We start from the raw sequence: 118,373 nt of genomic DNA, 5'->3' as shown, positions 1-118,373 counted from the left end.
ACAATGCTTAAGAATGAACACATAGCATAGCATATGTTTAGCTTGTGTTCTGCTCCTCTCTCTTGCCAACCGTCTCTGGAGGAGGGGATCCCTCTCTGAATTGCTCCTCCCAAGGTTTTTTCTCCCGTTGGGAGTTTGTCCTTGTCTTCCTTGAGGGTTTAGGTTGGTTGAGGGGCAGTTCTATGGGCGTATGTGAAGCCCTCTGTGACATGCTTGCGTGTAAAAAGGGCTATACAAATAAATTTGATTTGATTTGATTTGATTGTCTGTGAGTGTGATTCAGTCTGTCGGACACAGTTTTTCATGAAGCAATTAAACTCACTGACAAGACTGGTGAGAATCGAATTTCCATTCATAAGTGGTGGGTACGTTACAATGTTTTGGCATTTGCATAATTACAGAGCATTCCAGTAAGATTTGGCTCAGAGTCATATGGACTTTTACTGCTGGAAAGTGGAAAACGAAGTGGTTATATAATCAGTTGAATTGTTAAAGCTGTTTAAAACTCAAGTAGGGCAATGTATGGGAACACTGTGCGCAGAATTAAGCTTAACAGTCCTGAAAAGCATGCATACATTCTTTACCACAATATAGACATTGAGCAATTGTATTTATGAATGGGTAGTTTAAACATTTGACAGCAATCTATTTCGAACAGTCTAATGCTGTCTATAACTATTGCTGATATTGGAGTATTTGAAAACGTTCAAAAGCTACCTCCTTTATTCGAATCTTACATATTCATCCTTTCGTTCAGGTTCGTTAAGGAACTTCAAACTTGGCAGATGTGATTTCAGCCTCCAGAGTATCGTGCTTCTTACGTGAGGGATTATCTAGAGCAGAAGAAGGCATGCAGATGTGTCTGAGAACAACCCCGATGAGAAACTGTTTCGTGCATGCGATTATTGTAATCTTTTGATCAAACGATGAACAAAGCATATTTTGAGTAATGTAACGTTTAATGTTGTAGGCCTTACGCAACGCGATAAACATTTATAAACAGCAGTCTTTGGGTTGCTTTATGAATCGTTGGTAAGTAGAACAATAATGTGTTTTAACATTTGTAGCCGTTTTGTTTTGTATCTTTGCTGTGTTTCAGGCCAACATTGTGATGGAATAAAAGTTTCAATCAATCGGAAAGCCAGGTGCGTTTGAGAAGGAGATCCCACCCACTTTTACCTTACATGGCCATCGTATTAAAATATGATTGGCAGACTACACTACAGCTGCTGCGCTACGGATCCATGGCGGAGTTCGCAGTTCTGGAGACGGGATCTTAAACAGTTTTAACTTTTAAGCATGAGGGAAGAAAAACTTGAGATTGGAAAACCTTATTTTCTAAGGGAATGCAGTGAGGATCCCTTTCGACATATGCCGAAACATTTTCGAAAAAGACGAAGTGCTGAACCTTGAGCACTCTGGGAAAATGCATTGCTCTTTCTTAGTGCAGTCAACAGCCTCGGGCAACAAATATGGCTACTTGTGTCTCTTGCAATTTGGGTTGAAAAGCGACTCAACTTGGCTATGCACTACGTTTTCGGGGACACTGAACTCTTTTAAGTGACCATCCATTAGTAGTTGTAGTTTTGGGGTCTTGACGTGGTCATACAACGGGTCTTGTGCGAAGCGAATTGAGATGGAGTCGAAGCACAAAGAGTTGTTAGATAAATGCTACCAGAACTTACTAGAGTCAATAACAGAGGCAGACAAAGTTGTAGATGCGTTGGCCAAATCTGGCACCCTTAGTCAATCGGAGCACTACGAACTGGGTCATAACTGTACGTCCAACTCTGAAAAAGTGGACCGTCTTTTGAAGATGCTGATAAGTAAAGAGAGGGATCATTTCCAAGATCTTTGTACGGCCCTGGAAAAGACTCACCCTCACCTGAATTCTCCTCTACTATTGAACATTGTACCAGTGGACCCACTATCTGGTAAGAAAGCAATTTAAATGAATTATATAATTAATGATCTTAAATGGAAATAATTAATTGATTACGGCGAGCATAATAAGCATGCTCCAGAAAATACCTTTCATTAGGCTACTAGCAGATGTAAAGCGAATGAATCAAGTTGTCATGACATCAGTACCCATGTATGGCTTCGTATTCAGATATAAATTGTGGTCAGTATGAAGTAAGTGTTCCGCACATAAACAGTAGGGTGAAAGAATCTGACAGCATGGCAACACGAGGGACAGAACTTTCCTTTGGGCAAGATAATACCGAGGGAGCAGTGACATCATGTGACTTAATACTACCCCTTATGCACTCTCACTGCTATGTTTGTTTCCTCTCCTCTCGCTAAAGGCACAGTGGGCTAGCTGTTGGGGCGGGTATTTAATGGAATTAAATGGCCGAAACGATCAATGTTGTTATAGTAGGGGGAGCCATGCTTTTACTGGAAAGGGGAAGGATCAATAACTCACAATGTGTTAAATACTTGTCAATGTCAAATGAAGAGGCTACAACTTCAGGCTATGCAGTAGGGTGCTGTAGCACAGTAAAACATATGGGAGGCTAGTTGGTTTAGGTAAAATACACGAAAGTTGGACCAGTTCTGAGAATTTGTTGTAAACATAGGCAACATGGCCTCATAGCAGGCAACTCTTGGTGAGAGGATAATGTCTGGGAACAAGGTTACTGTAATGAATGGATTTGAGCACGCAGTTTTCCATAGAAAAGGTAAATCAAAGATATCCTCTATCCAACCCTGATTAATATAGAGGTCTATGAAAGGCATGCTTTCTTCTTCACTGAACAATTTTTCAGAGAGTGAAATACATCTTGATGCTTCAACTATAATATGTCTCTGACCCTTTTTATATAAGCTACAAAATGTCACAGAGCATGGCTGTTCACAGATTGTTTCCGAAGAGAATATTACGACTTGAATGAGTTGGACTGCACCAAGTGAGCAGGTCATAGTAAAATGTACAGAACAGGAAATAACAAGTTGGTGATATGGGGAAGATAATGTCATGACAAAGGTACAATTAAAACTACTGTAATTGCAGTGGCTATTGAGCTGTGCTATTTTGCCTAAAAACTCTTTTGTAGCTGGAATTTTTAAAACCAAGATGGCAAAATGGTGCGAAAGGTACAACCTCCAGTATTTATTTTGGCATTTATTTACTCTTCCCTGACTTGCTTGCTTTCAGATTCTGATTTGGGTGTGTATTATTGGGCATTTATTATAGGGTGTGCTGGATAATTTAACGTGGATGTAATTCTTTGTGTTCATCTTAGCGCATCTGCCCATTTTTTAGAGACTCATGAAATTAGCCTACATTTTCCTCACTGCGAAATGTGAAAGCAGGGGAACATATTCCTGTAGTCGTTATTACGATGCTAATGTATTCATTGCCAGATTCACTGGTTGGTCTCGATTCAAGTGTTTATTAGGCTGCCACCTTTACTGGATTATAGGTTGCTGCAGTGTTTCTAACATGGGCTGCTGTGAATATTCCTAAAACTGCTACAGAATAATTACACTATATGCACAGGTTGTGGAATATTTGTGGTGTATTTGCATTTGAAAGGGATGAGTTAGCATTGTGTTTTTGTTTATGTCGAGTATTTATCAATTTTTTTTTTTTATATATAAGTGAAAGAGATATCTGTAAGTTCATTAGAAATGGTATGCTTTCCGCCACCAGCCAGTTAGTGGCCAGTCACAATGACTAGCGCCCCTGCCCAGACTGGTTCCTCCAGTGCACTAAAGCAGGGCCAGTTCCGGGACAACAGTGGCTTGTTGCTGTCCACCAACATGCCAAATCAGCAGCTTCTGCTGGATTTTCAGAGGACTCCAAGGTGAACCTTGACCCCGGAGGGTGTATCTCTCCAGATCTTCCTGGTAAGAAGGGCCAGATGTGGAGGGAGTGAACCCATCTGAGCTGTGACTATCACTTGTCTATGAGAGGGTGTGTAAGCACTGCCCTATTAAGAGTTTGGTCTTTATTCAGACTTTGGTGCGAGAGAAATGCATCCCAGTTGAAATGTGCATCATAAGACGTACCAAACATTCTGCTAAATGTAGATGGAGTTATATATGATCTATTTTTTACGTTGGGGTGTTTAGTACCCTGTGGGTCTTGTATGGTGAATAAACAGAGAGGCTCTCCCATAACTCTGGCTCCAGGGCCTGCCAGCTGTAAGCTTCTGACTGCAGAATGTCCCTAGTGATTCCTGAGGAGAACTAAATGACTTGGAAGCATATAGTGATGGCTCTCTCATAGCATGCTTACCCTGGTTTTCTGCCTCACTTGAAATATCTTTGAGTCATGCAGAGTGGAACTTCGTTGAGGTTTTTGGATAGGCTTGTTGCGTGTTTAATAGTGTTTTCCTAATACCAACTGTTGGGGCTATTTTTGCCACAATGTCTTAACTCTGGTATAAATGTTTGAATAACAAACCATATGTACCCAACAACAACCATTTGTTTTGCCCTGCAGTTTGCATTGATGCAGCATTGACCAATAGCTTGCGATCACTCTTGGCCATTAACACCCATTGGCATGCCGGGTCAGTTCACCTGAACATCGGTTTTTGAACGATTTACTGTCGACGCAATGTAGTCGCCCCTCATAAGATACGAACAATCCCCGTGCTGAGCTTCCGTGAAGTCAGGGTCACATGACTTCCAAGAATCAGAAAGTGAGTGAGCAATTCCACAATGAACCTTGACCATTGTGACACTCTTTCCCCAAACAGAGTCATGGGAAACTTAAGCTAGGAGGAACAAAGACTGCTTGAGCCAGGGGATGACTCTGCTGCTGAGGCACATCACTCTTTCTTTCAGTCCTCAGCTGGGAGAAAGAGGGGCGAGACATGTAAGCCGGCCCTCTCTCCAGTTTTAATCAAACCAGTCTCCCTCAGCTAGTGGGAGCGTTGCCACAGAGGGATTGATTTAGTGGGCTGGGATGTGGGTAAATAGAATCGTTTGTCACGCTTCTTCTTTTACTTGAGTTGTAGACCTTACATCAGAGGTAAAAGTTGCTGACATAACTGTTCTATCAGCTGTTCCTCCCGAAGCCAAGTTGGGAGGTTAATGAATGTGCGGAGGCTTCGAACGGGAGGAGTGGTTATGGATGTTTGTGGTTTTTAGATGACAGAGACATTTGCTTAATGTAGCCAGTAGTGGTTGGATTCTCACTGCACAATTCTAGAACCCAACGTGAGAAGGAGGCCATCAAGTTCACTTAATGTAATTGGATCAAATGGGGGAAGCGCTTCTGGACCACAAACCCAAACCACCTCCAAAATAGGCTGTATTTTTATAACGTTCAAAGAAATCTGGTTTCATATAGATACAGTAAGCTCATAACCCAAAGTTTTTTTTTTTTTTCTACCCCTGAGGTAAATTCTGAATCACCAAAGGGAAAGTCCCTGCATTGACTGAAGAGAGGGGATTGTTCTCCTGTGTGTCAGAGGAGATGAAAGGAGCAGCTCTGAGCCTCTGTGAGGCCTTCTGTTCACCAGCCCTTGTTTAGCCTGCCTCATAGGGCTTTCTGTCCCTGTGATAATTAGCCATACTCTTCTGACCCACAGGCTGTCATCTGAAGTTTAGTTCTCAAACTAATCTGTGCAACAACCCACTAAACCCAACCATGAAGACACCGAGACACACACCATGTTTTGTCGAATTATATTTAGAGTGCCACTTACTGTATGTTAGTTATGGAACGCCTCAAGCAAATGTTCAGTGTTTAGCAGTCTAATGTTCTCTTGCTAGAAACTGACATAAATGTTTGTTTGTTTTTCCTTCTCAGGTTCCACTTACAGCGTCTTGTCCACAATGCCGTCTGACTCTGAAAGTAGCAGCTCTCTCAGCAGTTTAGGTGAGGCTGGGGCTCGTGGTGAGAGCATGGGCTCATCCCCTCCAGGATGAAGCTGAATACATTTACTGCTGTCTGCTCCCGGTCCTCTGTGTGGGCCGTACATCTTCCTGTCTCCATATTTCTGCTGTTACTTCATTTTTTTCTCTGTCAGTGTTTAGACTCAGAGCACATGCAAGTGATTACGCAGATGTGAAAGGATTTAGCCCCCCCCGAGCAGGAATCTATTGTTACCCTTGGAGGTGGGTGGGTGGGGGGGGGGCGGCACGGTGGCCCAGAAAAAAAAACATTGCAGCTACAGTCTTGAACTGATGATTCATGGAGCCTCTTTGCTACACTGTTTCGATGTGTAGAATGAAAAAAGTATTGATTCAGCATCCCAGGACTTACAATGCACTGTCAACATTATTTTTATTTATTTCTTTTCTTTTCTCTTTCATTCTCATTTAGAGTCCATTCTGTCAGGCATTGTTCTGGTTTAAAGCAATTAAGTACTACAGTGGACAGGTGCAATTGATCAACTTTCCCTCGAGTGTTTCTGTACCGACCTCAAAGTCCGTAGCGAAACCGTTAGCCATCAGTGACATGCTAACACCCGCAGGTACGCCCGGCCAAGCCTCGTCCCCGCCACCCGCCAGCGCGGAGAAGCATCAGCCGAGCGAGCGGATGGAGACGGTGTTGTTCCAGCTGAGGCAGGTGACCCGGGAGAGGGATGAGCTGCGTAAGACGCTGGCTCTCTCCTCTCCAGGAACCACGTTCGACGACTGCAGGTAACTCTGTCCTCTCACCCACGCAGGGACACCTTAATGCTGACAAAATGAAACATTTATTCCCAGACAATGTTCCAGGCAAGTCAATGTTTCTCAGGGATGGAGGGAGCGGCTCTCGGCAACTGAGGTTGCCACACCTTGTTAAAATAAACTCCAGAGCCTGAGAGCTCACTGTGCTGTAGTCTAGTCAGATAAGTAACACTCTGTACAACAAGAGCTTTTGCGAACATGCAGTTTTAATGAAGCTATTCTCTTCATACGCTTCAAACCCATAAGCAGATAAGTGCACAGTATTCGGCCGGTTCAGTTCGATCTTTCCGTGTGGCATCGATGTTGACACAGGCACTCTGCCACACAGGCCCCACTCCAAAACGAGTCATGACTACGAGCGTCTGAAGCTGCAGTGCATGAAGGCCATGGCAGACCTGCAGGCCCTGCAGAACCAGCACAGCAGCACGCTGAAGAGATGCGAGGAGACCGTGAAGAAAGCCGACTTCTACCAGTAAGTGGTACCTTGCCAACCTTGAGGCTCTCGGGGCCCATCAATATTTCAGCGCTGAGCCCATTTGCGGGTGCGTTCTTCCCTCGCATTTACCCCACAGGGGATTTAACCTGGCTTTGCCCCTCACAAAGGCGGCAGATTGCAGACAACAGATTTTTATAAGTTTTTAAGAGGGGTCAACCCTTGGTTCAATTCCACCCCCCCCCCCCCCCAAATAGGTTTAAAGGCTCAGCTATGCCTTTTAAACTTTGAATTTTAACAGCTATCTTTCCAAATCAAAGCAAACCTTGGTCTTTTGGCATTAAGGCTGTATATTGTCTTTTGTTTGGGATTTAATCACTTCAGTGTCGGCCTCGTCCGAAAGTTTTGTGCCTGTGCTTCTTGCACCACGATCGTGCGGGCAATAGCGCACAGCATCTGTGGCATCAGGATAATACTTCAAATCGGGAATTTGTTACTCTGAGGAATAATCTGTTCAGACTGGTCCTGTTCCATTTGTCTGATTTAATGGTGGCATACTGTCTTCCATAGTGTGGGGAACCAACAGCTGGCTGCAATGCATTCACACAGATGAGGGATTATCCCAGTATTTAAGCTTGTGTCTCCAGACCCATGTTTGTTCAACAGTAAAAGTCTTTGTCTATCTACGACAGGTCTTGGCTATTTGGAGCGCGACCTCCTGTCTAGGCAATAGACCTTTCTCTCTTAAAATCCTGGAAATGCGTAATCCCCAGTACTCTGTTTTCCATTTACTGAATAATATACAGGGGATCTTGTTATAGACCTGTCCCTCAGAAGTCAACTGAACACACTTATGGCTGAACACTGCTGTTGGTGCTTAAGCTCACCAAACCAAGTGCATGGGTTGAGACGCCCCCTCTGACGTTGTGGTTTGCAGCACCCTCCACAGCCGCCTGATGAGCGAGCAGGCCCAGGTGAAGGAGGAGCTGGAGGCGGCTCGACAGGACAACAGCCAGCTGGCGAGGGAGCACAACCACCTGAAGCAGGGCTGTGAGGAGCTCCGCAGGCTGCACGAGGAGGGCCAGAGAGAGGTGGCAGACATGAGGCTGCTGCACCAGCAGGTACGGAGGAGGAGGAGGAGGAGGAGGAGGAGGAGGAGGAGGGGGAGGGGGAGGGAGAGGGAGAGGGAGGGAGGGAGGGAGGAGAAGAGGAAGGAGGAGGAGAAGGAGGGGGAGGAGGGAGGAGGAGGACGGAGGGGGAGGGAGGAGGGAGGGAAGTGGCCGACATGAGGCTGTTGCACCAACAGGTACGGAGGAGGAGGGAAGGAGGGAGAAGGGAGCAGGGAGGTGGGAGCAGGGAGGTGGAGAGGAAGGAGGGTGAGATGGGGGAGCAGGATGGGGGAGGAGGGCAGGGCCTCACCCACACCCTGCACACACCACACCCTCCCAGGGGAGAGGCTTAGGCCCCTGAACCACCAGTCATCCCCCATCTCCACCACATCACATACGCACTTCATTCAAATCTGGGGATCAATTAAGATTACGGATTAAGGCTTCATTAAGTAATTAAAGTATAGGTCTAATCAGTGTGGCAGTAGTCCTAGCTGGCCCGTAACAGGCTGGAGTGATATCTGGCCCCCTGTCAGGTCCCTGCGGGGGAGGAGGACGATTAATGGGCTGATTTGTGGTGATTAAAAGGTGTGAAGGAATGGGTGATTCTGAAATTCCCTTGTTTCGGCAATAAAAAAAAATTGTCAGTTCGTCCTCATTTCTGATGGTTTGTGACCCACACAGTCCCAGTTGTATTGTAACATTTATCCCAGATTTCACATTAATTTGCCCACACACACACCCATGAGTTCACAGAGTAATAAAGTAATAAGAATAAACCGAGCACAGAAGTCAGACAAGCTTGTTTCGCCATGTCACGTATCTGAAATTCCTTTCAATTAAGACGGACGACATTGCCAGTAAAACCGTTTCAGACTTATTTCTGTCCTTGTCGCAGGCCAGCCAATTGGCCAGATCATTAAATGTGTGTCATACCTAACATGGGCATGGGGAATGTCTACTGATCAGACCAGGCCAGGGAAAGGGCCTCATTGTTTACTTACAGGCAATCTGTTAGCTCATGGCATCATTAGGTCAACTAGCATGGAGCTACATCTACATCCAGATTCAAATGACCCTGATGTCATTTCAAATTAGGCCATCTCTGTGAATAATGTCAAAGTTGCTCGGAGCAGATGGCTTGACGTAGGGCAGCTATGACTGACATGCAAGGAGCTTGTGAATGGCAGAATACACGCCATGGAGCCTGTTTTGCATCCTGATCACTGCTGAATACTTGAGTCCTACAGAGGGATTATAAATGGACTGCGTGAGATTTGATTTGGAGCAGTTGAGTTACTTCATTTAGCCTTCAGCCTCGACCTCGCTTAGCTACATAGCTTGAGAGCAATTTGACTGATAGAGGAACTGACTACTCACACGTAGGAACCCCACCAGAAAGACTTAACAATCCGACAGAGATTGACAAGCGTAGCAGACGTTCACGCTGGGGAGGGCAGTGACAAGTGCACGACAACTTGATGATTGGAAACGGGTGTGTTTGGAGCTAGCTGTACCGCACGCACAGTGAGGCAGGAGGCAGGGAACACCCCAGAGAGGCAGGGAACACCCCAGAGAGGCAGGGAACACCCCAGAGAGGCAGGGAACACCCCAGAGAGGCAGGGAACACCCCAGAGAGGCAGGGAACACCCCAGAGAGGCAGGGAACACCCCAGAGAGGCAGGGGGGTAGGGAACAACCCAGAGAGGCAGGGGGGTAGGGAACAACCCAGAGAGGCAGGGAACACCCCAGAGAGGCAGGGAGGCAGGGAGGCAGGGAAGCAGGGGACACCCCAGAGAGGCAGGGAGGCAGGGAGGCAGGGAACACCCCAGAGAGGCAGGGAGGCAGGGAGGCAGGGAACACCCCAGAGAGGCAAGGAGGCAGGGAACACCCCAGAGAGGCAGGGAGGCAGGGAAAACCCCAGGGAGGCAGGGAGGCAGGGAGGCAGGGAGGCAGGGAACACCCCAGGGGGGCAGGGAACACCCCAGAGAGGCAGGGAGGCAGGGAGGCAGGGAACACCCCAGAGAGGCAGGGAGGCAGGGGACACCCCAGGGAGGCAGGGAGGCAGGGGACACCCCAGGGAGGCAGGGGACACCCCAGGGAGGCAGGGAGGCAGGGGACACCCCAGGGAGGCAGGGAGGCAGGGAACACCCCAGGGGGGCAGGGAACACCTTAGAGAAACACCAGAGTCCCGATCAGGGCTGTGTCAGATTTGTTTCCTGCTTTGATCTAGTGTGCTGAGAGACTCGCCTTTTTAAAACGTGGCACAGTCGGCGCAGCTAGTTTTGGCGCTTCACCTACCGCAGTTTTTGGATATGATAAAGTCATCAGTAGTCTTTATCTGTGTAGCATCTTTACTGTAATATGGGGAGGATCTATATGGGGAGGATCTATACAAGTGTGCAGACTATACACAACCCAGACAGTTAGCCTTCCCTCAAAAGCCAAATTCCCGGAAGTACTGGAGAGAAACCTGCCCCCGCCCCTCTCTGTCTCCACCCCCAGGTGATGAGGGAGGGGGCGTCGGAGATCCTCAACAAGCTGTACGACACGGCCATGGACAAGCTGGAGGGCCTGAAGAGGGACTACGAGGCGCTGAGGAAGAGGTACAACGAGAAGACGGCCCAGCACAACGCGGACCTGAGCCGGCTGGAGCAGGCTGCTGAGGAGAAGCACCTGCTGCAGAAGCAGGCTGACGCCCTGATGAAGCAGAGAGACGCCGCCGTGCACTACCAGCAGCAGTACTCGTCCTCCATGAGGAGGTACACACACACACACACGGCATCCTCTCTGATGTCCTAGCTTCCCAGGATGGGGGGGGGGGGTGTATTGAAGCAAATAAGAGGTGAATTCAAAACCAACAAATTTGGTTTCAATGTCTTGAGTATTCAATGCCTTTTGAAAATGACGTCACTGATTTGCTTCCGTGGGGCGAGCTGTATTTAAAGGTGATACAGTAAAAGAAACTGCCCCAGCTGCCCCGAAGGGATGCAAACACGACTCAGAATCTCCGCAGAAATAGCACCCTCTCTAGGTTCATTTGAGATTGTGACTGTCTTGATTTGGCTGACCTTGACTCCCCCCCCGGTCCTCCCCCCCGGTCCTCCCCCGGTCCCCCCTCCAGGTTCGACGGCGCCCAACAGGAGGTGTCCAAGGTGTCGGCGCAGAACAAGGAGCTGCAGCGGGAGATGGAGCGGCTGCAGGCGGACGCCACGCGCCTCAAGACCCAGCAGCTGAAGGCGGCCAAGGACTGCGACAAGTACAAGGAGGAGCGGGACTCTGTTTTCAACGAGTACCGGCTCATCATGAGCGAGAGGGACCAGGTGATCAAGGAGGTGGACAAGCTGACCACGGGGCTGGAGGTGGCCGAGGCCAAGCTGAAGAACACGTCGTCGGAGAGGCGCGTGGCCAGCGAGGAGCTGGAGGCCCTGCGACAGGTAGGGGCCCCTGGGGAGCGCAGGGTGGAACCACCGTGGTCATAGCATTGAAAAATGTTCGGTATGGTTTTAGGCTTGCAGGTTTTTTTTGTACATTTATTTTTGCTCTTGATTCATTGTAACATGTTTTGAGGTTGCTGAGTTTGAGGTGTGTGTGTGTGCGCCCTGAAGGAGCTGGGATCGGCGCTTGTGGACAGGGACCGAGCCATCTGTGAGAAGAACGAGCTGTTGGAGAAGTTCTGCCACGAGGTGAAGGACAAGGCAGAGGCCCAGAAGGAGCTGAGCCAGGCCTGCAAGGACATGGAGACGGTCCGCGAGGAGAGAGACGTCGCCCGCAAGGAGAGGACCGAGGCCATCATCCAGAGAGACCAGCTCCTTCGAGAGTACTACCAGGCCAGACAGGTGAGGCTTCAGTGCGTGTGTCTGTGAGCAGACTTCTGCTGGATTTGATTTGTTTACTTCTCATAATGCATAGTTATTACAATGCATCCTTTTTGTAGACCTTCCGGAAGACCCACAATTCTCATTGCTCTCAGAATGTTCATTACACAAGGGAATTTTTTTAATGCTGAATTTATATACATGCAAGTCAGGAGATTCCTACATTAGGAAATTACCAGCAATTAAAAGAAGTGAAAAGCTTTTTCTGACTTTGACACACAGACCCTCGGTCTGCTGCAGTACAAAGCACTTCACTGTCCCCAGCCACGTAAAAAAGAAAATTGGAAAGGAACTGATTTACAGTGGTCTGGCCGTAAAGTAACTCAAAGCCCTCACAGTCTCTCTGCCTCGCAGTCCTCTCTGCCTCACAGTCCCCTCTGCCTCGCAGTCTTCTCTGCCTCGCAGTCCTCTCTGCCTCGCAGTCCTCTCTGCCTCGCAGTCCCCTCTGCCTCGCAGTCCCCTCTGCCTCGCAGTCCCCTCTGCCTCGCAGTCCCCTCTGCCTCGCAGTCCCCTCTGCCTCGCAGTCCCCTCTGCCTCGCAGTCCCCTCTGCCTCGCAGTCCCCTCTGCCTCGCAGTCCCCTCTGCCTCGCAGTCCCCTCTGCCTCGCAGTCCCCTCTGCCTCGCAGTCCCCTCTGCCTCGCAGTCCCCTCTGCCTCGCAGTCCCCTCTGCCTCACAGTCCCCTCTGCCTCAGTCCTCTTAAACTCTCCAAGCCCCAAACACTGCCACACTGCTCAAAACCAGCGTTGTCTATTTTTAAAACGGTGCCTTTTCTTCCCGTCTCGGCAGTTAAGCCCCCAGAGTCCTCAGTGAGTGGCACCTGCTTGGCAGGACCGGAGTGGCACTGCAGCTGGAGTCTAATCCACAGCGCTCCAATCTGTGTCCCTTTTCACAGCCCAACCCCTGTAATCCATGACATTTCCCTTCCCGAAATACCTGACCTCACCCTCATTACCCCTCGACTTTTGATTGGGTGCGAAGCGATGTTGACGTTGATGAAGCAGATGTTGTGTTTTGTTTTTGTCTTGTATTTATGTTTCCCTGCTGTTTTGTGTTTCTTTTTCTGCTCACCCTGATGGGGAGCAGGCTGTACGGGTAAGCACTTGGTGTTTCACTGTTTACAATGTGTGTTTTGGAAAGTGAAACACTAAATGTGTTTCACTGTTTACAATGTGTGTTTACAATGTGTTTTGGAAAGTGAAACACTAAATGTGTTTCACTGTTTACAATGTGTGTTTACCATGTGTTTTGGAAAGTGAAACAATCAATCTGTTTGATGGATAATTGATCCAAAGCATTACTTTGTAGCTCTTTAACATATCCGTAGGGTAACACATTACAGATATACCACAGAAACCAATCCTGATTTTGATTTTCACAGCATCTTTGAACTCTCCACGATTCATTCCTTCGTTGAATCTACACAGTCCTGATCGTGAACAGAGCAACACAGGTGTTAGGATTGCACTGCTAGATTTTCTTTTTTGCGCCGTGAAACAAGCTCATAAGTTATAGCTTTTATTGACTAAACTGACCCGTAGACGTGATGAATGTGATTGGAATCCCTGTTCTGTCCTCCTCCAGAAACAGGACTCAGCCACCGTGGACATGGAGCGGGCCAGCAAGGAGATCGACATGCTGAGGAAGCAGTACGAGACCATCGCCCAGGAGCTGAAGGAGGCCTCACAGGAGGCCGAGGTGGCCAAGTGCAGGCGGGACTGGGCCTTCCAGGAGAGGGACAAGATCGTGGCTGAGAGGGAGAGCATACGGTACTCACACACACACGCACACACACACACTATTATGTGGGAGTTAATTAAGCAGCTATCCAGCCCTTAATGACCAAATGTAAATTTAGATAGGGATACACAGGACAGATTTCTGTTTGCAGTTCTTGACAGTTCTTACTACAGGGTTGACAAGCGTGTGAAGACATGGAAACAAGAACATGTGTGTGTGTGTGTGTGTGTGTGTGTGTGTGTGTGTGTGTCAGGACGCTGTGTGACAACCTGAGGCGGGAGAGGGACCGAGCTGTGAGTGATCTGGCAGACGCTCTGAGAAACTTGGACGACACGAGGAAACAGAAGAATGAATCCTTGCGGGAGCTGAAGGAGCTGAAGTGAGTCATCTCTTCAAACCCTCCATCCTCCCCTACTGAAGCAGGCCTTCTCCAACTATTTTTAGCATGGCAAATTGAATCCCATTACTTCCTGTTTACAGTTGTGAGAGTCTAGGAAGCGGTCTCCTGGCTGTGTGGTCTGGTGCTGGGCTTTAAGCACCAACTAGTGGAGAACCAGACACTACTGAAGCACATCCTTATTCATGATCCCAGAGCTTTTAATGGTGTTGAAATAGAACAGTGCACGTTCTTTGGAAGGTTGTAAACCAAAGCATCGACGTGTGTGATGTCACAGAGCTCAAATGTGAATGCCCACTTTTCAATTCTTCTCCACAGAGAGAAGATGGAGGACCAGTTGGAGAGGGAAGCTAGGTTTCGTCAGTTGATGGCCCACAATTCCCACGACTCGGCCATCGACACCGACTCTCTGGAGTGGGAGACCGAAGTGGTTGAGTTTGAAAAGGACAGGGTACGTCAACCCTACCTCCGACTCTGTCCTGCAGCTCAGTGGACAGCTCACCCTCTGTTGTAGCCAGTCACAGGTCATGCTCTTGTTACAGGAGGACATGGATTTAAAGGCCCTGGGGTTTGACGTCGCAGAGGGACTTAATGACCCGTATTTACCTGGAGACTGTGGGATATACGTGAGCAAGGTGGACAAAGGCAGCATCGCTGAAGGAAGATTAAGGTAACTAGGAGTTGCCCTCCCCAATGCTTTTGAGATATCGATGCTGTTCCTGAACGCACGCCACAGCTGTGGATTTACGTCCGCCGTCTCCACAGAGTAAACGATTGGCTGCTGAAGATTAACGACGTGGACCTGACCAATAAGGACAGGAGGCAGGTGATCAGGGCTGTGCTGATTGGAGAGGGGGTGATCAATATGGTGGTCCGCAGGAGGAAGTCACTGGGCGGAAGATTAATCACCAACGTACAGCTGAATCTTACAGGTCACAAAGGTCAGTCTGTCAACACAGAAAGAAATGGAGGCTTCCACTGCCTTAATGAGAACTGAAAAGGAGACAGTGACCAACCGTGCTTGATTATCTCTGGATCTTTCTCCATGTATTTCACTCTCTTGCTCCTTCTCCCCTTTCCCCCTCACCCTCCCCCTCCCCCTCACCCCCCCAGACAATGGTATTGGTCTGGAGAGTGGAGTATTTGTGGCTGGAGTTGCCTCAGGCAGTCCGGCTGCCAAGGATGATTCCCTCACAGTTGGTGATCGAGTCATTGCTGTAAGTATAAAAGGCATAAAAAAAAAGAAAGTGTTTTCCATCCGTAATCCAGACAAACATTCCTGTGTGAACACATATGCAGTACTGTATGACATCAGTGTTAAATTGTCACGTGTCGCTACTGCCCTCTGGTGTTGATGGGGAAGCATTGAGATTTTCTTGTGCCAAATAACTTTGTGTGAAAACCTTCCACTGTTATTCTACTTCATCGTATATACCAATTACATTTTATAACTCATTTAGGAATCCTAACATTTTTTCTTTGCGTAGGTGTCATATTTACTAATAGTATTTAACAACAATCCTCTGACAATCAACTAACCTGAAAGCCCAACTCCCCAAATGCACGTTCTCTATATGAAGTGCTGACTTTGTTTTGGCTCCACAGATAAATGGAATTGCGCTGGATAACAAGTCTCTGACAGACTGTGAAGCCTTGCTGAGGAGCTGCAGGGACTCTCTGAGTGTCTCTCTCCTGAAGGTGAAGATCTCATCTCCTTGGTTCAAACACCGCCTCCAGCTGATGGTTCCCGGAGCAGGGGAACCGAAATGTGATTTACAAGCAATTTTGAAGAGGATACTAGTAATAGAACTGGTTTGGTGACAACGATTACCAGGAATCCGTGTCTGTAGATAAACCTCCCCTAAAAAGGCTTGTTTTTTTATTCTTCAGGGGAGCTTTCTAGACACGTACAAAAGCCAAGGTTCAGTGGAAATGTTCCAACAGTGGTAATTGGACAGGGTAGAATTCATATGAATCTGGGTACTGTAAACTTGCCCCAGAATATTTAGTTTACTAATTTCATGTTGACTCCAGGTGTGTAAGGGTAACAGTCATGTCCCTGTTCGTTTATTTATATATATATATATATATATATATATATATATATGTTTTTAATTTCCTTCCCCCAGATTCTTCCACAGAGCTGCTCCGGCCAGAGTCTGTTTGAGAACCTGAGGGACTCTGAGAGGAACTCCAACTGCCGACTCCACGCCGGAGAGCTCCACCTCAGGAACTGCCGAAACTCCAAGCACAACAGCTCCACCCAGACGGACATCTACAGTCCGTACGCAGGAGGGGAGGGCGCGGGGGCACACAAAGAGAGGGCCGACGTGTTAGACGGGGCCTCCCTCTGCCAGAACAAGCCCTTCTCCGGCAGCTCCCTCCACTCTCGCTCTCTGTCCCACCGCGGGGGTCCCCAGCTCAGCCCCGGGCCCCTCACTCCCTCCAGTGCCCACCAGGAGTTCTGCTACAGGAGACCCGAGCACCACAGACGGCCCCTCACCTTCAGCCCTGTGGCCTCTGACTGCCTCACCCTCCATCCCCCCCAGGCCAGCGTAGCCCTCCCAGAGAGGTCGAGTGGTGGCACCTGGCCCAAAGTCATGGAGGGCTCCTCCCTGCCCGAATGCACCCAGCTCTCTATCTACAAGAAGCCCAAACAGAGGAAATCTATCTTTGACGCCGACACCTTCAAAAGGCCCGAGGCGCCCCCCAAGCTGGACTTCCTATCGTTGACCCAGCTGCCCAGACACTCCCCTCAGAGCTCCCGTTGTGACGCGCTGCAGGCCCCGCCCACCCCACCTGCCAGGAGCGACTCGTTCCGGTTCAAACACCGTCAGCAGAACAGCTCCGCCTCCGACTCCACCGTCACCACGGGCACCCCTCCGGCCACGCCCGGCCAGGCCCCCGGACCCCCGCAGGAGGCCGCCCTGGAGGGGAGAGGAGAGGCAGGGAAGCACGCCTACTACATGGACACCCCTGGAGAGAGCATGCCCACTTCCAGGAAGTCATGTGACGAGGAAGTGAGCAAGCAGAGGTCGGAGGTGCACAGCAGGAAGAGATACCGGCCAAAGTCGGCCCCGGCGCTGCGCCGAAACATGACCCCCCTGCACCTCCCCATCCCCATCCAGGTAACAGGAGAGGTTCAACTGTTCACCCAAATGAAGTGATCATATCACGCGTGGATAAGCAAATGTCTGTTTTTCTGCCAACAGATCCAGAACTTCTCCAACGACGAGCAGTCGCCCGAGCCTGTGGACCTGGTCCGCTTCTCTCCGCTGCGCTCGCACCGCTACAGCATGCCCTTCGTCCCGCCCAGCTACAGCAGCACTTTGGCCGCCCGTACGCCCTTCGCCGCTACCGCATCACACACCAATACACACCAATAAAAATTTACCGTAATCCAGTAGCGTTTCAGACATCTTGTGACTGTGTGGCGTGTTCCAGACCCCCCTCAGCGAGGCCTGGCTCCCTGCCCCGCGGTGACCGCTGTGATGAGGAACCCGGTGTACACCGCCTGGAGCCACGAGATCAACCCCAACACCTGCCCCCCCGCGCCCAGCCCCAGCTGCCTCCCTGCCCCCCTCCCCAGGTGCTGCCCCCGGGGCTAACAGGAAGTTACCCCCCCCTGCTGAGACAGGAGCCGTGCACACGAGACGCGTCATCCTAGATTCCAAGTCATGTTCAAACTCACACGGTCATAGCTAAATCCTCGCCATACCTCAGTCACTTTAGTGTTATGCCAAGCCTTTTGTGCTGAAAGTCATCATTGATCTCGTCGAGGGAAAAGTGTTTTGCTTAGTCAAGTAGATCCACTGGACAGTGTGCATGTTAGTCAGTGCTGTGTCTGTTGTGTTGTCAGTTCATGTAGTGTTTGGCCTGTTTGTCTCCAGTACGTTCATTCTGATTGGACTTGGTTTGTCCCGCCCAGCCCGCAGCACCAGTGCCGTCTAAGTCTGGACCTCAGTCACAAGCGCTCGGGTGATGTAATGGAGTCGTCTCAGACCCAGGCCCCACACAGCACCAACTCCCTGCCCTCCAGCGCCCGACTGGGTCAGTGCCATGCGCCTGCGCTCTCGGACAGACCTTTTTTCTTTCTGCCGAATGTCTTCTAAAGCTCGTTAACAGCTGCCCACTGGGTAATATCACACATCTCTACTTCATCTGGGGTCGTTACAGGTTCCTCAAGTCATTTACAATTCCGGACAGAGCGCATCAAAATCCCCCCAAACAGATACCCACGCTCCACAGCCAGCTCTGATCGAGGTACTCCATATTTATGGATCTAAAATGTTTCTTCACTAAGTTTTGACAGCATCGCAGAGTCATTGGTGTTCAGTTCACTCACTGGACCTCCCTCTCCTCCTCTTCCTCCTCCTCCTCCTCCTCCTCCACAGGCTCCCTGTCCCACTCAGAGTGCAGCAGCCCCACTCCCCCCACGTCGCCCGTCAACCTGGACCCAGGCTCCTCCTCCTTCGCCAGCAGCCCGTCGCAGAGCTCCGCCTCCACGCAGCCCAGGATATCAGTCAGCCCCGCCCCTGCGGGGGACAGGAGGAAAGACAGGTAGCCCGTCCCCCTCAGGGTCATCGCCATGGCTACCTCCCTGTCGTCTGGTTTGTCCAGCCGGCGGGCTGTCTCGATGCTCCCTGCTCTGGAGCTGATGGCTGGAGGGTTGTTAACATCCTCCCCCACAGCTTCGTCCTTCCTGGGGCAACCCCAGACATCAGTCAGTCCAGCCTCCTCCCTCTCTCACCCTGGCAGCTCTTGAATATTACCTGCCACCTCTCCTCTCTGTGTGTTTATCATCCTTTCCTTTTCTTTTTTCTCCTTCCTTCTCTTCTTTCTTCAGGAAACTCTGTCTTAACAGATCTTATATCAGACTCCCTCTGGCAGTTAAACCCTGGTTCTGCTCCTTAAGGAGCCTGAGGTTGGTGTTGCTGTAAAGGTGCTGCTGCTCTATACATACTGCTCTATAGGTGATGCTGCTCTATACATACTGCTCTATACATACTGCTCTAAAGGTGCTGCTGCTCTATACATACTGCTCTATAGATGCTGCTGCTCTATACATACTGCTCTATAGATGCTGCACGTTACATACTGCTCTATAGGTGATCCTGCTCTATACATACTGCTCTATAGATGCTGCTGCTCTATACATGCTGCTCTATAGATGATGCTGCTCTATACATACTGCTCTATAGATGATGCTGCTCTATACATGCTGCTCTATACATACTGCTCTATAAATGCTGCTGCTCTATACATACTGCTCTATAGTTGATGCTGTTCTATACATACTGCTCTATAGGTGCTGCTCTATACATACTGCTCTATAGATGCTGCTGCTCTATACATACTGCTCTATAGTTCATGCTGCTCTATACATACTGCTCTATAGGAGCTGCTCTATAGGAGCTGCTCTATAGATGATGCTGCTCTATACATACTGCTCTATAGGAGCTGCTCTATACATACTGCTCTATAGGAGCTGCTCTATACATACTGCTCTACATCCTTCATCCAGGATGTGCCTCTGTGGATCATTTACCCTGATGAAGGAGCTTGCCTTTGTACAGAAATTCATCATCCATCCACACGGAATTGACCGACTTGAAGATGAATGCCTTTGAATTTTGGATGAATGCATGAGTTTGAACACAAAGTGGAATCTTTGATGTGTTTTGCATGCTCTGCTAATTTCCCCGTGCTGAGATCTTCAGACTGAATACAGGGAAACGATAAATGCTGAAAACGTCCTGGTTTAAAGAGTCTCCGTCCAATGCTAACCCCACAGCGTTTAAGTCGGCTGTAACCATGTGAGGCTTTCTGCTTCATCCGGCCTTGACTCTGGACAGCCAATAGAAATGTTAACCTTCTAGATTGTTTAGTACTTTTGATTATGACTTCATCACATTTCAAACAGATATTTGTGGATGAAGGTTCTCCCTAGCCAGTACCTGGTTGGGCAATGTCTTCCTGGGAATGCCGTCTTTCTTCCTGCGAGGCGCTCCGCTAGCGACCGCGACTCAGCGTGCTTGTGCTTCTGCCTGGCAGGCCGTACCTAGAGGAACCGCGCAACGTGACGGTCCAGAAGGGGGCGGAGCCTCTGGGCATCTCCATCGTGAGCGGGGAGAGCGGGGGCGTGTTCGTGTCCAAGGTGACGTCTGGCAGCATCGCGCACCAGGCCAGGCTGGAGTACGGAGACCAGCTCCTGGAGGTAGCGACTGCTCTCAGGGCTGCACACACACACACACACACGCACGCACACCCCTTAGGATCAGCATTCAGTTTTTCAATATCTCAGTCAAGTAGAACAGAGTTTTACTTGACTTGTTTTCTTTCTGTCTGTCTCTCTGTCTCCTTCTTCAGTTTAACGGCATCAACCTGCGTAACGCTAACGAGCAGCAGGCGCGCCTGGTCATTGGGCAGCAATGCGACACCATCACCATCCTGGCACAGTATAACCCTCACATGTTCCAGCTGGGTGTCCCCTCCCGCTGCAGGTACGCCTGGCCAGCCGGAACACCGCGGGACGTAGAGCGCCTCTCTCCCCTGGGCGGATCTGACCGTGTTGTCTCTGTCTGGCTTGTCTCTCCCCCTCAGCTCGCGCATGGAGTCCATCAGCAGCCAGGCCACGCCCCAGGCCACGCCCCAGGCCACGCCCCAGGCCACGCCCCAGGCCACGCCCCAGGCCACGCCCCAGGCCACGCCCCAGGCCAGCGGCGCCTCCACCCCGGACAACCACTCCACCATCGACACCCTGAGCGAGCAGGACGAGGGCACCATGACCCCGCCCTCCAGACAGACCACCCCCGCCACCAGCCCCCGCAGCTCCCTCAGGTGAGACGGGGTCATCCGGGGTCACAAACACTCCCCTCGTATCCAACACGATCCTCACGCAAGCTTTCCCCTGAGGGTCTGAGACAGCATAGTGGATTGATAGATGTAGTGGTGAACAGTACCCTGGAGGCTGACCTAGCTGCTCCTCCCTCCCTCCCTCCCTCCCAGGCTGTCTGCTGGTGCGCGGAGGGCCCAGGAGGTGCGGCTGGTGAGGCTGAAGAGGGCCGGGGTGGAGCTGGGGGTCCAGATCTGCGGAGGGAACCTGTATGGAGTGTATGTGGAGAGCCTGGATGACGACAGCCCGGCCAAGTGTCCCGGCGGCCTGCTTCCCGGGGATCTGATCCTGGAGGTACCACGTCCACACGCGCTCTGTTCACTCCATGTGACTGCTATGGACTACCCCTCATGTTTTGCTTTGTCTGTGCCGTTTGCATGCTTCAGTACAACGGTGTCAACATGAAGAACAAGACTGCTGAGGAGGCCTATCTGGAGATGCTGAAACCCGCTGACACCAGCACGTTCAGGGTCCAGCACTGCCTGGATGAGCTCGCCATGCTGAAAGACTCACCCGGAGATGGGTTCTTCATGAGGTAGCCGACGCTAAAGATATGAAGTTTTGTCACTTATTTTGATTTCTCATCGAGTTCACTTGTTGGATGGGTCGAGCTTGGTTTACATTTAGGCATTTAGCAGACGCTATTATCCAGAGCGACTTACAGTAAGTACAGGGATATTCCCCCGGAGGCAACTAGGGTGAAGCTCCTTGCCCAGGGACACAACGTCATTTGGCACGGCCGGGAATCGAACTGCCGGGAATTGAACCTTCAGATGATTTGCCCGATTCCCTAACCGCTCAGCCACCTGACTCCCTCCCTCGTTTGGTGTGCCTGCAGAGCGCTGTATGACCGTGTGTCAGAGGGAGAGGGGGAGCTGAGCTTCAAGAAGGATGACATCCTGTACATCGAGGACACGTTACCCAGGGGGAACTTTGGCTACTGGATGGCCTGGCAGCTAGACGAGAGCTCACGCAAGCTGGAGCGAGGGCAGATTCCCAGCAAATACATGTGAGTGAAATGACACCCCACTGTGTCCATCGTACGACAGAATAACTCAACTGAAGCCAGTTTGAAAGTCCACCAAAGGGCTTTCAAAGTCTTAACGATGCCACCAACTATCATATCGATCAGATGAGCCATATTTTTTATTTTTATTTTTTTATAATTATTATTGGTTGATGGGTGAAGTTGCATTCCTTTTTCCGTTCACCTTTACCTGCCTCCCCAGGGTTGACCAGGAGTTCTACCGGCGGCACAGCATGCCCGACATGAAGGACGACAACAACAGCAAGAGCATGTCGGCGGCGGCGCGGCGCTCCTTCTTCAGGAGGAAACAGAAACACAAACGAAGCAGCTCCAAAGATGGGAAGGACCTGCTGACTCTGGACGCCATCAGCACCGACTCCCTGCCCATCATGGACGGTGAACCACTGCCTCTCTCTCTGACTGTGTGAACCACTGCCTCTCTCTCTGGCTGTGTGAACCACTGCCTCTCTCTCTGACTGTGTGAACCACTGCCTCTCTCTCTCTGACTGTGTGAACCACTGCCTCTCTCTCTGACTGTGTGAACCACTGCCTCTCTCTCTGACTGTGTGAACCACTGCCTCTCTCTCTGACTGTGTGAACCACTGCCTCTCTCTCTGACTGTGTGAACCACTGCCTCTCTCTCTGACTGTGTGAACCACTGCCTCTCTCTCTGACTGTGTGAACCACTGCCTCTCTCTCTGGCTGTGTGAACCACTGCCTCTCTTTCTCTGGCTGTGTGAACCACTGCCTCTCTTTCTCTGACTGTGTGAACCACTGCCTCTCTTTCTCTGACTGTGTGAACCACTGCCTCTCTCTCTGGCTGTGTGAACCACTGCCTCTCTTTCTCTGGCTGTGTGAACCACTGCCTCTCTTTCTCTGACTGTGTGAACCACTGCCTCTCTCTCTGACTGTGTGAACCACTGCCTCTCTTTCTCTGGCTGTGTGAACCACTGCCTCTCTCTCTCTGACTGTGTGAACCACTGCCTCTCTCTCTCTGACTGTGTGAACCACTGCCTCTCTCTTTGGCTGTGTGAACCACTGCCTCTCTCTCTGGCTGTGTGAACCACTGCCTCTCTCTCTGGCTGTGTGAACCACTGCCTCTCTTTCTCTGGCTGTGTGAACCACTGCCTCTCTCTCTGGCTGTGTGAACCACTGCCTCTCTCTCTGACTGTGTGAACCACTGCCTCTCTCTCTGGCTGTGTGAACCACTGCCTCTCTCTCTGACTGTGTGAACCACTGCCTCTCTCTCTCTGACTGTGTGAACCACTGCCTCTCTCTCTGACTGTGTGAACCACTGCCTCTCTCTCTGACTGTGTGAACCACTGCCTCTCTCTCTGACTGTGTGAACCACTGCCTCTCTGTCTGACTGTGTGAACCACTGCCTCTCTCTTTGGCTGTGTGGCCCAGATGTCACCCGACCCGTCTCGTTTACAATTCCAATACTTTTAACAGTATTGCAAAGCTGAATTACATCTCATCCAGCTACATATTCGGAACGTCTATTTTCCAAAGTGCCGTGACGGCTGTTGAGTGAATGGGCTCCATTGTAACAGTGACTCTTCTGTCGACCCGGGTTGAACTGTGTGTGTTTTCAGACGGCGTGAGTCTGGCCTACCAGAAGGTGCAGAAGGTGGAGTGCTCCTCCCCCAGACCCGTGCTGGTCCTGGGGCCGCTGGTCGAGGCCAGCAAGGACATGCTGGTGACGGAGGCTCCTGACAGGTTCTGTCGCTGTCTGCCCGGTGAGCTGCCGTACCGTTTAACCAAGTAACCATGGTAACCAAGTAACCATGGTTGCTTCCAACCCCTCACAACGACCCTGAGTCGTCAGGGTGCATCTTGACTGCCCCCAAAACTCCCTACGTAGCTGATTCACTCACAGTGGGGGAGGGGGGGGGGGGGTGGGCGGAGAGATACAGTCACGAGAATAGGGCTTCCTCCGGTAGGATTTGTGGGTCATTTCCTGTTGTAACGTGGCATGCTTGCCTGTGTCGTGTCAGAGGTGATGAAGGCGTCTCAGCAGGCCATCGAGCGAGGCGTAAAGGACTGCGTGTTCATCGACTATAAACGAAGGAGCGGCCATTTTGACGTGACAACGGTCGCGTCGATTAAGGAGATCACAGAGAGGGTGTGTCATTATATCCTTTATTTATTTACATCTTTTTTTTTTTTGTTTGGTTGTATTTGAGTAAGCCCAGTAGTCACGTACGTCCTGTGCTTGGTGTGTATAGCTCTCGTGCACGCAGAGGGAAGAGTGTTTGTTAACAGCTATGTGCCACCTCCCATTTCTCATACCAACGACCCAACGACTCTTTCCTTTCTCATTTCTCTCATAGGACTGTCACTGTTTACTTGACATCGCTCCTCACGCCATCGAACGGCTTCACAGCGTTCATATCTACCCAATCGTCATTTTCATTCGCTACAAAAATGCCAAGCAGATAAAGTGAGTAGCCGTGCATTTTTATCAAGATGTTTGGTTGGTTGTACTTCACTTTTGCAAGGAAATAGATTGAAGATTGAGTGCTCAAGCTATTTTTTCCACATTCCATCTGCCTTTGCAACCAGCGTCAGACGATAGGAGACATCCTGTTTAACATTAATTTATTTCTGTCATTAAGTTCCCTCATTAATTCAACATTATAGAAGTGACCTGCAGTTGATTATTGCTGGTTCCTATCAAACGTACATCGAAAATGAATTAATCTGATTACAATTACATCAGTCAAGCAGTCTAGTCGACACCCCTCCATCAACCGGCCTCCGTTGCGATGGGATGATTGTGATTTGCTGAAGATCCCGGGGCATTTTCATTTGTGATCTCAGGAAAGATTAAGCCTGCTAAACCCACAGTGGTCTAGTATACTCGTGGACGCGCACCCAGAGACAGGCAAACTGAGTGCAGTCTGATTGATGCTAAGCCCTCTCAGTCATCAGCGGAGTGCCAGCTGTTCCATGCAAGCGTGGTGAGGCAGCCCACCGCCCTCAGCTCTGTGGTGTGAGCGTCTGAACACACACACCACACACACACACGCTGTGGCACTGAAAGAGAACCAAGCCCCTGTATCTGAATGACATCATCAACTAAGCACAATGCATGGACTTTGTATTTGAGTGAGATTGAGGGCGAGTAGTTTGGAGTAGGTGAACACTAGAGCCAGTCACTACTCCATTAATGCACTCAAGTGCCTTTTTTTCCAGATATTCCTGTTGTTTCAGTGGTCAAAGGGGATCTCTGTCAAGCCTCAATGAATCGCAGTATTGGTTATTATGGGATGTCCATAAACTGTTCCCTGTCTCCGTCTCCCCTCAGAGAGCAGAAGGATCCTCAGTTCTTGCGGGATAAAGTCACACAGAAACATTCCAAGGAGCAGTTTGAGATTGCTCAGAAGATGGAGCAGGAGTTTAGCAAGTTCTTCACAGGTGTGTTTCAATATCCAGTGCTTTTCACAAGCTCCAGAGACCTACTACGCAGCTGTATCTTACCTCACCCACAACCAGGATGTGGAGGGTGTGACCAATGTCGCCATGACTAAAATGAGGAGCTAGATAGCTTTTGACACAGAGGTTACCAGCTCTCTCTGATCTGCTTAATCTTAATCTTAAACCCAGGTATCGTCCAAGGAGGGAGCTTGGCCTACATTTGCACTCAGATCATGACGATCGTCGATCAGGAACAGAGTAAAGTCCTGTGGATTCCAGATGGAAGTTTGTAGAGACCCTCCGCACCTCTATCACCAATCACCCTTAGGAATGGTCTCAATATGTAATAATGTTCTCATATCGTTACGTGTTCAAGGTGGGCCAGATGGTCGACAATAGACAGTTTCAACACTACACTTCTTGTACAAGGTCACGATGGTAGCACTGATGGTTTTCACGATGCGTCACGGAGGTCATCCGCTCCTCAACAGTGAGGCTGTACTTCAGATCTTTTGTTTACACTAGTATTTAATGTAATGCTTACTTGAATGTGTTTGCACCATTACTCACAGCACTCCTTAGCTTCCTTATGACCTGTGGACCACTGTTCGTCTCTCTATGGTATTCCCCCCCCCCCCCCCCCCCCCCCCCGTCGTTTATTTATCTAACCAAATCAAAGATGTTGGTTATGAACTCTTTTTTTATATATAATAAATGTAGCAGTTTGGTTAATAGAAATGATTTGTTTTATTTACTTCTGTTTGTCGTATGATAAATAAATATATATACCTATTTATAGAAACAATTTTGGGCAGATTTGCATGATTCTTTTTTTTTTTAAAGTTGATAAAAACTTTTTGGCAGTTTATAAATAATGCCCAGATAATGTTAAGGATTACACTATCAGTCTTCAGTACAATGTGTGTGTGCCATGTCAGTCTGGATGTTGTTGATTAACACAAAGAAACCGTTTCAAAGTATGCTAGTGATATTCCCAACATTTCATTTATTTTGCCTTATGGGCCTCCTCCCTTGAGAAGGATTATTGAAAGGGATCTTTTGTTGCTTGCGTCTTTATTGTAGAAAATGTACTGTCGATATGAGATAATTATGAAGTACTTTTAAGTATTTGAGCATTGATGTCTGCACAAATATTCGGGTTTATTGATAACGTTTCATCTTCTAATGCTGGTTAAAGGTGGGCTAGGAGTTTTTGCTTCCAACTATTTGTATCAAAGGAAATGGAGAAATAAATACAGTGAATCGTGAAAGGGATACTTTTTTTTCTTGTGTTATTCTGTGAGGTAGACTTGGGGCCTACTTGATTTGTTTTTTCATTTTGATGGCGCTTCTGATTTCAGGGAACTAAACAGCACGGGAGAGCAGACCGGTCACGCGCATGGCGCTTGGAAGTAGGCAAGCTGGACAAGCATTAGGCAAGTTTGGTAAAACGGACACTTTATTAATTTCAAGTCAAATGTAGTTTGTTGCTGGGTGATTAGTCAGTAGACATTTGTCTGTAGGAAGAAAGGATACGGGGAAATGGGTGGGCGTCTACACTTGACCCCGGATTTTCAATTTGTTATTACATTTTGTGTCCACTAAGAGGAGTCGCTCACCGCAGCACTGTAGTTGAGAGTTGATTTTAGTTCTTTGGCTATATTTCCCTTTCAAGCTACCACGCTGTAGGAAACGCGTTACCCACCTTTCCGAGAAGGCAGCGGATTGTCTGCTTGAGCTGTTAGGTTACTTTTATTAATAGGCATTGTGTATTTGACGCACAGTTTCAAGATCATTTCAAAAAGTATGTTCCAAACTCTTGATAATGTGTAAAATAAACGACCGTGGAGCTAGGTGGAAACAGGGCCAATGTGGTCGCCTACACCTGGTGATCCAAGCAAACCCTTTGTTAGTTGTTTGTGTCTGTAACAGGTGTCCTGGTTCAGTTGGCAGTGTTCCAGTTTACAACAAATGTAGCCACAAATAGAATGACGGTTCAAAAATGATTAGGACCACAAAACTATGCCATTATAATGGACAGCACCTAAATAAAACTATTTGATTTAACTCAATGTGTCGACTCTGAACGTCTTTTAGGCCTATATTTAAACCTGACTTGTGTACATTTGTTCTTTGTGAATAGGCACGTTATCGATATCATCAGAAGAACTTAACGACCCCTCCAGAAACGGGTGACATCTGCGCTGTCCATAGTCCATTGTGCGTACGTAGCCTAAAACGTTTGACATTACCTTGACTGCCTCTTAAAAAAATATTCGTCACTACAATTATTAAAGTTTTAATAAACTACTAAAATCCTATAAATCAAGTGTATAGTGTTATCGATATGAATCGGATGCATCTACAATCGTTGATGTAAAAAGGAATATCTGTGGGCGTAGATCAGTGAAGTCCTATTTTGTGACGGGCGGGGTTTATGGGTGGAAAAAAATTAGTGTGCATTTGACCAATGAGCAGCAATCAGAATGTAATCCCACCCAGACGTGTAAATCGAGATATCAACCTTTATTCTGGTTTTCTACCGATAAAAAAAGGAGAACAAAAGATGAATCCTCGTCTACCGCCTCCTACACAGTATCAAGAAAAACAACCAAGCAGGAGTGGAGAAGACAATCAAACCTTGATGCGGTAGCCTACCTGCCTAATACATTTGAATTAAAAAATAACCAACGGAGAAACGGGGACTGAACGCACTTTAAAAGTAAACGCAATTTAAAATAGTTCGGGATTCCTAACAGGAAATTCTTTTGAAGAGTTCACGGTAAAATGCGGTTAATACAAAATGAACATGTGAAGACACAATTTACCACTTGTGGATGAGTGGGGAAAGAGGCACAAAGGAAAGTCTGTTCTTTGAAGTGAAGTTTGTGCGAGAACAGCCGGTTCTATTGATAATTACGGATGAAAACACGGAGGAGAGGGAGCGACAGTTAAAGCAATATGGCTGAGCGGTTGGGCACGGGGCGCTGGCAGAAACTCCCCAAAGCTTCTGGATGCTAGCTATTGAAGATGGCAACAAATCCCTGGACATCGGTAGCAGAATAATGCCGAAAAACAGAAATAATTTCAATCCGGACTCATCCTCTATCCACATATCCAAGATGCATGTGAACATCCCTTTTTCTCCTGATGTTCCTTGTGATAGCAATGGCCAGCGCATGTGGTGGGCATTTCTCGCCTCCTCTATGGTCACTTTCTTTGGAGGTCTCTTTATCATTCTACTGTGGAGAACTCTCAAATACCTGTGGACTGTCTGCTGCCACTGTAACGCCCCAAAAAAGGTACGGCATAGGTTTCCCATTACATCATATACACCTAGTTGCAGAAATCATGCATATTAAATATTTTGCAGATCAGTAATTGCAACTTTTGTAATTTATCCTTGTACACATTTGCCTGTGTAGAAAGTTAAATCATATATGGTGTCCATTGATCTAATAAATCCCATTAATGATCAGAAAACATCATGTTTTAAATATAATAGTTAGACATGGGTTAAGACTATACAAATGTAAAATGTCTTGGTCTACACTGAAGTTTTCGCTAGAATCTAATGATGTAATTATAATGTAATTATAACTATCTTTGAATGTATGTGTACATGTTTTATTCCAGCAGATGTATCACGTGTAGCACTCCAGACCAGTTCTACACCTCTTGACACCTGTTGTTGAGTAAAAACAAATGTGGATTTTTCCTACAGTGTCTAAATGTAAAATAGTGTTCTGTAAATGCAGACTATAGAGAAAACTACAGGGCAGGAATAAAAAAAAAAAAAACTTTAATCAATATTCTAAACATGATTATTAAATAAAACAAACAACTATTAATAGTTTGCTTTCATTAAAAGTGAAATCTTTGGCCAATTTGTGGCTCATGCTCATCACCAACATTCTATTTTGAACAACAGTTCTAAAAATATAGTGTTGCTCTCATGTAATGCCTCTGTTTGGTACACCCAACTACACTGCATACTCATACACTTATATGACTGGTTTCCAACATTTAGGAATAGTTTTCCCCAGCCTAGATGCACACTCACAGCTACTGCTCCAATACATGTCAAACATTATTGGATGCCCATTAGATAAGCTTAAAAGTACAATTATGAACCCTAATTATTGTGTCAACCAATATGTACGTGTATTCAGTAAGTATTGAAACACAGTATCCATAAAGGTTCCCCCCCCCCCCCCCCAAAAAAAAACCTTGTGTTCTTGAGTATGCTATAATAATGAACATGTCTAACTCAGGCCTATGCATTAACAGCGTTATCGGAGTCAGGTGGCTGAACGGTGAGGGAGTCGGGCTAGTAATCAGAAGGTCGCCAGTTCGATTCCCGGCTGTGCCACATGACGTTGTGTCCTTGGGCAAGGCACTTCACCCTACTTGCCTCAGGGGGACTGTCCCTGTACTTACTGTAAGTCGCTCTGGATAAGAGTGCTAAATGACTAAATGTAAATGTAAAATGTAACACCCAATTCCAATGGGTTGTAACCAGGTTAAATTGAACTGAAATTCAATTAACATGAGATTGGCTTAACACTTGTGCTGCCTTCGGGTCACATGACCAAAAGGTTCATAATGAACCATCGTTGTGTTTACTCAATTTTACCCAATACAAAAGCAAATAAAAATAATTTTTTTTCAACCTTGTTTAATGTGGGGGGGGTCTGAGACAGCCCAACGGTTAAAAGAAAATGTTTCACTTTGTTTTTGTATGCGGTAAAGTTGTTGCAAACGACGGTGGGTCCCAATGACTTTGGGTCAGAATGACCCGAAGATAACACAAGGGTTAAGAAGCAAGAGACCAGCTGTAATTTGGGCAGAGATGTATCCAGAACAGAGTACATTATCAGTCTGCTCAATATGCATCAAGAGATGCAGCCATCAGGAAGCTTTACATTTACATTTAGTCATTTAGCTTATCCAGAGTGAGGCAAGTAGGGTGAAGTGCCTTGCCCAAGGACACAATATCATTTGACACGGTCGGGAATCGAACCGGCGAGCTTCTGATTACTTGCCCGATTCCCTAACCGCTCAGCCACCTGACTCGCAGAAGCAGAAGGGACATGCCAGAGGCTGTTTGAAGGGCACGGCTCTGACCTTCAGTGATCTCAGCGTAGGCTCCATCCTGTTTCGTTCTCTTATCTGCCCTGCCTGCAAGCCATTAAATCAAATGACTCCAAACTACCTCAGGTTGATTGGATTGAACAGCTTAACCATTAGTGCAGAGATATAAGATAGATGTTCAGTGGATTTTTTTTTTAAATCAGCGTCACATTGAATCAAAACTTGGCAATCTAGACCAGAAGGAGATGAATGTGCTCCCACATGAAAGCACAGTTAGGCTCATGTTTGTCCATACTGCTGGTTAGTAACTGTGTCATCTAACCCTGACTCATTATCCTCTCAGAGAGCTGCTGTCCGTCTGCCCTGAAAATGTGTGTCTTGGTCACACCAGTAATATGTGTTATGTTCTGTGAGACACGGAGAGAAGAGGAGAAAGTGATTCCTACAGTCAAATCAACCTGTTGTTAAATTGACTCGTCCGCTATTAGAATGACTCACAGAAGTGAATAGACTTGTCTTCCCAACTGTCGCTCTTTCTGTCCTTCTCTCTCTCCCTCCCTCCATCACTCCCTTTCCCCTTCTGCTCTTCTCGTTTGCATTTCTCGACCTGTCCCAACTGTCTTCTTGTTTCCCAGAATCCCACTCCCACAGAAATGCAGTATCAGGCAGGCACATACGGTATATACCATATGAATCAGGGTTTTTTTTTTTTGTTGCTAAGCAACTAGCAAAGTATTTCATTATAAGAGAAAATCTCCCTTATGCAATTGTCTAGGCTCTGGCGGTGAGTGGAGGAACACCTCCAGCCCCCACCCAGTCTGCGCATGTGATAAGCATTGCAAACATGGGCTTTTAGTGTTCGGAGATGGAGGCTGATAATCTGTTTCCTCCCTGTTGTTTTGAGTATGTTCTTGTTCTGTTTGGCTAGCTTTTTTCAAGCCTAGAACAAGGAAGCCAGTCTCTAACAGTAAGCCCTCCATCTTCATCTCCTCTGATTGCTCGCCTATGGGCCTGGTTTTCCTGGCTGTCTAATGACAATCGATGAAACTCCTCTGCTATGAGATACTGAGGAATGACAGCCATTATCTGTCAGGGGAAAGAAGTTCACAGAAAAAAAACAGTGCAGTAAATAGGTGATGCTCGCAAAAATCATGCCAACTTGTATATTGTCATAATGAAGTCTCTTTCTAGGATATAAAACTTAGCTGGATACCCTGTGCTCAAAATATGTCTTTCAAATAATTTTTTACCAGAGCCCCTGCCAAGAATAACTGTTGTGGTTCTGGACATATGAAAGTCCACAGTGTGTCAACGTGTGCTAGCTCCAAGGTGTCATGAGCCAGGACTAAGGAGCCATGGTTACTGGTGCTCGCCAGCTCTTACCTTGGGCCACGCACCTCCGGGGCTTCGCAGCCCTGCACTAATCAATGCACACATCCTGTGAGATGACTCAGTCCGTCTCCACATGTGGAGAGGAGGAGGGAGGGGGGGGGGGGGAGGAGGGAGGGAGGATCTGTCTGGCTTGTGTTGCTGTCTGGCTCAGGGATCTAGTCCAGAACCGTAGCCGTGTAATCACATTTGATGTTATTGTGTTGACACATAACCATTGCAGGATCCCACCAGGTTAGCTGACCATGTAAGCAAATCCTTTCCACGTAAAAATATACAGCATACAGTATTACAGACCACCAGGAGCATGCACAATCTGGTTTGTGAGGTTGTCAGGAAAGGTCATATGAACTAAAACAACAAAGATAATTATAGTTGGTACGTATAAGTTAAGTTTTGAGTCTCAGTATGGAGGCTGGTTCTGGTAAAAAGCAGATGCTCTATCCACGAACGAACCACCACCATCAAAACAATACCACACAATAAAGAAACACTCAGGTATCAACAGGTGAGCCCATTAACAAGAACCCCTGACAGCCTTTGTCTTGAGGAGCCCATGTCTAATGCTGTGCATGTCTTCACCATTGATCCACACAAACCCATTAAGAGCAGGAGCCAGGGTACCCTTTCATACACGGTTAGATTGTTTGGATTTTAATGAAGCAGGTCCAACAGTATACTGCATAAAATTAGACTCTTTATTCAGCAGATGGTGCAGGCTATCGATTGAAATAAGAATAATGAGTCCATTTTGTACCGTGCCGGTTTTGGCAAAGCTTTTTGTAGATACTTGATATGCATGTTCAGAGATAATAATAGGTGTACCAGGCTAGGATTCTTCTGATTCCCCCATTTCCTGTCTTTCAGCGCTGTTGAATTGTTAATTCATAATTTATGCTTTGGGATGTGTATTAATACATTTTTGAATAATGCAAAGACTTTTGCAGGAATTGTCAAGAGCCACATGTTCCATTCTTATTTAATGTACTTTTCCTGAGAAGATTTATTGTGTAAATGTATGTTATGTTGATCAATGGTCCCTAGATGTGGTCGATTTAGGGTGGATAAAAGATAATCTATATTTAGTAGACTATATGATCCATCAGTTTGTCAAAAGATTATTTTTTTATGTTAATGTTTTTTTTTAGATGAAGCCATATAGTATTTCACATTTACAACATGTTTCAACACTTCTGAAAACTATTTGGAGAGGGATGACGGATGGAATGTGACATAAACATAAGGGTAAAACCGAATTCAAAACGTATTAACATTTGATCATGAAGCTTGAATGATGGCAAACTGAGGTCCAATTGATAAAAGGGCAGCTCCTTACATTAAAGTTAAGTTTGGTCCCCTCAAGATGAAGCCATATTTGATTCATGAGGGAAGCTTTTCAGGACTAATTGGGTGGAGGGATGTCTTCCATCATTGCTGGCCATTCATCTTTGAACTTTGCCTTTTTTGACATTAAACATTTATAAAGAACAGGGTTTTTCAGACTACATTTTTAGACATCATCATTAGTTGGTAGAGATCAGTGGGACTCCAATTATACCTATTCAACATCTTCATTACTTCCCATCACGATTTTCTGGTGACTCATTCATAATTTCTCTGAAGTTTTACCACACCCATTTTAACCAGGTGACGTTTGGAAGTCACCTCAACCACGTGCTTCCTTTTGAAAGTATATAATCAGATATTTGGAGTTTGAATAACTATTTTAACATGATTGCTGTATATCTGTCAATGGTGTGTCGGGTTCTAGGTTAACTAAGTGCTGGACATGAAGCCAGTTCAGTCAGGCCCCTGTTCCAGACGACTCAATTAAGGATTAATCTTTTTGTTAAAACATGATCATGTTTGGGTGCCATGGCCAGGACATATGAAGTGCATCACAACTTAGTTAATCTGGATGCCTGGCCTTGCTACAAGTCATTTGGGGCCTCATTAAAAATAAATGTTATCCAGGGAAGTTTTAACACTTCTGGGGTGTTGTTTTTTGGCAAGGCAAAACCTATATTCTCTTACCATATATATATATATATATATATATATATATATATATATATATATATAAGGGGTGGGAATATTTTGGTACTTCACGGTTTGATTCGATTCTTGGGGTCATGATTTGAATTAAAAATCGAGTAACGATCTTTTGCAATTTGTAATACATTTTTTGTTAAATAAAAAAATAAAACTATTTTTCACATTTACGTTTATTCATTTAGCAGACGCTTTTATCGAAAGCGACTTCCAAGAGAGAGTGCTTTACAAAGTGCATAGGTCACTGATTCACATTTGTGAATTAATGTGAATCGCTAAAAGACTGAATCGCGATTCAAATGCGAATGGGTTTTTCCCCCCACCCCTAATAATACATATTTCTTTATTATGTTCCCCCACGGAGTGATTTCGATAAAAAGCGAGCGAGTTGTGGTTTCCCTCTGGCTAACTAGCTAGTCAAAGTGCGAACAAGCGAACTACTTGAACACTTTGAAACGCAGGTGTTTTGTAAGGCACCTAATTGGGGCACATACCACTCAGATCGGGTGTCCTGTCTGTGTTGGTCAGAGAATGTCTCGCAGAAAGAGGTGATTCGCTGCCACAATAAAATAAACGTCCTAAACCGAAGCCTTTACCCATAGAAAACTCTTAGAATAAGTACCTCAGCTTATTCCTTGTGCTGGTGTCTGACAGTTCAAACATAGACATGAAACCATGTTTCCACTTACTAACCAGACAAACATCTCCTTGATAACAGCAGGGTACTTTAACACACATACTGTCAATGTAGATTTTTTTCCCCTCACAGAATAACAATCTCTCTGTGGCGCACCTCCGTAATGTTCTCTTTGTCATGGTGAGTGTGATGCAGTTGGCATTCATTCACTCAGTCCTTGAGTTGCGTGAGCGCTGAACCCCCCCCCCCCCCCCAGCTCTGAAGATTTACGGTGCGGTGGGGGTGGGGGGGGGCACGGCACATGCCGCATAGTTCCATGCCAGGAGTGCTTTGAAGCCAACTGTCCAATCAGAGAGACACATGACAGCCCCCCGTGCATGCTGGGAGCGCGGCGTGCTGAAGTCCTGGGCGTACACTGCGCAGTGGCGAGGTTGCCTTGCTGCGGTAAATGGCACAATGTTAAAGCAGCTGTCGGTGAATGACGCACACACTGTACATAGTAGCAGTAGGGCCCACACCAACAATGGTAGTGGTCTCTTAGAGACATGATGACGAGACAAGCTCAGTTTGAGCCCAGGCCATCATCACAGCATCTCGAATCTCTTTCATGCTTTCACCATCATCACTCTGAGTTCTTTTAGCTTCTTGCGTATCCGCTGAAATGACGTAAACTCTCCACTCCAATCGTTTCCACTGCAAACAAAGTAGATCCGACAATCTGATGACACCAGCAAGGTGGAGTGTTTGAGTCTGTGTGTACGAGTGAGCGAGCGAGCGAGCTCGAAGAGAGAGGAGAGGCTGAGCTACCACGGCAACCCACCTGACTGTGGGGCTTGTGGCAGGGGAGCAGAGCTAACCTGTGCATCCTGTCTAGATTTCCTGCTCTGTGAATCATGCCAGTCCCAGTAGACAGACGGCCCACTCACTGGAGCAGAAACACCAGGAGCTCTCTGGCTACCATGGAGACGCTCCCGGGTAGTCTCCCAGGCCCTGGCCTGGACTCTGCATGTTTGTCTTGCTCTTCGCCTCCTCCTGGACACAAAGCTGCTTCCACAGCCTCATCCATGTGGATGAGGGGACCTCGTGTCAGGTGGAGCGTGATCACACCGGGCCTTTCCATATTTGATGTTCAGGTCCGACAGAATGATTTCAGTGTCTAACCTTGTCTCCTTTTTGTTTCCCAATGCACTACCCTATCCTCCCCCTGCTCCCATCTCTCTCTCTCTCTCTCTCTCTCTCTCTCTCTCTCTCTCTCTCTCTCTCTCTCTCTCTCTCTCTCTCTCTCTCTCTCTCTCTCTCTCTCTCTCTCTCTCTCTCTCTCTCTCTCTCTCTCTCTCTCTCTCTCTCTCTCTCTCTCTCTCTCTCTCTCTCTCCCCCCCCCTCTATCACCTGTGTAAGCATGTTCAGCGAGTCCACAATCCCTTGGGTGACGGCATCAAGCGAGTTGGGGACAAAGTGACGGAGGTAGCTGCCAGTGAGGTGGGATGGATGACCTCTGTGAAAGACTGGGCCGGGGTCATGATATCAGCACAGACGCTGACGGGCAGAGTCCTGGTGAGTTCTCTACTTCCCTCCTTCAGTTTGACTTCCACCAGGTGCATCAGAACAGCCTGCCAGGAGGACAAGTGAGATCAGCATAGATAAGGCAGTCAATATTCACAGACTGCTCAATGATGGACGAAATGTTACAACCGGCTGTCATTGTGCAGTATGCTTCCTTTGATTGAATTTAATATAAATACAGGGCTTTGTTAAGGGGATGGAAGCGTTCGGAATTGGGAGTTTGGAGAACATGACGTATATTCACAGACTCGCAGTGATGTCAGCCAGCTCAGTTGTCAGCAAGTGAGAGCTGAGTGACATTTGACACCAAACCACTGAACTGCCATGATACAAGATTCAAGATATTTATTGTCGTGTATACGGTTTAACAAAGTTATCCGTACAATGAAATTCTTATAGCGCAATGTCCTCCTTCCACATAATTACAATAAAAAAACACTAAAAAGAGAGAAAAATATATAAATATACAGTCAGAATAAAATAAAACTCGCCAGTGTTCTGATGGAATATCCACCTCATGTTGAGTATCTCTCTCTGACGTTTTCAGACAGCAGAATACATTTACATTTAGTCATTTAGCAGACGCTCTTATCCAGAGCGACTTACAGTAAGTACAGGGACATTTTCCCAGAGGCAAATAGGGTGCCTTGCCCAAGGACACCACATCATTTGGCACGGGCTGGAATCGAACCAGCAAACTTCTGATTTACAGCCCGATTCCCTAACCGCTCGGCCATCTGACCCTCACAGTACAGTGTGTCTGGACAGTCCCAGACTCTGAAAGCCCAGCCGTCAAAACAAAGAGATGACAAAGTGACAAAGCGGTGGAGATTTGAAAGCGTATTAAGGCCACACACCCCATAATGCCCTTTAGCCCGGGACAGCTCACAGTTAACCCTGTTCACATGGGCCCCGGCCGGAAGTGATCGCCATGGCGCCCCGCTGTTGACGATGTCACATGGAGAACACATGCTGCTTTTTGCCTCCGTTATCCTCATTATATTGTGCGGTGGGATTAAGAGAAGATTTAACGGCATTAGATTATAGTACCGTCATCGTGCTTAACCCTCGTTTCCCCTCTCCTGCGCAGCCGAGCGCCTCGATCGTGCTGCCAAGGACAGTCCCCTGCAGAGGAGGGCACCTCATCGCGGCACGAGGCGCTTGGCAATGACACGGGTCTCGAAAGGCCGGATGATTCCGCCAGAAGTGCTTAGTGAAGCTAGTTTAGCGGCGAGGCCTAATGAAATAGCGTGTGTGTGGGAGTGTCGTGCCAAGGCCCGCTGCAGTACTCATAGCATTATCCCCGCCCCCCTCCTTCCCCAGCTGGCTCTCTGCATGGTGGCTGGGATTCATGAATGTGCCCTGGATGCTTCCATTGTCAAAATGGGAAAGTTTCAATCTAGACGATCTGATTGGCCGACCGCTTTCATCCACACGTGTGTCCACGTAGACACGTTTATTCAGAATCTCCAGTCAGAAAATAAAGCACCTCGTTATAGGAAACACCTCCGATTTATTTCACCGGGACAAAAATCTTTTTGGTTTGCATTGCAGGTCCTGGTGGTAGGTTAGGTTGGTGAACTCGAGGTGACAGCTCGGAAACAAGAGAAGGATTTATTTAAAGAGGATTTGGTCTGCCCCCTTGTTTGTTCTCTGACCAAGACACCAGAGTATGAGGACATGATAGCAGCAGATAGAAAGCTGTGATCTAGATATCACGCTGTGAGGGATGCTCTAGGTCCCGTCAGCTCTGGGGACAGGGAGGGGATCCAGGCGTGGGGGCGCGTGTGTGTGTGTGTGTGTGTGCGTGCGTGTGCGCGCGCGAGTGTGGGAACGTGTGCATGCATGTAAATGCTTGTGTGTGTATGTGCGTTTGCCCCGGCGCAACTGTTTAGTCAGCCCTCGGTCTGTAACCACGGCAACGGCAGCTTACCTAAGCGGAGCAGCTGTGTATTCCATGTCGCCTTGTTTAGGAAGGCCAAATTAAAGCCTGTTTCTGGGCCATCTGAGGGGGTATTTTAGTCTTGGAGGGGGGGGGGTGTTACGAGAATGACACAAATGAAAGGTTTTCTTCAGCCAAACGGCACAATGACTGTTGATGGTGGAGGGATGTAGATACTGGGACCAACAAGGGCTCACCAGATCCACACTGTGGGACCTGGGAGGACTGCCTGGGTGAACCTGCAGATTGGGAAACATCCACTGTTGTCTTTCAGGGTATTTGCCTTTAGGGTCATTGGCTACATCCACCATCTGTAAAATCATATCTGTTTGAGCTCAGGTCTTCCCCATCTGTGCACTCAGATAAAACAGAACGGCATGTTTACTTTCTAATGACACGTCAACCGCCGGTTGGGATGTGGGGGGTGGGGCTATATATATGGAGACACCCCCCCCCCACCCAGTTAAATAGAACGCTCCATCTGTTAGTCACCTTATTAGCTTTCCTCCAGGTTATCTACTCCAGTCACTAGCAGCGCTAGCAGATGTGTAGCATCGCACACCTCCCTCTCTTCAGTGCAGATGTCATCACCTGTGTGTCGAACTGGGTGTCAAATCAAACAAATAAGCTGTGGACCTGAACAGGGATGCTGATTTATACCCACCTGGAGAACCCTCCGCTGATCTCCTGGCTATTACACACCTACGCCTCGCCTCAGAATCAATGTTTATTCACGGCTTTTGAATCCTCACCATGCCGGGTGTCTTCACCCGGCCTTGTTGCAGTGACTTGGGGTGGGGATCGGGTTTGGATGTTGGGTTTGGGTCTGTGTTTCAGTAAAGCCTGTTTTCTCTGCTATGACAAACTCCTGGCTGGGTGACATTTAGCCCACCTAGGCTTGGCTGCTCCTGGCTAGGGGGGGTGGAGGGGGGAGGGTTGCCACGTCACTTGGGTGTTCTGCTACCCAGGGAAGGCTGTTCTATTAATGGCACCATGGATCTGCCTCTGGTGCCGTGTGACGTACAGTAGCGTCTATAGGACCCTCTGACCCTTTGACCTCCATCCCAGCCCTGATGTGCGGATGGTACCCAAGAGAAAGCCCTGAATCTGTGTCCGAGCCGATCTCCACCCCTATCGTGTTATCTTTTAGCCTATCATTAACTATTCAACGTTGTTGTGTATTGGTTGACACTGCTAAAGGACAAAGGATCATTGGACCAATGCCATAATGGGGAATGAGACGTCCACTGGCAAAACAAATGGTGATCATATTCATAGACCGGCCGCGAGGGATGGAGGTTAGCCCGTGAAAGTCAAACGAGGTGCAGGTGACGATTTATGGGAATCTGGAGCGCGTTTGGGTTGAACGTCATGGAGCAGCACAGGCTAGAGGGAATCACGACCCTCACTGCTGGAGAAGCAGAAGGACATTTTCAGCCAACGGGACAATTTCCCCTCTTCCGTTGAGAGCTTGGGTGAGTGGCAGAGGAGCTACAAGAAAAAGCTTTTTGTGTGATGAGAGGAACGAGGGCGACGGGGGAAGGTGCGAAAGAGGAAGAGGCTCTTTGTTCTTCGAGGTGAATGCGGCACAAACTGCAGCATCTGACCGATTGTATCGAGGGAAGGGTGAAGCTCACCCGTAGTTGAAGAGACTCGACGCAGAATGGAACTAAAAGCTGTCTCATTTATATGTACATTTAGCAGACGCTCTTATCCAGAGCAACTTACAGTAAGTACAGGGACATTCACCCCGAGGCAAGAAGGGTGAAGTGCCTTGCCCAAGGACACAACGTCATTTGGCACAGCAGGGAATCGAACTGGCGACCTTCAGATTACTAGCCCGTTTCCCTCACCGCTCAGCCACCTGACTCCCCATTGAGACAGACAGTCAGCTCGCTGCCCCGCCCGACGGGCTTTCCTCTCATGTCCATGTGCTGTTTTTCCGGGCCTTTAGCGTCTGGGTGTAACACACCCAGCTGATTCTTGGCTGTGTGGCGTTCACAGTCCTGGCTTGTAAGTCCGTGGCGATGGTCATGTCGCCAGCTTGCCCAGGGGTCATCTGGCAATGGCCGACGAGACCAGGTGCCACGTGTGGCGTGTGGTACGAGGGGAACTGTGTGTCTGCGCGTCTTTCAACTCCCTCTCTGCTCCCAACGCTCACAGTGTTATAACCTGGTAGGCAGTGCCACCAGTCACTCATGCCCGCCTATCAGCCCGTCTATTTTGGGTAGCAGCAGCTGTCTGGCCTGTTTTCACAGGGCTTGCACAGGGAAACAATGCCACGAGGAGCTGGTCTGTAAAGTAAAGCTACATTAAAGATACCCGTGTACTGTAATATCTGTGTCCACAGTTGCAGTCTATTTATACCTGTTTACGGCGTCTGAAAGGAAAGTGATGGGATTGTTTGATACTTTCCAAACTTTCTGTGACGTTTGTGCTCCTCATCCATATTTGATTATACACACCAGCCATGACCACTGAAAAATCATGTGCCTTCTTCATTTGAGACCAAGTCCCTTGAAAAGGAGCAAAGGTTTACATATTTATCACAAGCGGGGGAATTTCCACAGTTAACTGAGGGGAGCAGGTTTTTTCTCTCTCTGTGAGAACCTCCCCGTGATGAAGGGCTACCCGAGGGTTGACTCAACCAGCGTACTGTTCTGGATGTCGTCGTGCCGTGTCAGGGGAGCTGATTCATTGATCTCTCAAAAACACTATTTGTTCAATAAAACAACAGCCTTTTCCCCCCTCACCCATGCATGTGTGTGAGGCGTGTAGAGTCTTGTGAGACTCCTCATCTCCTAGACAGATATTGAATGTATTTGGACATTACACTTCAGCTTAGCGCGCAGAGGGTGGCTGGGGGAACACAATGTTGTTGTATTGCTCCCCCTTCTAAGCTCTTTATGCTAGACCGTGAGAGGTTTAAACTTGAACTCAGCCAATATAGGATTTAGAGCTGAATACTGTAGGTCTCTTCTTGTGGTACATCAAGTCCCTTTCCTACTGTGTGATTATGTATTAGTCGAACCTGACTTACAGTTTTTTAAATAAAATCAGCACCTCACATGAAGTACCGTATCCATTGCTACTGAATGCCAAAACAAAGCTGGCTTTATGGCAGTCTTAGAATGAAAAGCTGTTGTTAACTCGTTGTTGAGCGCATCCAAAGCTGCAGTGACGACAAGCTCAAATGTTGTCGCTTCTCACAGTGAGATCCTATTCGGTACTCTGTCACCAACTAAAGCAGAGTCGGGTTTCAACTTGGAGTAGTTAAAGTATACGCACACTGGACATAAAACCTGAGCAGTTGGAGATATCTGCCAAAGCTTTGACGGAGTGTCTGATTTCTAAGTGCTTTAACCACACGCACTCTGTTATTAGGAGACAGATATTGAACTACCATTGAAATGCCACACATCTCCAACACATAGTGACACATTAACAATGCATTTAATAGCATTGACGTTTTCATAAGGTTGTGGACAAGGACACTGTAAGCTTACAGGACCTCAATACAAAATAACTAAACCAATCATTTCCTGGATGGTTAGATAAAAGAGAATTTGTGGTGCATGATCTCAAAGTAATCTATTTTTCCCCCGTTGATACGAAACTACATAAGCTGTCAGATCTCTTGACGGAAAACCATTACTCTTACTGTGATTTATCAGAACATGGAGGATGGAACATTTTCTTCTCTTCCCCCCCCCCCCCATCTAATATACGGAGGAACTTGTTACAAGCTGCCTATTGAGTGGGTCACTGAGAGGGCATGGTGAAATGGTGAAGGGCAGGGCTGCAGACTTTAGTGTTGGAGTCAGAGAGAGACTGTAGCAGTGGCACAGAGAGCCAGGCCAAGGCTACCTGGAACCATCTGAGAATAGCAGACCCTCTGAATTACACCTACACTGGCTTCCTTGTTGCTTCTGGTGCGAAGAGGCGTTGATACATTAAACAGTGAATGGTGTGTTATAGCTGCAAGTTCAACATTTCAATGGAGTCTACGGCCTCAGCTGAAAAGTCAATCGCACCACAAGCCTTTCAAAAAAAATTGTTTTTAAACACGACTCTAAGCTAGTTAATTTTTTTCAATATAAGGTTGATCTGGTGGCCAGGTGCTCAAAGCTGTTTTGTGTGGTGGACTCTGCATCTGCCACACAAACACTCAAACACAAGGCCTTAAGGCCGGCTGGATGGTTATTTGAGGCTAAGGAGTCACTATTTACACCAAGTCCTCTCCCTGCATTTAGAGTAATCACTGCTCCAGCAAGCTGCTCTGTTATTCTGGCACCAGCTGTTGGGGAAAGTTTCGCAATTTGTCAGTTACCCATGTTATTACTAGTGCATTTCGAAAAACTATGTTAGTGCAGAATGACTAGGTCTAAAAATAGTCTCAGGTAGACTATGTCATTTTACATTTAGATCTTAGTGGGTTTACACAGTACTTTCTGTTATTGAGACAGGATAGTGACGTAACATGGTTACAGTACATAAAGTTATTATTCAGTGTTTTTCTTTTTCTCCATTGATTATTTTATCGTCCATTCATCTCAAATGTGGAAGCCCCAATGGAAATTCAATTTAAAAGTATTTAAAACCAGATACTGTTTAGATATTTACGAGTTGACATCCAATAAGAAGTTTCAGCATTTCATACAGTTGTTGTTTACACCAGTGTTGGTTAATCTCTCGGATTACGATAATGTTTTGGTTTACATTCCTATAAAAAAAAATAAAAGAAGAAATCAGCAGCTGTTGTGCTTGTTCTACAGTTGATCAGTCAAATCAGACACCCTTACAAGCCCACAAAGAGAGAGGCCACATCTCAATTTTCCACTCTGGATCCCTCCAAGTCCCTCCACTGCTGCAAGAGCCTCTCCAGGTGACGTCACCTGACGTGCCTCTTGGCTCTCTGTTTAGCATCCCTCTGCAAACTGCAGCTGAAAGATGGGATGTGGAGCAGGACTGCAGCAATTAAAGCCCGGCAGGATGTTTCCAAGGAGAGATGAATTCACTAACGAGGCATAGAGATCTTCTTCTCGTAGCTCCCTTATTCATACCAGGATGCCTGAAGTGTTATGCTGGGGTGAGCTGTGTCTGTCTACAAAGAGCTGTCACAGCAGTGACTTAAATATGACCCTTCACTTTGTTGTGAATGAGAAAAATGATCTCTTGAGATCATTGTGAAGGATCAACCAATCCTTAAAAATGACAATTTCATTACCAGGAAGTCCTTTTCTGATTATGGAATCTCCCTTTGGGTCAGATCGCTGAGACCTGTAAACACTGTAACACAGTTAGAAATTTGATGGTGAGGGATAGGGTTCCTACTTCCTTGGGAACACAATAGATATAAAATAATCTGCTTTTATTGACGAGATGAGGGATAACTCCTTCATGGGTTCAAACATCACCAACAATAAGAGAAAAAGGGAACAGATATAAACCCTGCTTAGGTTATGATGCCGTTGCTGTCATCCCGGTAATACGGAGCGAGTCATGCTCTAAAGCATCCAAAGCCTTAGACAACGTCCCTCTCAATCGTGTTTCATCCGGGCCATATTTAGGTGAATAATTTGTTCTAGTTTGAGAAGCGTAATCATTCAATTGGGCCCTTCTATTCTATCGTGATTGTTTTGGTTGTCAGCCCTGATTACGCAGAGGAGCTGTGGCCTGCTCCCCCTGTCCCTGCGATGACGGTGACACTGTGAACAGGAGGAGCAGGAAGGAGCCTCGTTGACAGGGTCGCCCAGGTCACAAGTTTTATGACCCGCTCCTGTCACAGTGCGTTGACACTGTCACCCTGCTTTGATACAATGGTGACACAATCCAGCCTCTGCTATATAACATTCTAATTTATATTGGAGCTCCTGTCACAGCTTTTCAAAATGGAGGCTGGGCAGAGCTGAAGCTTAATCATCACCACCTTCCACAGCTTTCCGTCGGCTTTTACCTAATGAATCCTACAGCAAGCTTTTTAAAAGAGTGTTTCTGCAATGCAGATTTTGTTTTCTTTCCCATCTTGGTCTTTCTTTCTTCAGTCACAGTGATTGTCAGCATGATGATCCAGTACAGTATCTGTCCTGACAAATCAAATCCCTACGGTCCCCTCTATCATCAGTTAGGCCTCATTGTCCTATGAATGTGGAGAATGAATCATAGAGGTATACGGCATGCTTCAAATGCGACAGTTTTCTCATTAAAGGATGCCAAAGCCATTAACTACGATAAATAGAACTTAGCTGAACATCAGAAGGCTGAAGATGAGCAAAATTGAGTCTCAATGTGTCCAACTTCTACTTATATTTAGTGCTAACAGGTTGGATGAAACAGCTCTTTGATTACTCTCAAGAACATTGAAAAAGTACTATGTGTCTACACAGAAGTGTTTTCATAAAGTTTTGCTACTGCCAGATTTCCACTTTCTTAAACACAAAAGTGTTTATGAAACACATGCCATGTAGGTGATATTCAGGCCTTGCTTGAGGAAGCCAAGGCAGAAAGGTGCCGTCCCTCATTAGTATGCATGTTGTGTGGAAGACTGTCTCTTCCACACAACATGCACTGGGCATGAGGGAAGCAGGCAGTGAATACCAGTGTGGAGTCTGTGCAAGCATGCAGCTGTCTCCCCTGATATCTTCCTCTGCCTCCACACCGGGAACATCTTGACGAGGGAGGATAGGGACACTGTGACAAGATCACAGAAGGATTCTGTGTTTTTAATTGGATGCGTTGTTGTCGATGCCGAATGTGGTTGTGTTTGATAAACAACGGCAAAAGCCTTTTCGGGAGGGATAGTTGAACCTGATTATGCTGTTTGTCGGACTCTCACGTCCAACCAAATAATGAACAAGACGGATTCTGTGGGTGGCAGAGCGGATGTGGTTGTTTTGTTCTTCATTATGCACTCAGGGCTGGCTGTGATGAGACAAGGGACAGCTGAGGCCTCTGCTACGCTAGCCTGGGTGACCTACCCAGTATTTAAGGCTAAGCTGGTTAGCCGCGTTTGTGTTAAATGGTCTCTGATCATTTCTGAAGATTTTCTGTTACAACCCCAAAAAAAACCAACGTGACTTCTTAAATACAGAAAACCAAACTCCCTTCAGACACCCATCCCATCAGTTCTAATGTCGAGCTTATGAAGTTTGGGTTCATTAACAAGATGTGCTCAGGCCTACAGTTAGCATACCTTCAACTTTGTCTTTCATAAATAGTATCACAAGCAGGATATGAATGTGTGTGAACTACTCTCGATATCAAAGTGCTCGGTACAGGAAATTCAGTAATATAATAATAACAAGATACGGTCGCTAGGATCAAAAGGTTAAATCCCCTGCTGGCTTGGTTGTAAAGAACATCCAGTCTCCGGCTCTGGAGGTGACTGTGGAACCCTGGAGCACTGGCAACCATCGCCAGTGTCAGCCAGACTTTCATATAATGAGCATGTGGAAGGCTCATAGCAAGGAGCAAAGAGGCAGGAAGTGTGGATGAGAAACACAGCTTCAATGATCGGTCCAACGGGCTTCATCTTTTCATGTGACGTGCAAGAAGCCTCGCTAGACCAACATGGTGTCAGGACTCCTTATCTTCTTGGGTGGTCCAGAAACCATGTCCCTATGGTGTAGTAGTGTTCACCATCTAACCATCATTAACTGTCTTCTCTACTTCAACAGCTCCGCTATTTATAGGCGTTTAACAAGAAGATACGTCTGGTAGTCCAATAACATTTACGGTGTCGGTTTGAAACAAGCTTCGAGTTACATGTCGATGATATTGTAAATGTCTTGAATGCTATTTGGATGTCTGTCAGTGTACTGTTGGTGATGTTTATGGGTTAAGTCATAAAAATCCTAATGTCCTGTTATCACTTCAAGCTGGGAGTGAACCTCCGAGAACGATTGTAAACAAGGAAGCAGCTGTCTTAACAGTTCTTTTTCAGGCTAGTGGGCAAGGAATGATGCTCCAGGTCTCTTGAACAGTTGAAAACCTGCCAAAAATATGAATCGCCCTAAACAGTCAATGGATAATTATTTTATATGTTCAATTCATTCAGTTAGTTAGTGGGAGTCAGGTGGCTGAACGGTTAGGGAATCGGGCTAGCAAACGGAAGGTTGTTGGATCGATGCCTTGCCAGAAAAATTATGTTGTGTCCTTGGGCAAGGCACTTCACCCTACCTGCCTCGGGGGGAATGTCCGTGTACGCTCTGGATAAGGGCGTCTACTAAATGTAAATGTAAATGTAGCTAGTGTATGGTATTTCAGTTTAACAATGTCCTGGCACCGTCTTGGTACAGCTGGGCTTGGTGGCTGTGGAGATTGATGTCATCAGCCAGGTATTTCTCAGGGGAGCTGGATGCTTGGGTTATTTTGGGCGAGATGACAGTGTTCTTGCTCTCATGCTGGCCTCCAAGCAACAACTAGTCGTTGATAAATGTGTTTTAATAAACGCTGAACCACGTAGTGTAATGAGTAGTCTGTGAGGTTCATTCATGAAACCAGGGTCCCTAGTAGGATAATTCAGCAGTACCAAAATGGACTTGGGACTGAGGGCTTTGCACTGTGGTACAAAGATGGATAGAGTTGAGCCCTCACGAATCTCAGGCATCCCACCGATGGGAGGTTTGAACGGACTTTGACTTTTGGCATTGTGGAAGGGGAACGCTGACCTCCTAAATGCGGCTTGTTTTGTTTAGAGCCATCGATGTGTTCTTTTTCAGAGCTAACAGAGGTCGAGGTTACCTTTTGAATCATTAAACATTGTTTGTCAGGTCACCTATTTTTCCCGGAGGGTTCATTTGATAGGCCCTGCAGGTCTTCAGGGTTTCTGAATCCAAGCTCCAGCCGAAGGGACTGAAAAGAGATCTCCACAAATAATTTTAGCAATTTGATCAACCTTTCCATTTCAGTTTGAGTGTGTGTGGGGGGGAGTGGGGGTACAGTAATAACATTACTGTACATTATTAATATAACATTATTAATAACATTACTGGTCAAATATTGGGTCTGAATGTGGATGTGTGAGTGGTACTGTTACTGTGAGTGTCCTTATTTGCTCGCAGAAACTACCTTTCCACTTCCGAGTTGAAAAATATCTCTTAACAACTGGTTGGAAAATGGTGTTATCAGGAAGTAAACATGACGTGTTTGAGTGTTGTTCTGATGTAAGCAGAACTGGAGACATATTTCCTGACGCCAGTGTTCTGTAAAACGGTTATAATACTAAAAGAGCAGTTAGGACAGTTTCATCGCTTCATATGGAGAAACTTCCCACAGTCACAGTTACCATGCCAAAATGGCACCCTAGCAACCGAAAACGGAACTAAACTGAACTGAATTAAGGATTCAAGTGATCCAAGAGTTCTCCATCACAGTTCCTGGAAAGCTACTATCGTATAGACTTTTTGCCCCCAACACAAATCTAGCACTCTTGACACTAACAGTAAGTTGGTTCATGAAACAATTTAGGTTAGTTACAGCTCATTCCTGAGTAGCACAGACATGTCCATTGGACATAAAAGCCCCAATGTTAAACCACCACCAGCCAGCCCAGTGCTGTGGCTCCCTCACCAACAACCACAGCGTATTTATTTATCGGTTAAGTGTAGTTCCTGCTCTGCTGTTTGTTCTTCATCCTGAGCGTTGGTGAGTCAGACGAGAACAGGGGCCGGAGGGGGCTGAGTGGGCTCTCTGTGCCAGTCGATTTCTGAATGGCAGGACCTGATAAGAGTACATCTGAGGGCCGCATTGAGTCCAGGCATTAAAACCGTCTTGATCATTTCAGATGTGCCACACAGACACACCCCGGGGGAGAAGCGTGGCGGTGAAGGGGTGGTGGTGAAGGTGAAGGGGTGGTGGTGAAGGTGAAGGGGTGGTGAAGGTGAAGGGGTGGTGAAGGTGAAGGGGTGGTGAAGGTGAAGGGGTGGAGGGGTGGAGGTGGAGGGGTGGAGGTGAAGGGGTGGTGGTGAAGGGGTGGTGGTGAAGGGGTGGTGGTGGAGGGGTGGAGGTGGAGGGGTGGAGGTGAAGGGGTGGTGGTGAAGGGGTGGTGGTGAAGGGGTGGTGGTGAAGGGGTGGTGGTGAAGGGGTGGTGGTGAAGGGGTGGTGGTGAAGGGGTGGTGGTGAAGGTGAAGGGGTGGTGAAGGTGAAGGGATGGTGGTGAAGGTGAAGGGGTGGTGGTGAAGGTGAAGGGGTGGTGGTGAAGGTGAAGGGGTGGTGGTGAAGGGGTGGAGGTGAAGGGGTGGTGGTGAAGGGGTGGTGGTGAAGGGGTGGTGGTGAAGGGGTGGTGGTGAAGGTGAAGGGGTGGTGAAGGTGAAGGGATGGTGGTGAAGGTGAAGGGGTGGTGGTGAAGGGGTGGAGGTGAAGGGGTGGTGGTGAAGGGGTGGAGGTGAAGGGGTGGTGGTGAAGGGGTGGTGGTGAAGGGGTGGTGGTGAAGGGGTGGTGGTGAAGGTGAAGGGGTGGTGAAGGTGAAGGGATGGTGGTGAAGGTGAAGGGGTGGTGGTGAAGGTGAAGGGGTGGTGGTGAAGGTGAAGGGGTGGTGGTGAAGGGGTGGAGGTGAAGGGGTGGTGGTGAAGGGGTGGTGGTGAAGGGGTGGTGGTGAAGGGGTGGTGGTGAAGGTGAAGGGGTGGTGAAGGTGAAGGGATGGTGGTGAAGGTGAAGGGGTGGTGGTGAAGGGGTGGAGGTGAAGGGGTGGTGGTGAAGGGGTGGTGGTGAAGGGGTGGTGGTGAAGGGGTGGTGGTGAAGGTGAAGGGGTGGTGAAGGTGAAGGGATGGTGGTGAAGGTGAAGGGGTGGTGGTGAAGGTGAAGGGGTGGTGGTGAAGGTGAAGGGGTGGTGGTGAAGGGGTGGAGGTGAAGGGGTGGTGGTGAAGGGGTGGTGGTGAAGGGGTGGTGGTGAAGGGGTGGTGGTGAAGGTGAAGGGGTGGTGAAGGTGAAGGGATGGTGGTGAAGGTGAAGGGGTGGTGGTGAAGGTGAAGGGGTGGTGGTGAAGGTGAAGGGGTGGTGGTGAAGGTGAAGGGGTGGTGAAGGTGAAGGGATGGTGGTGAAGGTGAAGGGGTGGTGGTGAAGGTGAAGGGGTGGTGGTGAAGGTGAAGGGGTGGTGGTGAAGGTGAAGGGGTGGTGGTGAAGGTGAAGGGGTGGTGGTGAAGGGGTGGTGAAGGTGAAGGGGTGGTGAAGGTGAAGGGGTGGTGGTGAAGGTGAAGGGGTGGTGAAGGTGAAGGGGTGGTGGTGAAGGTGAAGGGGTGGTGAAGGTGAAGGGGTGGTGGAGGTGAAGGGGTGGTGAAGGTGAAGGGGTGGTGGAGGTGAAGGGGTGGTGAAGGTGAAGGGGTGGTGGTGAAGGGGTGGTGAAGGTGAAGGGGTGGTGGTGAAGGGGTGGTGAAGGTGAAGGGGTGGTGGTGAAGGGGTGGTGAAGGTGAAGGGGTGGTGGTGAAGGGGTGGTGGTGAAGGGGTGGTGGTGAAGGGGTGAAGGGGTGGTGAAGGTGAAGGGGTGGTGGTGAAGGGGTGGTGAAGGTGAAGGGGTGGTGGTGAAGGTGAAGGGGTGGTGGTGAAGGTGAAGGGGTGGTGGTGAAGGGGTGGTGGTGAAGGGGTGGTGGTGAAGGGGTGGTGGTGAAGGGGTGGTGAAGGTGAAGGGGTGGTGGTGAAGGGGTGGTGGTGAAGGGGTGGTGGTGAAGGGGTGGTGGTGAAGGGGTGAAGGGGTGGTGGTGAAGGGGTGGTGGTGAAGGGGTGGTGAAGGTGAAGGGGTGGTGGTGAAGGTGAAGGGGTGGTGGTGAAGGTGAAGGGGTGGTGGTGAAGGTGAAGGGGTGGTGGTGAAGGGGTGGTGGTGAAGGGGTGGTGGTGAAGGTGAAGGGGTGGTGGTGAAGGGGTGGTGGTGAAGGGGTGGTGGTGAAGGGGTGGTGGTGAAGGGGTGGTGGTGAAGGGGTGGTGAAGGTGAAGGGGTGGTGGTGAAGGGGTGGTGAAGGTGAAGGGGTGGTGGTGAAGGGGTGGTGGTGAAGGTGAAGGGGTGGTGGTGAAGGGGTGAAGGGGTGGTGGAGGTGAAGGGGTGGTGGAGGTGAAGGGGTGGTGGAGGTGAAGGGGTGGTGAAGGTGAAGGTGAAGGTGAAGGGGTGGTGAAGGTGAAGGGGTGGTGGAGGTGAAGGGGTGGTGGAGGTGAAGGGGTGGTGAAGGTGAAGGGGTGGTGGTGAAGGGGTGGTGGTGCCACTTGTTGTCAGGTTACTTCTGCTACTGCTGACGAAGGTGTGGAACGCGCCAAGCGATTCTTGTCACTGCTGGGTGTGATGGCTGTGTTGGAGGGGAGGCTCTGTGGGGCTTCAGGGTCAAGCAGTCAGTCGAGGGTTTACTGGAGATCGAGTTCAGGTTCTGTGTCTTTACACCTTTCATCCATTCACACCCTACTACATGATTTCTTGCTGAGTGTGTTAGGCCTTTTGAAAAATCCGACAGCAGTCTGCACTGACGGTTGCACAGAACCGTTTGTTTGGTAGTCTACAGTTGCATAGTTGCTGACTACATTATTAAAAAAGCAATGCAAAGTACAAAAACAATAACATTTTGACATGCATACAGACAGAACAACATACATTTTCAGTGCCAAAAGCACCATGAGAACATAGTCAGTGATCCCAGAGAATCTTTCGTCATTAGCTAACCATGCCCCCTTGTGGGGAGATAAACGTCCATCTGTCAACAAACGGTTGCCCACTTCTATCTGGTTGTTTTTGACAGCACATAATTATGTAATGACCAAGACGAATGACACAGGCTGTCACATCATTGGCTCTCATTGACAGACCATGTTGTTATTCCCCCTTTGGTCCCTCGCTACCATACTAGTATGCCTTTTAGTTATCCCTGACATTTGTTTTCGTTTGTGTTTATTTTTAGGTCTGTGTTTTTTTTGGGGGGGGGGGGGATGTAAAGAGTCCTCTGCATGACTCGTACCACTAGTGGCAACAGGCGCTCAAAGGAATCCCCAGCGTTGAGACAGGAGTGGCGATAAAAAATGCATGGAGGTGTTTTCTCGGTACTGAGACATCAATAGCATAGGCACAATGCAATTTCACATCATGGAAATGAATCTGGCCGAGTTCATCTATAATGGACGGCTTGGGCTGCTTGTGTGGCCATCGTGTCATTTGTAAATAGACAAAGCCGGCCGGGGTCATGGGAAAACTTCTTATGCGCGTTATGTAAAATGTGGACGCTGTTCTCCTGAAGGAACCTCTGTCTCTCTTATCTCCGCCTGCCTGGATTAAGCCCCAAACACATTTGCACTTGCTTTTTAATATCAAAATTCAGGTTGGTCATTTTGTAACAATAATAATGAGAGCACAGAGTCCCTCAGAAGCTTTGATCAGAGAGAGCTTCTCTCTTTCAGAGAGAGCCTTCTGAAGCCAGGGAGGAGAATACGCCCTCATGTATTTTCATTTGCACTATGAGAATTAAAAGGAGGAAAAGTAAATCCATTCATTTTCTTTCCCGGTGTGCAACATAACCCATATTTCTTTTGATACTTGTTAATGACCTTCTGTGCCCTGACGGTGCAATAAAAAAAATGACGGCTGCAGCGCTGTCGAAGTACGATATAAATCTTTCCCCAGTCTCCTGCCTGTGCAGCCTACTTAGGGAACCAGACGCCCCAGTTCACTGACAGAGGTTTTGCCCTCTGTTGAATCTGCCTGTAACACCTTTCAAATAATATGCTTCAGTACATGGTCTCAGCATGCTCCATGAATAATTACCTATCAACAAATGTCTACTAATCCTAACCAGCTTCAACCGAGATACAGTTAAGTTTGTAGTGTCTAAATGGAAAGAATATCTCTATTGTTGGCAATTACCAATGCAAAGCACTCAATAGGTATAATGGAAACTTAAAGAGGAAACCTAAGCAGGCCGACCCTTCCCTTTGTGTGATTGACAGACTAATGTCAACAGTAAATAAGTCAAGGGATGCTGGGAGTGGCCGCTTGTTCCCAGGATCCACTGTTGGCTCCCGGAGTTTAGCTCAGTTTCCAGCTCCTTCCCCTTCACTCTGATTGAGTTTCAGCTGCAGAGCCTCGCGTTGTCAACATGACGACATCTGCTTTGTTCAGTAACACCTCCACAGCAGGTGTATATGAAACAAGCTTCTCTCCCAATCTGTTCAGACGAGGTGTAGACTGGTGATGTGTACTGTTCCATGCTCTAGTTATCTCTCATCGACTGAGACTGAGAGAGACAGAGAGAGACAGAGAGAGGCAGGGAGAGGCTGAGAGAGACAGAGAGAGGCAGGGAGGGGCTGAGAGAGGAGGAGGAGAGAGGCTGAGAGAGGCAGGGAGAGGCAGGCAGAGGCTGAGAGAGGCAGAGAGAGGCAGCGAGAGGCAGAGAGAGGCAGGGAGAGGCAAGGAGAGGCAGAGAGAGGCTGGGAGAGGCTGAGAGAGGCCGGGAGAGGCTGAGAGAGGCTGAGAGAGGCTGAGAGAGGCTGAGAGAGGCTGAGAGAGGCTGAGAGAAGCCGGGAGAGGCTGGGAGAGGCAGAGAGAGGCAGGGAGAGGCAGTGCCCTGGTTTTGTTATTGTGCTGTCTCCATGTCTAAGCTCCGGGCTTCTCTGTTGTGCTTCTGTGTCTGTGTGAAACTGAAGCCGCATTCTGTCAACCCGCTACGCATAAGTGGCAATTTACATGATGAGCTGAGCTTTTGCTAGCAGTTGGGTGTGTTTACGGTGCCATGTGCTGTATGTTCCCTTTCAGCGACGAGTCTATTTATTTACACTGTCGGAATTAGCTGATGTGTCTACTCTGACAGGCCTGATATGCATTATTTAAACTTGGCCTTAATAAACATGTCTTTCCCACCCAGTGTATCACATATCCCTGGGGTGAATATAGTTTACCTCTTTTATTTTACTTGATCTGTTTCTTAATTTCAAACTTTGGTGGTTATACCATCATTTGTATGCTGTTACACATATTTTGTGTAGTACAATATTACCCTTTTAGCATTTCAGGGAATTCTGATCATTCTGTCATTGAAATGCTTTTTTGAAAAGGCTTCCATGCTGAAAGCCTGCTTGTAACTCTCCATGTCTTTCTCCTTTCAGGTGGTGCTTGTGTTTGCTCTGAGCATCGGGGCCCTTGTAATATACTTCATCGATTCCTCCGAGTAAGTGTTCATCTCCACTTCATGTTCTAGTCGTTTTTCTTGGTTTTCTCATAGAAGTGTCTCTATGAAAGGGTCAAAACCAGTAAAAACACACAAATTAATGGAGAACTGCTGTCTACTGTCTGTCACATGACAGACTGAGCTTATGTTGAAATACATCTCGTCATGACTCATGACACATTCTCTGTTCTTTATTGTTGGTGTCACTTGTTGAGATTTTATACTTGTCTCTGATTCTGTATCTACCCCCTTCAGTCCTGTTTGAACTCTGATGGGTCTGTGAGTAGGCCTGAATACGCGTCCTGTCCCTTCTACAACTGATAGCTCCAGTAAATCCCTTCCAGGTAGTTGTCCTTGCCTGGGCTTACTGTCAATTTCACCCGCCAACAATCCTTACTCACAGATGAAATTGCTTAATCTCTGTAATGCAAGGATCAGACCCTCTCAAGGCCGGCGGGAAAGACCAGGAAGTGTCTGCCCCCAAAACAATGGCCTTCTCTCACTAAGTGTGAGGAACAGGAACACCCGTTTAGATTTAGCCTGTTTTTTTTTGCTAAAGAAAAAAAGAAAAAAGGGCTACGCTGCTAGCTGTGGATGCTGTTGGAAAGGAAGTGCCATTAGACAGCAGAGCAAAACAAAAGGACGCAAGCAAGTGCACAGCCCAGAGAACAGAGAGTACGAGTCCAGGAAATGAGTGTGTGTCCCAGGTACTGACCACACTCTCACGGACTGCCCTGGACTTTCCAAATCAATACAACTTGTTAGGCAGGCTTCTGAAGACCACAGTGTGTGTCAGGCTGGGACGTGGTTCACCAGTCTGCTCTCGTTACATCATCCAAACAGGCCCAGGTAGAATTACGTTCCCTGCTATAGACCATCTGTGGTCCCCACCCTCCCCACCCTCTCTCCTTCGTTGGAGTGTCAAAGAAGACTCCCTTATCACATGATGAAGACGGGACCTTTGAACTCTCTGCTGACTTCCTATCAGACCTTTAAGCCTATTATCTTCACATCCCTTCATGTACTGTTTCCATCTTTAATCACATACCAATTTCAATCAGGCACTGCAAAGTTTGCGGATCCATTCTCTGGTTTGTTGGAAGCTTCAGGAACGCTGGGGGAGGGGTGGGACAGTTTCGAATCCCCTTTTTCATTATTACAAACTGTATTCTCTCTCCGATGGTGCTTCCAAGCATTGTGGGCAGCCTCACACCCTCTCCCTGGGCCTGGAGAGCAGCTCTGCTCTCTCTTGCATGCAGGCTAAAGACACAGCAGGTTGTAATAGATACGGCCCTTCCTGTAATTAGCCTTGTGTGCCCACTGAAGCCTCACGGCCGGAGAGGCAGACCTTGCTGCAGAGTGGCACCAGGGAAACGACAAGAGACAAGTCAACAGGCGGGGCGCTCTTTGCTCTCTCTAAAGAACACTGGGATCCACACAGAGCAAAAGTGAAAATGTCTAAACAAACTGTTCTTTTTGTTGACCTAGAAGTGTTCAGGGACGTTAACTGGGACGTAATCTGTTGTAATGGTGCTGTACTAGGGATGATGTGTGAATTGTTCATTCCCCAAATGTGTGTTAAGTCTATTTATTAGTCAATTCATATCCTTTGTAAAATCGTGTTTTGTTTGGCAATGCTTTTGTTTTTGATGCGAACGTTTCAAATGTGTTTTAAATTGAGATCCAGCCTCTTTGCATCAGCGTAAAGCAACAGTATGAAAGGACGGAGAGGGAGAGGGAGAGGGAGAGGGAGAGGGAGAGGGAGAGGGAGAGGGAGAGGGAGAGGGAGAGGGAGAGGGAGAGGGAGAGGGAGAGGGGACAGGAAGGTGTGGAGAGGGAGAGGGAGAGGAAGGTGTGGAGAGGGAGAGGGAGAGGGAGAGGGAGAGGGAGAGGGAGAGGGAGAGGGAGAGGGAGAGGGAGAGGGAGAGGGAGAGGGAGAGGGAGAGGGACAGGGAGAGGGGACAGGAAGGTGTGGAGAGGGAGAGGGAGAGGGAGAGGAAGGGCCGCAGAGAGTTATGCTCTCAATAGTGGCTGCAGCACTCCCTGCCTGACCAGACCTCATTCTGTTCAACCTCACATCAGACCAGGCTCATTCTGTTCAACCTCACATCAGACCAGGCTCATTCTGATCACATTTACATTTACATTTAGTCATTTAGCAGAGGCTCTTATCCAGAGGGACTTACAGTAAGTACAGGGACATTCCCCCCGAGGCAAGTAGGGTGAAGTGCCTTGCCCAAGGACACAACGTCATTTGGCAGGGCCAGGAATCAAACTGGAAACCTTCCGATTACTAGCCCGATTCCCTAACAATTCCCTAACCGCTCAGCCACCTACCTCTCTGTTCAACCTCACAGCAGACCAGTCTCATTCCGTTCAACCTCAAAGCAGCCCAGACCTCTGTGCGACCAGACCTCCACTCTGTCATATCCCCATGAGGGACTGCCGGTTGATAGACTCAGGATGGAATCAGTTCTCAGCAGGAGGATGAGACTGTGTAGCGCGCTAATACTAACCGACACCAGCTCACTGAAAGTGACCTAATGAGGCCTAATGTTTCTATGACATTGACTTTTATACACTGCAAAGAATAGTTTATATTCAGGGATGTTCAGACATAACCTGCTGTATTAAACAGGAAATATACTGATTGTCACGATATTAGACTATTAGACCTGCTGAAAGTTCCCCCCAAGGTGTACTTAAGTGTCTCTACAAAGTTCTATTTGAGGACAGTTTTAGTCATACGATGGGGAAGTGATTTTTGTTTACTTTTTTCTTATAATGATAGTATCCAGATCTAAAGAGAAGTAGGATATTAACCCAGCTCTCTGGGTCTAAGGGATCCCTATGGAGGTTCAGTGAAGGTTCAGGTTTGCTCTGCACGGCCGAAGAACCACGTCACAAACAGCATGATGACAAACGTAGGAGCCCTGTTCCATCACTGATTATTCGGGCTGTACTTAACGAGATGAAACATCCTTCACACTGACAAGAAGCATGCTACTAATACTAACAGCTTGTCCATCATCTCACTGAAAGGATTTTTTTCCCAGTGAAACAGGAAGGAATGCAACAGGAGCTAATTGTGCCAAGCTTTGTCCTGTCTATCATGATTCAGTTTCATCTGGAACTAAGGAGACTTCTGGGACAGCTGTGTTTATGCTATATTTAGAGCCACTGCAACAGTGTACTCTTTGATATCTATGCTATGTGGATGGTCATGTATGGTCTAGTCCAGCGATTCCCAACCCGTGGGCTGCGGCCTAAACCAATGAAAACGATGAAAAATGAATACATATCTAAATATTTACATATACTATTGGTAAATTATTACAAAAATTCTTACAAATTTTAAAATGACATTTTGCCTTTTAATTCATCATGACCGAGACGCCAATGGATATACTTGTCACGTTGCCGAAAGACTATAGAAGCAAATCAGTGACATCATGTTTTGAATTTTAAGGCATTGAATGCTTAATATTGAAAACAGTCTAATTAAAATCATAAATAAACGCAAATTAAGTGAACCGATGTATAGGACGGCTGCAAAAAAAATTTGAGCCATGCAAGCGGGCCGCAAAGTGGATAAGGTGGGGAATGTTTGGACTAGTCTATATGGGTGTGCGTAGCTTCACTGTGTGTTGTGGTGAGACCGGGATTCTCTGTACGGCACTGTCAGTCACCCCTGTACATGTTCACCACAGCCTTTTCTGTTACAAGATCGTTCGTTTCACAGGGTGTGTTGTTCTGTCGTCAGGTGATAAATGTGCTTACAGTTTTAACCACATTCTCTCTTTATTGGGATTCTTAGTGCCAGATTCAAGCTTTTTTGAGGGTGAGACTTCATTACATTGCTAGCACTTGCTATGGCTGCCTGACCACTTAAGATAAACCATACCCTGCATGCAGTTAACCCTTAAACTACTGCTACAGCTCCCCATATCCCTTAGTCCCTAACCCCCCATCCATCCTAAACAGCACTCATTACAGTCCGAAAGGAGGAATACCTCCTTTGACATGAAAATAAAAAAACTGTAATGACACACCGAACGAATGTGAACTGCTGGGATGTCGAATCTCCTAAGAGTCAATGAGTCAATGAGTCGGAGGAGAGGATGCAGTTATTTAAGGGTTAATGAAGGAAATCGACCTATATGATTATTTGCTTGTGTGACAAAGTGCATGTTGTCTTCTGAACAGACAACCCATTTGGAGACACCTACTTTTGCACTTGAATTATTTGGGGGGTCAAAATGCATTTCCAGGGAAGGAGAGTGCATCGTTTTTTGTGTTTGTCATATTAAATGCATTGAAACATCAACATTTAACAATTGTCTTCTTAATGGAACCTAATGACAACTAATAAGGCATCTAACAACCTGTTGTTCTTTATTGCTTCCAGCCCAATTGAGTCCTGTCAGAATTTCTACAAAGACTTCACGTTACAGATCGACATGGCGTTCAACATTTTCTTCTTGTTGTACTTTGGTCTACGTGTAAGTAAAACATACAAACGTGAAGACGCATTCTGTGGAGGGAGGATCACAATATTGATAAATCGACTCACAAAAATGTGTTTCCTTCAACAGTTCATCGCGGCCAATGACAAGCTGTGGTTCTGGCTTGAGGTGAACTCTGTGGTGGACTTCTTCACCGTTCCTCCTGTGTTTGTTTCTGTCTACTTGAACAGGAGCTGGCTTGGTAAGGATACCACATCTTCACTTACGCAGAAAACTGCGGCCTAGCTTTGTACCAAGCGTGGCGGACTACATTTCAAGGTTTTTAGAGTCTGCAGTGCCACCCAGGGGTTATCATGTGCAGAACAGTTGAGTTTGCGATGATAAGCCTCAGTTTAGGAAGCAATAGTACACTGGTATACAGTGACTTCAAATGGGTGTTTGGAGACGTAAAGCGCTACCTGTAGATGGTTAATAGTCCCCTAGCTTCTAAGTGTACTTTTTAAATAAGATTGCCCATAAAAATTCCCATGTTTTCAAACTAGAACTGCTTGTGAAAGGATCTGTGAGGGCTGCAAGATCAGTGGTGGTGATAAAGAGTTGTAATGATGGTAGATCTGCATCTCCTGGGCAAAGCTCATTTGCCTTTCAAACTTTGCAGTGCCTGATTGAAATTGGTATGTGATTAAAGATGGAAGCAGTACATGAAGGGATGTGAAGATAATAGGCTTTTGTTGCTAACCACTGCATCGAAATAGAAGTCAATCTGCTAAATGTGTGAAGCTCATCACCAGAGAGGCCTAGTAGGGAATTAGAAGATTAGAGGTGATTTCCTGTTCCATCACAGATGTGGATCTGTGTCCGCCATCACCTGTCAATCAAAGGCGGCACAGGTCCCACCCGCCCCTACTTGGCACCTCACTTAGCCACTCTGGATCCTTTTGGCCACTCAGTCTTAGCAGAAGGATGTTGAAAGGTGTGCTGGTTGAATGATGACTTTAAAGAGTGTAGGTTTCTGTGTAAAACAGCGCCGTCTGGTGGTCGTCTGAGAGTTAGCATCCACTGTCATTCCAAAACTCGCTTCAGCTAGACAGTTTACTGTACATAATTCTGGTTAAGCTTTTTAATGCATAAACTCTTGGAATAATTTGTTATAGTATATATCAAATGCTACAGTTTGTTGGAAGATTTGTCATTCAGCATGCATGTAATTCCAATTGCAAGATTATATTTAGACCTCAACTTATAAAATATTTTTTGACACCCTATCTTAGTATATGTGTTTTATGGGCACTGGCCTGTGGTTTCTTGCGAGGAGGCGAATTGTGTCGCTCCATGTGACTGTTTTTGCAGCGTCAGTCTATGTACTGGACCTTTCTGAATGAATTCACTTCATGTCATGATCCATCTCGTCTGAATTGTGTCAGGACATTTTAGCACATACAGTACCACATGCAAAAACACATAGTTAAAGCACGGAGATCTCTGACACGGAAATGGACAGGAACACTAAGGATCCCAGCTGTCACTGGCTGCCTGCTCCACAACCTCAAACAGAAGTTACTCTGTTACAGGAGTTGATGTCCTAAATCTCTCACAGTAGCTCTTACGCTTTAGCTGGGAGGTTGAAAAAGTAAAAAATAAGGTACATTACAGCATCTAACATCTTTTTTACTATTTAATAGCTTTATGGAAGCACTTTGAGTGGGTGAAAACCATTATCCATTTGGAAATGATAGCCATGGCAGCTAATTTCAAATCCAAATGTTCCAGCTTTTTGCTCTTGAGCTGAATAGTAAACACTGAAAGAGGCTTTTAGCATTAAGCTGTTGAAACTAGCCTGAAATGATCCCATCTGTTCATTCGGTAAATAAAACGAAAATGCTTTTGGTCTTTCACCACAGCACTTGTTGAAGCATGTTCATGATGGAGTGTACATTTGAGTTTTTAAATGCAGAACCATTACATGTTCTACTCAAAGTTGGCATGATACGACTGATTGTAGACAATTTGCATTGCAACTGTTGCTTTTAACTGTTGCCTTACATGGGTTGACTGGTTGTGTGTGTGTGTGTGTGTGTTTGTGTGGGTGTGTGTGTGTGTGTGTGTCCTTACATAGTCAGCTTGAAGTCAACAAGCCACCAGCCTTGGGTGACATCCGTTATGATCAATACTGGATTATTGCTTGTTTGCTAAATCCTGTGAAGAATTCAATGATTGTCCAAGCCTTTCATCTTGCAATACTGTGGTGTAAAACTTGATCTCTGATGCATTCCGTTATTTTCCAACCACTAAGATTACTGCATCAAATGACAACTGGCAGGGGCAGAATAGGAACACATTGTACCATAGTAAGGCTTTGAGAAGCTGTGCATTGTCCCAACTGCTGAACAGACTTGCAGTCTGGCCTCTGCCTTTCCCTGTGCGAATCCTAAAGGAGCTTATGCTGTAATATCCTGATGGAAACGGGTTTGTTTTAAGCTCACGGCGCACCACTGATCATAACGAGTATTCCATGAGTGTCTGTGGTAAATCTGATCATGACGCATCTCCAGGAACATGGATCTGTTGTCGTGCCCCCCCTGGGACCTCCTGCCTGGTGGGCTTTCTAACCTATTTGTCTTTTCCGTGGATGTGGAGAGAGCTTGTGACTTGCCCCACCACGAGGAAAGAGCAAAGGAGCCAATAGAGGAAGCTGATATAAGGCAAGGGTCATCCAATACCAGCACTTCTGAAACCCCTCCTCAGAGGGGATGTTTGGAAACGCGTGTTGACGAGCAACGGGGGTAACTTGATTCGGAGAGCTTTGCGGTCCTGCCAGAAGCATTTGTCAGTCTTAAAGCATGATCCCGACTAAGATGCTGGTGTACAGAGGGCCCGAGGGGGGCACGCGCTCTGAGACGTTTGTAACGACGCGGAGGCGCAAGAAGTCGTGCGGGGATCTCTTTCAGAACGGCTACAGGGTCAAGATGGGTCACGGACAGGGCCGCGTCAAGGAGGACCAGGATAACCTGTGCCACAGTTTGATCTCCTGCTTCCGTGTGATATCATACTGGGGTAAGACCTGTATGGTGTCTCCTTTACACCACATGCTTTGTCGCAGCTTCACCCAAAACCTCCACTACCCCATTCAGCGGGACCGTGTCCACGGGCAGTAATCAGGATTTGTATTGTTTGCCATCTATCCGAATCGCAAACGCAAAACTGACTTACCTAGAGGGTTTATTCTGTGTATTATTGGTAGTGTAATTTGCAGTAGTTGCAGGATTATTCGCATTTTTGAAAGGCAGGAGCTTTCCAGTGCAAATGAAGATGGATTTCACTTGATTTGTTTACCCAAATGATTATTTTTGATTATTTATTCATTTCTTGAGATGAAGACTATTTGCATTCAGTCACATGCAACTTCCACTGACAGGTGCTTCTCCTTTGTTATTTGGATTTAGATTTTTTAGTGAAAAATATTCAGTTTGTTATGAGTTTTGTTACTCTCTGTATTTGATCATGGTCACCATACAGCATTTAGTCCGTAAGCGGATGTTTAGGGAATTATCTCCTGTTGATCAAATGTTGGAGGTTTTGGGTCAAAATATATTTTTGAAAGAGGATATGACACTCTTTCATCATCATATTTTCACTGGTTGCATGTGTCTTCATTCACTAGAATGTGTTACTGACCTGTGCCCCATTATAGCAACTACCCAGTGTGTGCGTTAGACAGTGCTGGAGTTGATGATGTAGTAGCTACCAGGCAGTGTGATGTGTCGTTGCTTGTGTGTAGTGAGTGTATATAGTTAGCTGGGGTAACTCTCTACACAACACATGGTCACATGACTGATGGTCAACATGACTGGGACATCTTTGCCCTTCACCTCCTGGCAGAGTTGTCAGATTTTAGATTTTTTCTTTCTTTTAATACCCGCAAATTTGGGATTTGACGTCATGGCTGGTCCCCACTCTGACGGGAGTGTCCACCTGCCTCGACTCTAATCCACGTTTTGATCTCTCTCTCTATCTGTCTTTTACTCTTCAGTAATGAAAAACGTGTCTGTTAGACTCTCCGGTGCTTTGTGACTTTGAGTCTCTTCTCAAGATTAAAGCACATGAGCTGTGTATTTAGTCAGACAGTTCCCCGAAGCTGAGGTTGTTTGCTTGTTGCTACTTCGCACCTCCAGCTTTGCTGCTTTCTGTCACGGTGGTTTGAGAGGCCTGCAATTGGCTGTGTGTCGTTTTTCTCAGTGCTATGAATCCGATGAAGATGTTAAAAATGGACGATCGCTTCAAAGGTACGATATTTGATATGTTTTGATGGAATGCAGGCAGGTGATACAGTATTGTATGTGATTAGTTGTAAATATTACAATCTGAATCGTAAAATGTTTCTTTTTTTCTCACACAGGCTTGAGGTTTTTAAGGGCCTTAAGATTGATACAGTTCTCAGAAATATTACAGTTTTTGAATATATTAAAAACAAGGTAAGTGCACTATTATAATACAACTGCATTACGAGGACTATTATTAACACCTGTGTAATGCAATGTGTTACACTTATGCATGTTAGTCCTGTTATTTCATATTGTAGTTAAATTATCATTTAATGAAAACAATTTAGCTCCTTATATTCTTTGTGATTAGCCTTTACTTGGTTTTGTGTTTGTTAACCATGTGTGAAAACGACTTACCCCCAGACATGTTACTGGATCTAAGAACATGTTCATAGAAAATACATTAACGGCATGTCTATTGCTATATAGAATTCCTATACATAATATTTTATAAAAATATGTAGTTTTATGACTGCAAATGGACTCTGATGATGATGAAGAGACATCTACATTGTCCAGTGCTGCTTTTCTCTTTTGAAACCCTTCAGAGTGCAAGTTTACAGCAATGCTTTTCTACATCAGACATCATGAAGCAAACTGTTTGCAGTGTCCACACTGCTTAGAATTAAAGCTTTTTGCACAGATGTCAGGAAGAGCTTATAGATCAACAAAATGTTTTAGAATAATCCCTTCACTCGTTCAGTCAGAGGAAGGTAAGGCCAGCACTCTGAGTAGGAATGGACCCAAGCCAGACTCGGACCGACCAGAACAATGTCGTTTTCCCTTTACATGAGAATTGAATAGGAACAAATCTGTATCTCCTATTCCTTTTGATATTTTAAAGATTCTGGATGTTGACAGTAAACAATGGTGTCATATTTATTTTATTTAGAACCCCCACTAGAATACATTAACTTCATACAGCTTTTGATTCTATATTCTGGGATGTGAATCTGAGGTGCATGGCTGGCTATTGGCTGTTACCCCATGGAACATTCCGTTAGGCCCTGTTACAAAAACACCTATTGTGCAAGGAACCACTGTACAGTATTTATAGCATATTTACAGTACTACTTCAGTGTTATGGTGAATTACTGTGTGTGATTAACATATGGGAGTCGTGGATTGATATACAATAACCTTTCTAGTGGCCAGGTTGCATTCTTGTCTGGTGAATTCACTTGTCAATATTGACCGATGATATCCGGCTCTTGTTTTTAATAGCAACTCCATAAAACTGGTGAACTTGTGTTCCATCTTCATAAGCACATGGCTAACAGCAGCTGGATTCATACATTTGGTAAGTTCCTCTGAGCAAAACGGGGCAACATGGGACTAGCTAAGTATGATTGTTCTGCAGTGCAAGATCGCGTGCACGCCTCTTCTCTGGAGCCTCTGGTGTTGAACGTAAAGTGTTTTGACTTGTATTCCAGGTGGAGAACTCAGGAGACCCTTGGGAAAACTTCCAGAATTCCCAAGACCTTTCCTATTGGGAATGTGTGTACTTACTCATGGTCACCATGTCCACTGTAGGCTATGGAGACGTTTATGCAAAAACCACCCTGGGTCGTCTTTTCATGGTCTTCTTCATCCTCGGTGGTTTGGTAAAAATCCCTCTCTTATCTTACACCTGCTTGAGTCCTTTACACAGCCTAGCTCATGAAATCATGACCAGGATGTTCCCAGATGCCGGAAGGCCTTTAGAGTCCGACTAACGTTAAGATAGAAACGGCCAGTTGTCTTATACTCTCTGGGTGTGTTGCTCAGTCACACAAGGACATCTACTGTTTGTGTAATGCACTGTAAATGAAAACACACTGTACATAATACTAACGGGTGCTATGTGATGATTGTTTTCTAAAGTAATTGTGTACTTAAGGAATAGGCAATATTCTCCATACCGTTGCATAGTTACAGCATTGTTTACGGTTGTGACTTTAATAATTGGTCGGAGGATGTGTTTGTATAATGGTTGTTTTCAGGTGGTCCCAACATTTTGCTTTCCTACCCACATTCCAACAAACACAGTTCGGGCTCTGACCTGGAGAACAGCCTTATGTGAAACGTGGCTCTGCAGTCTCTTAACCATTTATTTTATTAGAATGGATGTTTTATGACATATATATCAACTTTTCACTGAGACTGTTCAAAACATTCAGTGAAAGTAACCCAGGGTTACAGTGAGGTCAGAATCTTCCTCCAGAACTGGATACTTTCCCACAATATTATTAAGCTGTGGTTTAAGCAATGTGTTGCATCACTGTAACATACAAGTTTATGTGACACAAGGTGACTATGTTTTTTGCCATCGTGAGTGTGTTTTGCCCATTTGTAACATCAACATCAGTAATGTGCTTCAGGTGCTCCAGTAACAAGCCACGTTCCATCAGGCTGTTCCTCTCTCGACCGAACACAGTGTTTGTTGGACTAAACATGGCACTTAGGATTTGTCTTTCTTTTTCTCCCTCTTTTTTCAATCACAAATTGACAATTATGTCATTGTGGTGTCCAATGTCCAGTTTTATTATTTTCTTTTTTATATATCATTATAAAATCCATCCGTAAAAAATGCTTATATATTTTCTAAGTTCTTTTTTTTCCGTTGTAGTGTATATATATATATATATATATTCTATATATATATCTCAACTTGTCAAGAGTCATTTACAGTTTTTCACCTTTGTGTTCAATTCCCTTTTTCATTTTTAACTGGCTTTTCGTCAACACTGTAGCATTCTTTTTTCCAGATTTTACGGATATCTTTAAAGCACAAGTAGAAGCCCTCTTCTTCTGCTTGTTTTTCTTCTTCTGTCTCCTATCTTCTCCTTAGGCCATGTTTGCGAGCTACGTCCCTGAAATCATAGAGTTAATAGGCAACCGCAAGAAATATGGTGGTTCCTATAGTGCGGTTAATGGGAGAAAGTAAGTATTCCAGGAGGCTCTGCTGCCTCCGAAACAGTAGAGCCTTCGCTGCATGCCTTGTCTTTTTCTGTTCCATGCATGTAGGCCATGTTTGCTCGCTACGTGCCAGAAATTGCAGCTCTCATCCTTAATCGGAAGAAATATGGAGGGAGTTATAACTCAACCAGAGGCAGAAAGTAAGTCAAACAAATAAACAACCCAAAACTGCTAAAAAAAAAAGGTGTGGTTTTGTGTGACTGACGTTGCCTCTCGTAGAGGAGTAGAGACCCTGATCTCTCAGGTGTGTTTTTTGATCTCCAGATTTAAAGCAGTGATCCACAGTCACACAGTGGCTGGAGAGCTAGGCCAGGAACAGCTTATGCCATTGCTTTGTATTTGTGTGCAAGCTTTCATTGCTTTAGAACAGGGGTTCCCAATCCTGGTCCTCGGGACCATCTGCCCTGCATGTTTTAGATGTTTCCCTGTTCCAACACACCTGATTCAAATGAAGGGTCGTTAGCAGGTTTCTGCATAACTAGATAACGACCCATTCATTGGAATCAGGTGTGTTGGAGCAGGGAAACATCTTAAACATGCAGGGCAGGGAGGCCCGAGGACCAGGATTGGGAACCCCTGCTTTAGAATATGATTAATGTTTTGTTGAAGTCGATTTTAAATGTAAATTTCACTATACGCTTGCTTGTTACCTGTGCATAGGCATCTGGCTTAAATGTTTGTGTCGGTGTTGTTTGTGTTTGTTGTGCATCATGCCCCCCCTCCTCCCCCTCCATCCCTCCGCCCCTAAAAAACGTAATATAATGATGGTTGACATTAGCTAAAGTTCCTATCAAACTCTTCAGTGCATTACACACAAACTGTTTTTTTGGACCCGTAAGGAAATAAACAAATACAAATACGCTGAAGCACGGATGTTTTACAGTCAAACAATACTGTAGATAACCAGTGATATGGAAAAATAGAAGACCCATAAATATGGCAAACTCATAATTCAACTTCTTACTTGATCTGTGCTACTTAACTATCGACATCCCACATCTGCTTTGTCCACTTGAGCTTTCGCATGTCATTGCTTGCCAGTTCATTTTACATGGATCTACTTGTTTTTCTAACTGGAAAAACAGCATCTATGTCTGATAATGAGGCATCGTTTTGCAAGCCCCGCTACATTCTTGGCCTTAATCTTCAGTCAGACTGGCACCAGACGGGCCCGAAACAATCTTAGGATTGGCATGCATAAGTTATTCTCGTGTTTCTCAAAACACAATAGGATTCTACTCTATAACACCCAATAACTCTGCTCTTAGACCAAGCAGTTTTTCTTGGCTCATTTTAGTGTTTGTGTTGTTTACTTTGTTTTGAAGGATTCATGCCTGGTTTTGGAACGTTTCTCTTGATCTGAATCCTGTTCTGTCCATCAAAGTTTGGATGCAAACATTTTCGGCAACCATACACACTGCTGTATTTCACAGATATTCCTTCATCAATTAATTATTAATAAATTATATTGAACATTTCCTTTGTTTTCAAGTGTTTGCTAAAACAACTCATATTAATAATATTCTAAGATTAATATAACGTTGTGCCTTAGCTCAAATGCAGCAGTGTTTGTAAAAGTGTATTAAAAAAAAAAATTAATGCGGAACTGAGTCTGAATTATCCAGAGTTGTACTTGTTTAAAGCAGTATAATCAGGGAAGTAAAGATGGATGAGGTAAGGTTTCATCTTCAGTTGTGCTCTCTTGCTTCCTTCTTCATGCTCAATTTCTTTTCTGTTTTATGTGGCTAATATTTTTCAAAAGAAATATACATATTTTTCACTCTGCCAGAAAAATCATATAGTCATATCCATATTTAGACTATTCACAAAGATAAAAACATGTATTTTTTTTAATGAACATAAAGTAAGCACTGTGTGATGGCTAAACTCAATGGTAAAGATCTCAGATTACGCCCTAATCTACGTAGGTAAATAGGTTGACAGAGTTCCACTGAATTTAAAGAGAAATTCACCATTGCAACATAACAATCCTGAACCCTGAATTCAATTGATCTCATAAGTACAGGGGAATAGTCTTAAACCCTTTGCATACTTTCCCGTTATGCAACAAGGTCACAGTCTAATTGAGCTGTATCCTTGGATTCAAGATGTCTAAAATAAGAACAATAGCATAATCTCAAACGAGTTATAATCCAATTTAATCTGTTACCAAAATGCATGTTTTTAGACCTCTGCCTTTGATTCAATCCCCACATAAGAATTTAGTACTATATATAAACCCTGATTATAAGGAATGTAGTTTGTCTAAAATATTCCTCCCCTCACATACTCAGGATTTTAACGATCCCTTGCATCATTTCATTTTAATTTCAGGATCAAGGCGAAAGATGATATCATTATTTTACTTTTTGGGGCTTCAAAATAATGTTTTGTCATCGTTTCTTAATCTAATTCTTTAGGCACATCGTGGTCTGTGGTCACATAACACTTGAGAGTGTTTCGAACTTCCTGAAAGACTTCCTACACAAGGACAGGGATGATGTCAATGTAGAAATTGTTTTTCTCCATAAGTAAGTACACCACAGTGTCCCCCCTAACTTTGAGCCTTGACACAAACACACTTGGAATAAATGTCCAAGGAGAAGAGCCCTGACTGCTGACACAGTGAGTGAACCTGGCAGTAACATCCACTCTCCTCTTATGTCTTAGTATTTCCCCTAATCTTGAGCTGGAAGCCTTGTTCAAGCGCCACTTCACCCAAGTGGAGTTTTACCAAGGATCTGTTCTCAACCCACACGATTTGGCTAGAGTCAAGGTAACTGCTTCTTCTGCCACACAAAGCAAACTATGTTCAACAAGTTTTTTTGTGTGTGGTGCACTTCCAATTATACATGTGTCCTAATGTGGTTAATCTGAAAAGTCCGATCTGCTTCTGTGATATCTCAGATTGAGTCAGCTGACGCCTGTCTGATTTTAGCCAACAAATACTGCGCCGACCCCGATGCCGAGGATGCGTCCAATATTATGAGGTGAGGCATGTTTTCAAATCAAGAACAAGCATTCAGTGTCTGAGTCCTCAGGAGAGTTCTGTTACCAAGGATACAATAAAAGACACCCCCCCCCCCCCCCTCTCCCCAGTTTATGATCACTGCTGCTGGACATTAATTTCATGTATTTTAGAACAGGGCAAATGTTCATTTTATGGACAATTAAGTTATTATCTTATCTTACTTTGTGTTCTTCGTGACATTTCAGGGTGATATCCATCAAGAACTACCACCCGAAGATTAGAATAATCACTCAGATGTTGCAGTACCATAACAAGGTGAGCCTTTGAGGAAACCTAAAATGCTCTTAACAACTACCGAACAACATAGCTGACATGCATTGATACCATTTATGTTTTGGCTGTCCGTAGGCCCACCTTTTAAACATTCCAAGTTGGAACTGGAAGGAGGGAGACGATGCGATCTGCCTTGCAGAGCTGAAGCTGGGGTTCATCGCTCAGAGCTGCCTGGCTCAAGGCCTGTCCACCATGCTGGCCAACCTGTTCTCCATGAGGTCCTTTATCAAGGTAGGGGGTCAGATGGCTGAGCGGTTAGGGAATGGGGCTACCTATCACAAGGTTGCAGGTTCGATTCCCGGCCGTGAAAAATGACGTTGTGTCCTTGGGCAAGGCACTCCACCCTACTTGCCTCGGGGGAATGTCCCTGTACTTACTGTAAGTCCCTCTGGATGAGAGCGTCTGCTAAATGACTAAATGTAAAATGTAAGGTACCGCCGCCCCGCTCTCTACAACCCACAAGCTTGTCGGCAAGGGCGAAATATTTCAGAAGTACCTAATGTTCACGTTAAAATGCACACTTGCATGTGTTGTCTTTATTTAAGTTGCAATATTCTCTCTCTTTCACTGTCCATCCTAGATTGAAGAGGACACATGGCAGAAGTATTACCTGGAAGGTGTAGCCAATGAGATGTACACTGAGTACCTGTCCAGTGCCTTTGTAGGCTTATCCTTTCCCGTGGTTTGCGAGTAAGTTGAGCTTTTCTCACAAACATCCATTCTCTTTCCAACCCACTGACATGCTCGATATGCATGTGCACAGCAGGGGCAAATCTAGGTTGCACTTTTGGGGGGGGGGCTAAGCCCCTAGATAAACCCTATTATTTTTCCTGTGACACAGTAAAACTAGGGGGGTCTGGGGGCATGTTCTCCCAGAAGAAATTTTTGAAAATATCCTTTTAAATAGTGTCCTCTAGTGGGTTTTAGGAAGAGAAATTAACACATTTAGATTTAAAATATGAAATAATAATTTAAATGTTTTTTAGCGCTAGATACGCCCATGGTACACAGCATCCCAGTTGATGTACATGTCTGATTCCTGTGCTGCTCTCTCCTAGACTCTGCTATGTCAAGCTAAAGCTGCTGCTGATAGCCATAGAGTACAAGTCTGATCAAAGAGAAAGCAGGTGAGATCAATGTGTGGATCTTCTCCTGTGTTACTCACTGTTGTCTCGTGGTCCAGTTCCCATGTGCTCCAAGGTGGGTTTTAAATGTGTTTTAATTATGGCCCGCAAATGTACCTCGACCCGACAAATATTTTCCTGTCTCTAAAAAACATCAGCATTTGTTTTTGTCTCCTTGATTCATTATAACCACCCCTTATTCTTTGGTAGTTGAGACATACACTTTATATAGATTAAACTTAGGACCAGAAGCTAACTTTGCCAAGTTGTATTTGTCCACAGTGGAAAGCAATCTTCACATGAAATGGTACACAGATAGCAATGTGAACTTAACAACGTAATTACTTTCATCTAACAATTGCCCTTCTTTTTTCGTAGCACCCTCATCAATCCTGGCAACCATGTTAAAATGCAGGAGGGAACTTTGGGCTTCTTTATTGCCAGTGATGCCAAAGAAGTGAAAAGGTAATACTTGCTGCATGTAAGATGTATAGTATACAGCCAATACGGTATTACAATTGAAAAAGTATCTATTTTAGAATCTTTTGTTCTAAATGTTGTTCTTTTTTTTGAAGGGCACTATTTTACTGCAAAGCTTGCCATGATGACATCACAGACCCCAAAAGGATTAAGAAATGTGGATGCAAAAGATGTAAGTGTTTGTCTTTAATTCTGTCTTTAGTTTATTTACTGTATAGTTCTACTGTGCTAATGGACCAAAGAGGCTTAGAATGGTGTAAGTTCAATGTTGTTTGAGTTGACATTTAGCTAACATTTGCATAACATTATGTTGATTAGATGATCTACAAAACCCCTTGTCAAAATCTGCCATGTCCAGTATTAATAATGAATCATAAATCCCTGTGATCGATGTATGTAAAAAGGTTAAATAAGATACTTTAAAACAGCTGGTATAACATATGTGCATTTACAACATGCATATTCATATTTAACATAAAATATTTCAGTCTGATTCAGTACATTAAACTGTCCCATCTTAGATTTTGTTTTTTTATTTTTCTTCAATATGCAAAAAATTACTAACTATTAATTAATTACTATTATTAACAGTTTTGACCACTACTATTAACCCAATGTTTAATGCAATCTCCCCCTGCTGCCTTGGAACGTGAAAACAATGTTTTAACCCTTCCTTCGCTTTATAGTGATATATTGTGAGTAAAATGGGTTCCCTGTGCCCACCGCTTGTTCTCCCTGATAAAAGAGAGATATGTTTGGATATGACTGTGCTGCTCTAGATGTTGCATGTACAGTGAATGGGTACTGGACCCTTCCATCATATCATCTGTTCGAAGTGCAAGGCAAACATTTCAAGAAGAACGAAGATCGAGCAGGCAATATATGTAGTCCCTGACTTAATAGATTAGTGTCTTTAAAGAGAATGATGCTCTGTGAACCTAGTGGGGGCGTCATACCGGAGTTAACCACTAGATGTCCCCACAGCACACGGACGACATTCATTTGGTCAGAACACAGCCCTAGTTGATGTTTTACAGAAAGCAAGCAAGACATAAACACATTTTAAACAGCAAATACCAAGATGTTTCCAGTTGGTGAGGGTATGAGTAAAAATAGACAGTAAATATAAAACCTTTTATATGTCTAGCAACAACAACAAAAATCCTACAATTATTTGTTAAACCCACACCATAGTGAGACGTAAACAATCCAGTCCGCTCTTCTAAATCAGTCAGTGTTGTGTGCCTTCGCCCATATGTTTACGTTGCTAACAACATTTTGTTTGGTTATAACATATGCACTTTGAGAATGTCATATGAGAACAATATTCTCATGGCTTCCAGCATAATGTTTCACAGTCGTGTGCCACGTATGGTCTGCTAACCGTCTACGTTGTGAAACATTTTCACCCCCAAACCTAATAACTTGTTTATTACCCCTCTTCTGCAAAGCTGTTGTATGTCATTTTGTTTAAAACAATGACAATACATGCATTTTTTGACCTCTTCGGTAGAAGTCATAACCTCCATCATATTTACCTTTCAGTGCCTATGACAAGATCGCATGGGGTTTTAAAATGTTTAGTGGGTAAAGACATTTTTGGTAACCAAACCGTCCACCCTACCTACTTGTTTGAGCAGGTAAATACGGTTCTAAGGAGGGTTCCGGTGAACATGCCGAGGACATCTTCAACCCATAAACTCGAATCCTCCTTCCCTCTGACTTCCCCATTCACATCCCCATCTAATCCTCTGCCATTCTGATATTCATGGGGTTTCACCAGTCTGAGAGAACAGCTTGACTGGATATCTCCTTATGTATTGCTCTTGTCTAATGAAAGGCCCCAAAGAGTTTACCTAGTCATCTCTGGTAGCATCTAGCCAACACCCCCATCCATCACTTTTCCCTTACCAGGTACAGAATGACCTTACCATTAACCTGCTACTTTTCCTTTCCTTTCCTCTCACCCAAACCATGACTATAGCCAAGATGTCCACCTACAAGAGAATGAAACTGGCATGTTGTTTTGATTGCGGCTGTACTGAGCGTGACTGCTCTTGCATGTCGGCTAATGTGCGTAGTAACTTGGACACCCCTCCGCGAGGCATCCCACCCTCTCCTGTCTCTGTTCATGGTTGCTCCGCCTCGTTACGTGCCTGTAAGTTGTCCACATGATCACGTGCACTCTTGTGCACGTGCTCACCGTCCACTGGCTGGCCTCTGTGATGTGGTGTTGTAGTGGTAGCCGATAAGTTTTCTATTTATGATTTTATCTATCTGTTGTTGTTGTTGTTGTGCTGCTGTGGCGTTGCTCGTCAAGGTGACCAGTATGTGTTTCAGTCGAGCATGCTGTAGAGGAGTGATGGATGATTTACTGTTGTTTTGTACAGTTTATTGTTCTGTGTTTACATGTTTCCAGTTCATTATTAATTCAAAGATTGCTTACAGTGGTTACACTAAATGTGAACAGATACGGATGCTCAACAGTTTTTAGAGTATTATAAATCATTGTTTGGGAGAGAAAAAAAGCAGTTTGCCTTGATTGTTAGGTTGTTTAAGTGGTGCGTACAATCCCATAGTGTTTATTTCAGCGACCTGAATCTTTCTCAGTCGATTCCATGTATTCACGGGTAGTAATGTGAGAGATGACTGTGTGAAAGGAAAAGCCCTCAGACACAGAGACACAGAGCCAAACAGACTTGATTTCAGATAACCTAAGGCTTTATAAATCAAACTGAAGTGTCTAGCGGCTAAAACAGTCAGAGTTCTGCTGTGCCGCCTCAATTCACTTCAACGTTTTAAAAACATCGTCCATTTTTTAAGCGTAGAACGGATTTTTCCGATCAGAAGCAGAACGGGGCATAGTTTGCTGGCAGTCCCGGGGGTAGGAGCAGCCTGTGGCACATCCACGCGGGCCACTGGATGTGGAAGTGAGTGCTGCCCTGTGAGCCAGGCTACAGTCGGTCTGAGCTCTAGAGTGGCTGTCGACATGGTGTGGGGCGCTCAGAGAATAGGCCTTATGCGGCCTGACGTGGAAATTATGTTTGCATTTTCATTTTTGGAGTGCTACCGGTTGTCATGAAACTCGGCGTGACAGTTCTTAACCACCAGGCAGCCTAGGGCCCCCTCGCCCCCCCTCTCCCCCCCTCGCCCCGCCTCTCTCGTAGTGGGACAGATGCTAGGCTGTTAGTCCTGCGACTCTGCTCGCGCTCACCGATCGCAGGCGACAGATGCCAGGACCAGCGAGGTCCCAGTTTGAACATTGCTGTCACTGTCCTGCCCTAAGCTCCAAGCATGACCTTTATTGTGGAAATGGGGGTTGAAACAAGGTACTAATGAACATGTGGAAGCTGACTCACTGAAAGTTCCGGGCAGCGTCCACATTTCTCTCTGGCAGACCCGGGGAACGAGAAACATCCTGTCAGTTATCAGTGGGAAGGCAACTCTTCTTAGATAGACAATGACCTCTATGCACAATCTCACTTGGGGTTTTTAAATAAATTGTCACTAATCCTTTTGGTTTAATTACCTGGTTTAACCATTTTGATTGAGGACTTGTCTGTGTCATTTGGAATAATCATTATACTAAAATAGCTGGTGGCTTTGTCCAATAACTTTATGATTAATCATTTCAGCCTGCTGACAGCATTATTGCCATCCTCCTGTTAATTTTCCATATCTTTTGTTCATTGCTGTAACCATGGTCTTCAAGGCACTGAGCTTCAAGTGCCTTCAAGAGTAGCAGCCCCCCAACGCCAGAAACATTATAATCATTTCAAACCTTCAGTTACCTACGATCATGCAATATAATTTGCTCCCATTGCAACCTGTTCTTCCCTGTAACCTGTCATTGTCTTTGCATTTTCCTCAGCTAAAAATAGCTATAACGGATATATCAAATCAAGTAAGTTTTGATTTCCATTCTTTTGGTTTCTCAAACCCTCCCCTGTGCATCTTCATCTTTCTTACTGTTTCTAATCCTCCATATTTTCCTGTTTGCCCATCATGGTTCTGTTTACCCGCTGATCTCCGAATACCTGACATCGAGAAAGATGTGTCTCTAAAACATGGACAAGGAGTGTTGTAAAGTGCATCTGTGTGTTTTACAACAATCTTAATCTGCAAACATTCCACTGGTGATTATTGGTATCATACGAACCGGAAGAGATTGCAGTAAATGAAACGATGTTAGCACCGCCGTCTGTAGAATACTGGGTATCAGTTGCAATGTGGACAGTAGATGGTGCTACTGCTTGAGGGTGTGTCTGGTTGTCAAAATAGTCATTTATCATAGTGAAGTAAAGCATTGTAGTCCTTCGATCAGTCCCTCACCGGACAGCATCTTGATCAATTAACAAGACATCGTTAATAGTAAGACGATAGCGTACAGTATAGCTGGAGAAGAAAAGAAAAAACATTCGGTAAGGGCAGACACAGACAATGTTGAATTGTCTTAATACACATATTAATACATGATATTTTCCTGATTCGCACTCACAGCTGGTCTGTGTTCAGTACTGATGTATACAGTACACATCCCAGATCAGTGATAGCCAGCAAAACTGCCAGTGTGCGTTCCGCGTGACAAACACTGTGTGTGTGTTTGACATGGGACAGATGACATCAGGGCAGTGGAGCAGGGGCAGTAATCTACTAGGCAGCTGACGCTTTAAATGATCATCTCTATGAGCTAGCTTTAGCTTCCAGATAGTCCTTTGAGATGCAAAGATTTTTTTCATTTATATTCTCTTTATGTTTTTTTTTTTAACTTAAATTCAAATGTCTTTGTTTTTGGGGTACTTAGGTCTTAAGATTAAGCCTAATAAATTAACTAGAAGGGAGGTTTAAAAAAAACAAAAAAAAACACACTGCATTGTGTTGTCTTCTACTATATATATATAAAGTTTTGATTTGATTTAAAAGAGAGGGCTAACTAAAGTTGTTAAAGGTTGTTCAGTTTACCCACTGCCCCTCCCTTCTGGCATTAGTTAGTCCTTTGCTTCATCATCTTCTTGTTCTTACAGTAGAACAATTGTGGCAACACCTGAAAGCATGTTTATTAATTAATGTTTATTATGAATATCAAAGTAAATGTCATATCATTTAGTTTTAAGAGTGTGTGCCAAGTGGTTAAGTGGTGTTTAATAGAAATGAGGCTCTTAATTATTTAGCTATTAGTATTCTTGTGCCAGAAAGAATTATCCCATAAACATTTGATCATACTGTACTTAAAATAATGACAATTGACACCAGATATTTTATTAATGTAACGGGGTCAGTATAAATTAAAGCTCTTAATAAACAATAAAGTAGAATAATTTAGTAGTTGGTTTATTGAAAAAAATCAATTTCCATTGTCATTGACAGAAAACTAATGTTCAAGCTTAAAACGTCACCTTTTCTGATTGTGATTCTTCTTCACTCAGCGGTAAGGGACGACCCTCTTATCAAAAGGCCGCCGTATCAAACCCAGTCCATAATATTGAATCACAAGGCTCCCAGTGAGGCCCCTAAGCCACCCCCCCGAAGAGTAGCAACCAGGCCGGTACCGTTAGTGAACAACCGCAAAGGAAGCCTGCTGCCCCCACCCAGCCTTCAGAGCTGAGGCTCAGCCTGGTGAGCCCCAGGGAGCTGGGCCAGGGGACCAGGGCTCCAGAGAGAGCACAGGAGGCCAGCCTGCTCCAGCGGGCCCGCAGCCTGCCCGTGAAATACAGATACCACTCCAGTAACGCCGCGCTTAATCACAGGCACTGTAAGCCGTAGCCCTGCTTTGACGCGTGACAGGCCTGCCCCAACAGCACAACGCATGAGTTTGTGAGGCTGGAGTTAGCATGTGTAGCATTCCTTACTAATGACCCGGTGTGTGCAGCTGTCAGCTGTGAGACATTAAATATTGAGCAGGATGAGGAGGATGTGGAGGGCCAGTATGTGGGAGCTTTCAGTATCTGAAAGCCTGTTCGCCAGGTTCCATTATGGTGTCACACACGGCAACGCTAGAGGAGTTGAAATTGTTCATCTTCCCGTCTCCAGTGGAGACTGATCTTTGTGAGGTTATTAATTTTAATAGAAGCCTTTTCTGGTCTTTTGTAAGAATCTCCAGGCGAAATGGCTCGTTGACAGCCTGAACCACGATTTAAAAGGCACTTAAGTACACGGGTTAGAAAGTGTTCCGAGGTAAAACAACAGGGATAGTGACAAGCTTATTGTGGAGCAAAAGGTGAATTCTGCAGACTTTTTTATCATCTTGTTTGTCAATTTATTCAGTTTTTGGTAACTGGCAAAGACCTTTTGATAACTAATACCACCTGATATCATTGTTATAATTATCATAATTATTGGATCAGATAAATCTAATTATTATTGTTATTTGGCAGATTCATTCTTCCTAAGGGTAGCATTTTTCACGGTGATGAGCTTTATGTAGTTTGAGGTGGTAGTAAAGACCATGTCCAAGGGGCAGCTGGGCCACGCATCAATCACACTGGGACTGGGACCAGTGTAATTATAGCCAAGGGTGCCAGTCCTGCGATGAGGAAAGACCGGCTATCCGGGATACATTCACATATCAGCAGAAAAGGAGCCATATTTACAATTTCACTGCATATTTATGGATTTCGTCATACAACGAAATTTGAGAATGACGAACACGGTCAGCAGAGTAACATGGCGTGATGTACAGTAATGAGCCAATCGGTGCTCGTTAAAGTCACTCGTAAATTGTTCTGTGTGGATGTTACATTCGAACGTGATTGGAGTGATTTGAACAAGGATCTTACATTTCTAACAATCGGATATGTTTGGGCTCCTGCCTAAACGCGACTATACCAGTCCACCGTGTTAACTCTCGACAGCATGTCGTTAACAGGCTGCACAGCGTGTTGCATCCTTAAGATGCAGTGTGCAAATGCATTCAGAGGAAGTTAAACTGTCTTGTATAGCCTGCAGATGATGTCAGACTGCCCTTTGCCATGCATTTCACACGTCCTATTGACCTTCTCACCCTCTTGAGTCCTTGTCTCTCTATCTCCTCTGATACTGCACTTCTCTGTTCTGTGTGGCTTATCTGTAATCGCTACATTAAGTCTTCATTTAAATTTCATTTGATGAGATGTTGGTTCTCGGCCCTTCCTGTTCTGACGCTGCTTGGGTGTGCTTCCAGTGGAAGAGGACCAACAGTCGCCTCTATCGCCTCAGAAGAAACAGCAACGCAACGGAGGCATGAGGAGCTCACCCAACTCCTCGCCCAAAATGATGAGGTAGGATACCCTGCGTAAGATGTGTGTGTGTGTAGGATGCTCCCCTGTGTGTGTGAGTGTGTAGGATGCTCCCCTGTGTGTGTGTGTGTGTGTAGGATGCTCCCATGTGTGTGTGTGTGTGTGTAGGATGCTCCCCTGTGTGTGTGTGTGTGTGTAGGATGCTCCCCTGTGTGTGTGTGTGTGTGTGTGTGTAGGATGCTCCCCTCTGTGTGTGTGTGTGTGTGTGTGTGTGTGTGTGTAGGATGCTCCCCTGTGTGTGTGTGTGTAGGATGCTCCCCTGTGTGTGTGTGTGTGTAGGATGCTCCCCTGTGTGTGTGTGTGTGTGTAGGATGCTCCCCTGTGTGTGTGTGTGTGTGTGTGTGTGTGTAGGATGCTCCCCTGTGTGTGTGTGTGTGTGTGTGTGTGTAGGATGCTCCCCTGTGTGTGTGTGTGTGTGTGTGTGTGTAGGATGCTCCCCTGTGTGTGTGTGTGTGTGTGTGTGTGTGTGTGTGTGTGTAGGATGCTCCCCTGTGTGTGTGTGTGTGTAGGATGCTCCCCTGTGTGTGTGTGTGTGTGTGTGTGTGTGTGTACGATGCTCCTGTGTGTGTGTGTGTGTGTGTAGGATGCTCCCCTGTGTGTGTGTGTGTAGGATGCTCCCCTGTGTGTGTGTGTGTGTGTGTAGGATGCTCCCCTGTGTGTGTGTGTGTGTGTGTGTAGGATGCTCCCCTCTGTGTGTGTGTGTGTAGGATGCTTCCCTGTGTGTGTGTGTGTGTGTGTAGGATGCTCCCCTGTGTGTGTGTGTGTAGGATGCTTCCCTGTGTGTGTGTCTGTTTGTAGGAAGAGATGGTGTCAGTGGGTGGGGACCCACACAACGCTGTAGCGTTTCCTTTGTTGTCTTGGCGACCGTATGTGACAGAAGCTCCGTGTTTCTTTGGGAAAAGGGAGGACAGGAGGCTGTGGTGAAAGGACTCTGGCTTCCACTGGCGTTCCCCCGGTCCCATCCACAATACTGCGCTTGTTAAACAGCCTTGGCACTGATGACGACACCAACCAATCAGAGAGCCTCTTGCTTGGAGATAGCCCAAGGCTATTTCCTCTATTGTCGAGATCCCTTTGAGTTCTATTTCTAGGTACATAAGGCCATGGATGATATGCACCATCACAATCAAAACTGAAATCAAATGTTACCTTGCTTTTATCCTGTCTCATTGAATTAGAGGAGGGTTAATTGATGTTGACTCATGATGGCAAAGCTATTTAGCAAGATACCATTAAAGGAGGGAAAATAGGCATTATTATTAATAATCAAGTAATACTTTTAAAGAACCAGGTCAAACTGATAAATCATTTTTGCATTAGATCACCATAAAGGCATGGCATTGAAATGTTGTCAGTTTACACTTAATGTTGTCCAATGTTTTGTGGTTATATAACACAGAAATAATGTAGACCGGAACCTAGTTGGCAGAAGCTGAAAAATACACAGTTTACAAGCTCAGTGACTGTGGTTTAAAGTAGTATCAAAGCTGTACTGTTTTAAGGGGTACAAAACAAAACAAAAACCGGCATGTTAATGTATGCAAGTACAGTATCGAGGAGGAAAACCTATTTGTGAAACTAGGACCCTTAATGCTGCACTGACTCCACAGTGAAAGGTGGTTGTTTGAGAGAAGCCTAAGGGATACTTTATTTCTAAGCGCATTGAAAAAAACATCCAGTTGTAGAATATACTATGTCAAATGTGTTTTTTAACATGACCTCGGGCCTCAAGGCCTTTGTAAATAAGTAATGATCAACAGATTGGCTGTGGGTTTTTGTAAAGCATGCCTATGTCAGTTTGCATGATGGGGGAGGATTTTAAAAGGCCTTATCTTCTCCCGTTGCTTGCTAGAGCAGAAAGGAGCGTCCTCAGATCCCTGGAAGAGCAGTATTTGTCAGGGGAGCGCTGGAGCCACTAAGCTACTGAGAACAAACGCCAACCTTCTTGTGGAGAATCTTTTCAGACTACAGTTGGCACTTTTTCTTAAAAAAATACATGATACTTTTATAAATATGTAGGAATTGAATCTGAATTTAACACCAACTCCACAAAAATGGCGAGCTTGAGAAATATTGCAAGTTACCTTGAGTGTCAACAAATGACACTGGATCACAGATCTAAGATGACATTCACGACTTTATCTCCTCGATATGCTGTAAATAAGGAACTTCAGTACACTGGTGATGAAGGAAATCAGCTGTGGAAACGCAACCATCTCCTGCTTTACCCAACATGATGCGTTGCTAAAGTAACAAGTCACATCTCACCTCTTTCAGCGATCCCTCCGATGAAATTAACACCATTTCCTTAGACCTCTTGATGGGTCATGAGACACATCTAATTGTGGAGAGTCACAATGCATTTGCTCTGATCCGTCTGCGCGGTGACACACACGTCATGTTGGTTAGAGTGCAGCTAAGGCAGTCGGCAGTGTGGGGTAGTGACAGGCCGTCACAGCTGACAGTTTGTGAGAGATAGCTATCTTGGCTGTGCTCAGGCTCACCAGTCAACTCGTCCAGGGGAGATTGAAGTGACAGTGCTCTGCAGAGTGAGTAGTGAAACATTCGGCTTCGAGTGAAATATGAAGCCCGGGTTCAGAAACACTTACTGTTTTTCAATCTTATTAGCACCTGTTTCTTCTTCATCTCATAGAAAAGATGTGCGGCTTTATTGGACAAAACACAGATTCACGTTGGCATACTGTTGGCTGATGGCACTCTAGATACACTGAAAAACTCCAATAGTGCATACGCTTAAATGTTATGCTTTTTATGATATAACGTTAACATGTTCATTTCTGCACAACAGTGGTGCTGTACTTGAGCTTGATACTAAATGACCTCTGACACACAGATCTCCTATCCGACCTAGTTAAAAACAGCTTCTGTCTCACATTTAAGGTAGATTTCCGGGTCGTATTGAATTTGAACTTTCTTGACAGATTTGAGCTTGAGAAGGAGAAATCATTTTAAGGAAGACATCTGCCTTATCAAACAACTTTCCTGAAAGTACATCAGGACCTAGCCTCGGGGTATGAGCCTAAAGGCAGACATTTAGGGCTCCTGTCTCTAACAGCCCGGGGATGGTCGCTTCAGTCCACATTCATGCATACTTAAAATGTTAAGATGGCATTCTTCTAAAATGTGGATCAAAGAAATGTTTCTATGGATCAAATATATGAACTATTAAGATGTCTGTGGAAAACGTAAGCTTCCTCTCTAAATATCAAAGGATATTGTCATATGATATTGCAAGTTAATGTAATTTCAGAAGCAATTTAGGTGCTAAGTCTAGTCATACAGTAATCATTTAGTGTCTTCTTGATCCGATTAACAGAATGGAATAGTGGTTATTTTCAATTAATGTATTAATCTACTATTGAATATAGTGTTTGAAAATGCTACAGTGTGTAAAGGTTTCTTTACCATAACTTTCCAGTATTACAATTTTCAAACCCCAAAATTGCAATTGAGGATTAAAATTATATTTTAAAAGTCCGAAGGTTTCACAGATGGTTTCTGGCTCCGCATCACCGTTAGCATGGCAACACCAGAGGTTTACATTAGTGGGGAGACCAGCCCAAGGTGGTCAGTGTTGGCTAGGATCACCTCCTCCTACAGCCTCACAGTGACATTAGCTTGTGTGGTCCTGACACTCGGATAAATCTTTAATGGTCTTCAGTTTGGAAAGCAAAATATGATTGGGCAAATTGTTAAAATATTTAAAGTGAGGCCTGTTAAAGCTTTTACCGTAGCGAGCGGAGCGTCAGAAGCGGTGTGCGGTTAGGGGACGTAATTGCTTCTCCGTGCTCATGCCAGTCAAGGCAGTGTGTCGCTGCCATCTCCTTCTGCGTCGCTGCCACTGTTCATGTCACTCACTTTGATGACTAGGCATTTTTGTTGGCATTTCTGCAGATGGCCTCTGACAGGAATAAGCATTGAGAGAGAGAGGGGGGAAAAAAAGATGCTGCTTCTTGAGGAAAAGCCATTTTGTTTGCGGACCCCCACGCTTTTAAAAATGTTTTCGTATTGATGAGTGTATTCTAAAATGAAAAATGGCATTTCATGGGCGGTTTTGAGAAAACCCCAATGGGGTAACGTGTTAAGTTGAGTGCAGGAACACTTAGCACCCTTGGAAAAGGGTACAAAACACAAACTTTAACGATGGCCAAAAGCTAGGCTGGTTCCGGCTCTCAGCAAGCCATGGATATAAACAAACAAACCTTCATGTGTCGGGGTAGATGCAAGATATACCGCGCTATACCCAGATCAGATGGAATATCCTTATAGATAAACACGTCTCACCCACAGTGTCATTTACATGTCTACATTATGCTATGTGGGGCAATAATCTCCTAACCTTGACGTTCAAATATTGAGCCGCAGTTCATTTAGTTTAAAGGGACATGACAGCACTCAAGGTCTCCCTTTACCCCCCCCCCCACCTCACCCCCCCACATCCTTTTGTTTGATTAGGCATGACCCTTTACTCATCCTTGTGTTTGATTAGGCATGACCCTTTACTCATCCCGGGGAGCGAGCAGATCGAGAGCATGGACGGAAACGTGAAGAAATACGACTCCACCGGGATGTTTCACTGGTGCCCTTCCAAAGACATCGAGAAGGTCATGTTGGTGGGTGCCTCTTCCCCCTGACAGCGTCATCTGTCCCTGACACCGGCTCTCTCTCTCTCTGACGGATGCATTATGTCACGAAGCACCATCAGACGTCGACAGGGCAGTTAAACACTTCATAATGAGGTGTCTCACATGCCATTTGCCATGACTGAAGGCCTGTTTATAGGGAGAAAAAAAAATCTTATAGAAGTACACACACACACTATGCCAGATTGCAGATCTTTGATTTATGTTGGCTGTTGCAGAAAGAGACAGTGATATACATCAGCAGTTTGTTCTTTCAAAATACTTTATTCAAAACACAATAACAGCATTAGAATAAAGTAAATGCATAAAATAAAATAAATCCAAGTTCCTATTTTCCCTCTTTAACATATAGTAGGGTACTTGACTTCCCTGTCTGTGCCTCCCCTCCACAGACCCGCAGCGAGGCGGCCATGACCGTGCTCAGTGGCCACGTGGTCGTCTGCATCTTTGGGGACGTGAAGGCTGCGTTGGTGGGCCTCCGGAACCTGGTGATGCCCCTCCGAGCCAGCAACTTCCACTACCACGAACTGAAGCCCATCGTGTTCGTGGGCTCCCTGGAGTACCTGAAGAGGGAGTGGGAGACCCTCCACAACTTCCCCAAGATCTCCATCTTACCCGTGAGTATCACAATCACAATCAGAAGGGATTTTATTCGCCATGAATGTAAATTCCTTGTTTGTGCAAACATTCATGGTGAATAAAATCCCTTCTGATTCTGAGTACAATCCCAATCAGGTTTGTTGCCAAGTAGTAGTCCATGCAGGAGGAATTTTCCCTCATGCGTTGGTGCATGACAACGTCCTGTAATAAAAGACTTGCGCTTGCTGTTGTTATCAGAATGCGAGCTCACCTTTCCATTGTCGGCCTCTCTCCGTCGTGCGTCGCGCAGGTTAGAGTGACGTTTCGCTTGCTCACTTTGCCGTTCACTTCCTCCTCAAAGGGCACACCGTTAAGCCGGGCAGATCTGAGGGCTGTCAACATCAACCTCTGCGACATGTGTGTCATCCTGTCAGCCAATCAGAACAACATCGACGATGCGTCACTGCAGGACAAAGAATGCATCTTGGCGTCGCTCAACATCAAGTCTATGCATTTCGACGACAGCATCGGGGTCTTGCAGGCTAATTCCCAAGGTAAGGAGTGCCCTATCATAGTTCACCGCACTGCCTGGAGGGGACGGGGCCTGGCAGAGAGAATATCCCTCAGTGGAGGGCGTCTGACCAACCTGGTGTCATGGTGTGTGACAGTGAAGCCCAGCGCTTCTTCTTCAGGTTGGCAGTGACAAGGACAGGCTTCCTGCCCAGCGTCATGAGGGGAGCACGAGGTGGTGTTGGCACAAGGCCTTGATCTGTCACGCATCCATAGAATAAAGTAGAAGAGCAAAAACAATCCACTTACAAATTTGCGTTTACAATAATTCTACATGGTAATTTATTACTATTGTATTAAATAATTCATGGCAAACAAAGGGAGCCGCATTAAGTTAGATTACCGATAATGACTGAGTATATTTTCAGTAACCTTTTGACCCAAGATTTTTTTTCTTTCTTCTAATACCTGTATGACCTAGCATTAGCCTTAGTCAACAGGAAATTACGAATGTCAACACAGGCCATATATAATGTAGACAGCATCACTGATTTAATGTGTTTACTTTAAGCAAGAAACATTAGATTCACTTCAGTTGAATCGTATTTAAACACACTCCGTTTGATGTCGGTTTACCTGTTCAGTCATGTGTACGGCCTTTTAGAGAACAGGGACCCACACCTGTCCACAGGTCACCCAGGCAGAAGTGAATGTGCCAGGTGGGGTCAGAGGATGTGGGTGTTTGTCTCCGTGCAGGTTTCACACCTCCTGGAATGGACCGGACGTCTCCAGACAGCAGCCCGGTGCACGGACTGGCACGCCAGAGCTCCATCACTACGGGAGCCAACATCCCCATCATCACTGAGCTGGGTATGTCTGCCTCACGTCTGCCACATCGGCCCCCGGTGACACCTCAGTCTAGATGCACCTTCATCCTTCGATAGCGGCGCACGTCTCATTAACCTATAGTACACGTGTAGAATCGTGATAGCAATACCGCTGTTGATCAAGAGATAGTTCCTTTTATCGAAATAATGGCCTCTCACATATTGAACCTTCATAACATGCCTCAGTAACTTTCTCCCCCCTCCCTCCCTCCCTCCCCCACCCTACTCCCTTGACGCACAGCACCGTTAGCCAAACCGGGCAAAGTACTGCCTGTGATTTCATTCAGTCAGGATAAAAGCAGTGGGAACAACTTACAAATGATAACTGAGCTGGGTAAGCAGAGCCTACATGTGCTTCACGCACTGCTGTGAATGCCTCTCCACCATCAAGCTTCCCTTTGATTTCATTGGCTGCGCAGAAGGCCCGCGGTCCGTTCCCATGGCATCACTTTGAGCCCATTTTACTCGTAGTTCTGGTTGAAATTGACTGTCTTGTTTCTGGCCTTATCTGAAGTCTGTTCTCCCCCCTCCCCCTCTCCCCCCCCCCTTCCCTTGCCATTCTCTCTCTGAGAATTGCAAGGTCTTTGATCCCCTCACCCCCCCCCCCCCCCCCCCACCCGATTCCTCCCACCACCAGAAGCCCTTGTGGCTGTTTCCACAGCATCTTCTTCATAGATTCTCTGGCTCAATGCTCCCTTTCATCTGGCTCTTGTCAATATGACTGACATTTTGTGAATGTAATGATAGAAGTAGCACTTCTGAAACAAAACTCAACATCAATACTGTCTCCAAGCTACAGTTTTTTTGTGCTGAAAGATATATTTCCCCCAAAAGATTGATACAACATGATACAGATATTTTAATCTGCAAAACCAAAGCAATTGGAAATCAAATTGGAAACCCCCCCTACATTTACAGAATGTACAGTGATGCAATGAGGTTGCTAAGATACGCATTTCAGAGGACGTCTTCAATCAAAACTTGAGGCTTTGAATATGCATGGTGTCATCAGAAGCTTAAAGTGGATATGGACTGTTAGAAAGACTAGCCATACACAAATACACATGCTATACAAATAGCTATACACATGAAAATATTGAATTAGTTTCGACATGATCATTATTTGGATTGTTGCACAACAGAAGGTATTAATACAATCCATATCCACCATCATTGACTATTAGAAGCAATCACTCTCTGCTATCAAACATATTATTCTGTGTGTTGGATTGAATTCTTGATGTTTCGCAATCACCGTTTGTGAACAATGTCTCAAACTCTTTACATAAGTGAATCTTCCTACCCCTCGCTCTAGATCAACTTGAGTTCCACAAATGCACGTGTGTTCAGCTGGTGCAGGCCTGTGAAGGTACCATGACACGTCTGTTCTGTCCTCAGTGAATGACTCCAACGTTCAGTTCTTGGACCAGGATGACGACGATGACCCGGACACAGAGTTGTACCTGACGCAGCCGTTCGCCTGTGGTACTGCGTTCGCGGTCAGCGTACTGGACTCCTTGATGAGTGCGGTAAGACCTGCGACTTCACCCAACGCTTCACGGCTACACCTCGCAGACAGCGTTCACAAGACGCCGCAAACCCAGTGAGCGGGGCATGAGAGAGGTGTGCTGTTGCGCCTGTACTTTCCCGTCCCAATAAAACAGGAGGACAAGAACTGGACATGCACCCCGCTATGATGGCTTCATCTGTCTTACTCTTAGTTTGACTGAGGGTCAGAACAAAGCTGCCTTCAAGTGCCCGTCAGTGCAGACAGAGGTAATGCTTCCTAATAGACAGCTCCCATCCATCATCTTACTCCACGGTGCTGTCAGTAGCCAAAGGAGATGTCACCATGCTGGGCAGGCAAGGAGACATGCCGCAGAAGAAGGGCAGACGTTTGCCCTCGCCTAATAATGGAGGCAACCGCCGCGTTGAGACCCGTGACGCGGGCAAACAAAGCACAGAACCTGGCCCGAGCGTCGCAACTAACAAGGCTGACATTTACAGAAGGCATCGTCCCGCTCTGCGCGGTTTTACCCGCCTTTCAGCCCCAAGTCTGTTCCAGCTCTGCCAAAGACACCTGAACAGCATGAATATGTGGAGAGTGAGAGTAGGCGTGTGTGTGTGTGTGTGTGTGTGTGTGTGGTGGTCTGACTGGAGCAAGAGTAACCTGCAGTAATTGGATTCTCCTGTCTGTTCACTCGTGCTGCAGGACAATGTGAAGAGACAGGCCAGGGCTAGGCAGCTCAACTCAGTGGCTACACTGGGAGTGGATTGGATTGTGACGTTGACAGTGTTTGGTTAAGGATCGCCTTCTCCCCTTCATCCTTTCAGACATACTTCAACGATAATATCCTCACCTTGATCCGGACGCTGGTCACAGGCGGGGCCACCCCGGAGCTCGAGGGGCTGCTGGCGGAGGAGAATGCTCTGCGAGGCGGGTACAGCACGCCACAGACCCTGGCCAACAGGGACAGGTGTCGCGTAGCACAGCTGGCCTTGTACGACGGACCCTTTGCAGACTTGGGGGTAAGTGACTGGTTTTGTCACCTGGCAGTAGAGCGTGGGCTTGACACGGGTGTGTTGTGTGTGTGTGTGTGTGTGTGTTCCCTGTAGCCAGCAGGGGGACTGGCTTCACAGCAGTCAGCTGTTACTGAGTGATGGATGGTGCAGAGTCCTGTAACATCCAGCAATACTGAATATAAGAATGAGTTTGACAACAATATACTGTTTAATGTAAACAATTAAAACAATGATTTTATTAACATCATGTTTATATACTCAACAGTATGTATCTCTGAGAAGAAGAATCTGTTTTTAAAATTGGTCTTATTTTATGTTTTTCCAGGATGGTGGCTGTTATGGGGATTTATTTTGCAAAGCATTAAAAACGTACAACATGTTATGCTTTGGAATCTACCGATTAAGAGACGCGCATCTCAACCAGCAGAGCCAGTGTACTAAACGGTGAGTCTACAGTTTTTGAATTTGGCTAATGTCCCTAAAGTAAAATACAAATCCCAAGTCAATCGTTCCATGTAACTGTTCTCGACCTGGTTCTCCTTCTTCTTCCCTAGCTATGTGATAACTAACCCGCCCTACGCATTTGAGCTGGTGCCCTCCGACCTGATATTCTGCCTGATGCAGTTCGACCACAACGCAGGCCAGTCCAGAACCAGCCTGTCCCACTCCTCCCAGTCCTCTCATTCCTCCAGCAAGAAGAGCTCCTCAGTCCACTCCATCCCCACCATCAACCGCTCCAACCGCGCCAAAAGCAGGGACTCCCGAGACAAACAGAAGTATGTGCCCCCCTCACGGCTGTCCTGTGTCTGCTTCACTACCTGTCGTCTGCAGTTACTCTGCATCTCCGCTCTCTGCGTCTCCGTGTGTGTGTGTGTGTGTGTGTGTGTGTCAGTGTGTGTGTGTGTGTGTGTGTGTGTGTCAGTGTGTGTGTGTGTGTGTGTCAGTGTGTGTGTGTGTGTGTGTCAGTGTGTGTGTGAACCATTTCTACGTCGCTGATGTTTCCTGTGAGTTTGTGTCATGGAGTGTTTTCTTAGTTTGCGTAGACTTCATTCTGACTGTGGTACATGTGACATCCTACAACAAGCACTTGGTCCAGCTAAAAGACCCAGACACTCCTTGAGAAGAGCTGTTAAGGTGGAAAACACTAAAGATATTCCTCTGGAATTTCTACTCTCTCCTTTATTATTTAACCTAGCTCATGTACTTGCTTATTGTTTGAAAGGCTGTTTCTAACTATGTTTTGCTATTTATTTATTTGTTTTAAGTGTGGGAAGACAGTTTTAATGTGTTTCAACTACTGTAGACTTTAACTGAACTTTGTTGCACCGAAATGGCAATTCAATATATACTGTAACTATAATTACACAAAACTTTGTCTTAACATTTTCTTTTTGAAACTATGACTGAGGTCAAACTTCGTAATATTCTAATCTCAATGCCATCTGGATAAGAGCTAAATGACTAAATTATGCCTTTGATATTATTCACATTGTCAACATCAAAACGTTCAGCAAGTACATCTATAATTCTGTCAGGAGTGCAGTCTATTTTTGAAAGTTAAACATGTTAGAAGGTAGCATCTTTAGAATACCAAAATGTAAGATTTTAAGATGGGTCAAATGCAAATAAAAAAAAAAGGAGATTACATGAATCATGAATGTTATACAATGTATCTTTAACAGTTGCTGAGTGAATACCTCAACCTGTTATGGTTAGTAAGTTAAGAAATGACACACCATGAGCTTGTTTTATATCCCTTCCATCATGGCTTGGATTTTAAATTCATGCTTCTCAATGAAAGTTTGATATGCAAGATGCATGTTGTTATTGATCAATTTCAAAACTGTAGAAATTAGAAACCTTTGATATTGTAGCATGGAAAAACTTCTGCTTCAGGAAAAGCATGGTCGCTACGGTTGCTTTATAGCAGTGTTTCCCAAACCCGGTCCTCAAGTACCCCCTGTCCTGCATGTTTTAGATCAGGGGTTCTTAACCCTGTCCTCAGTGAACCCCTGTCCTGCATGTTTTAGATGGTTCCCTGCTCCAACACACCTGATTCAAATTAAAGGGTCGTTATCTAGCTCTGTAGAAGCCTGGTAACAAACATGCATTTGAATCAGGTGTGTTGGAGCAGGGAAACATCTAAAACATGCAGGACAGGGGGTTCCGAGGACCAGGTTTGGGAACCACTGCTTTATAGTACAGTGGATGTATGTACATTCTGTATTCACTGACATGATCCATATCAATCTTTAATGGCTTTAAATCAAATTGATAACTATTTATCTTTTAACCTACATTTGAATTTCAACAACACAATGTGCATTTGTGCTGCTTCAGTATGTGGGTAACTTACATCTGGTGAACTACCTTTTTTTTTTTTCTAAAGTGCAACAAGGATGAATAGAATGGGCCAAGGTAAACGTGAAAGTGAATGATATGCATGATGTACAAATGCATCATCGAGTCATGTGCCCCTTGTTGACTTTTTGCTTTCGTGATGAAAGCAAAGTAGCGTCTCCAATTAGTTTGCATCGTCCTATTGCATGGGTATGAGAACTGCCATTTAGATTGAGTTTAAAATGACCTCACATATTGGTTTGATGCCACTTTGATGTTACTCTCATTGGCCCATTATGCCTCCAGATACGATTTACCGTTCTAAACCATATGTGACCCTATTGTCCCTCCTAACTATAATGTTTTAAGTTAAAGGACAAGTCAAGCGAATCACCAGCGATACTGTTTGTTTGGATCTCTTCACAAAAGCAGGTTGCATCAAGCCAAAGCCTAAAGCCAGTCAAAATAAAACTCTGTATAATTGGATAATAAATGGTGTACACATTTCCAAAACTCACTATGTCAATTTAATAGCGCGGTAGACTTTTAATGTAACAAAGGACTGCATGCCGACTAATTATAAGAACCGCAGCATGTGACAAGATCTTTTTCATAAGATGGCCATCGGGACCAAAAATGCTTTGCAAGTGATGTGTATTGTGCAAGGAATAGTTGCAACGCTGGAACCTTGAGTCTTGGTCTAATAGCAGATAACACGTCTCTCACAGGTGTAATGTCAGGCCAGCACTGCTGAAACACTGGAATAGAAACCGCTCATGAGTTTGTATTCCATCATTTGCAATGTCTCATTTAACACCAATCGGCCAATCCCAGAACCACTAACTATTTTGTTTCCCTCCTCTTTCTCTTTCCCGTCTTTATCATGTTGGCCTCTTTCCAGAAAAGAGCCGTTCTACAGATGAGCAAGAGAGCGCCCACCAGAGAACCGGCCAGATCAAGGCTGCTCACACCACCAACCAAGTCAGTCAGATCAGATCCATGAGCAACCTGATCCCAGCCATCAGAGAGGTGGAGGATGAATGCTGAGCCCTGCTACACACCAGGACCCCACACCCGGACCCCACACCCGGACCCCACACCCGGACCCCACACCCGGACCCTTCACCCGACAGGCGTTTTCCTGTCCATATGTACAGTTGTTGACGATAACATGCTTTTGGATATATTTTCTAGATATTCATACGATATATAGGTATATACAGTATGTATATATATACATGTATATATTGATATATGTATATATATATATGATGTATCATACAGTGCTTATACACAGACAATCATATTCATTGTACAGTCACTCACTCAGTTATAGCTTTGCACTGGGCTTCAGGTTGTGTTTTTGATTGAGGGTCATGTCAATGAGAAAAAATGCTACACGGTTGAAAATGATAAATATATATATATTACGACTGGTTTTTATTGTAAATGGACCATTGCTTTCACTTTACAACTGTATTAAATGCCAGATGTCTACTCACTGTTGAGTGATTCAGCATCTGTCTGTATTTGAGATCCATAATTAACGTTACTAGAAAATATTGATGTATTGGTGTAGTCTACCACAGTCCTACAAGAATGAAACTGTTATTGAATACATTGTCACTCAATGCTTTGCCATTTGAGATCAGTTCACAACATTTGTGATTGTTTAGATGGCCAATGATCATGTCAAATGTATTGTATTGGCTTCTGCCTTATTTCCTTTCTATGCTATTATCTATTCTTTTTTTTAATTCAATTTTTTGTTTTTAAGTTTCTTTCCAATCATTAGTACTCTTTTTAAGGCTTTGATATGACAAAGACTGCTTCAGCCCATTTATAGGTGCTCTGATTTTGAAGTGACAACTGAACTAGGGAAGGGATTCAATTGACCTCTCAATAGCCCAAATATGATAGAGCTGTTTTACAGGAGACGAAGTAGGACAAGTGAAACGCAAGATTAGCTAATAAAGCAAATAACTTAATTATCCGCCTAGAGGCAGAGAGTTGCATAGACATATATGACACAGCGATATGATGTCTCTCTAGGTGAGCTAGCGCAAGAGAATAGCAGAAGCCTCAAATCGCACCAGGTGGGCATTCTAAGAGACCTCCTTTGGTAACGAATACTGCCTGACACGGGATTGGCTTGGAGGCACGTGGGTGCTTGGATGTTATCCATGACCAATCCTAATGCCACGCCCATAGACAGTCGAATAGTTTACTCCTGAAACAGCTCGATCATAAATGGAGAACTTGGCTAACCCATACGAACGCCAGTTTCCAAGCTTATTGACGTCACACTTTTGCTACAAAAGACCTATCAGATGTGAGTGGTCACCTGTTCCTAAAAGGAAGGGCTTTTATCAGTACTGTTGTCAATTAGTTACGTTTATGTTTTCCTGTTCTTGTTGAAACAGCTGGTTATTTAAAGCTAAGGACTAACTTAAGCCATATCATGAAGCAACATACATACTGTACTCAACATTATTTTATTTTTTGTCATTGTGTTAATGTTCAAGGTAAATACTACAATCAATGAAACTCATTGCTGAGTAGCTAATAGCGATTTGTCTATGAGGGCGTGGCATTTTTACTGGCACAGGGAACATCCAAGCAATCCGTGCCTCAGTGCTAGTTATGTGCCAGGCAGCGTTCAGGCCATAGGAGGACTCCAGAAGACCCACAGTTACGACAAGAGGCTCACGAGGAGGATAGCGTCACAGGGCTTACTTTGGTGTCTTACTCTCGCGTTTAGAATCTCTCCCCTACGCGCTTTTCCATAGTTTGCCTGTTTAGGGCTTAACTTGAAGCTTACGTTTACTCTGTAATGTATTTTCTATTACATGGAACACCAAACTTTGAAATTAATGACTATTTTAAGAGACTTTTCATTTAGTAGGCCTACGGGAGACATACCGTATTCCCTGAGTAAGATAAGAATCGTAGCATTTATTTAGAGTGAACAAAAGTCTTAATTATCATTCGAAAGATGCAATTAGAATTAGCATGTATCAAGTCTATTCATATTTTGCTGTCTTGTTTTGATTTACTTGTTTTTAAGAAATTTAAAGAGCTTTATAAAATTATTCCTGAGTGTACTTCTCTGAAAAGTAGCAGTTGCCAGGGAAGTCATGAGCAGTCACGTTTGTTCGTTTGTATTATTTAGCACATCGATTTGTGGAGACAATGACCGTGCTAAGTTTATATTTCTGACTATGTCACACAATACTCAATGATAAACACAGTATATTGTCTTGTACAAAAGGTCTGTAAATAACTTGTACATGATTTCATTTTGTATTTTCACAAATTAAAGCTGATGTATTGTGTTCTATATCAGGTTGTCGTGTTTAAAAAAAAAATCAGATTTATTGGTCGATTGTCATTTAATTCCAAATGACAAAACAGTGCCGCTTTACATCAGTGTACAGTTTAGCTTGGAACCTCAGCCATGCACGTTAATGTGCTATGTGTTTACCTCCCAACATATGACACACACAGGGACCGTACTATATAAAGCCCCCTCCTGGGTAGACGCAAGGCACTTTGCGATTGCCAGACAATTCATCTGACAGGGGACACCTCGGTGCGCCCTCTGGATAATGCTTGATAAAAACACTCTCCACATTCTCACCTTGGAAAGAGAGCTGAGCCCATCATGTTGCTTATTAACGATTTTACACAGCGCAACGCGGTGGGGGACTGTCAGCACGCCAATAATATTTACTGTCTGACACCTTGGCTCTACAGAGGCAACCGGAGGGGCTGTTGATTGCATAGATCCACCTAACAGTAGACAGACCAATCCTAGATAGATGGTTTTAAAACTGGGACAAAACAAGACATTCGTTATATGACAGTTGCATATAGTGTTGGGTAGAGTGTTTACATTTTTGGGGCAACATTTACGCGTACCCCATCATGCTTATTGTTTAGTACCGTTATTAGGTTGATCACAACGTGTAGCCTTTTATCTGGAATGGAAACTGCATTACACAGAAACACGTGTATTGTTAACACCGAGCAACGACCACACGATGAGGGCAACAGCAGAGAGGAAGGTGAGACAATGGTGTCAGTGTTTATCACGTGTTCTCGCCAGTCTCAGTGGGCTGTACGTGTCACGCACAACCCCCCAACCCCCTTCTCCTCTCAAAGATCACCTCCAGAGCTGTAAAGGCTGGCCTGGTGATAATAGTTTCCATGACAATGCGGCGCTCTGAGTGCATCAATGCCACCCCGGATAAACAGTGATCCTTTACCAAAACAAGAGGGTCATTACGGCAGCTTGTCAAATCAATGTTGAGAGTGTCCTGGCTGATTAAGGTGTTCCCTCACAGACCTGACACAAGTGTCAATACTGGCTGGCCTGTGGCTGCACACTCCCATGATTGGACTGAAATGCCTATCAGTCAGGTAGCTGAGCTGGACTAATGATTCCCTGTGCTGCCTATTAGGGGGACATGACAATTTAATCCTGTGAGCCCCGGAAAGAAAAAGTGACCTTGGTGCTTTATTTGAAGCTGAGGTAAATTGACAAGAGGAGATAAATCTTTACCTTGGGCTATAACATAATAAAGAAAAAAGTGCCCCCTGTTTGTTTTTCTGCATTGTTGCAGTTTACATACTGTTCTTTTAGCACTGATGAGCTGCAATGGTAAGCTTACAGAATTTCACATTAAATCATTACATTTACATTACAATCCAGTGTGGGGAAACAGACGTGGACGTGGCCGTGTCCCTGTAGAAGGTGTACTTAGCTGATGTTAGCCTGCAACAAGGATCAATCACACCACCTCTAACATCTCAAGCGCGATCACTAACAGTACGCCAACGAAAAGCTAGTAATCCGATCGCGAATGTACACATACCTGAGGAGTGAGTTTAACTGATCTACACCAGCTACACATTTGCATTTTTTTCCGCCCACACATTTGAAGGTCTTGCTTAGCTTATGAAAGCCCACTAATATGACCTTTAGGAAATGATATGTCTTCTAACCCCTTTGGTCATTTCATCTAAAACACACCTACTAACCCCTTTGGTCATTTCATCCAAAACACACATTTTATCCAAAACACACATGCTAACCCCTTTGGTCATTTCATCTAAAACACACATACTAACCCCTTTGCTCATTTCATCTAAAACACACATGCTAACCCCTTTGGTCATTTACCCCAAAACACACATACTAACCCCTTTGGTCATTTAATCCAAAACACATGCTAGCCTCTTTGGTCATTTACCCCAAAACACACATACTAACCCCTTTGGTCATTTCATCCAAAACACACTTTTCATCCAAAACACACATGCTAACCCCTTTGGTCGTTAACTCCAAAACACACATACTAACCCCTTTGGTCATTTTCCCCAAAACACACATGCTAACCCGTTTGGTCATTTCATCCAAAACACACATACTAACTGCTTTGGTCATTTCATCCAAAACACACATTTAATCCAAAACACACATTTTATCAAAAACACACATGTTAACCCCTTTGGTCATTAACCCCAAAACACACATACTAACCCCTTTGGTCATTTCATCCAAAACACATATGCTAACCCCTTTGGTCATTTACCCCAAAACACACATGCTAACCCCTTTGGTCATTTACCCTAAAACACACATGCTAACCCCTTTGGTCATTTACCCCAAAACACACATACTAACCCCTTTGGTCATTTAATCCAAAATACATGCTAGCCTCTTTGGTCATTTACCCCAAAACACACATACTAACCCCTTTGGTCATTTCATCCAAAACACACTTTTTATCAAAAACACACATGCTAACCCCTTTGGTCGTTTCATCCAAAACACACATACTAACCCCTTTGGTCATTTCATCCAAAACACACATAGTAACTGCTTTGGTCATTTCATCCAAAACACACATTTCATCCAAAACACACATTTTATCAAAAACACACATGCTAACCCCTTTGGTCGTTAACTCCAAAACACACATACTAACCCCTTTGGTCATTTCATCCAAAACCCACATACTAACCCCTTTGGTCATGTTATCCAAAACACACATAGTAACTGCTTTGGTCATTTAATCCAAAACACACATTTCATCCAAAACACACATTTTATCAAAAACACACATGCTAACCCCTTTGGTCGTTAACCCCAAAACACACATACTAACCCCTTTGGTCATTTCATCCAAAACACACATGCTAACCCCTTTGGTCATTTACCCCAAAACACACATGCTAACCCCTTTGGTCATTTACCCCAAAACACACATGCTAACCCCTTTGGTCATTTCATCCAAAACACAAATGCTAACCCCTTTGGTCATTTCATCCAAAACGCACATGCTAACCCCTTTGGTCATTTCATCCAAAATGCACATGCTAACCCCTTTGGTCATTTCATCCAAAACACACATACTAACCCCTTTGGTCATTTAATCCAAAATACACATACTAACCAGAGTGTGAATTATACAATAATAATCGGGGTGGTCAACTTCTTCTCCAGGGTGTAAAGTAATATTTACAATTACAGGTGAGAACAATATAAATGCATCGACCCCCCCAAACTTTAGTTTTTCCCTCTTCTGGGGGGGGGGGGGGTCCAAGTCTTAATTAGGGGGGTCAAAAGCCCCCAAGTCCTTTTAAGACCTTTAGTTTCTTTTGAATATCAAATAAACAGATAGTCTGGCTATTCTCATAATGGCGGCTTACTTTCAAATAAAGAGAAGAAGACAAACCTCAAAAAATAAATTAACAAAACATTTCAACAACGCAGATACATGTGGCTTTATTTGTAATTTTTGTAGACCGAACAATAACCAAATGTTTTTTCACTCTCGAAGACTGATCAAAAAATATTTGTAAAAACAGACTTAAATTAGAAATGGTACTTTAATACAGCTATGTCTTGCTTGACTCCTTGAATATTGCATGTGGATATTGCCTGTACAGCGATGGTTTCAGATGTTCAAAGTCATGCTGGTATAGCCTAAGGGCACGGTATATTGCCTTGGACATCTATCTTAAGGCTATGAGAACATTGTCTACATCATTGGAAAAAAGCCATGTGTTTACACAGATGTTGCGAGCTTTTAGAACACACATCTTCTGTGCCAGGCTATACCCCCTTCTTCTGCGCCAAAGGCCACATACATTTTGCATTAGTTGACTGTTTGATACACAAGGAGGAGAGACTACAAGACTGGCATGCAGGTGGTTGAGCAACAGAGGCGTAACCTTGGAAGTGCAACCATCTACACGTATTTCACCGTGCTGAAAACCAAGCTAAATTAGAATTTTTACTCGTGAAAGAATTCTGAGTTATTCCAATATGGCCATTGCCACTATTATGACCAGTTGTAATAAAAAAAAAAACGAGTTGATCTTTATAAAGAAAAAAAATTGTTCAGCTTGACACAAAGAGTTAGTCCGTGCGGTGGATGGTACAGAATAGACCCTGTTGTAGGGGAACCCCCTCCGCTCTTGGAGGCAATTTGCCTGGAAGGCACAGTTGCTCCACGACCCTTTATGTTCTCTGTAAAGGTCAACAATCGCAGTCTTTTGTTTCAGTGCTCGCATGCATAAATCAAAGCTCTTGGATAATGTAATGTCTGAATCTTACCCTGCATGGCCTGCATCAAAGACAAAATAACCCTACAGGGCAAAACTTAGAATTTAAACTACTATCACAAACTCTCTAGTATTCGGCATTCAAAATGAAAGACATCATTAGGGATTTATCTACTGAAACCTCTCTTTTAAACAAAAGGCCTGAGAGCGGAGACAACAGAATTCGAAACAGGAATACAACTGTGGAGATGCATTTCACGCTACCTAGGTAAAGGCAGGAACTTGCTGACGATGTGTGCATGGACGAATTGTGTATTTGTCTTCAGTGATAACCAGGGATTCTTTATGGCACAGAGAGTCAAAGGGTCATATGTGCTTCCAGAGGCGGATGTTTTATATATCACAGTAATCAAGTACTGGTGATAGTAGCTTGCTCTGGGGGTCACCTGGGGTCACTTAGGGGGGAGCTATAAGATAAAATCATGACATCTGCATAAAATGAGAATTTACAGTTGGATAGCACAAGGACAGCCTATGTTCTATGTTGTCCCCTGTGGTAACCTCTGAGACGTTTTTCATCAGTCAGGTCATTGTTAAACCACTTGCAGCAATTCTTGCTTAACCTTATGGTCAACAATATTAAATGCTTTCAATAAGTCATTCAATATGCAGCCCAATAATGTCCATGGTTAATAAAAAGTAATTTTAGATTTATGAAGTTCCTGTGAAGGTTACTGAGACTTGGTCTGAAATGTACTTAAAGGTGTTCAAGCAATCAACACAACATGGCATTTATTATAGATACTAAATTGGTTATATCACTCTGATACTGCAGTACTACTTCTAGGCCTATACTATAGCCAATGCCAAAAGCAAAAATATCATTAGGTTAGTGGAGAGATGACCTGTGAGGAGTTACTGGACCTTCGTAACACAGATCTGACTTGCTAAGCATCCATGCTGTTCTTACACTATCTTTACACTGTTATCATGTTGTCATTACACTGCTGTTACACTGTTAATACACTATTATTACACTGTGATTACACTGTTAAAGAAATGGGAAAACATTTCTGGTATCAGTACTTTACTTAGCAAAATTATTTCCAACAACTTCAAAATTTCACTCCTTACCTTTTGTTCACAAATATCAGTATTTTCTCCTGCTTTGATCTTCAAACGAGGCTTATAACTTTAGTTTTAATCTGCACTATTTGGTGATCAATTCATGATCAACGATCGATATTATTTCTTGTAATTGTGCCTTTCTTCATTTCCAGGCTATCACACACAACAAACATAAGCTAGTCTACAAAGTAACTTTGGAGCAAAGCAGAGGGCAACAATAAGAATGGCTATACAAAGTTACTTTGGAGCAAAGCAGAGGGCAACAATAAGAATGGCTATACAAAGTTACTTTGGAGCAAGGCAGAGGGCAACAATAAGAATGGCTATACAAAGTTACTTTGGAGCAAGGCAGAGGGCAACAATAAGAATGGCTAACGTTATCCAGTTGTCGACATGACTGAGAAGAGAGACATTCCAGATCACCCATGGACGAGGGAGATGTTCGAAAATGTCAGCGTCAAACAGGATTCCTGGTGTATGCGCTGCGTGTCTATAGTGTATTTTTGTATTATTGTATTAATATGATGTGAGGTCCAGTTACCAGCTTCACTAGGGTTGTCAGCTGTCCTGTATTAACGTTCCTTATATTGGGCCTAATTGATTTGTCCCATACGTAACCTCCCTTGTCCTGTTTATTGACTGCTGATCTAACCACTGACTGACACAACGACAACAGCACAATGATCACGACACTTCACAATGATCACCGACACCTGTCATCGTCCAATCACAGCGCTCCCTCACGAGCATCAGTATAGATACGTTTACATTTACATTTAGTCATTTAGCAGACGCTCTTATCCAGAGCGACTTACAGTAAGTACAGGGACATTCCCCCTGAGGCAAGTAGGGTGAAGTGCCTTGCCCAAGGACACAACGTCACGTGGCACAGCCGGGAATCAAACTGGCGACCTTCTGATTACTAGCCCGACTCCCTCACCGTTCAGCCACCTGACTCCCTTTTAAGTAAATGTTTAACAGTCATTTTAAACATAAGTATCTGTACTTCTTCTTGAGTGACGGATGTGTGTAACCTACTTTTGCCATCGCTGTATCTAATACACAGCTCACAATACTAGTGCTGTGCTAAGAAATTAGCTATAACTGCAAACAGATGGAAGTGGTATCCAACAACATTAGCCTTATGCTCCAGTAGTAAACATGATTTACTATTTGGAAGATATTATTTACAGTGATTCATGTTTCTGTCTGTTGCACATTGGAGGTTAATAGAAATGCCAGCATGTTCACTGATTTACTTAGTAAAATTTTTATCCCAAGGTTCAGGTTGAGAAGATTGGAGTCAGAAAGAGTTACAGGATTCATGCATTATGTAGAGGAAGCTGACACGACCTTCAGCCATCACACTCAACTCTATATATTATGAGAGCTTGACCCTCCCAAGGCTGGAAGTTACATTTGATATATTTTAGCGATATCCCCATTAAATTACTCAATGCTTTATGAGCTGGAGACATTTTATATGGCTGGACATGAGAGCAACATAACTTGGATTAAAATACTGTTTTACACTCTCAACATAAGCCTTTCCCCTTGGTTTGAGCAACAACAAAAAAATACAATAATACAATAACAATACTATAATCTGAGAAAAATACATGTTATGACTTCATGGTTTCATACCGTGGCCATATGTGGATTGCTAAGTGACCGTATGTAGAAATGAACGAATGGTGCCATGTTCAAGGAAATTACAGAGAACACCGGAATTTTTTAGAGCACAAGGTCCATTTTGATATAATTGGCTTTGGAATTATTTATGACATTAATTGCCACATTATCGACTGGCTGTCACCTCCTTTGGCATGCAGTCCATCCTTCTTCCCAGGGAGCCAGCTCAGCCTAAAGTAGACTGACAAGCTAATTATACCATCTTCCTTCTCAATGATATATGTCGCTAATCTGTAACCAGGCCTGAAATAAGTCTCCTGAATCTCCCAACGTCAAAAGTCAGCTTAGTCTAAGATCCTCAGGTGGACAGGATGTTTGTTTTGCCAAATGGAGTAACAAAATCATATATTTTGTATAATAATACACTACTCTGTGTTATGCATCTGGATGTGTGGCTTCTGAGTGACATTAGATAAACATGACAGGCACCATCCCTCATAGCACAAGAGGCCAACACCTTGTTCCAATCAAAGTTTCACGACCAAATACACGTCTCAGCTGAAGCAAGGCTAGTCTAATAAAGCTGTTTATGCATTCTGGATCTTCTAAAAGATCTTGACAACAATGAGAGGTGACGCATACCAAACTTGGTATGTCCCAGAGCCATCCTTGGTGTCTGGGTAGCTGTCAGTTCCACCTCCATCAGTGGCAGTGTCTCAATGGCTGTGTGACACACGTCAGAAACTTTTAAATGTCTGCTCTTTTCAGCAGAGTGCCTCCGCGACCGGGTTAGAGATGACATTTTATGTTGATGTGCATTAGTGTGTGTGTGTGTGTGAGGGGAGGGAGGAGGGTTGCAGCCATAGCTGTGTGTGTGTGTGTGTGTGAGGGGAGGGAGGGGGGTTGCAGCCATAGCTGTGTGTATGTGTGTGTGTGTGTGTGTGTGTGTGTGGGGAGGGGGATGAGGGTTGCTGCCATAGCTGTTTGTGTGACATGTCTCCACATGTACTGGCAGAAGATCAAGGAAGTTGTCTCAATCAGAGGAACGCTAAAGCACTCCGCAACACATCGGACGGGACTGTGCATCGCTCTGGTGTTGTACAGCGCCAAACAGAGACCCTTAGTCAGCCCCCTACCCATTTTCATCTCCACGACGACAGTCCGATCTCTGTTGAAATCCCCCAAAAATGACACTCCACCCTGTTAACCAAAAGAAAGGAATTTCCAACTGCCACTGTGATGTCTGGACAGGCGGAGCCTTCTCTGGTGATTGCGTGTGCCTTGTGCAGCCAGACACAGATCTGACCTTTGACCTCCTTTGATCAGCAGTTTTGGCAAGGCAATCCATCATGGTGCTCTTACTGTCAGAGGAGGTGCCCGGCAGCAGCTGTGTGTCACTGCCTAAGAGGGGCTGCTTAAAGGCAATCATGTCAACCTCCACGCGACTGCTCAGACTCCCAGATTGAAGGAGGACTTGACAGGGCCAGAGGAGTCATCTGAAGACACTACAGGACTGGGTCTGATTACTCCCCTGACAGAGAATGATTGCCGATTCCATCCTGGGAGGGCAATTGTTACCAGCGAAGTAGCGCAGAATATAATATCAGAGACTACCTATTTCTGATAGACTATGGCCAACCATGGTTGGTTGGTTTGTTAGAAGTACTTCAAAGGGTGAAATAGCTGCAGTTGCTATGTTTGTGTATGTTTGTGTGTGTTGGTTACACAGAAAACCAAGCAACAACGTCATGCTAGATATGAGTACTGTGGTGTTCCAAAACTCCTTCAACAACAGCTTGGCATTTCTTTTTGCAATTTTTTGGTTGTTCTTAGCAATAATTAGCCATGTTTTCCACTCATACACAATGGTCTACACATTTCAAAATAAATTTCTGTAGGCTGCACAAATCTTTGTGAAAATCCTTTTGTAGTTGTAGCTATGAAACGCAGTCAGGTCAGTGTTAGTGAACCAAATCCTATGGGTACAAAGTAGCAGAGGGATAACTAACTACTTTGTGTCTGGGCTTCAAAAAACCTTTCAAATATTTTGCCCAAGGACAATGTCTAGACAGCCACAAGTTAAGCACACAACATCGTAGACTGGATACGAAGCCATAAAGCTTCACAAATAAAGTTGTCAGACAAATCAAATGAGCAGCTGTCGAAATCAACAGGCCATGTTAGAATCAGTCAAACAAATAAACTGACTCATCCTTTTCATTTGAGAGTGAATTAGTCACTGAACGAGGAGTCAGGTGGCTGAGCGGTTAGGGAATCGGGCTATCAATCAGAAGGTTGCCGGTTCGATTCAGGGCTGTGACAAATTACGTTGTGTCCTTGGACAAGGCACTTCACCCTACTTGCTTCGGGGGGAATGTCCCTGTACTTACTGTAAATCGCTCTGGATAAGAGCGTCTGCTAAATTACTAAATGTAAATGAACGATAAAGGTGATATGACCTTACACCGTGTGGTAATTCTACACCAACATGACAAATCCCGAGGGGACATAAATTCATCTGCATACCCCATAATATTTGGCGGATGCGTATTTTGCCCAAGGCAAGGTATACTTTAGTGGGGCTCATGGATGCATTATGACTACACAGCATACATCATCCTCCTCTGCATAGAAATCCCAAATGCTTTTAGAGTGTACGAGATTCCACTTCTACCCTACAATGTCAAAGCTCCTTTCTTTGTTCTGTGATTTCTGAGAGGTAAAAAGATAGTGCTGGAAATTGCCACTTGTCAGATACTCGAAACTGCAGCTAGGTCTCAGGGCAAATGAGGCCGACGTTGAGTGCTGTTACTATTGTCAATGATCTCCTGACAGGGAAACAGATAGAACGTTCCCCCATCACTTTTAAACAGACTGGCGGTGCATTAAGTGCAAAAACAGGACAAGACTTCAGACAGAGAAGGGGAGTGATGGCTTGCTGACTGCAGCGCAGAGTGTGCAATAACGTGATGGGAGAAGACATTGTCAGGGCCAGGCAGACAGGCCCAGAATTGTACATGGTGACAGAAAGCAGAGATAAGGACAGAGATACCGGTGCCATATTAGTGGGCAGCATATTCAAACACTATCCTTGAGACTAAGCAAACCTGACATCATCTCCGATGGCTTCAAAGTGTTTGATGCCCCCCTCCCCTCCCCCTCCCCCTTCCGTCTCTAGACAGCGTTCCCCCTCAGATCTCGCTCCAGACTCCGGCGCTGCCTGTGTAGGGAGTTTACCAGCAGGCCTGTTCTGGACGGGGTGGAGAGGGGAAGCAAGGCCTGCGGACACCCCCAGTCAATCCACATTTGCTCTCCGTGCTGGGAAGTGTGCTCATTTCTTCCCGATATCTGAGCTACTTGAGGTGATCCAAACGCTGAAGTGTGAGAAGCTGTCACCTCACATGAGGCTCTCCGGAGGGAGGCGGGGAGGGGGGCTGGGGGCAGCGGGTGCTCTGATAGGCTAGGAGAGGGGTGGGAGAGGGCAGAGGACCCTATCAAAGGCGGGGGGGAATGTATTCCAGCTGCTCCAGCTCGCCTAGGGACATGAGGTCCAGGGGCCGAGTGGGTGGCTCAGGATCGGAACCCCCACGGTCTCAGAGGAGATATCAGCAAGTTACCAGGCAAGACATGGGCTTGAGCTCTTAGAGGCAGGTCAAAACAAAAACAACCGGGCCATAGATATAGTGAGAGAGATACAACCACCTTCCAAGTTCCCCTCAACAGCTTTTTCGTTTGAGGGGAATCTCTATCCAAAACTCCCAATCCTGGTTATAGACTGTGTGTGTGTGTGTGTCTATGTCTGTGTCCAGCGTGTGTGTTTGTGTGTGTGTGTGTGAGTCAGATGTGGAAGACAGTGTGTCCATGGCAGGATGTTAACAGTTCCCTCACTATCTCAGCCGGAACAAGCTGGGAGTGGAGACCCAAAGCGGAGGTTCATCTCACAGCCAAGTTGTGGCCGAAGGCTCGGAGACTGGAGCAGGCTCCGAGCGAAGCTGCCAGTTGCGCTGTTGTGTGATGAAGTGCAGCCTGCCATAAATACACTCTAGGGCTCCGTGCACAGCTGGTGACCTGCGTTACAGTTTGAAAGATGGAGCACAGGAAGGGGACGGGAGGGGGGGAGGGGGACAAGAAGGATGAGGAAAATGCATACCTAGCCTCAGCAAACCATATATCTGAGAAGAACAGTGGATGCTGTCCAGGGCCGTGGGAACCACAGGATGAGATGACAGCAACAAAGTTAATTGTTTCAACGGAGCAGATGCTTCTAAGACTGTTCACAGGCCACAGAGAACATGGGAGTGAGCCAGTCTGCTCATCATACTGGGTCTGTCTGCAATTAAAGAACCATTAGGAAGACAGGGTGGAGAGGATATGGGGACTCGTGTTTGTCATATTAACCAGCTATATAATACTAGGATCCAACATTATAAGATGAAGTCATGATCCTGGTAGCTGTGTTGTGAATGGGCCAACATGCTACAGGTTCAGAATCGTGTTCCGACATTTTGGATCTGGGCATTGAGAGTAAAATGATGAATACTTTACCACGACTTACAAATGTACTTATCACAATGATACTATGGTTTTGTTATGAAAGCTAATGGGAAGTCGGCTTATGTGTGTATGAATCATTATACTCTTGAGAAGACTACCTTCCCATGTTTCACAAGGATAATCCAGACAACAGAGGTAAAGCTGTCACGAGAACTACCAGCCCCTGCACATCTGTCAGCCGGAGAAAATAATTGCGAGCTGAAGTGAACTTTAATGATTGCATTATGCATACAATCAGCTTTTCGTTTTTCAAGGGCCATCAATATATCAAGGGATGACATGCCCAAAGGATGTAGCGCTCTGTGTCAAGGTTATCTGTTCCGTGCAACGCTCTCGCTTCTTAAAGGCGCCTGTTTCTCATGGTGTGTGCAACATTTTCATCAAAGAAGACGATCAGTGGGGGTCGTAATGGCGTGCGAAAATCAATTAACAACACAATTAAACTTTTTTTTATCATCTTTAACAGCTTAAACAATGGCCTGAGGGAAAACAGACATACTGGTGTCTAACAGACATTTAGAACCTTAACCAGGAAATGAATTATGAGGTCATTTAGATGCATTCAGCCTCTGGTCCTGGAGGAAATCCATCATCAAGGTCGCTCTGTTATGCATGTTTCATCATCAGCACCATTACTGTCCATGTCAATATACATTTCAATATACTGTCACAATCTATTAACAAGATTGTGAGATTCATTCTGTATGTTGTATGAATTCAATAACACTGCCAATAATGTAATGCGGTCAAAACGCAACAATTTAGCGTTGCTTTTCAACAGGAACAATAAATGAACGTAATGACATTTGCACGTTTGCAGATCATCAATCACGGTGGTCTTAGTTACTGGAGAGTGACTTTGTTTGGCTTTTGGAATTATGCCTGTGGTTGGCACAGATTCATCAGGAAGGACAGATAAATTCGACTAACTTGTGTGGGAGTCTGACACAAAGTATATTTTCGTCGTAACTCAAAATAAAATGTAGCTTTCTTATGGCACGGCTTCATGGAGTATTTAGGTCATTGATGACAGAAGCTAGAACAACTGAGAGGAATTGGAGGGAGAGAGTTAGGGCCAACTGTATATCACTCAATCTCCTAGCCCTTCCAGCCCACCATCAATCTTTGCTCTCAAAGGAAAGGTAGACTAACAGCTGATAAAGTTGTACAGTTGTTGTTTTTTTTTTTGCTTCCATGAAAATATTTAGTGATTAAGTGCCCTGTCATTTTGATTTAGAGTGGCTAGAATTCCTGTTATGTTTATTGTGATCAAACAAGTGCAGCGCATGCATGTTTTCAACTCTAGGGGTATTGATTAAAGTTTTAAATTGCCGCTATATTACCAAGGGACTTCTGGGAGATTAATTTGCGTCAGTGTTCATCTGTAATTCATTAGCCATTCATACTGCCCAACCACAGGGGCTGTACAGCAGACAACTGGCAATTTTTCACTCCCTGAAGCTTGGCAACTGTACTTTGCATTTACAACAAGGAAACACTATACTATATTCAAGTTGTTCTAGATTCTGGAAAACTGGCATTAAATGTAGCTACAGTGTTTTGAAATAATGAACATAACCTACCTGAAAACCCCAGCCGCAGGTCTGCTAAAACACTGTACGAGCAGAGCTTACTTTACAGTCATTGGAGAGGGTCTGATTACTTAAAAGATACATTTTATTGTGTGATGGGGATTACTTAGAAGGCTGGAAGTGAACATGAATGCATCCATGTACAGGGTTGTGGGTCCTGAAGTTTGGGGTCAACAGTCAATTAAATTAACACATTAAATTAAAAGATTTCTCAAATCCCCTTTGATGGATAACAGCTGTCAGTCCCTCTATATCCTGTATGAGGTTCTGCAAGGAGCTAGCACCAATTAGATTAGGCCTTGTTGGGAGCTAGCACCAATGAGATTAGGCCTTGATCCTCAGCTTGTTGGATGGCCCAGTCTGAAAAGACGATCCCCTTATCTCATAGCAACAGAGCTACAGTGTGCTATGTACCGTCTTCCTCTGGGTAGAAAAGGATGTCATTGAAATTTATTTAATCTTCCTTAAATTAGCTTCTGACCATGATCTCTCGCTGTCAGAACTCATGTCCTCCAGAATTCAATTTCCTCTACCGAATGATATGCCTTTATCAGTACGTAACTATTCCGTGGCCTGCGATAATGAGACCTGTCAGAGGGAGCCAGACAGTGGTGGTGTTTGATGGCGGCCATCTTGTGACCAGTGGAACTGTCTGGCACATCTGGCAGAAACCCTTAAGGTGCCCGGCTTGGTGTGACAGTCTGCACAAGATAAAGACAGCATGATCTACAAGCAGTCTCCCATCTTTCTACAATCGCTTTCTAGCCAATCACGTGTGATTAGGTGACTTTGGTTGGTTGGTATTCAATTTATTTTATTGTCTTATGAAACAAAGAGAACCGGATGAAGGAACACTGTTGAATCTTTCTTGAGAGTCTCTCGAGATGTGATTGAGACGAGACACTAAGGTCAAGTGTAACAGTTAGTGTGAGGCTACACAAACTCACAAGAGCCTAATTTTGCCACTTCAGTCATGAATCAATGAACTGAAACCTGACTGGATGGATAAAGCTCCAAGACAGAGATGATTATGATAGTCTGGCTGTCTTGGTGATGCCTATTTCTATGTGGCACCCATAGTTAAGCGACTGAACACAAAATCGAACTCCTCCAGGTGCTCCAAATTGCAACTGACACGGACCAGCGGGGATTGTGAGAACGAACACGATTTGAAAGAGAGAAAGAAAGAGAACGCCAGCACAGAAGCACTTCACAGGAAAAAAAAGCCTGGCCCCTTTTCCCAGGATGCACCACTTCACAGAGACCGCTGCGGTCACGTGTTCCCCTGACATGCCGGTACCCAGTGCGACTGTCTGGTCCCCTTATTACACTCAGGTCTTCCAGGTTCCTGATGCTTGCTAACCCTGGTACCTGAGGGGTCCTGCTTCCCTGCCACGACCGTAATTTGATGTGGCACGGAGACAGAAAACAGGGATAGGGGACAGAAATAAAAGAACAAGGGGGTTGGGGGAGAGGGAGGGATCAAAATAAACTGTGCCAGGCTGGCTACGAGGAGTGGAGCCCCATCAACACCGACAAGGGTGATCTGTGAACGGTGTGTCACAGCGAGACACGTGTCATATCACTCAGACCCGGGCTTCACTTGACTGGAACAGCATCAATCACTCATGGTAATGTGCATGGACGTTGTGAGATAGGCCTCACCTCTGGCTCCTAATTATGTTGCGTCAGTGTTAGTGAGCCCCTATGCTGTCCCCCTCGCCAGTCTCCTGCTGCGGCCACCGTCCAGCTGACCCCGAGGATCTGTTGTGGGGTGACGACGACGAGAGAGAGCGCTTGACTGTTGTGGTTGTGTTTGCGCGGCCTCGTGTTTTGCCCCACCTCCCCAAGATGGAGAACGATTTCAGGAGTGCGACAATTCTCTCAGACTTGGGCAAAGCACGGAAAAATCTAGTTTACTAAAGGTCATACGAACAATATTGCCATATTACAAAGGCAAACATGTAAACAGAGAAGAATTAAATTCTTACTTACAAGTAAGCTCTCAATGACAACAGAAATTTTTTATAAAAATGTTATATTTATTTTATGTGTATGATAATAGCAAGATAAATAATCATACAATGATAGAAGAACCTGAGTCATTCACGGATTGGCTAAAATCTGGCAAGCAAACTAACGATCTCAAGCTCCGACAGTAAAATACATGCTCACTAATAACTCCAACAGGCTTCTACTCAACTGCCCTTTGACTATATACAGTAGTTATACAAAACTACAAATAAATAATTCAATATGCAACACACATGAGCCCTTGTCCCCAGCCTTGCCAGGCTCACCGTAACGAAGGGTAAAAGGCTGATTAACAAAGGATTCCCCTGAAAGCCCGTCTCCCTCCAGATGCTTCTGTGGCTGTGCTCAGCTGTGTATACAACTCTGACAGGTCGAATAATACGGTCATACATCACTACACCTGAGAGCCCAATCATCTAAATCTTCCCCCCCAGCCGCCTTCAAGACTCCATTACTTTATTGACATGCAATCTTCAGAAGGAGAGAATACATTGCCCATGTAAGGTCACTTGGTTATGAAGACATATTATCATATTATCTGCATGAGGGTTGTAGGGCTCAGGCCTGACAAAGCTAATTATAATTGGACATGATACAGAGCTCAGAGCATATTATGTGCTTGGCTGCATGACAAAGTGGCCGCTGAGATGCGGGGGAAGGGAACCTGATAACTCGATGTGAACTAGGCGTAGATATAGAACAAGTGCTGGCAAGCTGTAAATGGGGTTAATTTATCGACGCATCTACTGTAAAGTATTCAGACTTGTCCGTAGACTCATATGCGTACAGTATGTGAGTCAGTCTGAATTTAGCGCTTGAGAAATATCAATTTCTTATGTGTGTTGACTTGAGACAGCTCTACTGTCGAAATGTCACGTTGAGTTAGCGACAAACAAGCGGGCCTGTGGCTTGTTATCTTTGTTCCCAAGGTTATCTCAATATCACCATCTAGACCGCAGTCTTAAATTGTTTTCAATCAATCATTAGGAAATAAAAACATCTAAATGTCCAGCATCACAATTCAGCATTTGTCCCTTTTATGTCATATATTTATTTAAAATTGTGCACAAGTCTGCTTATGTCACTGAAAGACATAAAAACAAAGACTCACACTAAACCACAAAATCCTTTTTAGTTGCTCTTCTTCTGCTCTTCCTGTTTGTTTTCGTTGTGACTTCCTCCTTTACCAGCTCATGTCCCTAGAGCCTAACCAGTGACACTCGGATGGCATCCAGGGTGTCATGATAAGTACTGGGGAGGAATCTCCCCTGGGTCAGTGCTTAGCTCTACTTTAATAGTGTAGAGTGGAGATGCGCTTTCCCCACTCATTTGCATTGATTCATTGCTTTAGAAGATCCTAATAGTGTAAAACCCATGCAGGTTTTCCCAGAGATGTCGCATTGTCTGCTGCAGAAGCTCCAAACGGCGACCCGGAGGTTTCCTGTCCTCTCACTCAGAGACAGCTATCGTAATAAGCAATAGGATTACCTCCAGCAGGCATCGTAGGTTTACATTATTTATTGTAGGTTTAGATAGGCTGCAACAAAACTGTCTAGAGGAGCTGGACCAAATTATTCCAATGTACCGACACTTGTTACAAATAGCAATATATTTTAAACTTGAAAATGAACTTGATTTGTAGTTGAATTTGACTAACCGCAGAATTTCCTTCTGTACACGTTTGATATATAGAGTAAAATACTTTAATTGACATACTAGGGGTGTCAGTGTGACCTCTATGACTCAGTCAACTGAATCATCTTGCAGCAACATGTCACGTCAGAAAAGATCAACCTTTCAAGTTTTGACAGTGCGATGAGTTGTCTTGTTGAATCAGGGTAACAGAGAAAATCTTTTTTACATGTAAACAAACAATTGCCTTGACAGATGCGAAGGTGACTTTCGACTATTATGTAAAATCTGATGGGAAGAGAAAGTATCAGAATTGTCTAGACTTTGTGCAGTTGTGCGAACAGTGACTTGATGACTTCCTGCTGAAGAAAGCTAAAACAACGGTTCACACAGAACAAAGAACACCCTTCCGATTCCAACTATGCTGACAACATGTCCTTTAAGCACCATAACTCGGCTCAGAGTGAGAGATCCTGAAAACATCTGGAATCCTGTCTGGTCATAAATCTGCCTGAGAAATGGTGCAGCTTCAAAAGTCAGGGAAGAATCCTGACTGGTGCAACATCTTGGCAAAATGAGAAACATTCTTGAAATCCAAGACAACATCTCAGATCCACAACTCTGAGGCTACAAATCATTCAGGCGCAAGAGTTATAGTTTCACTGCATTAGGAATCACTTTCAAAGCCGATTGAAGCACACACACACACAAGAAATTATACGACTTATTTTTGCAAGATATTTGCAAATAATACCAGGAAAATTGAGAGAGGTTCTCGTGGACTTTGGCTTCAGCACCCCCTCCACCTGAAATATATATATATATTTTTGGAAGGAACTACTGTAGCTGTCTCGTTTCATGGATGGTTCCTCACTAGTGCTGTTCTTTATCAATTTTATGAGAGAGCAAGGAGAAGGGAATATGCCTAAAAAAAACAGTACAAGGAAGACAGAAATTACAACCCAGCGTGCATTTCCCAGTTAAGTCTCCAGCTTGTCCAGGCTAGCATAGCTTTGTCCTCTGGCCTTTCGGGAGCTGCATGACAGGCCATTTTTCATGATTTCTCTCACGTTGGAAAAACATCCAGGTTTTAATTTCAAAGGCCTGATGGTCCAGATGCTTATTTGAATAAATTGGATTAGTGAAAGAGAGTCCAGCGTTAAGCTGCTCAACGTCAGTTAAGCTTGAACACGTGAAAAGTCAACATTCTCTGTTGTGTGCTGATGGGAGTGGACTATGAGGGCACTTGTGCTCTCTTGGCTGTGTGATTCTGTTAGGTACAAAACCACACAGTAAACATTATCGAACAGTGCTGAGGGCAGTACCGTTTCAGCGCAGTGCAGTTTATCGATAGTCGAGCACTGAAAATGCAGAAAAGCTGTTTTGTGAATACATTCTACATTTACATTTAGTCATTTATCAGACGCTCTTATCCAGAGTGACTTACAGTAAGTACAGGGACATTCCCCCGAGGCAAGTAGGGCGAAGTGCCTTGCCCAAGGACACAACGTCGTTTTGGCGTCATCGAACCGGCAACCTTCTGATTACTAGCCCAATTCCCTAACCGCTCAGCCACCTAACACCCCACGTTCTTAATTAAAGTTTTCCTGCAATGTTCAGTAGGTCTGGAAGACCTTCAAGTGACCTGGGCGTGCTTCCCAGAGATACCTCTGTCGTCAATCGTCATCCGGGACTGTCAACACGGTATTTGGAGTCTGTTTTTTAAGTCTGTTTTACAAGCTTCAAGTCATGTCAAGTTCAGCACGATAATTACACAACGATAGGTTCAAGAGACAGTCAGCAAAGCTTCAGAATCGAGGGCCTCTTCCAGGTCAGGCTGCCATGAGAGGACACTCCAACAGGTGGCATTCTACGACCCTTCTTCCTAAAATGGCTCTCCAAGAGAGCTGGGAAGTAACCCACATGGCTGGGCCTTTGTCTAGTTGCTGTTGTTGTGGAGATCTTTGCTTGATTAGCAAGCAGACAGAAAGAGCTTGGGGAGCAAGCCCATTTGGTCTGGTGAGTGTTGACAAAATAAGATGGGAGCCATGTTTTTTTCTCTTTGCGTAGGATAAAAGAAAAATGCGCGTAGGGTGAATTGCTTTTGATCTATTCTCTGAGTATTACCTCACATTTGAATGAAATCTTAAGTGCAGTTTTGTGTTGTTTCATTTCTTGGGCTCGTGGCTCCTCAAGAATGTCAAACATTTTCTGGTTACTTATTGCAATATCCTCTTTGCGCTTGCCTTTCATTTCCTAAGTAGCCTATTAAAAGGCAGCTCCAGTCTACCCTCACTAATTTCCTCTCAGCCCCACAGATCACAGGCCTTTCCCACCCCGCGCTCCTTCTGGTCACACAAAGACCCTCGTAATCCTGCTGCTTGTCTACAATTAATCTTCCCGGTTGCCACATTATTAACACTACCACCCAGGGGCATAGGACGCAAACTCACAACTGGACACAGACCCCTCTGTCCGCACCCCCCAGGCCTCAGAAGAGTGGTTGGGGTGTCAATCAAATGGGGGGGCCAGAGACTGCTGCCCGCTGTCAGCAGCAAAGGCCTTTCATCCCCTCTCTGTCTGCTGATCAAACAATTGGCCCCTCCGAGGGTTAATCCCGGGCCCCTCCTATTTCCTTCCCTCAGTAGCCGCTCTCCAAACCGTCTTGCGGACGATGCGGGAGAGGCTGCTCGTCATGAAAGGAAAGCCCTCTGAAGCCAGGCGGAGGGATAGGAGTCGAAAACGAGTGCTTTGAATCCGCCACTTAAGACCGAACACAAACGTAGACATTTTGCCTTGGGCATTGTGGGCTTTTGTTTATCCGTTGTGTCAACAAACGTGACAAAGCAGCTCTATGATACATGACACAGGCTCGTTCAGATAGGTTCCAGTGGCGCTTTGAAGAGTAATTAGACATGTTTTTGGTTGAACCTTCTTCCGTGACCATATGAATACATAACACGGGACAGTGACCCAATCCGCTCCTCCTCAAAAAGTATTTGAAATAGTTTTGTGTCATATTCACACGTACACAGCTTTTCTAGGATGAAATGCTTCTTTTCAGCACTGTGCATTCAGAAGGTTTGCCACTCTATGGCCCTCAATGACACTTTATAAAAGTACCTCCAGTCGTGTGGGGCCCCAGCTAGTCTTCAGGGGTTGACATGCTATTGTGGGCCAGACAAAGGGCATGGTTTTAGAGCAGGCCTAGGTCCACATGCATGGGCAGCACTTTCAAACGAGGCCTTAGATCTGAATCTTAAAGGCTTAGACCCCAGGGAAACAAGACCACTGAAGGCTTAGTTAACAGAGGGACATTAGCGGGGGATGTTCAAACTGAAACTAGCTTTTCAATCCCAAGAACAACAGCTCTTTTGATTATGCCCTATTTACCGTGTATCTGGTCCGCCATCCGTGTACCTCTTCATGAGAACTACTCCATCGTTCAGAGTGTCCTGTTCCCGCGGTTCCACGACAGAGCATATTGCGGTGTTGCCGCTTGTCCCCCAGCTCAGGTGGACCGTGACGCTGTGGTCACGCTGTGGTCACACTGCCCTGGAGGCATGTGTCTCAGTGTTGACGTCACCGAGCACGCAGACCACAGCTGAACCAGCTCTTCTGTGATCGCACTTCAATTGACAGTTAGGGTGTCAAACAACCGCGACTTGATAGATGTTTCACTGTTTCCATGTTGAGAGCTGGGACACGGAGAGCCAGCCATCAGCACCCGTCACCTTTTGGGTTAAACAGACGTGGATGTCAATCCTGGAAGGGGAAAAACCAGCTCAGTAAAGAAGACATCTCTTCAAAAGTTCAGAGGTAAAATCACACTAAGCAGCTTATCCAGACCTCCCCAGAAGACCCCCCCCCCTGCACCCAAACACACAACCCATATCCCCCCCCCCTCCTCCCCCCTCCCCTCCCCACATCACCTGAAGAATCATCAGACACACGATTTAATTATAACCGGAAAAAAAGTGTAAACACCACTTTCTTTCATCCGCTCATACATGTGGACAAGAAGACAATGTGCTAAAACCAAATAAATCTGCCTTGACAGCCACATCAAAGGCTACAGAGAAGAGCTTACTGCTACTTAAGGCACAGGAATGCTGTTGCTAAGCATCAGTCCACAGCCCGTCAGGCCCTGGAGGACTTCTCTCTGTTCCAAGGAAGGGGGGGTGGGGCTGCTGGGGTGGAAATGCGGGGGTGGGGCTGCTGGGGTGGAGGTGCTGGGGTGGGGCTGCTGGGGTGGAGGTGCTGGGGTGGGGCTGCTGGGGTGGGGGTGCTGGGGTGGGGGTGCTGGGGTGGGGCTGCTGGGGTGGGGGTGCTGGGGTGGGGGTGCTGGGGTGGGGTTGCTGGGGTGGGGCTGCTGGGGTGCTGGGGTGGGGCTGCTGGGGTGGGGGTGCTGGGGTGGGGGTGCTGGGGTGCTGGGGTGGGGCTGCTGGGGTAGGGGGGCTGGGGTGGGGGTGCTGGGGGTGACCGGAGGGCAGCAAACTGAACCGTGACACAGCTATGAGGAATCATGCTGATTAAATTGAAACTGTTCTATTAACTCCTGCTGTACGTCTAAAGAACACCACCCATTAGGTTTTTTTTTCATGTTTGGGAATTTCCCTTTTTACTTACATTAAGGTCATAGAGAAGACAGTTCTCAGAGTCGACATCAATAAAGAATCATTTGTTGTTGTTTTTCTTTCAATCTCACCCAGACATGTGATACCCAGCAGCCTCCAATTACCATAAACTCTTGTTCTTTCCTTGTTAATACATTTTTCCTTGTTTAGAAATTGAAAGACCACTCGGAATCTACGGTTCTTCTCCACCATTTCTAAAGCAGGTGATGAATCGGAGCTTGTCTCACTGCATAAAGAATATGAGTCCGAATTAGCTCCCATCTTCCAGTGGATAAATTCAATGCCAACGTCCTTCCCTGGTGGGGTGCTAAATCACTGGGACGGCTAGGCACACTCTGCAGCTAAGTGTGTCTCACTGGATGGCAGAAAGCTGGCAGGTTATAATTCTGTCCATCAAACTGAATCATTATTGCTCTGGCTCCAGTTTCCTGTTATGAGTTACAGGAAGTGACACGTTGGAATTCACTTCTAAAGCATAAACCTCAAGCAAGACGTACATACATTTTCCTACGTCTGGCGAGATAACATGTGGATGACGTAGCGCCAGTCAGAATCCTGACACATGGTACCTTTTGTGAGAACAGAAGGGAGAATAAAAGCATCTTTCTCTGTCTCACTCGGAGGAAACAGAAGCATTGGGTGACCTCTTGCTAACTTGTAATCCCCTCGAGAATTAGTCATAACAACAGTCGTCAAATCCTACAGAGCGCGGAGGTGGCTAAGTGTGGCGTGGGGCTGCCTGGACGACAAATCTCCTTTTGTTGATCTCATCGTCAAGATGAAAGAGAAGTGGCGATGTGGATTAAGGAGAACAATCACACATTATTAGGGAAGAAAAACGAAAGAAATAGGATTTCTGAAAGGCCACTCATTACCAATTAGTGATATGTTCTGACAGTCAGGTAGAACTGCACCAATCCACTTCAACTGGTTTTGTCAAACCCTTACATTAAGGTTACATTAACTACCATGTAAATACATAACAAAACCTATAGTCAAACATTATAGTTAAATATTTATATGTAAATAAATTGTAATAAATGTTAACGGAACAGATTATGACATACGTGTAAGAGGGCAAAGTATGGGGGCGGCTGTAATGGGTGAGTTCATGTTGTAAATGGGCAGTTGAAGGTTGTGTTACCAAAACAAGATCAATGTTAACATCCAAATACCCCTGAGAAGCCCAACCTCGCCCATAACAAGTTTCACTTGTGTAATAACTTGTTCCACTAAACCACCAGCTAACCCGATGTTCAGAGATATAAGCCAATGTGGGGTCTTTAAAATACAGTACAAATACCCCTTTCCAATGTCTCATAAACAACAACAAATAATACCAAACAAAGATCAATCTATGAATATTTTGTTGCAGTGCTTTCCCTTCATACTGTCTCACTCTGTGCCATGGAATTCAGCAGCGCTGAAGCACTGCCCTTTATTGTAATCAGCTTTCATTTCAGCCCTTTTGATCCTCTGCTTTCTTTTGTGCGACACACCTCATCACCTTTATTTTCTGCCATAATTGCATGGGAAAGATTTCCCCTTTGATACTGTCTGCATGCCAAATCGCTATCTGGGGGCGAATGTTGAAAAGTGCCATGTGTGCTGTCTGCCTGGAGAAAAAGCGCGCTCATGCACCTGCACCAGACAAACAGGGTTTTCAGAGATATGACATATCTATCATCCCCGCGCAGGATATGAACAGTTCTGTCATCTTAATAGCGAAGGGGGCTTTGCATGCTGGAACAGTAAGCGCTGAGAGACATGTGTTGCTCGTGGTGAACTGTCTGGCAGCTGGCATTCCCAGGTCTAGAACCTTCTCCCTCCCTCTCTCTCTCTCTCTCTCTCTTTCTCTCTCTCTCTAACTCCCTTTCTCTGTAGCTCTCTCCCTCTCTCTCCCTCCCTCCCTCTCTCACTCCCTCCCCCCACCCTCTCTCTCTCTCCGTCCTCCCCCCCCCCCTCTCTCCCTCTCTCTTTCCCTCCTCCCCTCACCTCCTCCCTCTCTCTCACCCCCTGGCCTGGTCTCATCTTCTGGTCCTAATCTGCACACACAGACCCTCCTCGGGGCTCATCACGGGGCTGCTGAGTGGAGCTGGACAGGGCCCCCCGGCCCCCCCCAACCCCCCCTCCCCCGTGTCAGTCAGGTGAGGCTGTCCTCCGTCACCTGCTGACAGCATCACATGCTTCTCTTTTCAAAGGTCTGTGCTCTCGCTGTGTCCTGCAGCTCCATGTGATAAGGAGCTCAGTCCAGCTTCCTGTTTAGGAAACTTTCGGTCCACCTTTTTGGTGCTTCCCTCTTGAAGGCAACCTGTCGCCAACACAAAAGGAAATTGTACACATTCTCTATTATTACGACCGACCTGTTGATCCCTTTTTTGCCGAACGTGAGATATTGTTGAGGCGATAATCAAGCGCTGTGGGTCTGAAGCCCCGGGCTCAGCCTGCTCAGCGGGTCTGCCTTGTGTCCACACACAGGCTGGCATGGCAGTGAGATAAGTGAGGTGGCAGGACTCTGAGACTCTGTTATCAGGGACGGTGCTGTGCAGTGACATTAGGGATAATCATATCTATCAGCACGCTGCCTAACACCCCAGAGTGAGCCTGGGAGAGAACAAAGCCAGCCCCGTCTCTCGAAGCTAAGGTTACACCCCGACCATGATGTACTTGTCATTGGGGTGCAAATGATCTGCTGCTTAACCAGCTCTGAGAACAGACATCCCACCGGTTCATCTGCCACGCGGTCTGCCGGAAACGTGGAGAGAAAAACTATCAATAGGAAAACTATATTTACTTGTTCTTTTTCTTCATTTCCTAACTGTTGTGATTGTCGGCTGAGGGTCGTGCGTTGGACAGAGGGGATGAAGGTGCTGGATGTGAAGGGAAATGTGGCACGGTGAGACCTGGTGATGAAGGAGCGACGCATGGCATGGAGCCGTCAGCACCCTCCCAGACACACCTGTCTGGGTTCTTCCTGCCAGAGGTGTTTGTTCAGGATTATCTCTTACATTCTGCCGAGATCTCAGTGTCATCGTGTGCTCTGAGCGACATGTCTTTCTTCCCAAGACCGGCCTGCCATTGGCACGGTGAGGACAGAATCTGTAATTACACCAAGGGTGGATTACACAGAGGGTCAGTCAACAAGCTATTGGTGGAGGGACACAGAGAGGTTTTCACCGCGAACGGGAACAAGGCAACGTGACACCAGTCGAGCTGTGAGCCTGCAGTGTGACGTGTTATTACAGTGCCACGGTAAACTGTACCTGACCCAGTGGAGTAAAGCACACACAGTAAAGTGCGTCAGTTGGCAGTGCATACAAAGGCCTGGGACCAAAACAAAAACAAGGTGTCGAGTTACACTCTTCCACCGCTTTGTCACTCAAGTCACATTACCAGGACTATTAAAACACACACTATTAGCAGTCATCCTTCATTTCAAGGTGTGCAGCACAACTTACTGAACCTGAACCTGTGAAAGGGAAACATCCCAAGGCTCAGAGCCTTCTACGTGAGAGAAAGTAGCTGAGAGGGTGAGGGGGTGAGAGGGTGAGAGGGTGAGAGGGGAAGCCAGCGAGGGGATCAAGAAGAAGTCCAGGAACAAGGCGAGTCTGTGGTGGAGAGGTTCTCTTCCAAGCAGGAGAGCATTCCTCTGGCAGTGACAGATAGCTCTCCTCTGCAGCACTTTGCACATGGTTCCCATCAATACCACGTTCATTATGATGCATCGACTCCTATTAAAAGGTACCTTAATGCATATTTCAAGACATTTCCAAATGATCTAGCTCCAGTCCGAGGTCACAAATCTTCTCCATCCGTGAAAGAATGTAAGAAAAGGATATATCCAGAGCACTTATCATGTCTGACCTATTAACGGTCATGCTAGGAAATCACATTTGTTTTGCGGTTCTATTCAATTGTTGGCAACAGAGCAAGATAATTCCCACACAATACTTGCATTCTATAGACCTGGCTACACAGGAAGTAAATACTTTTCAGTCAGAAGTAAATACGGTGTAAAAAGTGACTCACTGTGTTAAAAAACAAGCACACCTCACATGAAGTCTGTGTTGCTCCACCTCACAATATCAGCTCCACCTCACAACATCACAACATCAGCTCCACCTCACAACATCAGCTCCACCTAACAACATCACAACATCAGCTACACCTCACAACATCACAACATCAGCTCCACCTAACAACATCAGCTCCACCTCACAACATCAGCTCCACTTCACAACATCACAAAATCAGCTCCACCTCACAACATCAGCTCCACCTCACAACATCACAACATCAGCTCCACCTCACAACATCAGCTCCACCTCACAACATCAGCTTAACCTCACAACATCACAACATCAGCTCCACCTCCAACATCACAACATCAGCTCCACCTGACAACATCACAACATCAGCTCCACCTCACAACATCAGCTCCACCTCACAACATCAGCTTAACCTCACAACATCACAACATCAGCTCCACCTCCAACATCACAACATCAGCTCCACCTGACAACATCACAACATCAGCTCCACCTCACAACATCAGCTCCACCTCACAACATCACAACATCAGCTCCACCTCACAACATCACAACATCAGCTCCACCTCACAACATCAGCTCCACCTCACAACATCAGCTACACCTCACAACATCACAACATCAGCTCCACCTCACAACATCAGCTCCACCTCACAACATCAGCTCCACCTCACAACATCACAACATCAGCTCCACCTCACAACATCAGCTCCACCTCACAACATCAGCTCCACCTCACAACATCACAACATCAGCTCCACCTCACAACATC

At 45.4% G+C, this 118,373-nt stretch overlaps 2 protein-coding genes across 8 annotated transcripts; both read left to right on the top strand.

The window, feature by feature from the left end:
• Positions 1-1,221: 1,221 nt before the first annotated feature.
• Positions 1,222-27,599, top strand: LOC146259445 (disks large homolog 5-like). 4 transcript variants are annotated; one of them, XM_084670357.1, is made up of 34 exons: positions 1,222-1,934; positions 5,771-5,839; positions 6,453-6,606; positions 6,965-7,108; positions 8,007-8,190; positions 10,683-10,939; positions 11,302-11,614; positions 11,786-12,016; positions 13,638-13,822; positions 14,047-14,172; positions 14,509-14,641; positions 14,733-14,860; positions 14,956-15,131; positions 15,304-15,407; positions 15,796-15,888; positions 16,320-17,318; positions 17,403-17,529; positions 17,635-17,779; positions 18,119-18,240; positions 18,367-18,453; positions 18,585-18,750; positions 19,037-19,114; positions 20,245-20,407; positions 20,560-20,693; positions 20,794-21,030; positions 21,199-21,379; positions 21,472-21,620; positions 21,924-22,094; positions 22,315-22,508; positions 23,708-23,851; positions 24,110-24,237; positions 24,446-24,555; positions 25,423-25,532; positions 25,722-27,599. In XM_084670357.1, the coding sequence occupies exons 1-34, from the start codon at positions 1,637-1,639 to the stop codon at positions 25,823-25,825; spliced, it is 6,144 nt and encodes a 2,047-aa protein (XP_084526483.1). In that variant the 5' UTR covers positions 1,222-1,636; the 3' UTR covers positions 25,826-27,599. The 4 variants fall into 4 exon arrangements, with proteins under 4 accessions (XP_084526483.1, XP_084526482.1, XP_084526485.1 ...); XM_084670356.1 differs by having other exon boundaries at positions 6,438-6,606; XM_084670359.1 differs by lacking the exon at positions 19,037-19,114 and having other exon boundaries at positions 6,438-6,606; positions 17,635-17,743; positions 18,059-18,240.
• A 421-nt stretch (positions 27,600-28,020) lies between these two features.
• Positions 28,021-92,108, top strand: LOC146259444 (calcium-activated potassium channel subunit alpha-1a-like). 4 transcript variants are annotated; one of them, XM_084670360.1, is made up of 32 exons: positions 28,021-28,834; positions 36,112-36,258; positions 53,276-53,337; positions 57,746-57,839; positions 57,933-58,044; positions 62,200-62,275; positions 63,350-63,425; positions 63,559-63,729; positions 65,132-65,223; positions 67,504-67,614; positions 67,754-67,859; positions 67,991-68,073; positions 68,300-68,369; positions 68,463-68,618; positions 68,968-69,077; positions 69,446-69,514; positions 69,890-69,976; positions 70,087-70,163; positions 71,976-72,149; positions 73,863-73,895; positions 77,151-77,247; positions 81,776-81,899; positions 82,322-82,546; positions 82,870-83,062; positions 83,775-83,888; positions 84,147-84,239; positions 85,304-85,434; positions 86,240-86,434; positions 86,754-86,872; positions 86,983-87,204; positions 88,818-88,846; positions 89,670-92,108. In XM_084670360.1, exons 1-32 carry the CDS (start codon positions 28,547-28,549, stop codon positions 89,813-89,815), a joined length of 3,882 nt encoding a protein of 1,293 aa, XP_084526486.1. In that variant the 5' UTR covers positions 28,021-28,546; the 3' UTR covers positions 89,816-92,108. The 4 variants fall into 4 exon arrangements, with proteins under 4 accessions (XP_084526486.1, XP_084526487.1, XP_084526488.1 ...); XM_084670361.1 differs by lacking the exon at positions 65,132-65,223 and adding an exon at positions 64,956-65,047; XM_084670362.1 differs by lacking the exons at positions 65,132-65,223; positions 71,976-72,149 and adding an exon at positions 64,956-65,047 and having other exon boundaries at positions 36,103-36,258.
• Positions 92,109-118,373: the final 26,265 nt, after the last annotated feature.

This window comes from Hypomesus nipponensis, chromosome 13 (genome assembly GCF_054491055.1).
Source record: "Hypomesus nipponensis isolate SF chromosome 13, ASM5449105v1, whole genome shotgun sequence".
NCBI classification, from domain to species: Eukaryota; Metazoa; Chordata; class Actinopteri; order Osmeriformes; family Osmeridae; genus Hypomesus; species Hypomesus nipponensis.
The sequence above is the reverse complement of the archived record's forward strand: the minus strand, read 5'-3'. Positions and strand labels throughout refer to the sequence as shown.

Bases quoted from the DNA above. Each gene is read 5' to 3' on its own strand.
- LOC146259445 (XM_084670356.1), top strand. From the start codon at position 1,637: ATGGAGTCGAAGCACAAAGAGTTGTTAGATAAATGCTACCAGAACTTA. The intron at 15,408-15,795 runs GTAAGTATAAAA...TTGGCTCCACAG, and splicing joins TTGGTGATCGAGTCATTGCT to ATAAATGGAATTGCGCTGGA. The intron at 17,319-17,402 runs GTAACAGGAGAG...TTCTGCCAACAG, and splicing joins ACCTCCCCATCCCCATCCAG to ATCCAGAACTTCTCCAACGA.
- LOC146259444 (XM_084670360.1), top strand. From the start codon at position 28,547: ATGCTAGCTATTGAAGATGGCAACAAATCCCTGGACATCGGTAGCAGA. The intron at 77,248-81,775 runs GTAGGATACCCT...GTGTTTGATTAG, and splicing joins TCCTCGCCCAAAATGATGAG to GCATGACCCTTTACTCATCC. The intron at 84,240-85,303 runs GTAAGCAGAGCC...TTCTGTCCTCAG, and splicing joins ACAAATGATAACTGAGCTGG to TGAATGACTCCAACGTTCAG.